This window comes from Lotus japonicus, chromosome 6 (assembly GCF_012489685.1).
Source record: "Lotus japonicus ecotype B-129 chromosome 6, LjGifu_v1.2".
Classification (NCBI taxonomy): Eukaryota; Viridiplantae; Streptophyta; class Magnoliopsida; order Fabales; family Fabaceae; genus Lotus; species Lotus japonicus.
This window is the reverse complement of record NC_080046.1, coordinates 549,220-667,519: the sequence shown is the minus strand read 5'-3', so window position 1 is coordinate 667,519 and position 118,300 is coordinate 549,220. Positions and strand designations below refer to the sequence as shown.

The window sequence follows — 118,300 nt, the reverse complement described above, 5'->3', positions numbered from 1 at the left end:
CAACTTAGTCTCATGGGCAAGCAAGAGGCAATCAACCATTGCACTATCTACTGCAGAGGCAGAATATATCTCAGCAGCAATATGCAGCACTCAGATGCTCTGGATGAAACATCAGCTGGAGGATTACCAAATCCTTGAGAGCAATATCCCGATCTATTGTGATAACACTGCTGCAATTTCATTGAGTAAGAATCCTATCTTACACTCAAGGGCAAAACACATTGAGGTAAAGTATCATTTTATTCGAGATTATGTACAGAAGGGCGTACTTCTTCTGAAGTTTGTTGATACTGACCATCAATGGGCAGATATCTTTACAAAGCCCTTAGCAGATGATAGATTTAATTTCATTCTGAAAAAATTGAATATGGACTTTTGTCCAGCATGAAGATGGATCAGAACCTCTGACTATGATACTTCTTTATCAGAAGATGTCTAGTTCAGAAGGTAACTCTATCAGAGTTTATGTACCCATTGGTGCTGACTCTGAAGCTGAGACAGTAAACGTGTGTCAGTATCTCTGATACATAGTTCCTTGTGCCCGTGCTGACAGTCTGTCGTAATGAGTGTTGATGTGCTTCTCTCCTGCGTGTGATATGTGTATTAACTGTTACTATGATGTCTTTAATTTTTAACCGTTGATTTTAATTTGCTTTTTGATCAACAACGGTTATTTTCAAAAACCCACTATACACACACGTTCTCCTACACTTACGATTTTACCTTCTCTCTTCAGTTTTTCAAATCCTTATCCCCACGATCTCTCTCTCTATTCATCCTTTTCTTTTCTACCCAAAACCTTCAACCGCCTTCAAGATGGTTAGACCCAACATAAGTGAAACTGCAGATGCATCCAGATTTCCTACTATGGTAGTAGGTCAAGCTATAGGTCAATCGGGTCCTGAAACTCAAAGTCAAGGTCAAGCTCAAGAGAAGATGATTCCAATTGCAGAACGGGGTTGTGCCGTTCACTGCGTCTTTGCACCTGAAGAACTTCAGGTTCTTGCTGAATGGAGATTCGACCTGGATAATATAGCTGCTAATGGGTATGATCTTCATCCTGAAGTTCATGTTCAAGGATGGGAACAATACTTCAACACACTTCGAGGTCCAATCTATGACAATTTGGTCAATGAATTCTGGAAACATGCCGACTGCGATGACACACAAGTGGTTTCTTACATTGCTGGTAGAAGGATAATCATCACTGAGAAGTCAATTGTTGATCTTCTGGGTGCGCACACCGGGACAGGCTATAGATTCCAACTGACGGAATCAAAGGTGAAACCCAGAACAAAGGACCAAACCAACCAGGCTCTCTACACCAACTACAAACCTGGCAAGAGTGACTACAAAGTGGTGGATCTTCATCCCAAGCTAAGGATCTGGCACAAGATTCTGCTCCACTGCTTCAACCAGAGGCCAAAGGGAAGCTCTCCTGATTACATCAACTTCTGTCAGAAGGCGATGCTGTTCTTCATTCAGGATCATAGGAAGATCTGCCTTCCTTTCTTCCTGTTCTCTTACCTGAAAGAGTGTATCAGGAAATCCAGAACCACTGCTTCCATCAAGTCTGCTATCAAGTACATCCCTTTTGGGAGACTGCTTTCAGACCTCTTCAATGAGAGCAAATTCATAGAAGATCTGATCAAGGCAGGATGCACAGAGGATCTGTCGACAATTGTTAGTGATGTCTTCACATCCACATCTTTGAAGAAGATGGGATTGATCAAGAAAAAGGTTGCCCCTGCTCATGAAGATACTTCTGATGAAGTAAGACAAAGAAGGGTGCCTCTGATTGATTACCCTCTGTGGTCTCAAGCAGATAATCCGAATGCAATCCTGTGTTACATTGATGATCTGAGGCAACAAGGGTATGAGATAGATGTGGACGAGTTCTTCAGAAACTTGCCACCAGCTCCAGAGTTTGACTCTCCTCCCAAGAAGAAAACTCAGAGAAAAATGGTCTTGGAGGAATCCTCTGAAGAGTCTGATGATCAGAAGAAGAAGAAGAAGGCTGACAAATCTAAGAGGAAGCACGAGGAACCCACCAAACCAGATGCTCCATCTGATGGTGATGATGGTGATGCTCCTCCTCCTAAGAAGAAAAAGAAGCAAGTTAGAATTGTGGAGAAGCCAACTCGTGTGGAACCAACTGCTCAAGTAATCAGAATGGAGACTTCTACCAGAGTAACTTGATCTGTCGTGCGATCATCAAGTAAGTCTGCTGTTATTGAATCTGATGATGATTTAAATTCGCTTGATGCACTCCCCATCTCTTCACTCCTTAACCGCACTGCTACCCAACTCACTCCTATCCTAGAGTCTCAACCAGCTGACCAAACCACTTCCCCACCAAATTCACCTAGGTCTTCATTTTTCCAACCTTCCCAACAAGAAGCACCTCTTTGGAACATGCTTCAGACTCCATGTCCCTCTGAACCAACCTCACCCATAACCATTCAATACAATCCACTAACCTCTGAACCCATTATTCTCGAACAACCAGAACCTGAACCCAGACCTTCTGATCACTCTGTCCCCAGAGCTTCAGAACGTCCTGTTCGCAGAACAACTGATACAGATTCCTCAACTCCCTATACTTGTGTATCTTTTCCTACCAATGTTGCTGACTCCTCACCTTCAAACAACTCTGAATCTAATCGCAAATTTATTCAAATTGCGAAAGAGAAAGAGTCTGTCATTCCAGAGTACTACCTCACAGTACCTAGCCCTAGGAGATACCCTGGACCTAGACCAGAATGTCTAGTTGACCCAGATCATCCTATCAAAGCAGACCCTCTGAATGCTGCAGACCCTTTAGCCCAACAAGTTCAACCAGACCAAGTTCAACAAGAACCCATTCAACCAGAACCAGAAAACTCAGTGTCTAACCACTCTTCGGTTAGATCACCACACCCTCAGGTTGAAACCTCTGAACCAAACCTTGAGACCCACACCTCAAACGTCCAAACCTTCGATGTTGGTTCTCCTCAAGGTGCCTCTGAGGCCAATAGCAGCAATCACCCTACCTCTCCTGAAACCAATCTCTCCATTGTTCCCTACACCTACCTCAAGCCAAACACTCTTTCTGAGTGCATCAGTGTTTTTAATCATGAAGCATCGCTGATGATTCGCAATGTGCAAGGTCACACTGACCTTAGTGAGAACTCTGACTCTGTTGCTGAAGAATGGAATCGTCTGAGTAATTGGTTAGTTGCTCAAGTTCCTATTATGATGAGTCATCTCACTGCGGAAAGGGATCAGAGGATTGAGGCTGCTAGGCAGCGGTTTCACAGAAGAGTGGCTCTGCATGAACAACAGCAAAGAACTAAGTTACTTGAAGCTGTTGAGGAAGCCAGAAGAAAGAAAGAACAAGCAGAAGAAGCTGCACGTCAAGAGGCTGCACAAGCTGAAAATGCTAGATTAGAAGTTGAGAGACTACAAGCTGAAGTTGAAGCTCTTAGATGTCAAGCTCTTGCACCAGTGCCTTTCACACATGCTGATTCTGATTCCACTCAAGCTTCTCACTCTGCTCAGAATGTTCCCTCTACCTCTACACAGCCAAGTTCTTCCAGACTTGACATCATGGAACAACGTCTCAACTCTCATGAGATTCTGCTGATGGAAATGAATCGAGCTCTAAAAGAACTTCCGCGTCGCTCTGACAAGCCCTAGTCTTTAGGATTTCTTTCGTTTTTCTTTCTTACCTTATTTTACTTTTATTTTAATTTGCATTATTTTCTATTTTTTGCTTACTTGTTGTTCTTATTGCATATATATATATAACATTGTGTTTGCAAATGTTTTTTTCTTTATTAATATCAATTATGTATTACATCATACATTTTATTCCCTATATCTAGAATGGAGGATCCTTCCTCATTCTTCTGCATTCTTGGCGCTGCTCTACTCTCTCCTTCTCCAGACGATCCAGTGAATACTCTATGTTGCTGAGTTTGATGCTCAGATCATCTCTCTCCAGACTATCTTCTGTCGTCTTGAGTCTCCTTTCAACAGCTTTCTTCTCTTCTAGCAGATTCAGCTCAAGCTGGCACAGCTCCTGAATCTTCTCCATGAAGCAGAGGAATTCTTTCAGATCTTTCTCCATCTCTGGAACAAGATCTTCTTCCAGCAGTGTCTTAGTCAGCTCTTGTATGGTCTTTGCACCATCCGGATGCCTTATATTGAGGAACATATCTTCCTCAAAAGCCTTCCTTCTGAGCTCTTCTAATGCCATTCTGTATGATGCCATTTTCTCTTAATTGGTATTGATCGAGTGGTGAAGCTTACCCTCTTCTAAATCGCTTTATATAAGCTTCATTCTCTCCTTGGAAGTTATTGCTCCTACAGTTTCTCGAGGTTAAGTCCTTGGTAACTGAAGCTTCTCTTTACTCCCGTGGCCGGTGGTAAATGTTCTTCTTTTGCATTAACTCCCTTCTTTAATTCGCTTAACTCTCATTCATGCATCGTTTATTTCTCCATCGTTTTGAAACTTAGACTTTCTCTAAGGGGGAGTACCTTGTACTTCAAGCTAAGTTTTACACACCCCATACTTTTTGCTTATGACAAAAAGGGGGAGTACACCCAGTTTTTGATGTGTAAGCTGTGTTAGTGTGATTTATTTTTCTTTTGGAGAATTTAAGAGTTCCACCTTTATGACCATAGATGTGTCACTGGGCAAATACAAGGAATACATTTCACTTCTTCTGAAGTGATTCTATTTGACTCTGATACCTTGCTTGTGACTCTGAATACTTATGCGCTCTGATTATTTCAATTCATCTATGTCATACATTTTCACTCTGAACTCTTATATTATTTAGCTCAGAATCTAGACATTTCTAACGTTTTCATTAAGTCTTAGATTCAGGGGGAGCTATGCTCAGAATCCAGCTGTGACTTGGATTCAGAATGAGCAAAGTAAACTATTCACATCAGGATAAGTCTAATTCTATTTCTCTAAACTCTGAGTGAATTCAGTTTATTGTTTAAGAATTGTTCATCAAAATATTTGGTTTTGTCATCATAAAAAAGGGGGAGATTGTAAGATAGTGTTTTGATCGAGTAGTACAACTCTATGTTTTGATGATTACAAGAACATTTTAGTATGAACAATTATGGTACTCTAACGTGTTTTTCTGAGTGTGCTATTTACAGACTCTGACCTCAATTTTATCTCACACAAATCAGAAGCACTGTGCTTAAAGAGTGACCCAAGCAACGCTTTCGCAACATCTATGTTCACTCTGAACAGTAGAAAAGCTTCAGAAGATCTGAAGCCATACAAGCTCTGATATGGACTCAGTCACTTGAAGTTCTGAAGATCCAGACGTTCTGACAACCCAGACACTCTGAAGGTTCAGATGTTCTGATGGTGTAGAAGACTCTGAAGATCCAGAAGCTGAAAAGTGGAAACTTTGATGTCCAGAAGCAAGATGACTCTGAAGATCATGTACTTCCCTCTGAGTTCAGAATCAGAAGATACAACGGTCAGAGGATCTCTGCTTCCCTCTGACTCTAATCAACTAGCTTCACAAGTTCCAACATGAAGCATTCCCCTGATCAGAAGTCTACTAGGTTTAAAGGTCTTGTCACTATCCAAGTACAAAAGCAAATGTACTATCCTGACGACCTACCTAACATTCTCAGCCACAGCAGAAGCTGGAATTTCCAAAACTGCCCTCCAACGGTAGCATTCCCATGCAGCGTTCAAACCCTAATCCTTGGAGTATAAATAGAGGCTGAAGATTGAAAGATGCTGTTGGAAGAATCTCACACGCGCAAGCTATATTCAAAAACCTTCTAAGCATTCTTTCATCTGAATTCATTGTGTTTACTATTAGCTTTTCAGAAGCAAATTCTTTGTAAACATTCTTTCTTAAACAGTTGTTTAGTTACCTTTAGGAGATCAAGTTTGATCGGATCCTAGAGAAGACTAAGAGAGTGAATCTTAGTGTGAGCTAAGTCAGTGTATTGTTAGTCACTTGTAGGTTTCAAGTGCAGTTGTAACATTTACCTGATTAGTGGATTGCCTTCATTCTAAGAAGGAAGAAATCACCTTAACGGGTGGACTGGATTAACTTGAGTGATTCATCAAGTGAACCAGGATAAAATCCTTGTGTGCTTTTCTATCTCTTATCTTAAGCACTTAATTCTCGAAAGATTTGTTAAAATCTTTAAGGTGAAAGTTTTATTCTGAAAACGTTATTCAAACCTCTCATTTCTACCGTTTTTCATACCTTCACCTATACTATCAGGCCTAACACTATTAGACCTAATACCATCAGGTTTTATATTATACAAGATATCAAATTAACCCTAATAGTTCCACAAGGAAAATTGAATTATTTCATTTTTTCAGAAGAGTTGGTTAAATATACTAACCGAAAAAGTGAAAGCTAAACCCTAGTCTACTCTACTGAACGGGCGTTTGAAATTGAAACCTGAATCAGAAATTTGAAACAAAATCGATGGCAGAGACGAAAGAAGGATCAGGTTCGGAGTTGTCTCTGAAGGATCAGGGCAACGAGTTTTTCAAGTCAGGCAAATATCTGAAAGCTGCAGCACTCTACACTCAAGCCATCAAGAAAGACCCTTCAAACCCCACACTTTACAGGTACGCTACGCTACCCTTCAACTTCAATCAATCTATTACGCTTTTCTCGATCCAACTTTTCTGTTTCGCTTTGTTTTATTTTTATTATCATTATTAGTTTAGCTTTGTTGTATTTTTCAGTTATTATAGAGTTTGAATGCATATGCATAAACATCTTATCCTGATGTGTTTTGTGTAAATACATTGTATTGTTTGCCAGTAATCGTGCTGCAGCATTGCTTCAGTTGGATAAGCTTAATAAAGCTCTTGATGATGCTGAAATGACAATCAAATTAAAACCCCAATGGGAAAAGGTAAATAAATGCTCATCAAATTTTCTTCATTGTTGGAACTCTTGCATTGCAATTTTGTTTGATGCTTATTGAATATATATATGTCCAGGGATATTTCAGGAAGGGAAGCATATTGGAGGCCATGAAACGATATGATGATGTATGTATTATTTATATAACTGCCACTTGAAGCTGGGTAATCTGCTAAGTAATTGGGTTTTGTATCCTAATACATCTATCTGTTTATGTGAATATTTGTAGGCATTAGCTGCCTTTCAGATAGCTTTGCAGTATAACCCACAAAGTCAAGAAGTGTCAAAAAAGATAAAGACGATAAACCAACTAGTCAGAGATAGCAAGCGAGCTCAAGAATTGGAGAATATGAGATCTAATGTTGACATGGCCAAACATTTAGATTCATTGAAACCCGAAATGGTTAGTATTCTTGTTTTCTGGTTCTATTCCTTGTAGTGCCCAAAGGGCATAATGTGCTATGTTAGATTTTCATTTTACTCACATCCCCTGAGATTGGACTCAATAACACAAACATCCCCTCCATTTTGTAAAAAACACTAACCTCCCTTCTGTTAGTGAACGTTAAAGAGTCATTAACTTTTAAAAGAAAATGTGTGAGGTTCCCTTCAGAAACCCTTTACTGCTTCTTCTCTCATTGACTGTTTCTTATTTCCTTAGTTACCCATTTTCCCTTCTGCATCTTTTTACTTCATTACCGCCTACTGGTTCTCTTAATAATTACATCGTGTATAATGATATGAATAAAATATACAATTCAAAGGAAACAACTGAACTCCCATAATTGCTTAATATAATGAAAAAGTGGAAATTCCCAACAGGATTCTATTTGGCTAATTTAACATTGTCCTAGGCTTCAAAGTGGAACTTGAATACTCTTGAAGTAAAGTTCCAAAATGTAAAGAAAGCCCCGCTACATGATACTCCTCAACTAGTCACTTTGCTTCTTCACAGCTCCGGTCACTGGTCTAAGTGGTACAAGTGACAACTCTTCCATTTGTTTTAACATCTCTGGTAATTTGCTGCAAGATAGTGCTTCATGTTACGAAAGTGTAAATTGCAATACCAAAAAAGACTTGAGGCATACTTATTAACATTTGTTCAGAAAAATAAATGAAGAAATGAGGGGATTTGGTAAAGTGGCCTTTTTTTTCCCACCCTTTGCTATTGCCTTCTTTACCTCAGTTATTATGCCTTGCATTGCAGCATTGTGTTTCACCCTTGGGTCAGGTAAATCAACAAACACATTTACAGAGACATAGTCACATAAAACGGTGACCAAGCACAAATATCTCATCCAATCTCAACACCACAATGCACTAATTTAATTTTCAAAAAGAAAGACAAAATGGTGTCAATCTTAAATGCTGGGGAGTGAATCGAGAACTTCCTTTCCATGGCTGAGGCAGAGGGAAACGTTGCATTGTATGTGTGGTGTGGCTCGTTGGAAGGAAGTGTTGCATTCGACATTCGTGAATTAAAAGAGGATGACGGCAACTGGATCTGTTAACTAACTGTTAGTATAAGGGGTAGGATTTGTAATCTAATTAATAAAATAAGGGTAGTTAGTGATTAGTGAAATGATAGAGGGGTACTTAGTATTTTATTGATGAATCTCAGGGGAGGTGAGTGTAATTTTCCCTTTTCTTAATTATAAAGGGTGTGGAAGGAAGAGAATGGAAGAAGAAATTCAGGGATAGAGACAATAAGGAGGGAGATATACAGAAGGCAAGGTGAATAAGTACGCTGAGGTGATGGAGAAACAGAAGTCTAAAACAATTTCTATTCTCAAAGAAGCTCTAGAGTATGAAATTCATTCATAGCTATCCTTGTATAGGCGAAGTGAGCTTGATAACCAAACAACCTTTGGTTAATAAAGTTTCAAATAATCCAAATTTATTAAAAATCTCCTTAATAATACCCAAACTACAAGTAAATCAATATCAATATAATCACCATAAAATTATCGCAATAAATCCCTATTACTGTGAATATATGCTGCCATCCCTTTTTCTACATCAATTTCCCTTCATTGTTTAAAATTTGTCTAGTTGAGTTTTTCGTTATTCAACTTTTAAAGGAGTTTGCTGTTAGGATAATTTAAATATAGAAGAGAAGTGAAAAAAAAGAAGAGAGATATATGAAACTCATTCTTAATGGATTCACAAGGAGAACCTTCTTTCCGAGGGTGAAACCCTTCCAAGGGGAAATCCCTTTACAATTCCAATACTTCAAAACATAATCCGAACCTAATGAGAACTCCCCTATTTATAAATATTCTAACATAACTATCCTATCTTCCAATAACAGAAAATATATCCTAATAAATAATACTCCTAATAACAGAAAATATATCCTAATAGTTAATACTTCTAATAACCGAAAATATATTCTAATAAATTTCAATATTTTTTATCCCTAACAACATGAATACATTTCTAACACGCCCCCACATGCAAGAGCCCATTGGTCTTGAAGCATGGACAATGCACAGGCCAACCTTGTTCCAAAATTCAACTTTTTATTAGAATAACGGGGATTGAACTCTAGACCACCTTGGTGATAAAGGATTTGATACTATGTGATGAGTGATGACAACTATCCCGAAAGCTTAAGTTGTTGTGTGGAGACACATGAATGGTTTTACATTATATTTCTAACAAGCATGATCTCAGACTCTTTCTCCCATAGCAATGCAATCTTCACAATATCCACAATATTGGTCATTGGTATCTTAGTTCTTCCTTGGTTAGTTCCAATTTTTACCTCATTGCTATGAAGAACCCATAAAGGCATAGACTACTTTGTGATGCAGGAGCAAATTAATTATGAATTTATTATTTTTAGTATTTTTAAATATATTTAGGATCATTCCGAATCTATTCTGTTTTTAATTAAGTTTAGGATCAATTTGTTAGGATTTGTTATTTTTAATTACTTTCTAATTGAGTTTAGGATCTTTTAGTTAGGATTTTCATTATTTTTAGTTTCATTAGGGTTTTCCTATTTCTCTATTTAAGCACGTGTAAGGCAATAGCCTATTCAGTTTATTATTGATAATCAAATTTGAGATTTTTCTCTCTTTACTGGTGGATTCCAGAGTTATCTTTTTAGGGTTCAGTGCTTGCTAACCCTTACTTTCTGGTGGATTCCAGAAACCTTTTCTTTTAGGATTTGCGCTTGCAATCCTAGTACGACTTCCGCTGTATCACTTTGTCGGTAGGTATTATGCTGTGTGGTGCCCATGGTAGTTAAAATAAAGGCTCGGATTGTACAATCATGATTCTGCATGTTCCTCTGGCCTCTATGAGAAAGTGTGTCTGGACAAGGGTAGCGCATGAGAGACCCGATTGATTGACCTCAGACTGTCGGGAAGGAGCTGAGCTAGTCGAGCTGAGGCCGATGGTGGGGTTAGCAGTTGGTTATGGCGATTGGTGGCAGTGGCGATTGGCAGAAGACTGCAGAGGTGGACAGAGAAGACTGTAGAAACCTGCCAGAATTAGATACAACAGTGAAGGAGGTTAAAAAATAAGAGAGATGAGTCATATTTTGCAAAATATCTTGGCATCGAGGGTTAGTGTGTCCACCGGGTAATCACGGATTAGGATTGTCTCTCGTCAGACTCTTGATACCATGTTGAGAAAGAGGAAACAAAAGATATAGATTGAATCGTGTAAATTATGCGATGGAGTGAGTTATATATAATACACGTCACTAAGTCAAGATTCCTAGTTTCCCCAATTAGGACGATTGCAAAATAATATGCACCATATAATTTCCGTATTTACATTATTTCTGACGGAGTCCGTATCTGAAATTATTTTCATTTAATAATCTGACGGAGTACGATCAATCTATCTTTGTCTTTCTTTTGGTACCGGTGTAACATTGCATTAGATTGTATGTTATACCATGAAGAGCTATTAAGAAGTTAAGTTCAAGGTTGAAGAGATGAGAAAGTTACAATAGAGGAATGAACATATCAGACAAGATAGGATTAAGAATGAAACCTTAGATGGAAAGTTAAGATATTACCAATTGTAGATAGAAATGGTAAAGTATTGCCTTACATTGTGTCATTGACTATTTATATATACAGAAATCCTTATTGTTATAGAAGGGTCTGCAAAGGAAATCAAACGAATTGGTCTGATTGGTTACATTTCCTAAAAATGTGGCATCTTGACCTTGTATTTATTCAAACAACAAATCATAAAATGACAGGTTAGCCTTCTTGCATTTCGTCAAAAAACATTTCGTAATGCATAGCATCTCTATTATATATATTGTCAAAAGTCAAAACCAAACTGCGACATGGAACGACTGGCACTAAACATTATACTGAGATGGTTGCTATATTGTAGATTATGTTTACACGTAATTTATACGGAAAATATATAAATGCTAAAAATAAAAAAAAAATGCTGAAATTAAAGACATTCATATTAGTAATAAGAAATCATAGTGAAACAATCTAGATACAATCAAAAAAATCTAAGTCATAATTAACAAGCTAATAGTAGGGGGTTGGGAAGTGCAAGTTATCAAGGAAAATGGAACATCAGAGGTCTTGAAGGTGGGAGACTGAAAATAGAGAGCTAGTGCAAATGAAATTACACAAACAGTAAAAATAGAGTTCATAGGTATGGTCAATGTGCTTAGGGAGTGGAGACTCTGTAGTCTGTTTTTCATGGGGGGTGGGGGGTGGGATTGGGGATGCTTTAGGGTTAAACCCTAAGGATGAGTGGGCATACTATGAAAATGAAAAAAAAAAAAGCCTTAAAACTAGTGGGACACGCAGAAATGGGGTAACTTGGGGGGAGGGGTTCCTCAACCACTGGTTTTGAATCGAAACCACAGAAATAGTGGTAATTCCTTGATAGCATGGATCAAATGAGACTACCTAAAAAAATGGTGGCTGAAAATTGAAGCTGTGATGTCAAAACATGATGTAATGGCTGACAGATATCCCGTGAAGTGACTTCGCAGCACAGTTAACTACCTTGATATATGACACTTACGCGGTACGTGAGATTTCCCGTCTCATGTTATGATCTTGCAATTAACATTTCTACCCCAGCCCCCTTTTATCCAATCCAAGGTAGGATCTCCTATATTGACAACCTAGGTGTTGCCAGACTGCTAGTCATTAGATGGCAATAATCCATTGGATATCCACTCATTCAGAGCAAAACCGTGCGTTCATACATTCAAATTTAATACCAATGACTTCAATTCTAAAAAATGGGAAAAAGGACATGAAAATTGAACCCAGAATGTTAGAATCAGAAATATATCATATATCATTCTTTTTTTCCGTATTTTGCTATTATATTTTGTTTTATCTCTTAATTCCATGTTAATTTTGGTGTTTGACCGAGCGCAATGGTGTCGAGTGGTCCATATAGCTGATCTCACTTAGAGGGATAGGACTTTTGTTGTTGTTTGTTTTGACTCCTCTATAATTATATTTTTAAGTTAACTCACTTTTCCATATACTCATACATCATGTTTAAAATTTCCAAAGTGAGGATTGAAATGATCTCCCTTATGCAGTCTGGAAAGTATGGATCTGAAGAATGCTGGAAAGACATATTCGTATTCCTTGTCGAGACTATGGAGACTGCTGTAAAATCATGGCATGAAACTTCTTCAGTGGATGCTAGAGTTTACTTTCTTCTTGATAAGGAGAAAACACCGACTGATAAATATGCCCCGGTTGTGAATATTGATAAGGTATATGTTTTCTTTGATCAATCTTAACATAATTTTCATTGTGGCTCACTTGTTTTTTTATTGCTGTTTCCTTTCTTTTATGGGCTTGAAAATGTGATTTATATAATCTAGGTTAAATATATCTGCATTTTGGGCTGGTCTCTGTTGTTGGCATATTCTAAATTTTGATCCTTTTACTTTTGTATCATTTCATCTGCTAGGCCTTTGAATCACCACATACACACAGCAGCTGCTTTTCATTTCTAAGGCAGTATGCTGAGGAATCTTTCTCCAAAGCAGCCTGCTTAGTGACACCCAAATCCAGCATTGCTTATCCCCAGGTAACTTATGATTTCTTAAAGCATTATAGATAAAAGTGAACCTTCTAAAGCATTAAAAATTTCCAAATTTTATTGGAGGGTTGGAGTCCCGCTTTTGAGACATCACATCTTCAACTGGGCATTCCACTTTTGACCCATTTGTACATCTTCAACAAGGTTTATAACGTTGTGTTTCATGACAAAGAATCGGGAATAATTCTACTTAATACAGCATAGAACACACAAAGGAGGGTCTGCACCCCCTTTCCCCAAGGCTCAATTTCTTATGAAATGACTATTTACCTCTCCCTCTCAATTTGAACCCTACTTCATTCACTGGGAAAGGTAAAAGCGCAAATGATATTCTTGATGCATAGTGATGTATGTGGGCCCATAAGCACAATTGTGAGGGGTGAATTTCATTATTTCATCACATTTACTGATGACTTTAGTAGATATGGATTTGTGTATCTAATGATACATAAATCAGAATCCTTTGAAAGGTCCAGAGAATTTAAGAATGCAGTTGAAAACCAAATTTGCTAGACAATTAAGGCATTTCAGTCAGATCAAGGTGGATAATATTTGAGCCAAGATTTTGACCACTATCTAAAAGACTGGGATTATTTCTGGGATCATTTCTCAACTCACTCCCCCATAACACAATGGAATGTTGCATCTGAAAGGAGGAATTGAACCTTATTGGACATGGTTCGATTTAAGATGGAGAAGAGTGTCAACCTCGACACTTGATCCTGCAGAAAGTGTGCAAGCGCTTACAGCAGCTGAAGCTCCAAAAACAAAGAATGGAAGTGACTATGTTCTAACAGAGTTATCTCAACAAACTATATCCTAACAGATATCTCAAGTTCTCAACACTTCTTATTGGGACCCCAATGGGCTCTCCACTTGGCCGTAGGTGGGCTAATATCACCTCCATTGTATCGGTTATTCTTTTGAACTTGCAAAGACGGGGATATCTGATCAATGTTCCTTTTCAAGAGATCAACTAAATAAACAGAGTCATTTCTATTATTTAGGTTAATTGTGTGGTTCCAATTCAATTGACTGCTGCTCATTCACTTAGAATTGCGAATTCTGAATCACCAGAATCTCTTAAATGACATTCTATGTCTGCAGGTCTGGAAAGGCCAAGGATCAAGGAAGTGGAAACATGCACAAAGTGATGGTTTCTTTGTTCAATTTGAGTCACCTTCCCTGCGTAAGCTGTGGTTTATTCCCAGTTCAAATGAAAAGGGACAGATTTTGTGCAGGTTTCTTTCCCATCTCTTGCTTGCTCGTATTTACTTAATATGAATTTTGTAATTTATGATGGGCAATATTATGGTGATGGATGATTGTTTTTTCAAAACCAAAATTATTGTGAGGATGGTAGATGCTTGAAGCATTGGTTTTCATAATCATTCTCATCAAAAGATGTTCTGCTTCATGTTGCAAAAAATACCTGTTTCTTTCCAAAAATATTATTTGATTCAAAATGTTGTTTAGCTTCTCAATGTTCTGATTCTATAAGAGCATCTTATGTGGAGTTTTTCAACTATTGAGTCTTGATATCAACAACATTAATTGGTTTTGCTTTTGCCATGGCCTTGGGTTGCATAGATGTTTATTTCCAATATTTTGTTTAATGCCTATTCCCAGGATCTTAACATTTACTTGGTTCTCTATTTTCTCCTTAGAATTATCAGTATGAGAACTTTACTGTTATCTACTATGATCATGTACCATTAGTTTGAAATTTGAAACTACTTTGTATTCGACGTTTTCAGGGACCCAGAGGTTTTGGACATTGGTGCACATGAAGTTGTTCCTCGCTTATTCAAATAAAAGTTGCACCGTTCTTAGTGTACTGTACCTGTATTTGGTGTGTAATTCACTGATAAAAATTACAGGCTCACAGGAAGGTCCAACGAATGCGCACAGAAATTAGGGCATACAATTTTGGTGTCTCCTTGGAATCTGTATCAAATGCTGTTAACATGTGCTTCATATTTTTGTTAGATCCTTTCTTTTGTGTTTTTTGTTTAATTATCCAAGCCTTCAATGTGTTGAAGTTTGGGCAATTATATTTATTGCATAGTTGCTCTTCATCTGTTCTGTTGACTTGGAGATTTTGATGGCTTGACCCTTTTAGTTTCTTTATTCCAGAGATGACACTTCTATTTTGCCAAAGCAAGCTGGGAAGTAGTTAGTAACTGTTGTATCTGTATTTGTGGTGGAGAGATGCAAATTAAGTTTGGCGCTTAATGCTTTAGTTAGATCAGCAATTTATGTATCTGCTTTTGTTGTTCATTAAATGATTTTTCTGATGGTCTTTGGAGAAGGTATCTGGGGTTCACTTGATAAACCACTGGAAGATGCTAGCTTTTAATTAAACTGTTAGAGCCCGTTTGGGTAAGTTATGTTGAATCTATGAATTTTTTTCGTACTCTGATAACCAGATTATGCTATGGGTTTTGTTCATAACTTATGGGGATATGGGTTCATCATTTCAATTCCAGATAAAATAGTTTGGAGCCCATTTGAATATCTGTTAGAAAATATGAAAATGTGAAATTAATAAATTCTGACAATAAGTGCCATGAAATCTTTTATTTTTGGTTTTCACACTTTCTAGTAGGTATTCAAGGTGGCTCTTAGTGGTGGTTAAACAAGTTATTGACTCGGCATAGGTGCAAAATGCAGAAGACTGAACAGTGCCTCCCATCCGCACCACTCACCACCAGTGTCAGTGTACTGATTCAAACTTAATAGAAAAAACCCTGTGAGATAAAAATCTAGTGAAGGAAAAAAAGTGCAATATTCTTTATTAAGTCTTTGTAAAACACTATACATTAAAAGCCTTACCACACAAAAAAACGCCGGTGGGAAAAATATGATTAATTGAGGTGTTTGAGCCAATGAACTTCAATCCAAATACTCATAACAAGAAAAAACTTATAAATTTGTTTACCCATTTACCTTAAAATTTATTGGTAAAGGTTCAATCAACTTCATTAATGAATCCACTCAAAATTTGCAGAGCATAGCTTACTTGTTAAATGAGTGAATTTGTGCACCTGAACCATTTATTACGTCTACCTAATTGCTCCGTGATAACCGTTGGAGGTCTATGAAGATTTTTGTATCCAAAGTCCAAACGCATAGTCGTGTTGCTTTAAACTTCCTAACTCTTTTGAAAAAAAAAAAAAAAACTTCCTAACTGTCTACATGCAACGATAGTGTTCAATAACCTTATTTCACTAGTTTATAACTTCTTTTTTTAGCTAGAAGGGTGAAGGGGTAAAGCCCAAAAGAAAACTATAGAGCTACTACTATTAGAGAACCTAGACTCGAACAAGTTAGTTGCATTTTGATCTTTACTCCTCCTTCCGTTTTAAAACTATTGTAGTTTTAACTTTTTTGTTTTGTTCCAATACCATTGTTGTTTTACATATTCAAAGCACTTTATCTAATTCTCTTCCACCAATCACTATTCTCAACAATTAGTTGACAATAAATTGTATTCTCTCTTTCCTATAGCTCATATTAAATAAGATTATTTTAGTCAAATTATAATATCAATTAATGAACTCTTATACTTTGTGTAAAAAAATTTAACTACAATAATTTTGGAACGGACGGGGTATTAAAAGAAAAGTTTGATTTTGAACATCGCTTGAATTTGTACTTAAGCAACAAAAATCAATCTCAATTTTAATTTTTTAAATTTTTTAATGTCAACTTTCCTAAGAAAGATAGAATATTGAGAAAATATTGCATTTGTATAAATGTCAATATGTGAAGACAGAATATTTTTTGAAATAAACAATTTTTCCAAGTTTGTCGACGGGAACATTGATCAAACATTCAAATAACACATGATGTGCACAATACACATTGGGCGGTTGCATGACCAAAAAACTTCAGGATATGGTTTGATTGTTTATGAATTATGAGTTATGATTGATACACACAGTCACTCTTTTCTATTTCTCTATTCTATTACAATCAAATTACATATGACATTTCTCGGCATCTCAACATGAGGTGTGAACAAAACAATATTCATTGTTTATATAGTATTTTGTAAGTCAAAGACTTAACTTCCAACGACTCCACTGTGGTTTTGAAATGGAGCCACGTTCCCCCATCAATTCGGATCATCAAAAAATGACTCATTTTCAAACTTGCCCATAACAACACGATCCATTTAGATTTATATATATATATATACTATACAGCACCATCATCACCCAAATCTTAGCTTTGTTTTTATTATCTCTCTTACTCTGTTCGACTGTTACAGAGAAATGGCCTTCGCTAGTGTCACAGCTCTTGTTGTTGTTGCGTTTCTTCTTGTCCAACAACCTCTTTCTGCAAAAAGTGACTTCCTTTCTCCTCTGCTTGCTCCCATCTTTGGTTCGTACTTCTTTCATTTCTGTATATTTCTATTTCTATTTCCTTATTGGGAGATACTATATTTGTTTTTTTATCTTAATTTTCTATTTTTCTTTCTGATAAGCAAAATATGATTGATTTCTTGACTTTTCAATTAAAGGGTCTTCTCAAGTTCTTTTTTTTATAGAATTTGCAGCTTGGTGGGATTTCTGAATTGCTTTTGTTTTGTTATTTTCTATGTGGAGTTGAGTTCAGATGATGTGTGCAAAAAAGTGGAATGTGGAAAAGGAAGTTGCAAGGCTTCTCAGAACAGCACTTTCTTCTTTGAGTGTGAGTGTGAACCTGGTTGGAAGCAAGCACCTTCTTCCAATGATACGCTTGGCTTGAAGTTTCTTCCTTGCATCGTTCCCAATTGTAACAACTCTCTCTCTCTCTCTCTCTCTCTTTCATTATTATTACTTATTTTTATTTCTAGTTGTTGATTTGGAAGGAATGCATTCATAACATGCCTTGATCAGCTTATCATTTGTCATAATCAATTTTGCCACCGAAAAGCTATTCACATAAGCTTCTTCATAGAATTCATTTTGACTTTAGAATCAATTGTAGAAGGATTTTCAAATATGCTATCAGTAACACATGGTAATTTTTGTAAAACTACAAATTGTTATGCAGTATCTTCTCTTCTTGGTGTCTTTTTTTTATGCTTATGGTTGAAATGTGAAATTGTCTTCCAATGTGGAAGGGTCTAAATCATACATGTTAAGAAGCAAGAATAAAATATAACAAAGGGGATAGAGATAACATGGTGGAAATTTTTAAAAAATGAATACATTTCTTGTTTTTTAGGATAAAGATTTTACTGATATACTTGGATCAACTGTTTGTATTATGGTCCCCAGTTGCATAAGTTTCAAGATAATTAATATTAATTTTGTAAGACATGGTAATCTCATTATGAAGTTGTGAAGTAGAGGATTACTACTGTTATATGATAATCTGTTCAAAGTTTTCATTTGCCATGAGAGAAATTAAGTGAGAGAATTAAGTCAAAATGCAAAAATTCAGTACACTAATCAAACATAACTAAAACTGAAATGCAAATGCAATGTTTGTATCAATTTGTCTCAGACTTCGTCATTTTATATCCTTAATGAGGGAAAGCTTTGCAACTTCCTAATCAAACATATCTTGAACTGAGAGAGATTTGCGTTGCAATACTCTGCAGGTACATTGAACTACTCTTGCTCCAAAGCCCCTGCCCCTGCTCAAGAAAAAGCAAGAAAAGTCGATGAATCAGTATTTGATGGTAATGGAAAGTTATAAACAGAAGGGATATGTCATAATTTTGCTTGATATTTTGGGAAATATTATAGCATTTTTTCAAAATGTTCTTGTAGCTTGTCATTGGGTTGATTGTGGAGGTGGTTCATGCAACAAGACATCCATGTTGTCCTATAGTTGTGAATGTGATGCTGGCTATTACAATCTCCTCAACGTCACTTCCTTCCCTTGCTACAGAGAATGTAAGATTACAAACCTAACTCAAAGTTAAAACCATTTCTTTAATGATTGACTTTGATGGAAAAAATTGTTATGATCATCTATGTTCACATTGAGACATAAATTTTTTATTAAAGGTGCTCTTGGCATGGGTTGCTCTGACCTTGGACTATCAATGTCAAATTCTTCCACTTCTGAACCACCAGCATTGAATGACAACAGTAAGAATGGGGGTAAGGTCATAACTGTGTCTAAATCAGCATTTGTTTTTCTAATCTTTGCTCTTATGAAAGATAAACATAAATCTTAGCTGCTTAAGTTAGAACTTGCTTGATTCCCTTATCAGGTTTCTGAATTTAAAAGTAGTTTTTAGGAATAATTTTCAAAATGTTTCTCAGGATATAGATCCTAATGAATACCTTTATCCACTTGATAAATTTTGTAATTCAATTTTCTGGTTTTATCAGCTAGCTCGGCTCTACAAGGAAGTTCCCTTTGGTTGGTCATGCTGATTATGTTCATGGCAAAGATCCTGTTGCAATAGGACAGTTGCTGGATGGACTTAGCAGTATCTTATTTTGTAGTCATTACTCATTAGAGCATCTTTAATGCTAGTAGCTTAGGAGTTTCTTACTACAGAAGAGAGATTATGGTTTGATTTCTTGTGTATTTTGCCTGGGTTTTTTCATACTCCTTGTACATTTATCAACATATATTGCTGATTCAGGACCTTATAATTTTTTGTGCTACCCAAGTGTCATTACTTTCTTTGTTTTGGAAGGTTTTACTTAATCTTCTCACTACTTTCTAGATGCTCATGTTAACTTCCACATTGGCTAGAGATATAACTCATGAACTGCTTATAAGTGGGAAGACAATTCTCACACATTGAGCTAGATTTTGGAGGTAGAGTTAGGTCTCCTGAAATAAAAAGACAAATGGATTGTTGTATGTTGTGGTGTTTATATTGTTTTAGTGTCTAAATATTACTATCGGAAGTGTGAGACCAAGAATGGAAACCCCTCCTGAATTTTTCTTACCTGACTTTTTTCAGTATTTGTGGTTGTTCATGCATCATTGAGCATGGCAAACGTTGCCAAAACCGTTCACGGCACCTACTGACTTAAATGTTATTTATTGAGCATGACAAACTCAATTACTACCAAGTACCTAAAAAGCAAAGTGGAGAGGTTGGTTTAGTTAGCACGTTCATGTTTGGTTTTTCTCCAAAACAAGGTGTGGATTGTTATTTGTGAACAGTGAAGTTTCCACTGCCGTGCTCCAACTAAATCAACCATATGCCTTTATCTTTTTCTTTGTCCAACAACACATAATTACTCAATTTCCATTGCTTAAATATTGTATATATCCACTTAAAAATGAAATGTGTTTTTCTTATACTTTAATTTGACATTTTTCTTCTGTAAGAGCAATTTAGTCTTTTATATCTTAAATAATAATTTTAATATATTTTAGGTTGTTAGTCTATATGATTAATTGATATGTTTTCAAATAGACTTGTCGGCCTACAAGAATGTTTTATGAGAATACAAAAAGCTCATTGCAGATGTCATGTTAGCCACAAACCTTGAATTTTTAAAATAGTTCATGTATATCCAAGTAAAACTTATTCTAAGCTAACCTTTTTTCCGTCACTACTCTAAGTTGCTACTTGAGCGTAATAATTAATGTGTCTGTTTCTCCAAAAAAAAAAAAAAAAAACGAAAATAGAATAATTTTTTTGCGAATGAACTAATTTACTAACATTTAACCACTAACATTTTCCGATCAAAATAAATCAATGATTATGATTTCTAGAAATGTTTTATGACAAGCTTGTACTCTTTCTCCTTTTTTTTCAGAACTCATTCTTCTTTGAAACATTATTAAGAAATGAAGTTATTTATATAAACATGTCTAATTGGTGATACCGTGATAAGGAGTAAAGATTTTAATAGTCTAACATAAATTTTCGAAGGAAAGAAAATAGAGTTAGATAGAAGGGGGTTGGAAGGAAGATGGAGGTGAGAGAAAAACTATAAAAATATTTTTAAGGACTAAGAACTATTAAAATATTTTATAGGGACTAGTATACATTAAGGTGTATAAGTCATTTTTAACCCTAGTGTTTGGCGCGTACACTCTCTCGGTTATATATTTCAAAATTCTCTTTCACAGTTTCAAACACCCTTGCGTTCGTTTCGTCTCCTGCAAGAACAAGGTTCGTGCTCGTTCTCACATAGCATTGAATCTTGTCCTTTCATTCTATTCGAATCGAGTGTTAACTGCAGTCTGCAGTGTACATTTTGAATCACTGTGCATTTTGAATCATTGTGCATTCTTTCTTTCATTTCATGTTGTCCTATTACTTAGTTGTTTGTTTACTACAACTCTCTATTTTTCTTATTCAATTGATATAGATCATTTCTGATATCTGACATTCTGTTGCATTTTGGTTAAGGCAATCCAAAAGGTAACTTGGGAAAACGGATGCCTACTTATTGTTCGGGTAATTTTTGTTTATGAAATAAGTAAATACAAGAGAAGTTAATATGATTGACTTATTTTGGAATGTTCTGCCTCTAGGCATATAAGGACTTTATACACAATTTTAAATCGGCTGCTCCAAATTTAGAAAATGAAGGTTTCAAGATAAAGGTATGCACTGTCAAGGATGAGAATCATGCGTGTAGAATTATGGTTCATAAGGTTCAATCACAAAGTTGTCCTTTTGCGCTTACTTTGTATTGGATTTTTTAAATCACACTCTTTCAAGTTAACCTATGAAGGGAATGGACTTTTGTGGCTTGTGTATTAATGTGAACTTTAATTTCTTGAAATTAGCATTATAAATATAATTTTTTTGACATGTATTACCGTACTAGTTATTTATTTATTTACTCATTTTGTTATTTGTTCATGTGAGACAGATTGTTGGAGCTGCGGCAGCGGGTCTTTCTCTTGATGAAGTTTTTGAAGCAGCAGAAAGTGCTTCTAATAGTGTTAGGACTGTTGGTGTTACATTTCTGTATCAGTATGGTAACCCAAAGGATCCTGATCTTATGGAATTTGGCTTGAAAACAATAAGTCTTCTTATGCAAATCTTTCAATCTAACAAGTCATTGCTGATATGGACTATGCAATCAGCACGCCCACCCAAAGCGGAAGGTTCATGGAGAAGCTTAGTGATGTTTTGGCAGTGCTACAAAGGGCAAATAATTTCTACGACCTCCTCAACCACAACATCAGTGTAGCTAATGAGAGTATAACGCTGACGAAGGAGACTTTTTACCGTTCTCCCGCAGGTAGCAAGTGCCTACTTCCTTCAGTTTGGGTTTATTTTGGGTGGAGGTTAACATATAACAGGTGCAACTTATTTAATTTGGATTGCTACAATCAATTCCTATGGTATTTTCGAAATAAGGCAACTTTCAGGGGAGAAGAGGCGGAGATATAAAGCATAGTGGAATTGATTCAATTCAAATCTTGGCTTTGTTTGGAGGGAAAGTGAAGGGACTTCTCAGTATCGACTTCAGATTGGAGCTTGAATCTTCTTACCTACATCAAGATGTTGTAACAACTTCTTTTTTCATTGCATGGTGTTTGGCTGCCAGTGGTTTCTTGGTCAAGTGGAATATTATTATATTGGCTTCTTTCTTGATTAGCGCTCTTGGTTCTTTATTTTGGTGGGTGGATTGTGGGTTCTGTGGGGTGAATTAGTGTGGCAGTGGAGTTTAGAGAATTTTGTTTTCTGTGAGGAAGATTGGTTGTTGCGTTCTTTTTCTTCTCTGGAGTTATATATTGGCAATTAGCATGCTAGTAGGATGGACATCTTATTTTTATTTTTCTTTTCTTCCGGAATGTGCCTACTGTCACAGTTTTGGCACCTCTTTCTTTTCTCCTTTCTTTCTATTTCTTGTCTCATGTTTTTCTTATTCTGTGGACTTAGTCTTCTTTGACTGGTTTTTTTTTCATTGTATTCGGGTTATCACCCCTTGTGCTGTTTTGAATGCAATGACTTGGCTTATAAAAAAAACGTAAATAGAACATCATTGTATTTCGATGATTTGTACATTGGATTGAACCAAATTAATTTTTAGACCATATTTTACATTCACACATTTTTTGCTGGAAATATATTGGTGTACTTTGTATAATCAGATTTGGGCATATTGGGCCAACTTAATTACTTTGTTCATCAGCTTTTATACTTTTGTTTTGGTCAAAGAAGAAATATTCTCTCACTCCACAAACAAAAATACAGTGTAACTCATGTGCAGCGTAACCCTAACCTAACCCTAACTCGTCACAATATGTCCATTCTAGCCTCCTAAAGAGAGACTCATCCATTGTGAGAGGATGCTTGAGCAAGGTCATGAGAGAGTTGGTTGCCATCACTTCCCGCCCATAGATTCGAATATACCTTAGCCTTACAATATTTTCGATGATTGGCGCAACCTCCCACTATGTGCCGCCTTCTCTAAAGAGGGAGATGAGGCTCTATGGTTTATTAATAATTCCAGCACATCTAGCCATGGATTCACTTGTCTGTATTCTTCTTCATAACTATCAGGAATCACCACTGACACCTTTACGTTTGAATTGTAAAGCTTATATATTTATATATTTTTGAACATAATTGAAAAGTTGAAAGGTCTTTGAGTTTGTGCTATAGCCAACAAAAATGCATTTCTTACCTTATCATCCAATTTCTTCCAGAGCTAGTCCGGCACATGGCCATATATACACCCGAAAACTCTGAAGGCCAGATTGAGGGCTTTCTTTCACTCCAAACTTCTTCTGGTGTTTTATCATTAAAACCCTTTTTGTTGGGCATCTGTTCAAAATATAAACAATAGTGGAAACAACTTCTATCCATAATTCTCAAGGCACATGCTTAGCTTTTCAACATGCATCTTACCATATCCATGATGATTTTCTTTTTCTTTTTCTTTTCCTACAACTCAAAATATAAACAATAGTGGAAACAACTTCTATCCATAATTCTCAAGGCACATGCTTAGCTTTTCAACATGCATCTTACCATATCCATGATGGTTTTTTTTTTCTTTTTCTTTTCCTACAACTCCATTATGTTATGTTAAGGTGTTGTATTTGATTTTCAATTGATGTCGAATTTCATGTTTCTCAGTGAAATCTATATAAGGTATTTTTGGTCTTTGTCTAAGTGCTTTAATCTTACAGCCGCTTTTTTTTTATAAAAAAAATCATCAATAAAGTAATAAATACCGCTACCACAATGCGTTGGAATATGGCTTTTTGCCCTCCAAGTTTTCCCTAACTGGGCAAGTTGGGGTCGGGTAATAGCAACCCCCATCATCATCGGGTCCCTCATCATTGTCCCCGCCTCTTCAATTCGAGGGCAGTTTTCTCTAAATCTGGTCAAAGCGGGGTTTTCTCCTTCACATTTGAGGCTAAGGTTGGAGATACCCACAATCTTGGATTTGATTGTCATGTCTACACAAGCCTACTATTGAACAACCCTAGCAATAGTAATATTTTTTCCGGTCAAAGCAGTATTTTAATCAAGGTCTATTATGCTTTTCAAGGGAGTAAACCCTCTATTAAAAATTATATAGCACACACAAGACACAACTAGCAAATTTGTGGGACACTTCGGTTCAGGGAATAAAATCAAGGTTGATAGAATTTAGTTCCATATAATTAAGTTTGATAGATTAAGCTTAAAAGAATGAATTTGAGTTTGAGAATTGTGTTAAAATAAATTTAAAAAAGTGAATTTTGATTGGATAGAAAAATGGCTCCACATCCTGAAATGATAACTCAAGGGGTAAGAGTTTGGGGACATATGGATTGGGGAGGGGAAGGTTTAGGGATCAATCCCTCCCTGGAGAGTGCAAATATTTTATTTTGGCTCAACAAGGATAACCATAGCAAAAACTGGAGGCTGGGGGGAGTTGCAAATATAAATTATACTCTTAATCCCAATTCGTACTTTTGCTCTGCTTGAACACTACACAGTATAGCCATTTCAATTAAATTAAAGTAATGCTAAAGCTTGAAGAAAGTAATGAAGTATGAATGTCAACAAACTATAATGATTATCTGTAATTTGAAAATTAGTACACAACTACCTAGCTCTAGGTAGAAACATATCTACAAAGACGTCTCCGAACAGGGGAAATTAACTGGCTAAAACAGCAATCATTCCAATGATTTGAGAAGCCTAAATAACGCAGCTGCCTCTCTAATCCGCGAAAACTCAATGCAAAACGCTTGAACTTCAATGAAGAGATCTTTAACTGCAAGGAAGGATCATTTACTAAAATTAGTGACATCCTGCCAATTTCCCTTTCCTCTCTTTTATGCATCAGTAAAAAAATATACAAAGGGCGAATGCTTACAAGTCTTAGAGGAAAATTAAAAAGGACCTTTGGAACACTAGTAAACTCCAAACCAAAGTACATCCAAAGGCAGCACAATATCGATAATTGCAGATAAACAGCAAACCACAAACAAGCAACCCACAGAAACCAGGCTAGATCAACATTCGTCACTTTTATTTTTACTTATATTCATTTAATGGCATAGGGCCAACAAACAAGGTTATTTCAAACAATAATTTTGTTCTCATACAACTGCCTGAAACAGTACAATATCTGTGTAAACACACGCAGGGAACAGTTATAGTCCAACAAAATGCTTATCCAAAACTTGCTTGGTTGAATATTATGAACAGGTTATCTTTTACTTCTTTCCTGAAGAGTGGTAATCCATGGTAAAAAGCCAATAATGTTGCAAGAAACAAAATTAGGTTACACAGTTTTAGACATTTGACAGTGTCCAAATTGGCTTGTGAGGTATCGAACTACAATTGACATACTGAATTAATAGGCGATGATAATCTACCCCAATACATAATAATGATGAAAACAAAAATGAATGCAACTGTGCATCTACGTTACCTGCAGTACATACATGATACAATAACAAAAAACCAAGGCATTTTTCTATTATGTGGGGTGAGCTACATAGAACAAACATCATAATATCGTATCACAAATCATATCTGATGACCGACCACTTAAATCAAAATCCTTCCTAATTGTTTAGTTTATAGCTTACTTGGTCTCCCTCAACCCATAACAATTGAACTATCTTCCTTCTAATCTAGCCTTGTTACTATGCTCTGCAGACCTTCTCAATACATGCTCAAACAACCGAAGGCAAGACTATCATTTTACGATACTAGGTGCTACCCCAAATTTTTCTGTGATGCTTTCTCAGTAACTCATCATCTTATTTTTTCTAGTATAATCACTTACTTGTCATTGCATACTCATCTCAATCACACTAATCTTACTTTATTGTTGGCTTAATAGCCCAGCATTCAGCCTAATACAACAGCGCAACTCATATACCTGTGGTAAATTTCTTTCAAGCTTGAGTGGAACTTTTCTATCAGAAATCACACTAAGAAGCGTTCCTGCATTTCATCCCCCATTTTGAATCCTATGGTTCACATTCCCCTCTATTTCCTCATCAATTTTGTATAACAGACGTGATATATTTTTTTTTATAAGCAAAGTGTATTAATCACTAGCACAAGGGGTGCTAGAACCCAAATACAAAGGGAAAAACAAAAGACAGAGCAAGGAAGGGAAGGAAGGAAAAACAGAAACAAAAGAGATATACTTAAACCATTAGGCTTGTGATATGGTATTTTCACACAAGCAAGAAGGATTGTGCTTTCTGCTTAACTTAAATGAAATTGATGTCTAGACACAAAAATTGAAAATGCCTTAACGAACAACAGTTTTCAGGCTTCAGAGAAAACTGGATGAACTCACCATTGATAATGTTATTCCGAATTAGGCTTTGCAGAAAGACACAAACAAGTCTGACAAGCCTATTCTGCATGTATTTATCCTGAAGGAAAAGGTAGAAAGCTTAGATGTAAATTATGAATATAGAAAATTCGCAATAGTAAAGCAATCATGTATAGTACAGAGAGACTGGAGGTTACAAAAAAACTATTTTAAATTTGCCTTTTACTATGGCCGCATCATTTGAATTGCATACACTGCTAAACAGTGTATATGTTATGTATGACCGAGTGTATTGCAGCACAAAAACATCCACAATAGTAAATAGCAAATCATAAACCCATCTTAGAAAGAAACAGATTGTGAGATGAAACTTATTCATCCAGTTGAATGAAGAAGTTCTACAAGACAATTATAAATATCATAAAATAAGTTCAAACTTAAAATTACAATGGTGGCAGGTTATTTAACCCTCCACAGTCCACACATGTTCAGCTCTTTAAGTTCAGCAAGAAAACAAGGAAGAGCCCTCAATACATTTAGACCACAGGATCTTGCAAAAAATTTTAGGAATAAAATAAAATACCACATTAAGTAATAGAAAAACTCAATTTTTATTTAGAAAATGAACTACATAGCTTCTTTTGGGGACCTACCACCATTGCAATCATTTAATATCTAATCAAGCAACATGTAAATAAAATCCAACAACCAGGTTACATAAAGGTTTATTATGTCAATTCACTCACTTGTACACCACAGTTCATTGCCTCAATGATAATTTGACTTGTTGAAAAAGAAAGCACTCTGGCAGGCATGCAGCTAATTCAGAAACGGTAAAATTATATGTGCAGGCATTAGGCATGCAACATCTATTCATGAAGACACATTTCTGTCCAGTTCAAAGAATATTGTGGTTAAGTCAAGGTTCTATCTACAAAGCAGTTCTCTGGTAGTGAAAGATGTTAAATAAATTGGTGGTTTCTGTCAAATTTCAGACCTCACATCCGTCCTTAAGGTAAACTATTTAATTTATTTTCCTCTGTCATTCCAAATTCCCCTATAATCTTCTTATCTTTGAGCTTGCAATGCCACCTCCATACATGAATGAAATATCACACATAAACTCAATCCAATATCCCTACATGATCTACAACATATGAATGGAAGAGAATGCGAATAACTGTTAAATACAGAAACACACTCTTGTGAAAAACAAATATTTTTGTTTTACATAAAATAAAATACTCTCAGGACAAGGCACAGTGAAGTACCTTAATGCTCACACAGGATGATATACAGTTAGTTATGTACATGTGAATGAATTCCGACGGCAGTTCAACTGCAGTTGTAAGCCTGTTCACAACTTCCATTGAGTGTAGACTCATGTCCATGTTCACAAGTACTGTAAAGTATCTGTATCCATAAATAAGTAAATAGAAATAAAGACAACAAAAGCATTTGGGTGGCTTATAAAATAAAGGACACATATGTAGTAGAGGTCAAACACATACTCTGCTATTTCAGGAGAATTTATCAACTTAGTGAGAACATCAACTGCAATCAGAGGATTGTTTTCCACCAGTTCCTGATACAAGGAAATAAACTAGTGAGAACAAAAATCAAGACTTGAATTGCTCAATGCTACATTAACAAGATTACAAGAACACATACTGGCAACTTTCTTGGGGTCAGTCCACAATGATATACGAGCTTTGGATCATTTCCCAGCTCCAACAGGACTTGCTGGATTATCAAAAAAGTAAAATAAAATTCAGCACCATATGACAAATTAAGAACTGACTACAGGTAAGAGATATCACTTTCCAATTCCACAATGCAATGTGATTTGTAGCAAAGAATCTGTACAGCAGATCATCTATGCTATTATACAAGAAGTATCCCTCAGTAGGACTTTTATCTTTCCTTAAAAGCCCAACTACAGAGGGAAATTTATCCTTACAGACAAATCAGAGGCCCATCACGTAATCTCATTTTTACAAGGTTCTTTCCATAATAATATCGTGTATTGTGTGGTTCGTGTTCAGAATCAGTTCCTCGTCTCTAGACACATTGTCCTGCTCCTGTATCTTTATGGCTTAAATGAATTTAGCTCTTCTAATGCAAACTCATAAGTTATAGGATAAGTAAGAAATTTCAAGAACTGAAGAGAAAATCAACAATTGGTATTACATGCATATGCACATAGCTTTGCTAAGATCTACTACCTTAATTTCTTTCAGTAATGGTTGAGATGCATCACTTTTCTCTCTAAAGTGAATTCCTCATTTTAGAGCTTTCATATTAGGCATACACTGTCTATTTTAGTGAATGCTTGGTCTGCCCAAAGTCCATGGGCCATATTTTTTTTTATGATTTTGACAAGAGGCTACATTTTTATGGTAATATGAAATCCACACTACAATTAGGTTGATTTGGTTGGAGTGTGACATGATATTATGAGCATATTTCATAGGTTCAGCAAATTATTTGAGAAAAGATTAAAAGTTTGGATTGCTTGGTGTAAGCACATGTCCTTGAGAGTTGAGATATGCCCAGGGATTGGGTATCTTTCCTCTTTTGATGTTTTCTTCTCTTCATTTTGAAGAATTTAATCTTATATCAAAGAACAATAATATAATAATTACCTCTTGCTGAGTAGGTGCAAGAGCACCCTTCAGAGCTTTTGCAATTAAGTCCCTAACTGCAGCCCCTCTGCTAGTATCAACGCACATACCATAGTCCCACATAAGTTCATGATTGTCGTCAGGGTTGAGCCAAACTAGCTGGAAAAGGGTTTCTCAGCATAAATAGTTTGAATAATTAAGCCTCAAGAATTAAAAATTGCAGACACAACTATGCAGTACCTCCCCATCAAGTATAGGGAGCCTTGGTGGAAGAGGCCTGATCCAGTGAGGACTTAATCCTTCCAGCGAAAGATTTGACAATAACCCAACAACAGCCTCGTCTTTATCTCCGGTGCCAAGTTTAGGTTTTGCTCCAGGTCGTAAATCAAACCTATAAATTGATCGTTAATATAATGTTCAGCATATAAATTTTGAATTGCCATTTTAAAATACCTATGGGCACCTATTGAGAAAAAAAAGTAAAAATGAATAAAAACTTCATAAATTAGTCAATCACTGTACAAGGCCATACTCTGATGAATCTGGATCACAACTTGGAGGAACATCTGGGTCTGGGACCACGTTTCTCACAGAACCATCTTTAAATAAACAATGATATGGTTTTGGATGAACTTTATCAGAAAACTGTTGCTGCAACTGGTCTAGTGGAGGAAACTCCTGGAATCAGTGAGGATATATAAGAATAGAAGTCAACATAATGCAAGGCAGGAAAAGGAAAATCCTAAAATATTTGAGAAGCAGGGATACATGTCAGGAAAGTCAGATATTATAGAAGGACAATATTGGATATAATATGGATCGGTACTTTGCATATCTGTATGTAGCTTACATGCAATGACTGATCAAATCCTTGCACATAATCTGAGGCAGACTGTTTAAGAAACTGCAATCCTCCAGCAAAACAAAAACATGTGAGAAATTACAGAACACTGAAGATAAACATCTCAAGAAAGAGAGGAAGCAATTTTACACTAACAGCAAATGCATCATGCCATGTATAGTTGACTGACATGTGCGGTATATTTAAATGCATCTTGAAGTAAAACAAGCAACAGAATCTAACACTGAAAACATGTTAGGAACATGTTCAACCAAAAAAGAACATCCCATTTACAAATTTTTATAACCTAAAACAAAATTTAGCGACTAATAAGTAGTAAGAGGATAGCTTTAATCATGATACTCTTTTTGGAGGGAAGAAGGAAAAACAGATGGAACAACCGAACAAGGATAAGAACTTCAACAAACAAATAAGAGAGACAAAATAAACAAGCTGTAAAGAAAATATATGAGAACAACCAAACCAGAACTCTCGTATGAATAAGGCAATCAACAAAAAAACCATCAGAAAATGACTCTTCCTATATCATACATCATCTGATTAAAATTTCTACTTCCAAATAAATACAGGAAACAAATCACATCTCCATAAATCTCGTTCTGCCTATTCCATATTTGACTAAGAGTAGCTCTTGTAGAGCACCAATAATAGTATTAAATCAAACTTGCACATGTCAGTACGAATGTCTATAAATCTCCTATTCCCAAACTGAGTTCAAAGAAATTGTAGCTAATAAATAGTGAGAAATGATGTTTAACTATATAAATAGGATATAGGTTGAGTTGAGCAGAAATGACATAATTACAGGGGATAAATAAATTGTCAACAATGTATCTCACTGATGCTTTCCAGACACAATAAAACAGTATATAACCTCTTTGCCACTGTTGGAGCTATCAACACCTAATAGTTGTAGAATAAATGCCCTCTCAACTTTTATGGACCCTTCATCACAGGAAGCCTGTAACCATGAAGTCATTCTTATCTCAACAGTCACATAACACAATAGCATTGCAAAAAATCCATTAGAAACATTCAAAATAGATGATAAAACATGTAGACATTAAAATAGCACAAGCTAACTTAGAGGATGTTTGGATACACGGTAAGTCAAAATCATGGAGGACAGAAGCAATTTCCATTAACTTTGGCCTTTGGTGGCTGTCCAGCGTGATTTTGGCTTCACCGTGGTTTCCACAGTGTATCCAAACAAACACTTAACAGTATAGAGATGAAAAACAATGCCATATCAATAGCGAGTAGCGACCAGTGGCCGCTCCGCTGAGATAGCACTGCTATCACACGCTATTGACCACCCTACTTTATTTATCATATCAAATACTTGTCCAATATGGATACTTCACCCTTACTTGTTAAGTATCTAAGTCATTTAAAAAACGTATGATTCTGATATGGTGGCTAATAGTTTGGGAGGTTTCAATACGGCCTGAATATTTTTCATCTCAATATGCAACTTGTCAATTTTTCCCGCCCGAGAGTCACCACTCCTCTCATCTCGTGTCCTCTACCCAAGCACAAATATCAACACAATAATTTCTGTTTATTATCTTCGTCAATTTCAATGTATGATTTTGTTCTCTGCCTAAGTCCATTTTAACACGAGATTTATTCAGCTGCAAGTTGTTGCATATTAATAGCTACATGTTTGTCTTCTTTCATAATTATGTTTGTTTCATGATTGTAATTTCATTAATTAGATTTTTATTCCAAAATTCAAACACACAGCACCAAAATGAAATTGCGTAACAGGTTCATAAAGTGATGCCTAATAACTATGTTCTCGCTCGGTATGAATATTTTGAAATGCAATTATATATTCTATGTAGATATGCATCGGAAATGTAAGTTGACCGGTGTTTTCCATCAATAGTCATGTTGCTACCCACTTAATGTGATCTCAGAGTCTCGAGGGTTAATCTTATTTCTGCCGGCTGTGGGAATACCTAGGGAAACCAAAAAAAGGAAGCCACGTTGCAGCATGCCTTGCAGAGGGTACCTATCACATCGGTTTGGCTTTCTTCGTTTTTCACATGAATCTAATCCTCCGTTTTGCATCTCTACATTTCCTTCTTACTTACCTAATTACCCTCTAATTCTAAGAATTAGACAAACGATGAAAAATGATCTAACTGGTAAGAATTAGATAAAGCATGTAGCAGCAGGGGAATAAAAAAGCTTACATTAATGATAAAGGTTATGAAGGGATTGGAAGCAGGTTTCTGAGATGAATAAGCCTCAAGTAGCAGAGAAAAAGCTATCAATCGTTCAGTAGTGGTGAGAACCTTATTGTCCTGCACATAAAACAACATATAACAACACCATGAATATGATCAATGATGATCATCATCTCCAGTAGTACAATAACATGTATGTAAAAATGTGAAAAGATTTCGAGAGCGTTTCCTTGCCTGGAGGAGCATGAGAAGGTAGGAACAGAGAGTGAAATGGCGATTGCGAGAGAGTGTGGAGTTGAATTCAGCGAGGATCTCATGGATTGGGCGCTGATCTGCTTTCAGGAGAGAGAAGAGTGACATTGACTCTTCACCACTCAATCTCCGAATACTCATTGCTCTGCTCTGTTAGGGTTTCACAATTTGGGGGAGAAGGAGAAGACTACATTCACAACACGCTTTTATATTCTACTGTTACTTACACTGTTATCCCCAGTTCATGTCAGTAACCATTTTAACATGAATTATTATTTATTCCAAATTATTTGTTTTCTTTACTTTTTTTTCTTCATGATTTACTTTTTTTTTTTACTTAAATCATGTAGGTGGCCAGAATTACTAATAAGTTTGTTGTATATTTTTTATCTATAAATTATAAATTTTCAAAAAAAAATTGTAGTCTGTCTGGCAGAAGATTACATGATCGAAGTATACACGTATAATTGTAGTAAATAAATGTTTCGTGGACCACTCATTTGTGAAAGGACTTTATCATCTTGTATCTCGTGAACAAGTGGGCATCAGAGATGACATGCAAGAGACTTGGACGCTCAAGTAGGGAAAACTGGGGGAGAAAAAGAATGGGGTTTAGAAAAAAGATTCTAAAGAACTAATATTCATTAGCGAAAAAATTTTAAAGATACTATTCAACATCCATTTCTTGTGTCCATATGTTTATTTTCAGATGGTGTCAGAGTTTGGTTCTAGGTTGACATCTTAACAGGTGTAGATGAGATCCAATGGCCAACAATAACAATAGCTTTCCGATCACTAGTGTTACACCCACAAGCCTCCCTTCTTCGATAACACAAATTTCTCTTACTAGGAAGAGCAAATGCAATTATTAGAAGCCTTTTGTTACGAAATATGAGATATTATTGTAACAGGAAACTATGTCCCAACAAATGAGGATACTAGAGAACATAAACCAAAGATGGAATGGTCAGGTGAAGAGAGAAAATAAATTAGGCAAACTCCAAAACCAAGGTATGTCTCCCTTGTGCTTTAAGTCGAACAGAGTATGAAAAGATCAACAACCTTATCAGTTACCACAACTAAGGAAATTTGGGATGTCTTGATTGTTGCTCATGATGGAACCTCAAATATGAAGCAAACCAAGATAAATATGATTGTCACTCAATATGAAATGTTCAAACTATCATTAATGATTTCAGGAATCTTAAAATTACATATGACAACATTGATCAGACCAACAAATTCTTAGGTGTTCATCTAACAAATGGAGATCCAAGGTCACAACCATTCAAGAAGCCAAAGATCTTAACACTTTAAGATTGGATGAACTACTTGGATCCTTTAAGGTTCACGAGATGGAACTAGAAGAGGACAAAAGAAGCAAGAAGACAAAATATGTAGTTTTCAAGTCCAACTCCAGAAGCTTGAAGGCTCTAAAGGCATAAGAATCATCTGAGTAAGCAGAAGACTCTGATGATCAACCGAACAATGATGATGAGATGACATTCATCTCAAGGATGTTCAGGAAGATGTGGCTCAAAAAAAGAAACTTCAAAAAAAAAATTGGATTCTAGAAAACTTCTTCCTACTTTAGAAATGAAGACGGGACAAGTTTCGAGAAAGATCTTATCGTCTGTTATGAATGAAGAAAGCGTGGACACTTCACAGCAGAATTCCCTCAGATCTCAAAGAATCCCTTCAAGAAGAGAGTCCTCATGACCACCTAGGAAGATCTTAATGAAGATTCTAGTGATGAAGACAATGAAGAAACTGAGAAAACTCACTTTGCTCTAATGGCCTTATATGAAGGCTCAAACGATGGTGAGGATCATGTACATTATGAATCCCTTAAGAATTCATATGAAAAACATCTTAATAACTTCATGCATTAGAATCTAAATACATACATTTAAAGAAGAGATTCTTTAAACTTCAAAAAGAATATGATTTATGCAAAAGTGAAAACAATATTCTTTATAGGAACAATGATGTGCTTGAGAAAAATATTCCTCTAAGGATGTAATTCAACATAAAGAAAAAATTATTATTTTAATTGAAAATCTTGAATTTTTTACGTGTGGAAATGAAAACCTAAGAAATTATTAGGAAACAACAAGAACACTTATGATAAAAAATGCATTTGTTTTGAAAAGCAAAGCAACTTAGCGTCAAAACCTGCATTGTTTGATTTAATGTTTGAATTGTCTACAAACTTATCATCTGTCCAAAAAATATTTGTTGTGAATGTTTTTTTAGAGAACAAAACAACTTTATTGAAAAAATGCAAAAAAAAATTGAGGACAGTCCCTAAATTCACAGAGAAATAACCAACTATTTTTCTCTCATGATTCCGAATTATACCGCCAATACCACACCTTCCAGGGCAACCTTGAGCAGCAATATCCACATTCACTTTAAAGATTCCGCTTGCAGGAAGAAACCAAGGAACTACAACACGTTTCTCCTTAAGACTTCGGATATTGGAAAAATCTCTTTCAAATTGACTAACCTCATATGGATAGTATTTAACATGAGCTTTCACCCACCACACAATTCTATTCAAATGCACGTCCCACACCTCTAGATTGTAACATGATTTGTGGTTACAAACAATTGCATTTCTTTCATTCCACAATGACCAAACCATGTATAATGATAATTCCCACAATATTATATCTGATTTCCTTGGAAGAAACTTCCATTCCTTAACCAGATCATCTAGTGACCCAGGAATGTCCCAAACAAAGCCTTCCCTTTGAGAAATTTGATTCCACAAGTACCAAGCAAATTTGCAATGCATAAAGTGGTGGTTGTTAGTCTCATCATCATTTGTTGTGAATGTTAAGTTTGAGAAACATTTGAATCGTCCTCTTATGTAAAAGACTGACGACCTAGACGTTCCACTAACAAATCGAGACCAATGTTGTTTGAGTACCTAAGATTATGATTGTGTCTATTCCAAATAACCCCAAAAATGGTATCTAGACAGTGGATGCTCACGACACATGACATGAAGAAGGTCTATGTTCATAGACCTCAATTTAAATAAAATTTTGGCCAATAACCTTTGTTGGAATAGGAAAAGGAACCCTTTGTCAAACACGACTTAGTACGTGGTTTGGCAAAATTATCATTCAAATATGATATCATATGTTTTGCATGTCAACGAGGAAATATTTCAATGCAAAGAACGTTGTTAAGACTTCTAGACCTATGAAAATGTTGCACATGGACTTGTTTGAACCTACTAGAATGACTAGTGTTTTATGAAAACAAATATGGTTTTGTCCTTGTAGATGACTACACGAGATTTACATGAGTTATCTTTCTAAGCAACAAGGACAAGGCTTTTGGGTTGTTCTCATATTTTTGCAAGAAAGTCAAAAATGGGAAAGAGATTTGCATTGCAACTATAAGTGATCATGGAGGAGAATTTGTTAATGAGAAGCTTGAAAACTTATGTGATCAAAATGACACATCTAATCAATTCTCATCTCCAAGGACACCATAACAAAATGCAGTTGTTGAAAGGAATAATAGAGCATTGAAGGAAGTGGCATGGACCATGCTCCTTGAAAAATCTCTTCCAAAATGATTATGGGTTGAAGCCATACACATAACATGCTACATTCAAAATAGGATTCCGATGAGACCAATTCTTAAAAAGACACCTTATGAATTCTCAAAAGAAAGTAAACCGAACACTCAACACTTTCATCCTTTTGGTTTTCCATGTTTCATCCATAATACAAAGGACAACTTGGGTAAGTTTGACTTTAAGGCTGATAAATGTATATTTCTTGGATACTCTCATAATTATAAAGCTTATAGAGTACACAGCTCAAGAACACTGGTAGTTGAAGAATCAATTCATGTTAAATTTGATAAAATGACAACTAGTGATGATCTACCCACTTTGTAGGACCTAAATTGTTTCAGGATATAGGGTATTAGAATCCTTCATCGTCTAACAAACAACTATTCTCTGATATCCTTGGCTCGTTTGCTAGTCATCCATCGTCTAACCATGACAAATCGTCTAAGAAAATCATAACACATAATTGAGTAAGTCTTCCAAGAGGATGGAGATTGTAAGACCCTGAAATAAATAACTTGATTATTTATTTAATTTCGTTATATTAATTATTTGAGTGTTTATATTATATTATTTTGGCTTAATATACCAGAAGGCCCTTAAAATTGTAAAGGGAATAAGTTCCAGGGCCTGTAAAATTTTCGCATCAAATTGGGTCCCTAAGAACTTTTTTTAATTCAATTAAGGACAAAGTGTGTCTGATGCTGAAGTGGCTTCAATTTTAGCCTACTCAGCTTTTCCACGTGGCATTTGGAATTATTTTTTAATTAAAAAATTATAAAACATAATTTTTTAATTCCAACTCATTTTTTAATTATTGTAACAAAAAAAATCTCTGATTAATTATTCATGGTTCCGATTAGCCTGACTAACCCTAGATCTCATTGAACTTCTCATCTTCCTCCCTCCTCTCCCATCATACCCACCCTCAACCTCACCCCAGCCCCAACCCCAACCCAACCCAACCCAAACGAAACCCCAACCCCCACCCCACCTCCAACCTCGAATGGAGGCATCTCCAACTCTGTCGTGCTCCGCCGCCGGCAAAGATTTATGGCCAAAACTTCGGGGAGTTTTTTTTTAAAAAATGAGGGTCTTTCCTCTCTCATCTCCCCTGCATCTCCAATACTGGTAGTGCTTTGCACATTTAATCGATTTGCAAACGTGTTGGTGGTTTGGTGACTGAGGAGGTTCTTATTCTTGTTATGATTTTGATGGATTTGAGGGGTGGTGGTGGGTTTTGGGTGATGGGTTCTGGGGTGGCGTGAAGAGGTTAGTGATGGTGGTGGGTGGTTTCTGGTTGATGGTGGTGGTAGGTTTTGGGTGGCGTGGAGGTGGGTCGGTTCTGGGTTTCTGGTTGATGGTGGTGGTAGGTTCTGGGTGGCATGGAGGTCGTGTCACGGTGCGGCAGTGGTGTGGGAGGTAGCCAGAGGTCCACATACACCTCAGTCATGCCTTTTCCATCTCCTTCTACTCGATTCAGAGTTCCTGTTCCTGCCTCCAGTTGAAGCTAATTGAGAGATTAGACAAAAAAAACATTCATGGCTTACTCCCATCTTTGATGTTTCTACAAAATAATTTGCTCTTGTAAACACAAAGATTGGACAAGCTTCAATCTTGCTGCTCCTAATTATTTCGTAGGAAGATATCAAATTTCTCAAGTGCAGAAGTGATGGTGATCTGGAATGAGTGGACGATGAGCTTGTGAAAGGTTGAAGATGATGATCCAAGATCTTGTATCTGGACTTGGAAGAAGAAGAAATGGATTTAGAGAGATAATTAGGTTATAATTAGTTAAGGGATTATTAGATTAGAGATTTTATTTAAATTAGGGATTTTATTAATTAGGGATTAGGGATAAAAAAAATTCTGATTGAAAAATTGAGTTGGAATTAGAAAAAAAAAATTAATTAAAAAAATTATAAAAGCCAAGTGTAATTGATGACTAGGACAAAATTGACGTCTGACAGCATTTGTCCTTAATTGAATTAAAAAAAATTCTTAGGGACCCAATTTGATGCGAAAATTTTACAGGCCCTGGAACTGATTCCCTTTACAATTTCAGGGGCCTTCTGATGTATTAAGCCTATTATTTTTATGTTATTTTCTTGACTTGAATTTAATTGTGAATCATGGAAATTATTTAAATGATAATTAATGTTTATAATATGTTTAATTATGACACTATAGTCTGTTTGAATGATATCACGAGTTGTTTTCACACCCGACTAAGGTTGGGAGGGTCCGAACAAGACTAATTCCGCTACTAGAGTATTTTTTTGTTGACGTGTGTTCCATCACAAAACTATCGACTGTAAGATCGATAGTTTTCGCTTTCCAGAAACTTGATAAAGTTAGACTTTATCTCCGTAGGGACTTGAGCAAGACCCTGAACGAAAGGTTTTTCCATTCGGAGTTTCTTTCGGAAATTCCATCTGTAGTCTCAATTCCTACACTGCCCGGAATCTTTTTCATGAAGGAAGTTTTCTCATCCGATGTCAATTGCAAAAAGTAGTTCTGCGGAAGTTTTTTAAGCAGATTGCGTTCAAACAATTTTCTCATTTTAAATGAGCTCTGAAATAAGTTTCGACATTTTATCACCAAATACTTACTTTAAATCAGCAGATGAAAGTATCAAAACACCCGGACCCGCGAAATCTCTATTTTTCTTATTTTCCTTCCCCTATAAAAGGAGGAAGAACCAACCCAACAACCCAATCCAAAAACCCAACAATCAACCTTCTTTACTAGTCCAACAAGACCAATTGTGAACATATGATTGAATGCTCACCTTGTATGAATAATGAAAAAGATACCAACACACTTTCCCACTAAAAAAGCTCGTCTCGCTCTCGTCAGGACGCCTTCGTAATCTTGAGACTCTGGTAGAATCAACAAATTGTCCTTGACTCGAGTAACCTCCAACATATTTGGTGTCCCCGAATCCCCTACGATTACTACGGCTAATTCTTTATTTTTCCTTCCTCCATTAGCCAATTTCCTAGGATGACCTCTTTTCCTAGGAATAGAAAAACTTGAATCAACCATGCTCATCTCACATGTTCTGTAACCACATGCTAAGTCACTCTTTTATTTTTCTAATTTCATTTTTAAAATAACATCATTTTACTAAAAATATTAAATTAACACATGTATGCGCAACACGTAGGCCTAACACCGAGTCTTATACAACAGTCAAAACAATAACCCAACCTCATTCTATTTTCGATATAAGATACATTATGATACTTGAAACCATTTAAAGCAAACGAACCCAGACTAATCATTTCAAACTGGAGCCACAAAACAGTTGAAATAACTATAAATATATTTATCTAGCAATTGGTCCTACTAAATGTAATATGAAGGAATCTTATCAGAATAATAATAAATAAATCCCTTAAGGACATTATTTCTTAAATAAAATTTGCATCGAAATTTATCTTACTAGCATGTCCAAGTCTTGATATGGAAAATGAATGAGATAAATAACTACTTCAAAACACATAAGTATCTATTACAAGTAATATAGTTGAAACATCAACCACTTTGCAATCTCCAAAGCAGATAGAAGTTGCTCTTGTCCCAATTCTCCTAAATAAGGTTCATATTAGCATCCTGTTATTTGGAAAATGAGCAATGACTTAGAATTCATATTAGGCCAGAAGTTAACTACATAGTTACTACGTATTTTCTATAACTACTACTGTGAAGACATAAAGAGTCAAAATGACTTGAAAATACTTTAGTCAATTAATTAAAGAAATCACTTATTTTGTCATACCTTCAATTAGTTGATGGAAGAAATACTCTTATAAGATCCTTCTTAGCAACATTTTCCCTACAGATAGGGCATTTACCCTGTGCTGCTATTGAAGCACTTATGCACTCCTTGCAAAAAATATGACCACACATAGTTGACATTTCTTCGACCAAAGGACCCATACATATTGGGCATTTAAAGATAATTTCCTTTGGAGATTTAGGTTCTTTTCTAGCATTTTCATTCTGCAAAATAAATGCATAAGTCAACAATTTGAAATCCTGCAAACTTATGTAAGCAAGTATAACTTTTTATGTTTGAAGTTGTCAATAAACAAACGATGAATAAAAATTGCTTCTAAATTTAAGATAGAGATAGAGATAGAGATGATACATATTAGAATGTAATCAACAATTATGTAACAAGACTTTAACATCGACATCAACTCTAGATAGAAAAGCAATGAAATATGAATTACCTAAGATAAAATGATAATGCAAGAAGTTAGGGATTTCATTACCATAGAATTTCTACATTCTTCTGAACTAATATGATTAGAAGAATTAACAATTGGTGTCCTTTGGAGACCCGTTCTATATTCATTGTGACCATTTCCAAATGCCCTGATTTGATCCACTGCAATTATCATAAATGATCGATATGTCAGTCCATCACATTAATCATAGATGCTTATTTGAGATAGAAAACTTCAAGTAATAGACACAAAATATCTCCATCATCAAAAATTTGGAGAAGGTAATTTTTCATAACACTAGAAATACTACGTGGAACATATCAACTCAACAACCACCAAGAAAAAAGTGAATGCAGAGGGAGAATCATAATCCATCATCACTCAATAAATTCAATTTGCTATGGTCAAATAATGGATACATAATAAAAGATTATATAATATAATGACATGGATTAATTCATTTGTTTATCAAATATATTAATTTATATCTTTTCATTTCAATATTAGTTTGTTTCCTTCTTTTTATTATCTAAGTTGCATTTATCCTCATATACATGACTTTTCAGTTGCCATAAAAACTTTTTAACAATTTTCCACAAGACACTCGATTTAAATGAAAGTCCTAAACCTAGATTTCTATATGGTTATTCAAATATAGAATTGAATATGTTTTTTATCCCTAAATCATTAAAAGTCATGAGTTTTAATCTATTTTGTTTTACTTAAGTCATTGTGTTCTAAAGTTAGTCATGATTCAACTCTAAGATGACCATTACAAAAATAAAAGAAGGTATTTCAAGAACATACCAAAAAAAAGTCAAGTACTATTTTTTATAGACTATCTCACTAATTGAAATATGCATATTTTGAGAGCATATGATTTTAGTAAAAAAGGGACTAAAACCAATAATTTATAATAACATTTGGATAACAAATTCTATGTCTACATATATTTTCAAATTTATTGCATCCCTAATGTGCGACCATTTATATGTATTCTAGTTCTGCACCGAGATATATATATATATATATATATATATATATATATATTATCCCTAACCATCAATCCATCAACTTGACAATGACCCGAGACACGCATCATATAATCTACTTACAATAAGTCAATTTGGTGATATTTTAAAAGTAAAGGTTTAAAAATGGTGTATATGTTAATTCTACGGTTGGTTGAGTCTCTTGTATCTCACAAAAAATCATACTATAAACTTAAGACAAGTGGACAAGAATAGTGAAATGCAATTATTGGAAAACAAACCTATTTCATGAATAGTAGGCGGTCCGGGAGTCCTTCTCGCAGTCTTAGTTGTAAGCCAAGAAAAACACAATCAAACATACAATGTCAGTTCCCAACAATATAAGTTCCCAACAAAGCATAAACATCTCTTAATATTTTAACAACAACAACAAAAATAATAATAATAATAATAATAATAATAATAATAATAATAATAATAATAATAATGGGAGCCTTGGGCCTCATTTGAGCTTTTATGATCATATGACTACAATAATCAATTGTTCAAGTAGTGGAATCAACCTAAGTAAGATTTTCAGTAATAGACTAACAACGAGTCCCACCCTTATAGGACCAACACAATGAGAATCTTCTAGCATGTGTTGGTTCGTCGTTGGTCTTTTACTATCGTGATTATGTGAGGTAGGTTGTTGTGTTAAATGAGCACTTTGGATCCTTAATGACTGTTTGGCATTGCGAAACAAACCCTTCCGTAATTTTTTTGTTGCTTATGTGTCCCTTTTTAAGGATGTGTGGTTGCATATGATTCATGGTCTGTGTTGGCTTCTGAGATAGAACGTTTTCTGAATGATTGAGATTGTCATGTGAGGTGACATCCAAGTATTATTCTCATTAGGATTATTATTTAGTTTTTATTTCTGAACTCTAAGTTTTTCTCACGAGACACTCCATGTTGCCACCATTCACTACAGTTGTACCCTACCTCCCACAATCTTGCATTCTATCCTAGCACAAAAATCTTCCATCTCGTTTCACAATCTGAAACCCACACAACCACAATCTTCAGCACAATAATGAGGTTTATCCAGCATCACTAATTAGAAGAAACAATGGATTTGCATTGAACTTAAGAATCCCAAATAAATACCCAACAAGTTATCCACACCCGCCATGACCTTCTCCCCTCCCAAACTTGATCTGGAAGACATCATCAAAGCCCAGCCAACCACCATAGGTCAATCATCGACGCAACCAAGATTCAACTCACTAAAGGGTCTTTATTGTCATGATTCCATCTTACACCATCACGTAGACGCGATGCAGCGATTTCAAAACCTCATTCAACCATCATCGTATAAATATTTATGAAGTGCTCTAGATCTGCCTGCTTCATGCCTCTTCCTCACCATAACATTCATCATGAGCTCAACCCGACACTCTGATCATATCCCTCTGTTGTGATCTCTCTATATGGCGACACATCAACGTGGGTGAGGGTTTTTCTTTTTTGTTCTAAATAAAATGGATTAGGTTAAGTGGTTCAATCATGACCATTTTTTGGCAAAATATATTTTGTAAGGGGAGAGTTAGGTGTGGGTATGGGTTTGGTGATGGATAGCGATTTGGTGGCTTGCAATCTCTGATTTATGGGGGGAGGAAGGGTGAAGATATGGTATGGATCTGGTTAGGGAATTTTTCGGGTAGATGTTTAGGTGGTAAAGAAAGGTTTGATGATTCGAAGGTTTTGTCAAGACGAAGGCCTTAGAATGTTGTGGATGTCTATTCTTAGGGGAGAAAGCAGAATCTAGAAGAGAAAGGAGATAACTCCACTCAACAGCTTGAATAATAATACTACTAATAATAATAAAATAAATTATAATTCACTGATTTAGATTGAAGATGATAAAATGCAAACCTGAACAAAAGTTGTGGGTGAGGATTCAATGATATGATCACCATCTTGAGTAAGGTCCACGTCGATTCTTGGAACTTGTGATTGCAGAGATGAAGAACCCTCCCCTTCTTGAGTCTCTCTTGGTGGAGAACGGTTCAGATCCAGCTCCATGCCTTCGTATCTTGCACCCAACCGAGAAGCCCTCTGAAAGCCATTTTGAGCACTCATCTTTTCAGTTCAGAATCTGAAAAAATTCCAGAACACAAAAAATGAGATATGAAAAAAAGAGTGACATAAAAACGTGTGTGTGGGTGTGATTGTGCAACAAGGGCATAAAAAAGTGAGAAAGAAAACATACGCTGAAGTTGTAGTGAGATTAGAGAGATAGAGAGCGTGAGGGATAGGTTTTTTAGGGTTTGGACTATATAATTGCGAGACTATTGGGGAAGGAGGAGATAGTCACGTGTTAGGGAGGACAATTACAATGAAATGAATAAAAATTGCGCTTGGATGACATGTCTTGCTTTAAATTTCACGTGTCATTGGGGCACACTTTTAACACACTCTTGTTAGGATTATTCAAAGTTATTTTTCTTTTATCCCTAATGAAATTCATCTACCTATTCTATTTTTTTAAGGATTTTCATTATTTATATTTTACAAGAATTTAATAATTTAATTAATACACATGAACAATATATATATATATATATATATAAATAAAGATTTTCAAACTTCCAACATATATCTCCTTTTTATTTTTTCCTTAAATTGAACTTTTGATATATCTCATTTTTATTTTTTTTCTATAAATTGAATTTTGATATGGTAAGTTGATCAATTCTGAGTAGATAGTATGAAATTTTTTTGAACTATTAATCTATAGTTAAAAATCTTTTTTAATAACTGTGCGTTTGAATTCTTAGTAACTTTTAATATTTTATGTGACATTATTTAAAACTTATTCTAAATAATAACTATTATTTTTATTCAAAATTTATATAAAACTATTAACTATTTTTATTATAAATTAATTATAAATATATTTATTAATTTTATTTTAAATGTCTTTCCTCATTTATGATTAATAATTAATATTCTAACTATTTTTAATTAATAATTAATAAATTATTTTTTAATAAACTTAAAAGTTCATAATCAATAGTTAATAAAATTAATGTCATAAAATATTTATTATTTTATCATTATTTAAGACAAAACGCAAGTGAATTTTAAAAATATTTTTTTAAAATAACACGAAACAACATTATAGGTAATAATATTAAACAGCATAAATATTCAATCAAAATTTTTAAAATAATGTTAAAAATATATTTACAAAGGGCATTGAACCATTGACTAATTTAAATATTTAAATGTTTTTAATATAAAGATACTACTTTATATAATTTTTTTATCTTGTATTTTTTTTGTCAATGTTAGGTCGATAATAAATTTTTTTTTCCGAGTGCAAATTGATATATATATATATATAGATATATATATATATATAGATATATATATAGATAAAAGGCGCAATATTGAAAAAATTGTAAAATACAAAGCTGCAAATCACAATATACAACGTAGATAGAACAAAAACACCACTGCGAAGGATAAGATTCATATATTAATCACTTCTTATATTTTATTTTTTAGTTATAAGCATAAGAAGTTTTAAAATTAATATATAATTTATTATAAAAAGACAATAAATAACTATTTAATCTTGTCATTAATGTAATACTCAACTCAATTTTACTTATTTATATATATATATATATATAATATTTAACTTGTTAACATGATATTTAACTTTAATACTCCATATATTTGTTATAAGTAAAGAAATAGTAATAATTTGTTATTTTTTAAAAATTACTCAAGTTATAATTATTAAAATTAAAATTAAAATAATTTCATTTTAATTTTTCATATATGGGAAATTGGAAAGTATTAAAACTAGTAAGAAATATAAAAAAATTTAACTATTTAATATTGTTATTAATGTAAAGTTAGTCAATTTCAATTACTATTATTTTTATTATTTAAAAAGTTTCCACAAGCTTTAATTAATAATTAAGATTTAAATAATATTTAAATTTAATTTTAAATATGGGACATTGAAAATTTTAACAATTAGTAATTAATATAATGAATAATTAAGTGGATGTAGTTTTTCTTTTAGTGTTCATCTTATTGATTAATGTATTTAAAACAAAGAAATTGTTTATTGCTTTATATATTTAATGCAAAATTTCAAGTCTCCATATATATATATATATTTATTTATATTGATATGTACATTAAAACTATACAATATATTACATTAAGACTTATATGATTTTATTATCTATCTATCTATCTATAAACTATATAAAGGAAGAGTTTTTGCAACTTTAGGGGCAAAAAAGTATTTCAATAATTTATTCTACTATAATTGAATTCTCTACACGGATATTTTGGTAAAACACCACATTATTTTGCAAGGATTCAATCCTGGCCGTTGAAAATTTTGGTTTGTTGCTCATGCTCTTCTGTATTCCACCGTTTCTCTCAACTAGATTTTATTTGCTCTTCTTTTGTAACTCCCTGATCATTTCTTCTTCGTATTAAACATCTCAACTGTTGCGTCTTTCATTCTTCCTATTGCATCACCTTAAAGGTCTTCGCTCTGCAGAAGCAAGGATTAGAATTCTTTCGCTGTGAGAACCTTCTTCAGAACCAAGGAAGGAGAACGCTGGTGCTGGTCATGGATGTGGGAACGATTTTCTTTATGAGAATGCGGTTGAATCTGGGAATCAAACGCTTTGCCATCTTTCTCCTTGATGCTACTGCTTTCAAGTCTCGAGAATTTGAGATTTTCTGCATCACATTCACATATTCAAAGCCCTTCGGCACCGATCTGCATCCCAATCCAATTAGGTATTATGCTTCTTTCCCTGGATCCCTACATCTCATGTCCAAGTTATCATCTTTGCCATTAACTGCATTCTTTTGTTCTGGGTTTATGTATTTCCTTTTTAACTTTCTTGCCTGCTAAATTACTCCTTTTTTCCCTTTGCATTTAGTCATGCTTGCAGGCCCTAATCTAAAAGAAGGAGATGTGATTTACTTGATGACCTTCAATGTTAAGTATCACCTTCATGATATTTGATAATTTTCTTATCCATTTTCTCATATTTAGCTAAAACAATAACCAACTTATCAGACAAAAAATTGTTCTGTCAAGTAACATCAGGGACCTATCCTGCAAATTCCTTTGGTAAGAATTAGCTTTCATCTAGGAAAGTGTCATAGGTACTAGCTATGTGTCATCAATTTTAAATGGAATTACTTTTAGATGCTACATTTTTTGCCTTCTTCTGTGGCCATTTTTTTGTTGTTAATGAATTCATCAGCCTTATCCTTAACTTTTGATTTCAGCAAATGGGGCCTGAGTTTGTCATAACCAATTTTTTATTCTGTTATGATGATGATGAAGAAGATGGAGTAATCAGTTATCAACCATCATCATCACAACTTCAGTGAAATTCGCTATATGGTTAGACACCTAAATGACTACAAAGTTTCAAAATTTGAGTTTTTTTTGCAAACTTACAGCAATCTGATTTATGACATGGATGCGGTTACTAGAAAGACATGAGAAATCATCGCCAGAAGCTCTTATAGAAGATTAGAAACACATCCATATGTTGGAAAAGGAGCTGCTGGATGGTTCTCAAGTGGGAGGTACCTTTTTTTAATTTCAGCATTTTAAATTGCATACATGTATGTGTATACACATTGCATATATGAATTGAAAAACCTTATTTAGACAGATGATTTCCATTGAATAGTAGTTTTTTCCTTTCTTCAATGTCTTTTTGACCTGAATATTATGTTTTAGATTTTTTTAATTCCCATGGAATGCATTTATTTATTGAATGTGGCACTTACTTTTTCAGGTTTTAGAGCTCTTTCATTGAATTTAGAGTCAGTGGAATCAGTGGACCACACAATTGCTGTGTTGAAGCATCATTTGATCCGAAAATTTGGAGTGAAGATTGTGTCATCTTTGTTATGGGAGATTTTTTTTTTTGTTTCTCTGTGTAAGTTTTCTTCACCCACTCTACTACTACAAACTTAAAGGTTGGCTGTAAAAGAGGTACCTTTCAATAGAATACAATTTATTTCCACATCTAACTTTCTGGGTTTTAATAATTCAAAATTCAATTAAATTTTAATCTATGAAAATGACATACCAATCCTTTCTTTCAACCTTAAAGAATTACATTATTTTATAATGTGAATAGTTCCATACTATATGGTTGGCTTTTCCCAAAATTTGCTGTTGTGATTTCACCATGGCAGGTTAGTGAATTTGTATTCTTATCCCTAGGCTATTTCGATTAAATTGAAGGACTCAAGAGGGATGCTTACTAATAGATATTCTTGCATGGAATGTGCATCTGTAATTAGTGGAGTCCTAGACTGATATTCTTACAAATTTTTTTACATCTGTAGGCTGTTGTCTTTATTCTCATTTCTCCTCTTCCACTCCAGTAAATACGGTCTTTATTCCTCAATTCAATTTGTTTTTCACATTAGGTTGTTATCTTCTTTTATTTTATTCCTCATATGGGTGTATGATTTCAAAAATGACATCTTATGAAGTATCCCCTAGCTCAAGAAGTTCCCCAATACTATAATTCATTTTCTTCTCTCCTCATACTGTTATAGTGTTATCTCAATTGATTCTCCTAATTATTTACTAAACCTCTCTTCTACTTTCTATTAAAAATATATTCTTTTTAATTTTTAAGGGCCAAGAATTGTCACTCATACATTTACAAGTTTCAATGCCCTCATTTAGGAAGAGCTCTCTTATAATGTCAAAGGTGACATCTTCTTTTTCATTTATATGTGCTTATTGTGGTTATTGAAGAATTTAGTGGTTACATATTAGTAACTAATATCAGTTACCGAATTCCAGAGGGCATGATTAGTTGGTTAGGATTTATACAAGACATTAGTCCTAAAAACTAAAAGTTGACGCTTTAAACATTAAATTTGATATCAATGCAAATAAAAACTTTCCACTAACCCTTTCCACTACAACAATTACAGGTACTAACTCCAAGTCTAACTATGTTTCTTCTCTATTTGTGGTCATTCAATATACAAGCTGATTTAGTTTTGAATGCATATATTGATAGGAGTGGGAAAGACCTAAGTCAGGTGGTACAACTCCTATTGAAGAGGACAACGAGGGGGGAAGAGAAGCAAGAGGAAGAAGAAAATGATGATTTTGAGAAGCAGGACAACGATAGTGTCGTAAATGAATTTTCTTTGTTTCTTCAACTTTCTTGATAAGTTGTTTCCAAGTGTTGCTTGCTATACTTAATTTAAGGGTATGCTATGAACATCATGTTATTGCATCAGAAAGTTTGAGCTTTCTTAATTTGTATAGCCACCATTACAATGTATCAAAAATAAAGGTGGATGTTTTAACATTAAACTTTACAAGAATGAAAAAAAATACTCACCAAAATAAAATGGTTAGTGTCAGATGGTATTCCAAAGGTTAATATCACCTATGATTTTTTTTATTTAGTGTTTAGTTAAAATAATTACACAGTAAATAAAAATTAATTTTAATTATTGAACTTCTTTGCATTGGAATTGATTATTTGACATTATTTAATAAGAATGTTTCTTATAAAAAGGACCACAAAAGAATTCCAAAGTGTTTCTTATAAAAAGAACAGGAGGGAGTAATAGTTACATATCAAATACAATAAGTTAATATCAGTAATATAATTACATTGGACATGATGAATTATTTTAATTTTCTATTATATATTATTTAATATTAATATTAATCTAAAAAAACTTAATATCAGTTACAAAATTCCATAAGACATCATAAATTATTTTGGTTTTATGTAATAAATTAATTAATATTATTACTAATATTTAAAAAAAACTAATACTATCATTTATGGAATTCCTTGATAAATTATTTTTGGATTTATATAATATATTAATTAATATTTATATTAATCTTCAGCAATTCAAGGTTGGGATTTTACCATTAAATTTGATAAAAATGTCAACTTAAACTTGCAAATAATCTTTTGACCTACACTAAATTTCTTATTATTAGAGTTTAATTAATATTAGTAATAAATCAAATAAAAATAAAATCATATACGAAATTCCATAGGACATGAAAATTATTTTTAATTTATATAAAATCAATATTTTTAATCTTGAAAATGTGATATTAATCTTTAATATTAAAGTTTGGGATTTTTAAATAAAATATGATATGAATTCGACATTAAAATTTCTACTAACCCTTCGCCTCCACTTAGTTTTTTGTTTACTATTTAGTTACTATTTACACATCAAATAAAAATCAAATATCAGTTGCAAAATTTCATAAGACATGATAAATTTTCTTGGGAATTATAATATCAGTTACGGAATTTCACAGGACATGAAAAATTATTATCAAATTTATATATATAAATAAATATTAATATTTTTCAAATTTATAAATTATGTAACTCAATATAGATATTAATCTTTAGATATTAAAGTTTGATATTTTTAAATAAAATATGATATGAATTCGACATTAAAATTTCTACTAACCCTTCGCCTCCACTTAGTTTTTTGTTTACTATTTAGTTACTATTTACACAACAAATAAAAAACAAATATCAGTTACGAAATTCCATAAGACATGATAAATTTTCTTGAGAATTATAATATCAGTTACGGAATTTCACAGACATGAAAAATTATTGTCAAATTTATATATATAAATAAATATTAATTTTATTCTTTATAAATTAATTTAGAAATTTAACATTAAATTTGATATAAATCCCATAATAAACCTTTTACTGACATTTTCGCTTACACTTAGATATTTTATTGGTGTTTAATTGATATTATTTACACACCAATTAAAAAGTTTAATATCAGTTACGGAAATTCAAAGGACATGCTTGATAATTTATTTAGGATTATAGAATATAATATGTAATCTTATTATTATCATTATTATTATTATTATTATTATTAATCTTTAAAATGTTAATATCATTTACAAAATTCCATAGGACATGGTAAATTATTTTAGATTTATAAAATATATAAATATTAAACTAAGGAAAAGATGTGTATTGTGATTATGATTTTATTAAACGGTTGAATCAAATTATACTAATGAGAATTTTATCATGATTTTGTTTGAACAAAATTTGTTAATATATTCAATAACTCTTTTGCTGCCCAAATTTTGGTACGTTACAATAAAAAGAGTTGTAACTTTCTCGCTCCATGTAGTTAACGTATGGGAAAATTAATTTAATAAATATGAAACAAATCCAAATATATTTATCCCATTATACTAATTATTATCTATTTTTTTCTTATATTTCGGGAAAGCCAACGGGTCAATCAAAACGTCAAGTTTCATTCTCAATATAATAATCAGTATATTTGTAAACAAATATTAGTATAATCATTACTTACTCAATGTCTTTTATTAGCTCATATATAATATTTCATCTCACTAAACTAAACAATTAAATTTTTATTTAAAAGACCAAATTAAATAGTTCAACATTAAAATAAACGAAAAAACACAAATTGGTATAATTATCACGCTACTAAAAATAAATACAAACACATATGACACACACACAAAACATTTAAAATTTAAGTTAACTTACATCTAAAATTAATTTTTTTTAATTCTTAACTTTTTTTTAAAAACCTGATAAAGATAACAATACTCTATTAAATTTTAACTCAATAAACATAAATAATACCCCGTGCAAGCACAAGCACAGGTAACAAATCAATTTGTTTCCTCTATAAGAAACTAAATTAAATAGTGCAACATTAAAGACAAAACCTAAGAATACATAAAATGGTTGTGCTTCTGCAAAATAAAATAAAAAAACAAATTCTTGACCAAAAAATTTTATAAATTTGTGTTTTCTTATATTCAAAATTATTTGTCTTTTTAATTCGTAAACTATTTTTCATTGTTCCCGAATGTTAGCTCAAGTAGTAAGAGTTAGGGGACATAAGGGTTAGGGGAATGAAGGGTGAAGGATCTAGCGTTCGAACACCGATGATTGACTAATTTACTAACATTTTTGACAACTAACATTTTCCTATCAATTCTTTTTAATAAACATAACACAAATTTTAAAAATTCTGTACAATAAACAAAAATTAAAATCCCCCGTGCATCGCACGGGTAAACGTACTAGTTTTGTATAACAATAAAGATACTAAACGGAGATTTATTATTTCCATGTTCATACATTTAATACTTTTTACTAGTGGATGGTTGGTTTAAGTGGTGTACATTTTAATTCTCTTTTAGCAATGTTTTATGTTCGAATCTTGTGTATTGGGAAAAAAAAACTCCGCTAAAAGATCTAACCCCATGAAAATATGGATGTTCCTAACTCAAGCATATCCTGTGAAAAATACGTATGTTTTTTTTTTGTATGGAGCTAGTTGGCTTGGTGATGGGTGTGCGTGAGGTTGATCAATATTGGCAGCGTGAAGTGATCCAGCAAGTTCGTGAGCTTATTCGTCGTAATTGGGAGATCACAGTTACTCATATCTCTCGTGACCCACGGTAGCTGATGCTTTAGCTAGAACTAGTACTAGAATCCGCTGTCAATGGAAGGTGTGGAGATTACCTCCGCCGAATATTGTGCCCCTACTGTGTCAGGATGTTCTTGTTTAGTTTTCCGTTTATTGCAAAAAAAAAGTATACATTAATGTAGTATGATATCTTTTTGACTTTTCTGTTGCGAAATATTCATAATGCGCAATAGAAAAGTAAAAAAGATACCATACTACATTAATGAAATCATTTATGACTCATTTATTATTTTGATAGTAATTAGATTAATATTTATATTTGTGCGAACTAAAAATATATTGTGAGCAGAAAAATTAAACCGTTATTGTTTAGATCTATTGATTTTTTTTTTCTTAAACAAGATATTTTTACAATTGATAGGCGTGAGACTAACATCTCACTCAATTTCTTATTCAATTGACTTGAGTGTATTTGTTTTGGGCATGTGAAAATAGTGGAATTACCATACCCCTCCCCAACAAACTGAAGAAAAAAAAGGAGCCCGCTGGCCAACCCGCCCGCCCGCCCTCAGCTCGTTAAACTATGGGCCAAAACGGGGAGGGCTAAATGGGTTATTGAGTTGTATTTTTCAGCCCAACCTGCCCCAAAACAGTGGCGGGGCAGGCTGGCCCAACGGGCTGAGTCCATATTGTCATTTCTAAAGTCAATGGTGGATCCACTTCATACTCAGTAGGTTCATCTGAACCCCCTATAAAAATTTCACTTACCCCTTTATATAATTTTTTTTGAACTCACTGAAAATTTTAAATTATACTAGTAGACTAAGTTTTGCACCTATTTGTAACAAAGACGCACACTCACTTGCTCCTCTCACTCTCTCACACGCACACGTGCACTCAGCCACTCACCTCTTTCTCTTGCTACCCTAAGTCCTACCAAACTAAGAAGTGAGAACTGACCCAAGTCAAGCACGCACGCGACGCACCCACCGGCGGCCGGCCACCACCACGGCACCACCAGTCCACAATGCACCACCTGCGCCGCTTAGCCTAGTCGCGCCTGAAACCAAATCCAAAAAACCTGATTCGAAGCCCGCAAAGCAGCAGCAGCAAGAAGGTTATTCGCAATTCGCATTGCTCTAATGTTCCTTCCTGCATGGTTTTCACGTTTCACGGTTTAGCTCCAAACAACGGCAACGACGCTTTGCAGGTGGTGGGAAGAAGAAGGAGGTGAAGAAAGCGATTGGGCAAGGGCTCACCGCTCACGCATCGGAAAACATTGCTAATTTTGACCTGATTATCATTTCGAGGTATATTTTCCCCTAATTATCATTTTGACCTGATTTGTGTTTGGTCAACATTGCTAATTTCAATCTGATAGTTCTTTTGTTGTTTGACTTTTGTCTTTGCCTCTTTGGTGCAACTATTTCAATGTTTATTTTTTTCCCTAATTTTTGGGTGCAACTTGATTGATTTTCTTTTAATTGGGTGTGCATTTTAGCTGATTTCTTTCTTGGTTGTGTGATTACTTCTTAGTTGAGTGTTGATGTTCTGAATTTAATTTTTTGGTATAGTGAAGTTGAGTATGTTTTTGATTCTATGAAGGTCATGAACAAATTTTTAGTAAAGAGAGCAAGGTCATCAAGTTGGTTGAAAAAGAAAGACATGTTGTTTATCCACAAGTTTATCTTCTTTTGAAATTGGCACTGATTTTGCCTGTTGCAACAACAACTATAGAAATAGATTTCTCTACTATGAATATTGTGAAGAATGAGTTGCGTAACCGAATTGGAGATACATGGATGAACGATTGTTTAGTTACTTACATTGAGAGTGATGTATTCAATAACATTGACTCTGAGCTTATTGTTCAACGATTTCAGAATATAAAATCAAGTAGAGAACAACTATGACTCGTATAATTTATGATGTATAAACATATTCAAGTTATTTTTAATTATATTTTTACCGATGTGTGCATTTCATCAATTTAAACCCCTGACCATGGGTCATGGATCCACTACCTAAAGTGTAGCATGGAAGTGAGATGCCCACATTTTTTGAGAAACATGCTAACATTCACCAACATAATAACCGGACAAAATGCATACTTTATGACTATGTTTGGCATGTTTAGCTGATAAGCTAGCTGAAAGCTGAAAAGCTAGCTGAAAGCTTATAAGCTAGCTGATAGCTGAAAGCTGATAAGCTAGCTGAAAGCTGATAAGCTAGCTGAAAGCTGAAAAGCTACGTGATTGAAACAAAAGTGTTTGGTAGAACTAGCTGTTAAACAAGCTGAAATTGTAAAATGACATAAAAGGACATACTTGTATAATTATTTTTATATTACATTACTTTATTTTCACATTAATACCAATATGATATTAATATTAAAATTATTATCACTTTAAATATTTTTATTAGCTACAGTTATATATCATCTTAAAAATATAATATTTATTTTTATTAATATAATATTTATAATACTTGTGGTGCGCAGCGGTGTGACGGGAATGGTGGCGGAAACTGCATACGTAAGTGTGAGGGGAAAATAAGTTTAGTGTTTTTATAAATATATAAGGGTAAGGGTAGAATTTTAATAAAATAATAAGGATAAAAATGAGAATAAATTTAATAAGCTATAAGCTACCTGAGATAGCTTATAGCTTAAAGCTTTAAGCTACTAAAATAAGCTCCTTCACCAAACACTTTTGAAGAGCTTTTAAGCTAGTCAAATAAGCTTTAAGCTAGTCAAATAAGCTATAAGCTAGCTGAAATGACATGCCAAACATAGCCTATGTGTTTATTATTCTTTATTTTTTATTATTCTTTATTTAATTATTCAGTAGATATTTAAAATAGAATAAAATAATATATAAAATAGGAAAAGCAATACGTTTTGGTTTGACTTGAAAAAGAAATTGGTTTTATCTAAAAAGAAAAGAAAAGAAATACCTCGTCCAAATCAGAAGGTACACTGTTAGGGTGGTTGCTACAAGCGATTAACAACAGCCGTTGATGAATCCTGTGAAGCAAGATCAACGGTGACCCAGGCCAGTGTGTGCTTTTTAATTGGAGTCTCTTGTTCTCTCCACTTTCATTCATGATTACAGACAATCTCACTCACACTATTAATAAATGCTCACACAATCAACCACTACACACAACAAACCCGAAATGGAACAGGCCAAACCCGACCCGTTTCACGACGGCGCCACCATCATGCTGCGGCCGCCGCGTGACCCGATGGAGTTCTTGTCTCGTTCTTGGAGCGCTTCTTCTGTCGAAGTCTCTAAAGCTCTCTCCTCCTCCTCCTCCTCCCCCGCTCAGCTTCCACCTTTTTCTTCTAATGCCACCATCATTCTTGAGGACATAGCTGGTGAAGTTGAAGAGTCTGCTACTGTTTCTGGCAACCCTTTTTCCTTTGCTTCCTCTCAAACCTCTCAGATGGTCATGGACCGTATCATGTCACACTCGGTATGTACGTTTTGTTTTGTTTTGTTTTTGTTACCAATCTTCTGCAACACTCCACTTTCTTTTGTTGCTTGTGTGTTGTGTTGTTCAATTTCATCCATGTTCTGTAAATAGAAACAAACAAGTTTATAAGATGGACCCTATGTTGTTCTTGTCTTATTTGTCTCTCTGTTTCCACAAGCTGATTTATAGCTGGGTTTGTCTTGTTCTGTTTCTTTCAGCCCCATTTCATAAAATTGTTTGTTGTGTCTCAATCCATGTTGATTTCCAATTTTGCATATCTGGGTCATCTTCAAAATCCCCTCTTGCAAAAGCAAAATCATACCCATTTCCATTTTTCTCAGTCATTTTTTTTCACCATTTTTTTTCAGCAGGATGTATCTCCACGCACATCAGGAAGACTCTCTCATAGCAGTGGCCCTCTCAATGGCTCCTTGACAGACAGCCCTCCACTTTCTCCCTCTGAAATTGAAGATTTCAAGGTATTGGTTGCCGGAATCTCACATCAACCTTAGCAGACAACAATCATGTTGGCTTGTTTTGTTGCCTTCTCATTTTTTATTTCCGCAATTTTTTTTGGGTAACCATGTTTTTATCAGCTTTCACTGTTACCAAACAAACATGACACCTGCAGAGAGTGCTTCACTTTTCCCTTTGCAAGTTTCAATGCAAACAATTTTTTTATTTTTTTGGCTACTACCCATATAAAAATTCAGTTAATTAAAGCTTAATTTAAGTCCAAAACCAAAACCAAAACCAAAACCTTCTCAATGATTAACCGAAAGGGTGTGAAATTAAGCCTGCAAAAGTGCAAATTTTTCGTTTTAGACCCTCTTATCTTTGTTTTGTTCACATGTTAGTTTCCATATTGCAATTGCAGCTACAACTATACTAGTACTACACACACGGTTGTCCACATTCCACAACCTCTGGTATTCTTTGTGGTTCTGGTCCCTCACTTCCCACAGCACCAACCAAAACTACCCCTTTGATTCCTGAGTTGGCAATCATGGCTCAGAAAAATTCTTCCTCTTGATTTGCATTAATGGTTGATGGTCCCCCCAATGAGCAAGTTGGGTGAAAATAAACACAAGCATATCCTGATTATAGCACTAGCACATCAAAGTTGTTACCTTGTTCAGAGTCAGATTCTAATTTTGCAAAAAACAATTACTTCAAGAAACAAAACAAGGATAAGAAATTGATATGAAGGAAATTTCTGAATGGCCCACTTTTCTCTGCAGTATAACCGCTCTAACAACCACAACCATAACAGCATCACCACCAGCTTGAATAGTCAGTACCGGGCGGCCGCAGCTGGCGGTGGCGGTGGAAAGACCGTTGGGAGGTGGCTGAAGGACAGGAAGGAGAAGAAGAAGGAAGAAATGAGGGCCCAGAATGCTCAGCTCCACGCGGCGGTTTCGGTTGCCGGGGTTGCCGCAGCAGTTGCGGCCATTGCCGCCACAACCGCCGCTTCTTCAGGCTCCGGCAAGGACGAGCAGATGGCCAAGACGGACATGGCGGTGGCGTCGGCGGCCACGCTGGTGGCTGCTCAGTGTGTTGAGGCTGCGGAAGCTATGGGAGCTGAGCGGGATCACCTGAGCTTGGTGGTTAGCTCCGCCGTGAATGTGAGGTCTGCCGGCGACATCATGACTTTGACAGCGGCGGCGGCGACAGGTACGCGTGGCAACTGAAATTGCAATTTTGTTTGTATCAATCAATTAAATTAAAGGACTTTTCTTTTTTGCGATTTTTGATTTTGTAATAAGACAATTTTTAATTCGATATCATCCAATTATTTAATTGATGTAGTCCACTCAACCATATAGAAGGTTTTATGGTATTATTGCATTGCATAATGGGTATTCATTCATTATTCATTATTTTACTAAAAAAACAGTCATATTTGATTATAGTCCTTCAAAATTAGCATCCACTAAATGAAAAATATGTAACCAAAATTAGCATCCATTTGCTTCAAATCAAAATGAAGTTACTTCTAAAAACACATTTAACTAGAAACAATTAAAAAAAAACAAAAATCACTTCATTTAAAATTTAATTTTCATCAAAATTAATTATATAAAATCATGATAATCTAAAATTGACTTTGCAAATACTCATCCAAGCACACAATTTTTATAGTTTTGATAATTTTGTTGATTATGGTGTTTTGCTTTTTGTATTTGCAGCTTTACGTGGGGCTGCCACGTTGAAAGCAAGGGCCCTTAAAGAGGTTTGGAATATTGCAGCTGTAATTCCTGTGGAGAAGAATTTGGGAGGTGGTGGCTATGGTAATAATGGTAATGGCAATGGTAGCAATGGCAGTTCTCACAGTAGCTTCAGTGGTGAACTTGTGCCAGAAGAAAATTTCTTGGGCATCTGTAGTAGAGAATTGCTAGCTAGAGGTTGTGAGCTCCTCAAACGCACGCGCACAGGTATTAACATGTTTGGATCAATTTATTTTTCTCACATCATGTGTAGAATGATTTCCTAAAAGACCTTTGTTCTGTTTTGTTTTAAGTTTTAACACATTGTATTGTGCTTCTCAATAGGTAACTTGGTAAATCTAGTTATTTGTTTCTTTAGAATCATTGATCATTGGAAAGTGATTTGATGTGAGATTTGCTTGTAGGTGAGCTGCATTGGAAAATTGTATCTGTTTATATAAACAGGATGAACCAGGTGATTATTTATTTAATTTTTTCCTCTTCATACCTTATTATGCAATGTACTTTTGTTCTTTAACTTGGCCAATTATATGGTCATCAATTAAGAGTTTCAATGATGAGTGTGAACCTGGTCGTGGAAAAAGTTGTATAAAGTGATGGCGCTTAACACGATGAGATAGTTTCAAAGATCAAGTTGCTTTAGTTTCCGAGAAATCTGCAATTGTAATAACACTTTGGAAGCTCTTTTTGTGCATCAGGTTATTCTGAAGATGAAGAGCAGACATGTTGCTGGGACCATCACAAAAAAGAAAAAGAGTGAGTGTTGTGTTGTGTTGATTACTTTTGTCCCGCTCTCACTAATAATTTTAACAGATTTGGCTGCATTTGGGGATTTGTGAAAGTCATGCTCTTTAAAGCTGGAAAAATATCAAAAGGGTTCTTCTTTATTCTTCAATTTCACACCCCTTTCTTTTGAAATTTTCATTCACTGAAAACACTAAAAGTTACCATAAGAAAATCCAAGAAGTGGTTACAACTTAAAAAGTACCACATTTCTTTCTTTTCTTGCAATTTTTCTTTTATAACATATAGCATTGTTGTTTCATTCACAGATGTGGTGCTTGGGGTGATTAAAGATATGCAGGCTTGGCCTGGCCGGCACTTGCTAGAAGGTGGCGAGAATCGCCGCTACTTTGGTTTGAAGACGGTGATGCGGGGTGTTGTGGAATTTGAGTGCAGAAATCAAAGAGAGTATGATGTGTGGACTCAAGGTGTGTCAAGGCTTCTGTCGTTTGCTGCAGAAAGGAACAACAAGAACAGAATATGCCCTTCTAAGTGATTTAATGATGAAATTGTACCATGAACATGATAGATCTTTAGATAAATGGTGGTGGGGTTTGGATCCATTTGTAAAAAGGGGAAATTAAAGTCCTAGTTATGGTAGATAGGGGTGTCTTTAATCTTGGGGAGCAATACATTAATGTATTTTTTTGAATGGGAAAGTATTGTAATTTGAACCAAAGTGAAAATCATGTGAAGCTTTGCCTTATTTGGTCGACTTGGAAAGTAAAGGAGTATCTTGGACCGGACAGTCAAAAGAAAAAGGGTAAGAGACACGATTGAGTGAAGTGTAATGTGGAAGAATGAAGATAAAGACATGAGCTGGTTTTCTTGTGTGCTTTATTTATTATACACATTGGTTTGGCCTTTCCCTGCTTAGATCCCGATAAATTGTTTTTAAGGTTTATAAGCTAGATCCATCATTGATTTGGATGACATTATTATTCCACTTTGTTTATTCTGTTTGTTTGAAATTTAAGTGCTGCAGTGGGGTTCTCTCTAGCATGGTTCACTTAAATAAAAACCGTGAAACATTGTTAGAATATGAAGGTGATATCTTATGAAATTTTGGCAATCGTAGGACAGATGTTCTACTAGATGTCTAAGACATCTTGTATAACATTACACAGATAACAACGTACAAATAAGCAAGTTAAAGAACATAAATAACAAAATCAACACAAGAGATTGTTAACCCAGTTCAGTGCAATATCACCTACGTCCGGAGGGTTTTCACTCGAGAAAGATAATCCACTATTATAAAGAGTCAAGTACACAAAAGGTTTTAACTGAACTGCCCTAGTTCACTGCCTTTTCTACCTATCTCTACCCGTGACTTATTACTTATTCCTCCCCCTAAGTATGAGAGTCTCTCTCACTTTCTCACTCACAATCACTGCCACAGTGTGATTGAACTCTTACACGAGAGTAAAGACAGACCTCAAGATCACACAACTAAAAAAAACTCTCAACTTAACACAAAGGCATAAAGCTGCTGAGAGAACACACAGTATGAACTCAGTATAAACCCTAATCACACACACGAAGCACACCTATCAACTAGGTCTTGGGTCTTCATAAGTAGCAGTCTTTCAAGCTTTGTCTTCAATGGGCTTGAAAGCACACATAGTTCACACACAAATCAGGAAGTTTGTTTTACCATAAACCAACAACAAATCTGCACAATATCTTCAAACCGTGTTTTAAGTTGGAGATAAAAACTTCCACAAATACTTCAAATCAAACCCCCTTGAACCGGGTTTAATTACACTTGATATATTCCTTGATGGCGCACAAAAGCTTCTTAAATAAACCCTAACTTGGTTAACACGTAAGCAATTCAAAGCTCCACAGTTAAATCCGCCAAGTACACAGTACGTTCCCAAGGACAAATATCACAACAAGATGTTACAACATCTTGTTCCAGATCTTGGCACACATAACACATTAGTTAAAATGTATACAACCATAACAAAGGAACAACATCTTATAATATATTTTTGGCTTAACAACTATTTGTCCCTCACTTATCACAATTTTCCACTTTTGGTCCCTCCAGAAAAAAATTTAGCAAAATTAGTCCCTCACATTTACACATTTTTGTCATTTTAGCAAAAAAATTAAGCAATGTGATGTGGAGGACCAAAAGTGCTAATTTTTTTATTGGGACCAAAAGTGCAAAATCGTGATAAGTGAGAGACCAAAAGAGTTATCAAGCCTATATTTTTCATATATTAAATTATTATTTATTTGATTAGATTATGAATTTAAATAAGGCTTAATACATCAGAAGGCCCCTGAAATTGTAAAGGGAATCAGTTTCAGGGCCTGTAAAATTTTCGCATCAAATTGGGTCCCTAAGAATTTTTTTTTAATTCAATTAAGGCCAAATCTCAATTTTGTCCTAGTCATCAGTGACACCTGGCTTTTATAAGTTTTTTTTTTAATTAAAAAAATAATTTTTAATTCCAAGTCAACAAAATAATCAGAAAAAAAATTTAAAAAACTTAATAAAAACCTAATCTAATAATCCTAAACTAAACAACCTAATAATCTAATAAACCTAATTTAAAAATCTAATCATCAACACCATATCACCAACCCAGAAACCCACCGCAACCCACGCCACCCTCACCCCCAACCGGAAACCCACCCCCACCAATCGCAACCCACCCCACCCTCACCCCCAACCCCACCCAGAAACTGAGCCCACAAAGAGAAGATGAAGAAGAGGAAGAGGAGAGGGAGAGGAACAACCTTGCGATCAGATCTAGGCAAGAAGAAGCACCACCAAAACCCAGCACCCAGCTCACCTTGTCATCATCTTCAACATCTCACCCAGAAACTCACCCACCTCGTAACCCACCCCACCCTCACCTGCAACCCACGACAGAAACCACCCCCACCCAGAACCCATCACAACCCACCCCACCCCACCCGCAACCCAGATGGAGGACAAGAGATAGAAGAGGGAAATGGCGCCATCATCTGAGTCTGTTCCGCTCTACCTCATACCACCACCACCACCCCCACCGATTCCCCTTTCGTTTGCTGCTATTATTTTGGTTGTGGGATCCATGAATTTGACAAAATGCAGAAACAAGAGTTTCCTCTCTCTCTCTCTCTCTCTGTTTCTCTCTGATTCAGATTCAGATTTCAAAGACGGTGAGAGGGGCTTCGCTTCGTGCTTCTCAGTGGAAAATGAAAGTGGGGTGTGGGTTGCTAGTAGTAGCTCTCAGTGGACGGTGGCTGAATGGGAGGGGTGGAGAACGACCCAAAACTTGTCTCTTTCGATTTTGTGGTGGTGGAGAAGGAGGAGGTGTTGATAATGGTGGAGAGGGAGGGATCATAAGGGTTGAAGCTGCGGGTTGGTGGAGGGTTAGGGTTGAGGGTGGTGTCGGGTTGAGTTTCCTGGTGGGGTGGGGGTTGGGTTTTTTTTTGTTAATTTATGATTTGGAATAAAAAATTTAAGTTTTCAAAATTTTCAATTAAAAAATATTAGAAATGCCACGTGGAAAAGCTGAGTAGGCTAAAGTTCGAGCCACATCATCTGCTGGACCACTTTGTCCTTAATTGAATTAAAAAAAAAAATTTAGGGACCCAATTTGATGTGAAAATTTTTCAGGCCCTGGAATTGATTCCCTTTACAATTCCAGGGGCCTTCTGATGTATTAAGCCTTTAAATAAATGAATTTGAAAAAGATATCTTATAATATCTTTATTTCTTATTCAAATAAGTTTAGGAATCTACTCATTACTATAAATATGAGAAATAATTTTATCTTTCAATGAAGCTAATTCACAATGTAATTTTTAATGCATTCTGTTTTTCTTCTCTCATCTTCTTTTCTTTACATTGCTTCTCTTTACACATGGTATCAAGAATTTTTACATGGTATTAAAGAAAATTCGGTCCTTGATATGTGTTATCATTATTCCGCTGTAGAGAACTTTGTTATGTTTCTAATTTACTTACTGGAAGCAACCACCGCTGCGTGTAAGCTCACGTGCCGCAACTCGCCTCCACGCGCTATCGCCTCCTCCACGCGTTCGACCTCTGTTCGGGCTTGCCAGAACCTGAAGCCGTGTTGCCAGCAATTTTCGTCCTCTCTACACGTAAATCGCACGCGCCATCTCCACATTCTTCTTTTATTCACATCAATTGCGGCATCAAGGTCCTCTATGACCAAACAGTCTAGAGTTCGATCCTTTGCGTCAATTCTTCTAATAAAAAGTTAAATTTCAGCACCTGGTAGGTGAACATGTGCATGCTCCACGCTTCAAACTCAAATGGACTATTGCTAAGGGGGCGTGTTAGAAATCTCCTACGACTCCAGTTAAAACAAAGTTATCTACTCCTTTGTTTGTGACAACAACACAAGGCCGCATCTTTTCTTCGGCGAACCACCGCACCAAGACTACACCTAAATAGTTCCAACGAGAATGAGCTTTTCAACTTCTCTCTCTTTTCTTTTCTCTTCTTCTCTAAACAACGATGACAATGAAAATGACTCTCGTTAATTTTCTTTTTCCAAAGGTTATTTTCCAACAAGTTTATAGTTAAATTAGCTTACGCTTGGGGGAGTGTTAGAATATGAACCCTCCGTTTCAAAAAGATTGTTGTTTTGGGTACTCTTTTAATATTCCAAAATGTTTGTTGTTTTAGAAAGTCAATGCATTTTTTGCTATTTTTTCGACCAATACCCTCATTTAATATATTTCCTCTCACGTATCACATTTCATATTAACCAATCACAACTCTATCTAAGTACAATTTAATAGCTGCACATGATACTAGCAAAATTAAATATGGGTACTTTAGAAACATTCTATTATCAATAATTGTAATCTTACTATTTGTGCCACGATATTAAACAACAAATTGAATATCTGAGTTTTGTACTTTCCAATGATAGACGTTAAACCAAGATATTTGTCAAAACACTCAACAACCTTTACATTCATCAACCCTTTAAAGTGATTAAAACAAGAATTTGGTACATTTCGGCTACATGTGAGCGTAGACTTGTCAAGGTTAATGACTTGCCCTGAAGCTCGTTCATAAGTTGAAAGAATTTCTTTCACACATTCCACTTCTTTTACTGTTGCTCTAGCAAAAATCACACTGTCATCTGCAAACAGTAAATGAGAAATTACAGGAGCTGATCTAGCAACCTTAAGACCATGTAAAGATGAGGACAGAACTGCATTATTAATCAGAGCAAAAAAAACTTCACCACAAATGATGAACAAATATGGGGATAAAGGATCACCATGTTGCAACCCCCGCCCTGGGGAAAAGGGAGCTTGGGGAGCACCATTTAGCATAATTGAATAATTCACTGTTGTTACCCAGCTCATAATGAGATCCAAATATTCAAATTATTAGCTAATATTGAGTTTGAGAGCTCTTTTCCTGAACAGAATCCATTACCCTACCCAAATGTGTTTTATTTTTGTACTTCAAATGTGGTAGATCAAGTCATTTGGTTAGACACCAACGGGCCAACTTATGGTTCTTAATTATGGACAAATCCAATAAAGGGATTATTTATAAAAAAAAGATATTATTCTATTTCCCATTCCTTATTATTTATTCTTAGCACACCCTTACGTGGGGAGTGGGTCAATTAAAAAAAAGGATGAAATCGCAGTATTGAATACTAATAACGTATAAATATTACTTGTAGTATTGAAAAGGAAGATTGTAAATGATGTTGGCCTTCACGTGTATGAATTAAGTAACAAGAATATATGCTCAAATAAAGTTTTAAAAGAAGAAGAAAAAGTAGAAATTAAATAAAAAATTGTATAAAGTGCAATGAGTTACCAATCAGGATATGGCTCAAAGCTAGGATCAGCAATTTTAGTTTTTCTCATTTTGAATGGACGATGAACCCTCTAACTTGTCTGGAATCTCTGTAAATGTTGTATTGTTGGGATTGGTACACCTTGTACCTTCGATGGAAATTTGTTGGCTGATAAAAAAGGGGATTGAAAAAGACCACCAATTCTTTTTGCTATCTAACTCTTTTCGTTTCCATCAAAACCATAATAAAACCAATATTAAATGTCAATCAAACATGTAACCGGTTTTACATTCAAAACACAATAAACCTGATTTAATTGCTATTGGATTATATTTATAACCGTGGAAAAAGATCTATAGAGTGAAACTGAAGAAATTAAAACCAATATATGTTTTGATTGGATAAGTATAATTCACCAAGGATAGCGCTTCCACGAGTCTGTTTGACACGAATGCTTCTCTCCCAAGCAAACTCTATCCCATTAAACAAAGCCAACAACTCGAAATGCAAGATATTCGGGTCGTTAAGATGACTAAAAAAACTGCCAATCCAGTCTCCAAGAGGGTTCCGAAGACAGCCCCAAAACCCCACTCTGTGAGGCACCCCAAGCGCACTTCCATCTACATTATACATGCAATCCCTTAAGGATGTAATTTATATTTCTGATGTACCAAGTTAACTTAAATAAAAGTTATTAATTTCTAAAACACACATGAGTTCTTTCGTCTTGTAACCGAAAAAAACACACATGAGTGTGATCCAAAAATTAATACCCGAGATTAATTTCTAAAATACCCGAAATGCGAATAGGAAAACGGGCCGGGTTTGGATCATCTCAAGTGTAAAAAAACTTGAGAGTGTCAAGTTTCATCATTTCGCCATTAATGTAATTTTATTTTATTTCTTTATTTATTATCTAACAAAAGTTAATTGTGAGATGGTAAACCTTGACACTCTAAAATCTTTTTACACTTGAGAGGATCTCAGCACGAAAAAGAGATGATACGAAAATTAATACTCGAGATATATTGGCATGTTTAGCCTAGTCACTCATTGAAGTCTTAAAATCTATTTGGGCTTTTTACAATTTAAAGTCCACCAAAATTGTTTACTTTTTTGTTTATAAGAGGAAGATACCAAAATTGTTTACTTAATCCCCAAGAATTTGAACAAAAAATAAAATAAAATATCCACTAGCAAAAGTCGACAAGGCTATATAAAAACCACAAGTTTGTCATCTGATTCTGCAGCAAAAAGCAACACTTGCAAATTAAGGCAAAACATAAAATGAGTCTATCAATATCATCAGTTACTCATCTATCGTCAGTTATGGGTTCTGATGCTTCTACTGCTCTCACTAACGTCTTTGACTCTGGGAAGTACACCACCAAGTTTCAAAGGATAGAATCTAATTCATGCAATGGCACACACCCTGGTAATCTTTTGATTCCTCTACCTCTGTCACAATTATGTTTTAGTGCATGTTTCTAAATCATACTGCAATTGATCAAAATTAATTCTGGGAAGAAACTTATGTGAGTAGCTTGTGTCAGAATTGACTTATAAGAAAAGAAAAGCAGATACAATTAATATTAATTCTGGGAAGAAACTTATGTGAGTAGCTTGTGTCAGAATTGACTATAAGAAAAGAAAAGCTTATACAATTAATTCTAGGAAGAAACTTATGTGAGTAGCTTGTGTCGGTTTTTATTTGTGCTATATGAGGTTTGTTGATTGTGGACTTTTTGTATGTTTAGATCCACCTCCACCAAAGTCACTCTTCATTGCTACACCTCTTGAAGGTGGAGAATTCCCAGTTCTACTTTTCCTGCATGGCTATCTTCTTTACAATTCATTTTATTCCCAGCTTATCCAGCACATTGCTTCTCATGGCTTCATTGTCATTGCTCCTCAGGTAATTTGTGACTACCCTATTGAGTAGACATCTTAATGTAAGTAATATCTGGTATTGCAAGAAGCACAAATTGGAAAATCACTTAAAAAACGCACCATCAGTTACAAACAGACACATTAATTAGTGTTATTGACCAGTTCTTGTGTGGACTATTTTCTTTTACCTATTCCATTGATTGATGTGTGTTTTTATTTACTATGAAAAGCATTAGAGATATGCCAAATAAGATTAGCAAAGGAAGATTTTATTGCAGGACGAGTTTGAGTACAATATTTCACATTTGTTTAAGATTTCAATTGATGCACATTTGGGCTGTTACTTTCAGTGACTTTTCTACTTCATAAATAGGGACATGGAGTTAACAATACATGAACAATATAATTTGTAGACTATACGAATTTCAATGACTCCATCCCATTATTGGTTTCCTGTAATACCATTTCATTTGAATTCAACATTGGGAAAAAGATTTAGGATTATTGTTTTGTGGAAACACTTGATTGTTATGATGAGAGGTTGCTTTACCATGTCATCAGTGAATTGGTAGAGGAGGATGAATTCAGGGCTAAGATACTTGATCCTTCTTACTGGTGTCCAAATTATTAAAAGTTAAAACAACATTATAGCCTCGAAACTTTGAAAACACAGTTCTTAGAAATTAAGCAAGCTTACTTGATTGTGATGATGATTAGGATGACAAAGAAGTCATGATGATTAGACATTGATCTTTGTAAATAATTTGGTTTCTTACCCTCAATCCTTTCATGCATTGCCGATAACTTTTGTAATGGAAATTGAATATTCATGTGTAATTGATTGTAGTCTTCTCCATTTCTCAAACTCTTGATTTGTTTCTGAAAACACTTTTAATGTGAATAGTCATAACTGTGAGTGGACTAGAGGATACTAAGCTAGTTATCAACTTATGCTACCTTTTACAGATTTGTTGTATTGAAAAAAATTGAGCTATTGATTTGAATGCTTACAAATACTTGTTGTCTCCCTTCAATTGTACCGTTTGGACTTTACAGTTGTATGCAGTGGCTGGACCTGATGTAAGTGGAGAGATTCATTCTACAGCTGCAATAACAAATTGGCTATCTGAAGGACTCAGCAAGTTCCTTCCACCAAATGTAACACCAAATTTCAGCAAGTTAGCACTCGCCGGCCACAGTCGCGGAGGCAAAACAGCTTTTGCTGTTGCTCTGAGAAAACTAAACATCACAACTGATCTCAAGTTTTCAGCATTAGTAGGAGTGGACCCAGTTGATGGACTGGACAGAGGAAAGCAAACCCCCCCACCAGTTCTCACCTATGTTCCTCATTCATTTGATTTCGACATGCCAGCAATGGTTATAGGTTCAGGTCTAGGGGACGTGAAAAGGAATCCTTTATTTCCCCCTTGTGCTCCCAAAACTGTCAACCATGAGGATTTCTTCAATGAATGTAACAAACCTGCTTGGTATTTTGTGGCTAAGGATTATGGACATGTTGACATGCTAGATGATGATACCAATGGAATAATAGGGAAAGCTACCTATTGTCTATGCAAGAATGGAGAGTCAAGGAAACCAATGAGGACATTTGTTGGAGGACTTGTAGTTGCATTCTTGAAAGCTTACCTGCAGGGTGATAACAGGGACTTATTGGCCATAAAAGACAAGCATTTGAGGGCACCAGTGGAGCTCAAATTTGATTATTTTGTATGAAAATCATAGAGATAGTACAACAACACATGCAGTCAATCAGCATATGCACAAACATCACACTGCTTTAGTTTTTCTTTTCTCTGTTATGTTCATGGAAGCTATGCAGAGAGCAAAGGGAGTTCTTACAGTTACAAAAACAAAGGCTAGACGGAACTTTGTAATATTGTTATAGCAAAAGAGCCAACACACCCTCCTAGTGAATGCTAAAAAACGCAGCAAAGAATTATTTGAGTTCTAGCATTCCACTCAAACCATAGGTGCTTTCATCAATAGAACTATGAACAGATGGATTTCAATTTTTTTTTTCTAATAAAACTAAACGGGTTAATGTTTTGTTTACACTCCAAATCGAACTAAACACCAGAAAATTAAGAAGAAAAGAGAGAGAAATAAGAGAGTTGGATAAAGACATAATAAGATAAGAGCATGATAGACTTTTATCCTATCTTATGTTTGATAATTGATGTGGACATGATAATGATAAGATATGATATAAACAATAAAAAATTTATCAAAATTTTCTTTCTATTAAAAATACATGATATTGTTTTAAACTTAATTTTCTAAATTAATTTTTTTAAACATTAATTATTCTATTAAATTTAATTTTTTTATTATTCTATTAACTTAATAACTATATCATATTAAGTCAGCCGCATTATTCCTCTCTCTTGGAATTTGACAGATCTCCACTCTTCACTCCTTATGTCCTGTTTGGTGGACACGATAACCAGACAGGATAGGATAATGCGATCGTATCCTGCTCTTATTTGTTGTTTGTTGCGTCAGTAGGATAGGATAATGTAATCATGTCCCTTATCTCATCATGTCCATCATGTGTAAATTTATCCTAAAGGGAGAGTTGTGATAGAGTTTTTTTGATAGGATAGGATAGCGGTTTTCGATTCTTTTTTAGTATCGTAATCCTAAATTCAATTATTTCAATAATATATTTAATATAATTTATAATAATATTAATTAATAAATATAAAAATATTTATTTTATTAATATACTAATTTTATTATTTATCAATAACTAGTTTTTATTACTAAGTTAAAGTTGTTTATTAACTCATAAATTTAATTAAAAATAATTGAATTTACTAATATAAAATAATATTGAGTTTGCTAATATAAAATAATTAAATTATCATTATCATTATCACTTGCTACTACTTAGTTAACATTATTTTTTATTTATATTATAATAAAAATAAATAAATTTTGTTCCCTTTTGAGGAGGTTCGTCAATCTAGTCAATTTCCTCATCTATTTATCAAGATATATTTATTTTGCTTTCAAAAACATTGTTATTCACTGACATGAAATAGACTGCTCACTTATAAATATTAATTTATTAATAGTAAATATAGACTTATTTATATCATCAGTTGAATTTAGAGAGGTAGAGGGAAGGGCTTTGAAGGAAGTAATGAAACCAATTGATGACAGGTCTAATTAATCTGAAACTCCCAACAAAGAAGTTCTAGCAACTCCCAACAAAGCACGAGCGGCAACCCCACTAGCTATGAAGAGTTCATAATTGTAAACCCAGATAAATCTTGGTCTAAAAGATCTTTAGAAAGCAAAAGAACAATTGAGAAGTTAAAAGAAGCACAAAGAGTAACTAAGGAAGCAAATGAGAAACTTGTGGAGGCATTGGTGGCTCAAAAACGGGTAGAGGTGGATTCTTAAATTGAGAAGCTCCGCAATTTTGAATTCAGACATGCTAAAATTGAAGCTATTCAAAAGATGGAAGAGGATGGTAGAAAGAGCTTTGAAGGTGTAAGGAACCAGCATGCTTAGTATGTGGCTTGAAAATAAGTAACTTTTTTAGGAAAACTCTAAGTAATTTTTGTATAGGTGTGATCTTTATGAATTACATGAAGCTTGTTGTTAATTGAAATTTGTAACATTCCGATCTGACGACTGGCCTCAAGCTAACAACACGAGTCTTTTCAGCGTGTTTTGTCCTCACTTACGCGCTTCCCGGGAAGACTTCCCAGGAGGTCACCCATCCCAATATTGCTCCAAGGCAAGCATACTTAACCGTGGAGTTTTTATGAGTTGGGCTCCTGAAAAGAAGATGCATCTTGTTGTTATGAGTAGTATCAATCAAATCATTTATGCCCTCCTCAACAGTATAGTCTCATACCTATACAGTCTCAGAATACCTCTTGTTCGGGTGCGAGATCGGTTCATTCATGTGCCCCTCCGCCTAGAAACCTGCCAGGAGCCGCTCCTTGTCCGTGCCTCACTGCACCGACGATCATTCCCCGCCCTCGTCAGCCTCGGGTGTCACAGGCCCACCAGCTTCCGCTTGGTTTGTCCTCGAACCACACCGTACTGGGAGAGGTCGGCTTTGATACCATTTGTAACATCCTGACTTGGCGACTGACCCCACTGTAACAACACGAGTCTTTTCAGCGCTCTTTGTCCTCACTTGCGCACTTCCCGGGAAAACTTCCCAGAAGGTCACCCATCCCAATATTGCTCCAAGGCAAACACACTTAACCGTGGAGTTTTTATGAGTTGGGCTCCTGAAAAGAAGATGCATCTTGTTGTTATGAGTAGTACCAATCAAATCATTTATGCCCTCCTCAACAGTATAGTCTCATACCTATACAGTCTCAGAATACCTCTTGTTCGGGTGCGAGATCGGTTCATTCATGTGCCCCTCCGCCTAGAAACCTGCCAGGAGCCGCTCCTTGTCCGTGCCTCACTGCACCGACGATCATTCCCCGCCCTCGTCAGCCCCGGGTGTCACAGGCCCACCAGCTTCCGCTTGGTTCGTCCTCGAACCACACCGTACTGGGAGAGGTCGGCTTTGATACCATTTATAACATCCTGACTTGGCGACTGACCCCACTGTAACAACACGAGTCTTTTCAGCGCGCTTTGTCCTCACTTGCGCACTTCCCGAGAAAACTTCTCAGGAGGTCACCCATCTCAATATTACTCCAAGGCTAGCACACTTAACCATGGAGTTCTTATGAGTTGAGCTCCCGAAAAGAAGTTGCAACTTGTTGTCATGAGTAGTACCAATCAAATCTTTTATGCCCTCTTCAACTGTATAGTCCATCCCTATACAGTCTCAGAATACCTCTTGTTCGGGTGTGAGATCGGTTCATTCATGTGCCCCTCCGCCTAGAAGCCTGTCAGGAGCCGCTCTTTGTCCGTGCATCACTGCACCGGCGATCACTCCCCGCCCTCGTCGGCCCCGGGCGTCACAGGCCCACCAACTTTCGCTTGGTTCGTCCCCGAACCACACCGTACTGGGAGAGGTCGGCTCTGATACCATTTGTAACATCCCGATCTGACTACTGGCCTCACGCTAACAACACGAGTCTTTTCAGCGTGCTTTGTCCTCACTTACGCGCTTCCCGGGAAAACTTCCCAGGAGGTCACTCATCCCAATATTGCTCCAAGGCAAGTACACTTAACCATGAAGTTATTATGAGTTGGGCTCCCGAAAACAAGATGCATCATTCATTTCAAAAAAAAAAATGCTCATATATAAAAATATATAAACATCAAATTTAATATAATAAACACTTCTAAAAAAGTTTATTTAAAAAATTTATTTTTAAAAAATATTATGTATTTTTATTCAAAGGAATATTTGTTATATTTTTTATTGTTTATATCATATCTTATCATTATCATGTCAACCTCAAACACATGATAGGATAAAAGTATATTATCAATACACCATCCGGTCACTATTATAAGCAAAAAACAACATTTTAAATTTATTGAATAAATGATGTATTTAGTCATTATTATAAACTAGATACATCATTTATTAAATGAATTTCAAAACTTGTTTTTTTTCTTATAATAGTGACCGGAGGTGTACCTCAGACCACATAGATTTGTTTTTCTTAAAAACAACAAAATTACCTTAATAATAATCCTGATGATTATCAATACATTTTTTGTTGATAAGCCTCATCATTATCAATACTAATTACTAGTAATTAATAATTGGTTTCCTTCTACAGTTTCACACTGCACCAATCTCTATCTGTTAAAAAGAAAACACAAAAAGTCTTCCATTCCTTGCTTTCAGTTCTGTGTTCTGCTGTGTTGTGTTGTGAGGATCAATTCAACAACTCAGAAACCAAAAGATCAAAACAAAGAAATCCAAAGATGCTTGCTGTTTTTGGCAAATCTGTAGCCAAGAGTCCAGAGGGTCTGCAGAGTCCTCAATCCAGCTCTGTTTCAGCAATCAAAGATGGGTTTTTGGCCAAACACTTCACCTCTGTTTACCCTTCTTCTGTCACCCTCAATCTTGTCCCTTCGGCTCTCTTGGCATATTCCATTGATAAACATAATCCACTGCTCCCAAGGTATTCGAATATACTACATGTTACTGGATCCTTTGTTGTTGTTCACATTGTCTCATTTTGTTATTTCATACCTCTGACTTTAATGTTTTTTTTTTCTTTCGATCTGGGCACCTTTGAAGAGATCAAAGTTGGAGCCTTTTGTTTTAGTGGATAAACCCCAAGTGTTCTGATTTTGTTACTTCATTCTCATTTTTATTATTATTATATTATTTGGGGTAATTATGATTTGTGGAGATAAAAGCTTATGTTTTGATAATCGCACTTGTTGGGACATGGGATAATTACCCTGTATGAACCTTATTGGAATTTTCCTTGACCATGCCTCAGTGATTGTGGATTGTCCACTTTTATGACATAAAACTCTTGGATTTAATGATAAGTTTCCAGAACTGCTAGTGTTTTGATATGCACACTTGATACTTGTATTTGTTAATAGCGTTTTGTCATTTTGCTCATGCTTCTTTTGTTAGGTTGTGCATATTAGCATATGCTTATGCTTTGTGTTGTTTCGGGGTCAATGACAGAAAAAATATTTAGCATATCATATATAAAATCCAATAGGTTGTTCTCCTTTAAGGTTGTCACAGTGGGTGGTAAAAATCATATATCTCTTCTATTGTTTTTTCGTAGATCTTAACCAATTATATATAGTTTTTTTTTTCACTTGTCAATTCAGTACATGTAACATGTAATCTTTTGCAGATCCTCTAATAATCTATCTAGTATGTCTTATCTATTGCTTCTTGTACTGTAATTTAATCAGATTGAAAACATTATTGTGATACTTTGATTAAAACTTGCCTAATATCTCCTTTCTAATGTTACACCTAATTTTGTCCTTCACTCTCTTTGATCTGTTGGCAAATGCTTTATTACCAAAATCACCATGGATGGAAGTTTCTCCTTTCCGGACAAAACTTATCTGCAGGACAGTACAAAATGTTTTTGCTGTTGCCCAATGAAAAACTCAGTCACTCACTTTCTTAATATTTTAAGTAAAAACATGTAAAGAACTGTATCTAACTTTTTTCTGGAAAGTGTTTCTATAGAAGGTTAATTAATTCTATTTGTTTTTCTTGTATCATCTTTGCTAGGCTATTTGCAGTGGTGGATGACATCTTCTGCTTGTTTCAAGGCCACATTGACAATGTTGCTCATCTTAAGCAGCAATACGGATTGAACAAAACAGCAAATGAGGTGATCATTGTCATAGAGGCTTACAGGACACTACGAGATCGAGGTCCCTACCCTGCTGATCAGGTTGTGAGAGATTTCCAAGGCAAATTTGCATTTATCCTGTTTGACAGCAGTTCTAAAACTGCCTTTGTTGCTTCTGTGAGTATTAATCCAGGGCCTAACTTTGTCTTCTCTGTCATATTTACCAATAATTTTTCTGCTCTGACCTGATATACTATGTTGGTTCTTTCCAGGATTCTGATGGGAGTGTTCCCTTCTTTTGGGGAACTGATGCTGATGGAAATCTTGTTCTTTCAGATGAGACGGGGATTGTAAGTAAGAGCTGTGGGAAATCTTTCGCTCCATTCCCTAAAGGTAATTAAATAATTTATTGTATGTTTGGAAATACTTTCACAATTGTGTCTAAAGCCATGCTCAATTTCAGGGAGAAGCTTCTTTGAATAGTTTTTGAGTTCTAGAAATTTTCTGAGGAAATAGAAGCTGATCCGAACATGCTATTACTTACCTCCTAAAAGAATGTGGTAAAGTAGATGAACATCTTTAGAAACCTCACTTTTAAACGATATGATGTGAGCATAAGCATATTACAGGTGATTAGGAGCAAAAGAAGGAATAATGACTTAGATTGCTTAGAAATGGGAAATAAGGGACATTAACACAATTTTTTTGTAAGATTGTTCAGAGGTCTCTCATTGACTAAAGACATAGTTAAATAAGTCGTTATAAAGGGTAGAGAAATCATCAACCCTAAGCTAGCTTCTGGAGTAGAGTTAGACCTAACATAAATTCTAATAAAGATGTGCAACGAATCAAATTTTAGTGTTCCCCAACAAACTTCATGGTCAAGTTTCAAGTGTTTCTCAAGGTTTACAATTATGAATTATCCTGCTGATTTCAAGTTCTGTGTATTGATTTATCGCTATGAATGCTTCCTCCATACATTACTTTTGCATTCAAATTATTTGCTTAAATGGTTTGATTCAAGAAGTAATGATGAGTTGGATGGCTTATAAATGGGACATAGGGGACTTTGACTTCAATTTTTGTATGATGTGCAACAAATCAAATTTTACTGTTTCCCAACAAACTCCATGAAAGTGCATGTCTGGAATCCTGCTACAATTGATTTTGCACCCAAAATCAATTTTGTCAAGAAGCTTGTGTGTGCAGCCTCTGGGTATCAGCATTGACTCTAAGGAAAGAAAAGCTGACCCAAACATGCTACAAATTTCAAGTGTTTCTTATGCAATTATCCTGCTGATTTCAAGTTCCCCATGCTCTGTATTGATTGATCATTATGAATGCTTCTTCCATACTGAACATGTGCTTTCAAATTGTTTTCCTCAAATGGTTTGATTCAAGAAATAACATGCATGTTCAGGATGCTTCTTTACAACATCTGGTGGTCTGAGGAACTTCGAGCATCCGCTTAATGAGTTGAAGCCGGTACCGAGGGTTGACAGTTCTGGTCAGGTGTGTGGTGCAACTTTCAAGGTGGATGCTGAAACTAAGAAGGAAACAACTGGCATGCCAAGAGTTGGGAGTGCTGCTAACTGGTCTTCTAATTACTGATTGCAGCTCTATTTTGTTTGAACTACTAAGGCTTTTATAAATCTGTATTTAGTTGAATTTTCCAGCTTTATGCATCATCTGATCCCATTTACAAGTTGCTTGCAATCAAATATTAAACTGATAATCTTTCTTGGCGTATCTCAACTTGAGTACTAGTTCTTCCTGAAATGTGGATTGTTTCCTGTCTTAATTTGGTCACATTTACTTTGCATTTGTGACTTGAGAACCAAGTAACATAAAATTGCTTCACTTTGTTAGAAAGTAGTACTGTCTTAGGTGTGGAGTATATTTCCAACTCAAATGAGATGCTCTCATTATTCAGTGAGTCATGCAAAACTCCTTTGTGTAAGAAATCTATAAGGTATTTGTTAGATATCTTGTAAACAAGTAGGATATCTTTTATTAATTGCAAATAGGTAGCATAATCATGTAATTAGAGAAATAAGATATTTTGTATTTATTGTACTTTTATGTAGGGGTGAACATGGGCCGGGTAGATCCAATGAACCCATCCAACCCAATCCGATCCAATAGAAAAAATGCGGGTTGGATCAGATAATCGGGTTAGTCGGATGGATTTTACTACAACCCAACCAAATTCGGATCGGATTTCAGATTCAGTTCAAATCCATCTAACCCAACCCAGAATCCATACATATAATAATAATTTTTTGGCTTAAAAGCACATTTGGTCCCCCACGAATGCGAATTGTGCAAAATAAGTCCCTAAACTTTAAAAATAGCATTCTTAGTCCCCGACATTACCCTCTGTTTGCAATTTTAGTTTTCCGTCTATAAACTAACAGAATCTGTTAAAAAATTGATTAAAAAATAAAAGAAAAAAAATAAAAAACATGATGAATGTTCATCTTCTTCATCATAAACCCAGAAAAACCCAAATATCAATTTCCATCATCACGTTCATTATCTACATCCCAATTTCCATCACAAATTCATAATAAAAAACTCATAGACATATGAATGAAGATTCACCATCACGTTCATCATATTTGTCTCCAAAACATCATCATCTATATTCTATAAGAGCAAGTCAATAAATACAAAAATATATAGCCCAAGGCTGGAAATTCTACCGTGAACGAAATTTTTTTTTTTTGAACACAAATTTATGGGTCCCTTGAACCATCTTCCTTCAATCTCGTTCTGGGTACTTCAATCTCTCTTCCTTTGACCCAGAAACAACATCTAACAAACCCCAATCCAAATCGCGACGTTCTAGGTAACTTCGACCCCTCTTCTCCTTCGATCTCGTTCTGGGTACCTTTGAACCCTCTTCCTAAGACCCAGAAACACCATTGAACAAACACCAATCCAGATTGCAAAGTTTTGGGTACTTTTGAACCCTCTCCCTTGGACCTAGAAACACCATCAAACAAACCCCAATTCAAAAAGGAGTGGAAGAGAAAGATTCACAAAAAATTGGGGAAGAAGGAGAAGAAAAAATTGGAGTGGGGTTCTCTCTGTTGTACAATGCGTGAAGTAGTTCACATGGAGCGGTGGATGGGGGCCTCTCCAAAAATGAAAAAAAAAATATCAGAAAGAAACGCCCGATTGATCTTTAAAACGGATTTGGGAGGAAGGGAAAATGTTGAATTTGGATCTGGAAGAAAGGGGAAAGGTCGAAATCTGAATCTGCAAGGATTGGTGGTTATTTTCATATTGGTTTCATAGAAAGAAAGATGGGGCTGGACATTTTTTGTTGTTGGTTGCAGATTAAATGTTAGGAGTTTTAGATGCATTGATGAATGTAAGGTTTTAGGTTTATTCTGGGTTTGGGATGAAGAAGATGAAGAAAAGGGGCACGTGCAAGGCACATGCGTGCCCTCTCTCCTACTAACCTTCTTCTCTCTCCTCCAAGTCATTTAAAAAAATCCACAAAAGAAAAAACCGTCCAAAATCTAACAGAAGGACTAACTGTGGTAACAGGAGAAAACGTGGGGGACTGAGAATGCTAAATAAATAGTTTAGGGACTCATTTTGCACAATTCGCATTTGTGGGGGACCAAATGTGCTTTTAAGCCTAATTTTTTTTATAATTTTACTCATACTTGGAGTGCTAGTGTTGGAGTGATGACTTTTTGACACTTTGAGACTTAATTATTTGTCATATTTGAACTTAGAGTAGTTATTTGTTACATGTCTATATATATTATTTGGCATGTTGGAGACAGTGTCATGGCATGATATTTAGTGTTGCTTTTCACTTTTTAGGTACTATTTATGTTAGATTGTTTCATGTCATTTGGTAATGAAGTTTTATGTTTTCATGATATTTGGTTATATGTCATTTATGTGATATTATTTCATGCTATTTGGTATAACTTTTTGTGTCATTTTCATGCTATTTAGTATTATAACATATTTAGTATTTTTTATAACTTTTTATGAATTTATAATAATATTTACAAGATTTTTTAATATTTCAGATATATTATTATTTTAATATAGTGACCCAATCAATCCATCCAACCCAATCCGAACTTCGTCGGGTTGGTTCGGATCGGGTCCGAAGAAGAAATTCGTGAAATCCAACCCAACCCAACCTAGACAATTTTGATCGGTTCGGATTTTATTTTGACCAAAATCCATCCCACCCAACCCATGTGCACCCCTACTTTTATGGTACCTATTATATATAATGAACTCCGTTGTATAGTTACACACACAGATTCACCAAAATTCCTCGTCTCTTTTCTTGTCATTCAACATAGTATCGGAGTCTATTCTAGATTCATTTGTTGCTTGTTGTGGAGACTGCCCACATTTGGGCCACCCATTCTTGTTGATTCCACGTTCTAGTTTGTTCGGTCCTGGATGTGAGGGACTCTTGAGATAGCTTTTGTGGTTGGGTATACCTCAAACCCAGTGTTCCATGAGAGACCAAACACATTGAGATTGATTATGATCAGTTAGCTAGCTGATGTGTTTACTAAGTCTTTTAGAGGTCCTCGAGTTAATTATATTTGTAACAAGCTTGGTGCATATGACATATATGCTACAAGTAGAGATAAAAAGAAAAAATTGATAGAATTGAGATATAAGAAAAAATTGAGTGTGAATATCATAACTATCAAATATAAAATACAATTGTAAAAATTTAAACTTCCTTAAATTAAATATCATATCAATGAAAAGATATCTAATATTTTGAATAGGATAATTAAAATAATACAAATAATTATATTTATTCGCATTAGTTTGACAATGTGTTTCATAAATTGTAAAGCAATGAATGTTGATGGTAGGGATTTGGATCGCGGGATGTATTACGTAAGAGCAAAGTCTGAGTACACAAGAAATTGTAAACTATAACCGTTGACTTCTATTTTTCTTTTTTTTAATTTTTAACTGAATTTCATTAATTAAATCGGAGAAACACGTTTAGAGGTTAATACATCATGCCTAGTAAGAGGATCAAGGCGGACCTCCTCAATCCAAACCAAGTTCTGAAAAGAAAATGTCTTATCAGCCACACAAAAAAAAAAACCGCAGAACTATTGCAGCTTGGACAAACAAAAGAGGGTTCAATAAAATCAAAATAACAAGCAAGTAAACGACAATCATTCACTAAAGTGCAAACATACGAAGACCCGGGCTAAGTCTTCATCCAAGTCTCATAGAGCTGTAAATAGCCTATCTCAAAGCAAAATGATCCAAAACATGAAGTCATATATGAAGAAAGAGCCCAACAAAACGCCTCGGCTATCAAAGGAGACAACACCGAGAGGGGGAAAGCGCTAGTTGCAGCGAGAACCTCACCCTCATGATCACCGGCAAGGAGACCAAACCCCACAACCAAATGCTCAACAACTGACACATCAAAATTAATTTTGATTTTCCCACCCGAAGGTTGCTGGTTTGCTGCCATGTAACCGTCAAAGGGGCAGCCATGGACGAAACAAAACACAAATCAGGAAGAGCATGCAGTGTGAAGATCGTTGAAGAGACGGCGACTCATCAAGCTGCAACTCCTTAAAAATGACATTGTTTCAATGCTCCTAGATGCAATATAGTAAACTGAAGAATAAAGCAACATCATCATCCGCATCTGCCATGAAATGCAGTAAGTAAGCATAAAAGAGGTGGCAGAATAAGACATGTACCGTAAGCCAAGTAGAGATCCAATCAAAAGCATCTGAACATGATTGCATGACAAAAAAGCATGATCAATAGTTTCAGCTTCACAATCACAGAGAGGACACAAACCTTCCGTATCCAAGCCTCTAAACCGCAAGCAATGCTGCACCGAAACGATCCCCAACACAATCCTACAGACCATGCATTTTAAATCGATGGTTATCAATGCTGCATTTTGCTTTTTAAATGGCACCATGCACCTCAGAGGATCTTAAAACCAGTGGCAGCAAGATTTAAAATGGTTGATTTGTTGCAATAGATATTTAGCCACGACAGCCTTTTTATCTCATTAAAAAGTAAAATAGAAAGTTACAATGAAGGAAATATCTATAAATTTGAAGCTCATTCACTACATGTTTCTGGAAGACACTACTATAAATTTTCAAAAGCTATAGCCATAGTCATGCCAAATTTAAATGGTTGTGACACAAGATGACATTTTGGTAGAATCATATAATTTCCTGACATCTAAGATAAAAGTGTATCATATCTTCCAATGACTTCTTTCGGGAAGAAATGAACTGATTTGGGGCTCCTATATATAAATTTTGATTCTGTGTTTTGAAATTTGGGTATACGCGTAACGCAGTTCACTGAATTGGTTATATGCAGTTTGAATTACTGAACTAAATTTTAACAAAAATATATTCAGGTATTAAAATGTTTTACCAGTTTGGTTATGTTATGGTTTGATTTGGCTCGGTTCAAGATTTGGTTGTCGTTCATAAGTGGGTTTTGCACACCCCTAATAATGAAACACTATGATATTAGTGGGCTATAAACAACTGAGTGGAGCAACAACGGGTGCAAAATAAGGAGAAAAAGTGAGAAGCCAAAAATGTGAGATATGTGCATGTTTGAAAACTCGCGGTGGACAAAATTATCGTGGACAAGAGCAAAACCTAAGGGAAATTGCTTATATCCACCATGATTTAGAGTTCACCGTGATTTTCGAACGAGTTTCCTAACCTACACATAAACTGGTATGCATCTCCTTAAAAACCCAAATCAATGTCATTCCACAGCAAAGAATCAGACTAGGTGCTATAAACATGATTGTTGTTGTTTACAGGGCTATGGGTCTTTGATAGGAATGCAGGGTTAGTTAGGAATTGTTAGTTGTTAGGAAGTTAGTTAGACAGGTATAAGGCATGTTGCCTATAAATAAGAGAGGTGAGTGAACATTAGGGGTATCTTTGTATTCAGTTAGGAATTGGGTTTAGAGAGAGAAGTGGTTCTCTTTCTAGGGTTAGAGAGGGTGTTTGGTATCTCTCTCATGTATCTTTCCCCTAATCCCCAATTGGGAATTAGGGTTCTATCAATAAACTACTGCTAATTTTCTGGTTTCTATCATTGGTATCAGAGCACCATCCTGGTGCCTGAACCACGACAATCCTAGGCTGCGCAAGAGGAAAGGAGAAGAATGGCAAGTTCAGAAGTTGTTCAGGAAAACCAAGAATTGAGAGCGAGGATGGAGTCAGTGGAGGCTATCACCGGGAAGAACGAGTTCGACCTAGCGGCGGTGGCGAAGAAAATGGGGGTGCGACTAGTTACAAATCCTGATCTTGAGAAAGAAATCTCAAGATTGGAGAACAAATTGCGAGATCTTGAAGAGAGGAGAAAACAGAGGGAACAAGAAAGGAGAGAAGCAGAGGCTGCGCAGAGAGAATCAGAGGCTGCAATCGAAGCGGGGCGAACAGCGGCAGCGACGACGTTGTTGAGAGGAACGAAGACGATGGCGGAAGAAGAAAGATACGCTATGGTGGGTGAGCAACCATCAGAAGTAGAGGAAGATTTGACTTCTGAGGAGACGCTGGAACCCAATGTTGAAGCGGCGGAGGAAGATCGAGTAGCGGCGGAGGCAATGCGAAAGGAATCAAAGTTCGCTTCAGATGTGGAGAAAAACCTAACTTTTGCGATGAAGGGCTTCAATCTTGCATCAGAGGTAGCAATGCCGCAATTGGAGATGAAGAGTGGCAAGATCCTGCATGTCCAAAATGGTGATGTGTTGGGCACGATGTTTCGAGTTGCTGCGGAGGCCACCTTGACGGAAACCACCATGCAGCCACCATGGAAGCGATCACACACATTTGTTGGTGGGCCGGAGAAGACAAAACGTTCGCTGGTGAAACCACCAAACACGCTTGTTTGCATGCCGGAGATGATAAATCGTCCACCGGCGAAACCGCCTAATATTGGGGCTTTGTGGGCGGGGGCGTCGACGTCGGCGGAGTTTATCGTCGCAAGTCGTGCACCAATGGGGAAGACTGAAGAGAGATGACAGATTGAAGATGAGTCTTCTCCAATGTCGCAAGGAGGATCTGCCTCCATCATTGGATCCGTCAGAGCACAGTACTCCTGCAAAGTTCGCTACTTCGCAAACGGCAAGAGAGGTGTCGACGAGAGCAATTCCACAAGCGAAGGAGATGAAGGCAGCAAGCATGCAGGTACAGTTTCTGCCACTAAATTCATCGAAATCAACTATTTGTGTGGTGAACAAAGGGAAAGTGGAAGATAAGAGACAAGCTAAACTGATCACTGTAACCATGCGTGAGTGGTACAGTTTCTGGAATGATCTCAAAACAGAGACGAGGCCAGCAAGGATTGGGTCTGAGTTGAACATTTTTTCTAAGCGAATGGGACAATCCCAAAACACTAAAAGGGGGAATTGGGCCTTACAACAGAATAGGGGAGTCAAATGAATAGATTGGGCCAACTTATCAGCTTTTGGGTCAAAACCCAATTTGCCCATGTACTTGAAGCAGGGAACCAGAACTCATTTCAAAGAGTTACAGAGAACTATGCTGCTGACTACAAGTGTAGACATTGAAGAGGATGGGATTGCTGTGTCAAAATTATACTTCAGCTTTGATTGTGAGTTGCAACACAGTTTTGGCCATCTTGGTACTGGACAGGAGCAAGACAGTATTTTGGGGTTATTAATTGATCCGGGTGGACACAATATGAGAATGGGGGGAGGAAGTCGAAGAACAGTGGGGGCTAAGAACAAGTATTTAAGTGATTTGTTCTATATTGTCATTTTGAGGAGTATAGAATATTGGGGTAAACTTGAGTTCTTGGTCCAAAGAGTTGATAATGAGGTTTATAAGCCTCGTGGTTATTTCCCTGCTGAGTTCAAGTATCAACTATTCAGCAATCTAGGGACCCATGATGATGAGTCAATTTTCACAGCCAACATGGCAAGGAATTGGGGAGATTATGCTGTTTGTATCCAAGACATGGCTAAAGTAATGACAGTGACTAAAATGAAGGACAGGAACAAGCAATCTTCCAATTTCATATTGCTCCTTTGCCACCTTGATCACACTAGAGTACCTTTGATAATTTGGCATTCATTAGATCCCTATATTCTGGTTTTCACTACTGTTGAGGGTGATGCTATGCTAAAGATGGGTCATGCCCAGGTTCGAAGGTGGGCTCAAGAGGTGGAAATTAGAGCTGTGCATGAAATGGGCTTGGATTCAGCTGAGTTAGCTGCTGGTTTTTACAGCTTGGGTTCTCAAAGTGCTGAGTTATATAGTTTGGGGAGGCTAGTTTTTGAAGGTTCTGCTACCTTGCTTCTTCAACCTGTTGGCAACCGCTTGGTCTTTTCCACATTGTTTTTCCAGAATGGGAACCTTGGCAACAGTTATTTGAGTTGGCCTATGAAGATGATATCCAATTCTTATGTGGCTGGGAATATTTGCTTTCTGCAATGGGATCCAGGTGGAAGTTGTGCTTGTCCCATTTGGATTCTTGAGATAGTTGTTCCATGATGTAGCTTGTCATTTGTCTTCACCTTGAGGACAAGGTGAATTTTCAGGGGGGGAGTATTGATAGGAATGCAGGGTTAGTTAGGAATTGTTAGTTGTTAGGAAGTTAGTTAGACAGGTATAAGGCATGTTGCCTATAAATAAGAGAGGTGAGTGAACATTAGGGGTATCTTTGTATTCAGTTAGGAATTGGGTTTAGAGAGAGAAGTGGTTCTCTTTCTAGGGTTAGAGAGGGTGTTTGGTATCTCTCTCATGTATCTTTCCCCTAATCCCCAATTGGGAATTAGGGTTCTATCAATAAACTACTGCTAATTTTCTGGTTTCTATCAGTCTTCCCTACGACAAAAGGGAGAAAATTGCAAAAGATCTACCTCTTGAGCATGGGGCAACATTTCCATTATAGTACCAATGAACCTTCTGCAAAGCACCTTTTGTACCCTCCCTTTCCAAGAATATTCTTATTGCTTAAGGTATCTGTTGAAACTTGCAGTTCTCATGGCAAGAACCTCTTAAGCTTCACCAGGATGTTACTTCAGGATCCTTATCACCTGGAAATAGATGTCAGGAAATCAAATCCCAACTAATTACCAAGTTCAAACAATGTAGCTATTTGGCGAGGCTCACCAGCACATCAGAGGAAAATTCCTGTGGTTTCCTTTGACGACGCCACCTTGAAAATGCAAGTACATGCGAAGCAAATAATAGAGAAGCTCCTCTTTGAGTAGTTGGCGCAGTTGTATTATTTACCTCCTACCATTAGATATTAAATTGTATACATATAAAATAATGTACACCACGTAGGAAAAGCAGATCCTGAACCAATGATATAACTGACCCATGACTTTACTTTCGTATTCCAAATGGGTCAATAAAGAATTTAGCCTTCAAAACTCAGCAAGAAAATCAACAACTTTCTAGCAGAGGACTGTACACCTAAAATGTTGAGTGAAAGCACCATATTCAGATCCTGACAACTAAATGAAAGCCACTTAATAAAAGAAATTAGAAAAAGAAAAACATGGAATATGGTAGCCAATATAAGCCACATCCATTATTCAACAAAAAAGCTCAACATGTGCTTTCAGTTAAAATCCATAGTCCAGACTAGAAAATAACGTTGACAACAAATAGGAATTGTAGTAGAAGGCAAGTGAAACTTTTAAGAAATTGTCGTATAAACTTTAAGCTTCAAGTGACCAATAAATATTGAGGAGTGCTATATATGACGAAGGGATTTTAGAAGAATCACAAGAATTGCATTAGACAGAAAAAAAAATGGAAAGCTAAATTGATTAAAAGTTGCAAATTTTGAAAGGAAAAAAAAACAAAGGTTTACATAATTATTAACATTTTTTTCCGTACTAAAAATTATTTCTCATAAATATTACCTGGAGTTCAGATTGGATGGAGGGAAGTGATGAGGGAAAAAAGGGGGAGGAGGAAAAAATGGAGATGACCCAGCAACTGTGCAGCCTTTGGCATTCCAGTTTCCCTTAAAAATAATTTTCTTGCCTCATCCACTTTACTTTTTAAACAATATCCATTCATTAAAATAGTGAAATAACATCAGGTTGAACCTCTTAAGACCCTTATCACCTGGAAATAGATGTAAGAAAATCAAATTCCATCTAAATACCGAGTTCAAACAAAGTAAAAATTTGACAAGGCTCACCAGCACATCAGGGGAAGTTCTTGTGGTTTCCTTTGACACCACCTTGAAAATGCAAGCGCAGGAGCAGAAAATAACAGAGCAACTCCTCTTTGAGCTGTTGGCCCCACGGTATTATTTACCTCCTGCCATTAGATGTGAAGTTGAAATATTGCTGCTTCTTTTAACTTCTTCATTTTACCAGAATATACATACATATAAAATACAAATGATGTAGGAAAAGTGAAATAGCAACTACCAAGGTGAAACATGGGCGTTAAGTTAAATTCAAGTCTAAGAAAACTTGATAGCAAATAGCAATTGTAATAGAAGGCAAGCGAAATTTATAATAACAGCTGTATATACTTTAAGCTTCAAGTGAGCAATAAATATCACCTGAACTTCAAATTGGATGGAGGGACACGGTGGGAGAAAACAGGGAGGACGAGAAAATGGTGAAATTATCTTCACAGAGCAACGCAAGGTCATTCTGGATTCTGCCAAATCATCTTTAGAGAGCTAATTGATTCCGAACTAATGCCACATCTGGATCACAGGCTCCATAAAGCTGGGAAACCCTCTGTGCTACCTCCTCCATTCCATTTTTGCGCAAGCCATCCATAAGTATTTTGAATGGGCACAAGTCACGATTATTTTTATATAATGCAATTGCCTTGTCACATTGCTTCCGTTTGCAGAAAGCATTTATCAACAACTTGAAGGTTTCACTATCTCGAACTATATTCCTCAAACACATATTTTGATAAATACTCATAGCTTCATCTACTCTTCCATTCTTGCAATAACCACTAATCAAGATGTTGTAACTCTGAACATTAGGTTCAGGGATGAGGGAATTAAAAATTTTGTTTGCCTTATCCAGATGCTGTTCGCATAAAGTTTCTAATATGATATTGTAAGGGGTAAGATCAGGGGGTCGATGGCCACGATAATGCATTCGAGTAAGAAAGTTCCATGCATCAGGGAGTCTCCCAAATCTGCACAAGCCATCAAACAGATATTTGTAGGTGACAGTGTTTGGAACTAAATTCTTAGTGAGCATATCTTCACATAGATTCATAGCTTCATCGACTCTTTCAATCTTGCAGTAGCCTTGAATCAGGATGTTATAACTCCAAACATCAGGCACCAAACCCGCTTCAATCATCATATCAAATAATTTTCTTGCCTCGTCCACTTTACTTTTTAAACAATAGCCATCCATTAAAATAGTGTAAGAAATAACATCAGGCTGAACACCTCTTTTAATCATCTCATAACAAACAGCATGGGCTTCTAAGAGCAGCCCTTGTTTGCATAATGCATCCATTATTATGTTGAAGGAACAAACATCTAGACTCTTCTCATTTAGCAATAACCTGACATCTTTCCACTGACCTGCATGACAGAAGCCATAAATTAACGAACTAAAAGTGACAACATCAGGGAAAATTCCCCGTTGAATCATTTCAGAACACAATTTCTGTGCCTTGTTTACAAGTCCATCTTTGCACAAACCATGAATGACTGTATTGTAGATTACAAAATTCGGCTTAACCAATTGTAAGGCCTCCAATTCTTGAAGTGTTTCAATGGCATTTCCTGATCCTTTACTCTTACACAGACCACTCATTAAGGTTCCATACATAACTTCATCTGAGTGGAACCCTTTTGAGACTATATTGTCATGAATTGTACATGCATCCAACACCTTACCAGTAATGCACAAGCCCTTCATTAGTGTAGTCAAAGATACAACACTTGGTTGGTAACCCAACTTAAGAATCTTACCCAGTACAGAGAAAGCAAAACCCAGCTGACCCAGATGGCAGTAACAATTCATCAAGATGTTTAAAGTAACTGTATATGGCAGGATGCCCCTAGATTCCATTTGAGTATAAAGATAGATAGGTATGGCATAGTCTTTCATATTTACAATTGCTCCTAGGATTTTGGTGAATTCCACAACCGATGGTGGGGGATGCATATGGAGCATGCGACGAAACAAAGCCACAGCATCATCAATAGTAGGAATTTTGCGGTGGCAATGAGGAGTTTGAATGAAGACGGTGGCTGGTCTGTTGAGCATATGGAAGGAAGGAAGAGGACGGCATAAGAATGCGAGGAAGTTTGGGGATTGCATTCCTTGTTACATATAACATGTGAAAAAGAAGACTCACTAAATCCAGCTTTGTGTCCCTTAAGCTAGCTATTTATAAGAATGAATAAAGCAGTAAAATTAGACAGGAGATTGAATACAAAAAGCTAGTATGAAATGAAACAGATTAGAAGCATTTTGGTTTGGTGTTCTGTATTGTGCAAGAGATTCAATTCAACATGAAAACAAGTTTGAAGGAGAAAAGACAAAATAGATGAGATTGAATGACGTACGTACTGAAGTGAAATGAGATTGCAGATGAGAACGAGTTTGAGCTTTGAGTCCAGAGAAGCAGTGTTGCTGCGAGAGAGATGTAGATGTAGATGTAGATGTAGATGTAGATGTTGATGTAGAAAGAAAGGGGTTTTGGGTTTGGGTTTATACTTATAGGGCGCCACAATCGTGAAAGGGGTTTTGGGTTTCAGTTTCTGATCGTTAGATTCATCCAACGGTGCACTGAGTGAGGCAAGGTTTCCTTAGCTGGTTGATGATTGTGAACTGTAGGATGAATCTAATGCTCAAAAACTCTGCACCAGAGAGATTAGCTATGTGTGTGTGTGTGTGTGTGTGTGTGTGTGTGTGTGAGACATCAACAAAGAAAAGCAACTTCGTACATAAGAGAATTGCTTTTACCTTCTTCTTTGATGTGGTTGGTTCCCTTGTTCCATTCTGCTTCACAGTCTGAAAGTGCTATGAACTTGAAATATTGAATTGATGTTTTTGGAATGTAGCCCGAGATCCCCCTTTTTTGTCCAGCATCCACAATCAACTTGCTCCCAAAAGCTTCTAGAGTTGTGTTCCTTAGCGACAAATAAATTGCCTCTTTTTTTCCAAAGTTACTTTTTATTTGAGTTAAATTAGTTGTATGACCAATAAATGTTGACTCCATTGGTAAGAACGAAACATTTCTTATTCGAAGATTATGTGTTTGATTCTTATTGTTGTTGCAAGGGATGCGTTGATGAGCAATATGTAGGTACATTTATAAGTGACATGTGGTTCAAGAGACATGCTCTGACTCGTGGTGGTAATCAAAGTTAAACATATCCAAACATTTTATTGACTAACTCCCCTTCCCCCGTAGAAAATTAATGAAAGATTCTGTTGAATGGACAACAAATTTGAAAAATTGTTCTCATCTATGCTATTGAAGACCCTAAACTTCATACAAGTAAATGAAAATAGCAAATTTGGGTTAACAATCTTAACTTACTGTGTCTACCGAGGATGAATGAGAGGGGCCCTTTGCCAAAATTGAAATGGATATGTTTTGTGTGTTGACCCATGAGTGTGGATTTATGTGTGGCGTTGATTTTTTTGTTGGGGGAGACAGGGGAGCCCATTAGGTTTATGGGTCACATCTCTTATAAAGTTTTCTCATCACTCAAACTTAACCAATGTGGGACTCCAACTCCGCACTTGAATTCTCAACAATCTCTCCCTCAAGTGCGAGTCACCTCCACATTATCATTGCCCCCCCCCCTCCGCGCGGAAGCATATCCACCCTTGAACCGTTGTTCGCTGCGTCAACGGAACCCGCCGCCTAGCCACACTACTAGGAAGACTTTCGACACAAGGAGTCGTTACCATGGTCCCACAAACCATCAACTCTGATACCACTTGTTGGGGGAGACAGGGGAGCTCATGGGTCGAGGAGCAAGACACCAAGAGATATTGACGTCACATCTTAACCCAAAACCTTAAGGCATTAGGTTTATGGGTCACATCTCTTATAAAGTCTTCTCCTCACCCAAACTTAACCAATGTGGGACTCCAACTCCGCACTTGAATTCTCAACATTTTTCACAGTGTTCTAATTGTCTTTTCTATTTGTTCGCATATCTATCTAAAAACTCAATTGGTGACTTCTCTGCTGATTTGGTCAAAAAAACCAACATGATAATTGGATACTGGTAAATACTCATTTTGGTCCTTGAAAGTGACATGCGCTATCAACTTGGTTCCTAAATTTAAAAAAAATCATCCAGCGGTCCCTGAAAGTGACAAACATCATTCAATTTAATCCTTCTGACAAAAAAAAGATAATAACTTGAGGGGAATCGAACCTGAACCTTGAGAGAGTAAAAACAAGTCATTTACTAGCTGAGCTAAACAATTTAATAGTAATAATATGAACTCAATTTTATTTATTTAACTTCTAGTTGAAACATTATCACCTCCATCTTCACGGATTATCAACCCAGAAAATCTCTAATTAGAAGGTGAGTTCAAAAAAAGGAGGTGATACGGTTTGGTAACACCCTTCTATAATTACGGTTAAGATAGTCTAAGATTTCAAGGGTCAGGGATAGTAGGGCACATAAGAAAAGGCTACATCGACAGGAAAAGATTTAGGTGTAGAATCAACTTGCAGAAATGCTCCGGAAAGTACAACAAGCTCAAAAGCAGAATAACATGATGAAACTACTAGATATTATTAATGAACCAAATCTTTCAATTCCAAACTGTCAAGACCTTTGCTAGAATTTTGTTCTAAAGTACGCCCATTAGTACTACTATAAGAGCAAAGCAACATGCTTCTTATATTGGGAGACAGACAAAAGCAGAGGTTGGCTCAATAAATTTTCTCACCTGGATCAATAGAAAAAACAACTAAAACTCGATCGATGGAAGTTGCAATGGCAAGGTTTACTTTTTAGTCTTCGGCAGGAGGAGGATACAAGAGATCGACCTTGAAGCAAGCAAGGTATGGTGGGTGCCAGCATCTTCATCGATATTACCCACCAAATAGACCCGATAAAAGACTTTCAGGCATCCTGAGAGTAAGGACAAGTTGGATGGAATGAAGGCTTGTTGGTCTTGGATTCGATTCCAAAGATCGAGATTTGAATTAGCTTTTTTTGAACTAAAAAGAAAGTGCAGTGAGCCATCTTAGGCAAGTTATCAATTGAGCAAGCAAGTTTAAAAAAGGAGTCTTTCCCCATGATTCCCTGGTAGGGCATCTAGGTCATACCAGGCCAGGCGGGAAAAGTTTCAATTCACCCCTCAACCATTCAACATAAGCAATAGGTACGTACTTAGAGCTCCCCTTTGCGTTGATTATAGGACTTTTCCTTACCCTTTGGGAAAGGTAAGCAAAATAAGCACTAGCAGACAGAGGTTGATACAGAGCCATAGCTTCATGATCGATGGACTTTTATGAATACGACCCTCGTGCTCGCCCCAACCCAACGTCCCACGTTCTACAAGTCCGAATGGATCCAGCAAGTAGGCGATGACATTACTCGTATTTATGGTCTTGATGAAGTAATGGTTGGTGAGTTAGTGGAATTTGAAAGCTTTGCTGCCAAACAGACTCTCTCGGAGGTTTTCACATGGATGTAATGCTTAGCAACCCATGCGCCCCTACTTGAGACGCAAGCTTGGCAGTGCGAGTTATCGGCCTTGATGAGAATGAAAGTATGTCGGAATACGGCTCATGGGAATCGACAATGAGATACTTGTCCTACTATTCCAGCGTAGTTTGGTCGGACCAAAGTGCTTGGAATATGAATGTTATGAGGCGTCGAGCGAGAGAGCAGGTCTATGAGGCCCATATATTGCATCATCATGTGAAACGAAAAGACCCAACCCATAAGAGTTGTAAACAATCATGAGTTGAGATGAAAGTTGGTTTGAGATTGAAAGTGGGTTTGGTGAATGTGATTTTAAATTTGCCAAACATAGTGGCACAAAGTTACACAACATCCAAAAGTACTTTTAGAAGTCCAAACTAAAAAACAAACATACCCATAAAAAGTTACAAGATATAACTTCGATGGAATGACTTTTATCTACCAATTCACTACGCTACTACCTAACCATAACAACGAACAAGGATTCTCGACAGCATTAATTTCGTAACTGACTAGTCATTTTCTTAACCAGTGTCATATGTTTCCATTAAATGATATCTATGCATCTGGATTTTGGCACTAACCAGATGCAGCTGAAGCTTGTATATTTATCACATGGAAAATTCACAAGAGATCATAGCATGCATGTGCATGTTTGGAAACTCTATGAGTTTTCACATTAGGGAAAGTGCTTCTGAAAGAAGCTAATATGCATGTTTGGTTTTTATTTTGCATAGAATTGATTCTAATTAATTAACAATATTGATTACACAGTAAGTTGTTTATGTAATTTATGTTTGGATATTTTTACTATAAAAGTCATTAAAATAGTAAAAATATGTTGTGAGAAGAGCTAAAGTCACTTTTCTATTAAAGTTTTATTTTGATTGATATAGACATGTACATACACATTTCACCAGACACGTTTTAAATATATGATTTAGCAACGGATTTTAGCATAGGTAAAATTTTGTAGCGGTTAAGAACTACCGCTAAGTCATATATATATATATATATATATATATATATATATCCAAAGTGTGTTTGGTGAAGTGTTATGTCCACCGATCATTTTCGTTTTGGTTTAGCCTCAATGTGATTTTGTTATCCTCAAACATGTTTTGATGATGAAAAATCATGTTAGAGAAGATTAAAAGTGTTTCAGTTGGATAAGCAATCTGAAACTAAACATAAATGAGAGTGTAGCTTGTGAAGAAGTGATTTTGAAAAAATTGAACCTGATCAATTAAACATGCTATGGGTGTCCATCTTGCAGATTGATAGTATAGTGTCGCTGAGAGAGAAAGAGAGAAAGTGAAAGGTCCCCCACATTTTGGCATGAAATTACCCTGAAGTTATTAATGCTGTTGCAATATACATAGAAAACACTCACTATATATCCTGTCTGCAAAATATGCATGGTGTATTGTTAGCGTGACAATATCAATTTGCATCACCAGGGACCACTTTTCACCTTTCTTAATTTCGTTTTCATTTCAATAGTGTCGATCCCCTAATATTTCTGTGTACGTACGTACCAATTTGAATTCAATTCAATCTCCTTAGCTGTACTATAAATATAACAGAGAGTTGTGCTATATATAACAGTGACTACTTCAACTTTCTTCTCAGTGCAAACTCAAGCTCCTTTAAATTCTCAATCCCATAATCAAGTAGCAAGTTTTGTTATTTTTCTTTTAGCAACATGGGCCACTACCAGTTGAAGCTGCCAGCATGATCTCAATTTCCCTTCTTTATTGGGAGAAGATGGGATCATATGGTATCTTCATCTAGTAATTGTTCCATGAAAACAAAACAAAACATAAAGACCCATAATTCATCTGTTGAGTTCTATCTGTGTTTTTTTTCTTTGGTTAATGTTTATCCTTTATTCACTGGGATTTTGTTAGGTTCTTTGTTGTGGAATCTCGATCGGAAGAATTATAGCTGGTAAGAGATTGTTATTTATCTCTTGTTTTTTGTCAAACTTTAAATTGCAGCCTTTTCTTAATGTATGAGGTCTAGTATGATGATTATGTTTTTTTCCTGATATGTGGATCATTTAATTAATGCATTAATAGATGAATTATTTCAGTAGAGTACATAAGCTTCGAAATATTAAAATTTGATGGACTAACTTTATCCCAAAAATTAACAGGTGAGAATTATCTTTCCATATATAAGGACTATTTTAATCATATCTCTACTCACTAAAAGACTTCTCTGCAAACACACCCTCACAACCATAACTGAACATATGAAACGTGAAATATGTAGGAATGGACATCTGTGAGCGACTCATATATATATGGCTCATCTCCACTTACCGGATCTATGATAGATCTTGTACCATATTAGAATTTGGGAGGTCTAACTCTACCTTAAAAACTAGTTTAAAATGAGAGAATTGTTTTCCTATATATAAGTTATATTTGTTATATCTCTCAAAATGTGTGACTTCTCATAACACTGTCTTTAACGAATATATAATTACTCTAGGCATCGTTAGCTAGCGACTCGAGCTTGGTACATTTCATATGAGCCCAAGGTCCATTCTTTGGTGATTGAGCCTCCTTAATCCTTATTATTTCTAAGCATTGGAATTACCATGCAGTAATATTTCTTTTTAACTGAGAAATGATGCTAGGACCATAGTTATCGATCGCGCGCTATAGCGTCACCGCGTCGCGTAGCAGACTCATATCGCAACGGGATCACAGCCGCAAAATCCCGCTATTCATAGCCAATAGTGAACTTCATTTATATGAGATTTCATTTTTTGGGGTCAGCTGCGATTAGATCTTGGCTACGACATACATTTTGAATTCACCCCTTTTTTTTTTTCGAAAGGAGAAAATATATATAATAATAATGAGGAAACTGATAAGATATACACCCAAACAACCTCAACACGGTACCAAAAACCCACACGGCCAAGGCTGACCACCAAAAAGACCAAAAAACCATCCCAAAACAGCGGCAAATAAGAACAATAGCCTCAAAAACTAGAAGCCGCAATTGCAACAACTACAAAAACCAAAAGCCGTTTGCAATACCCAAAAACTCTCAAAGGACTAGGAAAAAACCTATACAGCCCATAACTCGCCAACACCCCAATTCTCACCCTCAACGGTGCTGAGAAGCTTTCCGCGCCTTGATCTCATTGGCAATTTGGAAGAGAGGGATATCATCAGGGCAATCATACCTCAAGCCTAAGCGCTTCCCCATCAAGACGGCACTCCTCGCTCTAGTCAATACGCCATAAGGCTCCGACATCTCCGTCGGCAAGACCATCAGCTCTTTCCCTGTCTGCTCTGCATCAGTATAGCCTGCTTCCATTGTCATAGCACCACCAGAGCTCCCAGCAGCACCTTGCTTCTTTCTGCCTCCACCATCACCTTTCTTAGGTCTTCCCCTCGGGGTTTTCACATGATCCCTGGGTACGGAAAACCCAGTATCATGAGAAACCCCCAGTTCAGCAGATATGGAAACCATATTAGATGTGCTACCAGGTAAAGAACAGCAAGAGGCAGCTATGAGTACATCACATAGAATACCCAAGGACGTCAGCATCACGTCTTCCCCCTCCACCGTCTCAAAGCCCCTAGCATCCGCAGAAAGCTCCACTGCCTCAATACCCCTAACATCCGCAGAAGAGGTTTCTGGGAAAAGCACAGAAGTTGAGAAGCTTGGGGATGGCGAGCCGCCTCTAAAGAGGCCAGAAATCATCAATTCTTCACTCTCAGAAGAAGACAACAGATGCCGATTCCCCACTTCCCCGATTCCAGCAAGAACCCCAGCATGCTCCGACGATCTCTGATCTCTAGCCGCAAACACCCTCGAACCAGCAACTCCACGCCGCGGAAATCTCGCCCAAGCAACCGACAATGGCGTTCCTCCCAGACGAAACCCATCGAGGAGGTTAATCGCCTGAGAAGCAACCTCCAAAGAAGAGAATCTAGCAAACCCGAACCTATGGCTTCTCCCAATCTTCCTCTGTCTCTGGATAAAGACATTCAAGACCCTCCCAATCTGAGCAAATAGCCCACGAACCTGGAGATAATTGACGCCGTCAGAAATGCCATCAACGAAAAGGGTGAAGATCGAACTACAGTGGAGGTTATTCTCCTTCTCCAAGCCGACGTCGTCGCTCCTCGAGAAGCCGCTGCACGCAGCTACTTTCTCCTCCCTTCGAACCTGGATGGAAACGACTTTAGCTTTTTCTCCACCCAGGAGAAAGCCGTTTTTCTTCCTCCAGTCAGAACCGTCTCCGTCGCTCGTCGTCTCGCCGCCATCTCCGTCGCCTTCTGCTTGGGTATCGTCCTTGGAGGGAGATCCGCCGCCAACAGAGTTTGGAACCCTAGCAGAGGTGGGTTCGCGACTCATTTTGACCGAAATTTTTTGAGGATAAATAAAAATATATGAATTCACCCCTTTTAACACATAACTTTGCAGAAGTTTTTAATTGCCGCTAATATTTGTGTTGTGATGTATAATAACCGGCCTCAAATGTATCTCTATTAAATATCCGGTAAAAAGCATATTTCTATATACCATTACTCTTTTCTTAATCTATCCTAAGCTAATGTCTTTCATTTTTCATCTTTTCTTTCAAGGGGGTGGTGGCTTTTTATATGGAAAATGTCCGAAGATAGTACACCTATAATGTCTTTAAATGTTTATCATATGAATTTCATCTTTCGATTTCACATATTAGGACTTTCTTTTTATCTTTTCTGTTCTTTGTTTGGAAGAGCTAATTCTTTACCTATTTCTTTGGGCTTTGGCCATTTGCATGCATGTACGTGGTAAGACCATTATATATGTGCTATGAAAGTTTGATCAGTTAAGCACTTCCTCTATAATTTGATTTCAGCCTCCGGTTGATGCAATCAAGGTAGAAGAGAAGGTGATCATTAATAAAAAAAGTCATATCTCCTAGCATTAATCCATCTTATATGATCTAGTTTGACACATAATGCCAACTAGTAAAAAGTCACATTTTACCTCCACATGTATGGGTTTCATTTTAATGTAATTAAGATAGTAACTTTCGATTTACTCTCATTTTTAATAATTTTTATTAATTAACAGGTATGGGATAACACTTTTCCGATATAAAAAAGAAAAAGATATGATGTCCATGTTATACTAGCTCTAACAAGAGGAATGTAAGTGATTGAGAGAGGAGCTCTTTTAAGTGTTATGATGGATAGAGCCCTAGAATAAATTTTTGACTTATTTGGGGGGCCTAATTGATAATTTAATATTTATCATATTTTTTCATTCATTTTGTTTTCACATATATTTTTTTTTCTTCATATCTCTTTTTTTTTATCACATCATCATATCTCTCAACTCTCTCTCTTCTATTGCTATATATCTTTCTTTATTAGGTGCAGGTGAGATGGGTGTCATCATGGCATTTTGCATAGTTCAAACAAGGATTGAGTTTCTTGTTTTTTCTCCCTTGTATTTAGGGTTGGACCTTATACTCCCTTTTAATGCAATTTTTTGCCTATAAAAAATCAAGGGATTATTAGTTTGAATTTCATTAAAAATGAGGATTTGAAATACCAAACGTTACATGGAACAATTAAAGAAAGTTTCAACAACTAAAAGAAAGATGAATTCTTTCTCCATTAAATAAATTTATATTTTCAAGTAGTAATGTAAGATTGGATACTTTCACCATAAATTGTGTGTGCGGTAGACAATGTTATTTAAAATAAGGAAAATACAGAATATTCCTTAATATTTTAAGACATATTACAAAATATATTAAATAATAATGAAAGGAATATCCCGTAGGATATTACGTATATTTATCTCTAACGCCCCCCGTCAAGCTTAGCATTGGGACCAACTCAAAGCTTGGATCTAAAAAGTTCGAACAGCGGACAAGGTAACGCCTTAGTGAAAATATCAGCAAGCTGGAGAGAAGTGAGCACATGGTGAACAACTAATCGATCAAAGGAAACCAACTCACGAACGAAGTAACAATCCAAGTCAATGTGTTTGGCATGCTTATGAGCAACGAGATTATGAGCCATAAACAAGGCACTCTGGTTGTCACTAAGAAAAAGAGCAGTCGTTGATAACCGAACACGAAGCTCATGAAGAAGATTAAGCAACCAAACTAGCTGCAAAGCAGTATTAGTCATAGCTCGGTACTCAGATTCACAAATAAAGCGAGCAACAGTAGGTTGTTTCTTGGCACTCTAAGACAAGAGATTATCATTAAGAAAAATATCGTAGCCATAAGTAGAGCGGCGAGTGTCCGTGCAACGAGCCCAATCAGCATCACTATAACTAAGAACAGCGGGAGAAGAGTACGACGAAAAGTAAGACCGAAGTGTTGTGTGCCACCGACATAACGAAGAATTCGTTTGACAGCCTGAAAATCATTTGCTCATGATTTGCTTTCTCATGCTCTGATATCATGTAAGATTGTATACTCTCACCACAAATTGTGTGTGAGGTAGACAATGTTATTTATAATAAGGAAAATACATAATATTTGAGACATATTACAAAATATATTAAATACTAATAAATGAAATATCTCGTAGGATATTACGCCTATTTATCTCTAACAAGTAAAAACGTATTTTTTATTTTGTATGAAATTTTGAATGATAATTATTATATTGTGGAAAAAAAGTATTTTTTAACGAAAATGAGGCAATGGAGAAATTTAATTAAAATAATATAAGGGTATAAATGAAAATAAAATGGTACAGCATCTTACAAAATGGTGCAATCTTTTGATATAAACGTGTTTCTATTGTAAGCATACAAGCTCATAAGCTATCAAATAAATTTTAAAGGCTCAATTGCATATGTAGAGTAGTCCCCTAGTTTTAGTTATGAGTGATTTTAGTAGCTCAATAACTTTTCGAGCAGATTTGGTCCCATAACTTTAAATTATTGCAAACAAAATATCCCTAATTCCTATCATCATTACTCTTCTTAAAATTCACATTTTTTTTTATTTTTTAAAACATATCTTCGCAAATTGAATAATTGTAGAAGTTTTTTTTTTGAAATGAATAATTGTAGAAGTTAGTGCTCTAGTGTATATATTTACCAATGTTCTGAAAACCGGACCGGTCATTAAACCGGTAAAGGTACTGGTTTAAGGTTTAAAGGTCCAACCGGGGTTAGACCGAGGTCAAACCGTTAATAATAAATTAATATTTAAAATATTTAGAATATACTAAATATCATTTAATACTGATATATTGTTACCCAAATTTGAGTTTAATTACATATAATATTACAATAGGTGAATATCAAGCTGACAAAATAGTAAATAAAACGAATGCACTTAGAACGGGTTTATTTTTTCATTGGCCAAGACTTGTTAATTAAATATACTATCATGAAATATTTAAAGTTTTATAATATCATCCAATTCTTTTTTTTTTGATACAGTGGTAGTAGGTCCAAAACTTCAAATCGGAATATCGGATCCATCCTTATATACGTTCAAAAAAATCAGATCCTTGGCCTTGGTAATATATATGTGTATATATTGGAAAGTGGTGGAAATTAATAACCATATTTAATATTTCTCCATTTTCATGTTTAGATTGATAATGATAGTGGAAAGATTGACCGGAAATTTATGAAAAGCTGGTGCCACACGGAAATCGAAACGTTTGAAAGGAAAGTTAAAGAGAGAGAAAAAAAAAATATTAAAGTGTATCCGGTTTGACCGTTGGTCTACCGGTTTTGACCGGTTTAAGCGGTTTGATTCCGGTTTGCTTTCCAGCGGTTCCTACAGTGTTCCGGACCGGTTTCGAATACTTATTGAATTATTTATAGATTTAAACATGTTATATATATATATATATATATATATATCAATTTAAGCTTACAATTTTTCTTTAAAATAGACTTATAACCTATTTAAATACATCACTATAGGGTATCATTTCTTTAAGCTATCATGTCTCAAGGAGTTCAACACAACTTAACTTATCTCTTGCTATCTATGAACATAAAAAGTTTTGTTTTAATGTATTTTAATTCTGTAAGCTTGTTGGCCTATTTTGTTTTCTTATTGGGAACAAGCCTTTAAATAAGCTAATAGGTCAAATCATGCTTTCAGAAAGGTCATATTAGGCCTAGAAAATAAGTTTGCGACAAATAATCGCTTACCGTGTGTTGAAATAAATTTTTTTATTAGAAAAATTGGATGTGACAATGATTGATGTCTAGACCACTTAGTCAGAGAGACTGATACTTTGTCATGAACCAATTATCCCAAAAGCTCAAGCTGATGAGTTAAAGCCTCTCAATGATTTTATATTATATTTCCAAACACACTGTGAAGTGTGAACAATGTAGAGGCTCTCCTACCATGTGCTGAAATTCAATTTCTTCTTTTTTTATTAGAATAATTAGAGGTAGCAATTAGCAAAGATCAAACTTTCACAAGTTGGCCATCTTCCAATCCAAGCCTTCAACAAACATCGGTCCCTTTAAAATACAATAGTAGTGGTCTCTGGGCGCGTTTACTATAGACCACTTTTTGGTGGTCTATAGTTGCACCACCTGCTTTTGACCTGCTACTGCAGGTTTTACAGGTAATGTCTAATTTTTTAAAAATCAAATAATTAATATATTATAGTATAATTAGTTATATAATTAGTGAATGTTAATATGATTTAAGCTAATTGGATCAGGTAACTCATCATCTTGCTGTTAAAAAAAAAAAAAACTCATCATCTTCAACCTTTCACAATCTCATCCTCTCATCATCCACCCAACCACCACTGCCCCACCCCACCGCCCAAGCCACAACCCCCTCTGAACTCCACCCCATAATTTTTCAAAAACCAAAAATGAATCTTCACAAGTTTGAAACTAAATTGCGCACAAAGCACCACCACAAATCTCCTCTCTGCATCTCTAAAATTTAACGAGAACTATGCAGACTTAAGAATTGATCTCCACCATGATGAGATCACAGCAAGCAAGAAAGAAAAAACTGAAATTCAAAACCTCTAACACCACTATCTTCCAAAAGCTTATACAATCTCAAAGGGCAAATGCTAAAATTGTTTTCCTCATGAAGTTAACTGAACAACGATATTAACATATCCGTCCATCAATTCCATGATCAAAAAAAGGGGAAATGAGGTTCAAACTTTTAGTGCGGAAATCAAAACCCAGATGAAAACTGTCTGAAAAATGCAAGATCTAAGGGGAAAGCAAGAGTGGCAAAGATTCAAACTTTCTTAAGCTTCAGAGAAAGAAGAAGATTTGGTAGTGCAAGGATGGCACTAGATAGTGAAGTTGTCTGCAAGTAGGGGATAAATCAAGTTCTGGATGAAATTGTTATGAATCAACCAGAACGAGAAAAAATATGGTTTCTGGGTCTTCACAGATCGAACGTGAACTCTTCATCTTGAGCCAGAACGGCGGCCACCGCCACTTCTCACTCTGCACCTCTCCCTCCACCGAACCCACATCAGCAAACCACAACCCAGAACCACAACCCACCCAAACCCATAACCCACCCACACCTAACCTCACCCCATCCCCACCGCAACCCACTACCGCAAACCCAGCCATTATCTCTTCGATTTTCGCTGTCGTGTCGGCCTTAGATCTGGGAGGAAACGATGCACGCTCTCAGATCTGGAATTTTAGTGAGAAAGAAAACTCGGAAGCAGTGGTGGTGGATGCTTTGACGCCGGAAATGATGGGGTTGTGGTGCGACCGGAGTTGACGACGGAGGTGCGGTGGCGTTAGTCGCCGGCGGTGAAGATGGTGCTCTCTGATTGAAAAGGTTGAAGCTTTGAGAGAGAGAAAAGGGGAAAAGATTAGGGGTAATTAATTAACTTGAATATATTAATTATTTGTATTTTTGAAAATTCCAAAAATACAAAATTACCTCCAATAACAGGTTATCAGGTAGTGGTCTAAGTTTACACCACCAAAAAGTGGTCTATAATAAATTTTCCCGTGGTCTCTGTTTTCAAACTTAGGAAAACCTTTATTTAAATGCGAAACAATTGAGACCAACAAGAGGAGAACGACTAGCAGGATCAACGTGTTCTTCATTCCTTTCCTCTCTTAACTATGTTCTCACACAAATCTACTCTCTACTCGGTAACAATAAATACTATCACGTTTTCTCTTGCAAAAACGGGAGTCCTCTGCTTCTTCCTCTTTTGGTTCATTACATCGCACTTTCCCTGCCACCATTTAAACTCAGTAGGGCTTATTGGAGGGGTCTGAAGAGGAGCTCATTGTTTAGAAGTGTGTTAGAATAACTTAGGCTTAAAAAGTGTTTGTCCCTATTACTCTGTTTTTTATTTGGGCAGAGACTATTTGGACCATCCCTCTTTACTATCCACACCATCCCCTTAAGTGCAAAAATACATTTATACCCCCAAATATTTTAAAAAATAACTGCTCCAATTAAAAAAAAAAACCCTAATCCCAACATAAGGGAAATCGACGTCTGTTAAATTCAAAACCTTCCGCAATCAAGATAGCGGTAACTTCCGCTATCAAGATAGCGGACACAACAAACGTGAGCATTAGACAAAACATAAGGGAAATCGACGTCTGTTAAATTCAAAACCTTCCGCAATCAAGATAGCGGTAACTACCGCAGTCAAGATAGCGGTAACTTCCGCTATCAAGATAGCTGTAACTTCCGCTATCAAGATAGCTGTAACTGTTATCTTAATAGCGGAAGTTACAGCTACCTTGATAGCGGACGTTACAGCTATTTTAATTGCGGTAGTTACCGCTACTAAGATAGCGGTAGTTACCACCGCTACTAAGATAGCGGTAGTTACCGCTACTAAGATAGCGGAAGTTACCGCTACTAAAATAGCGGTAGCAATTAAACGTCCGCATTTTAAGTGGCGGAACGAACCAGAACCCACATATTCAACCCAGATTTACGGGAAAAACCCGTAAAAATCCCAAAATCTCACCTATTTTGAGCTTCTAATCTTCTCTTGATCTCACCCACTTATCTTCTACACTGATTTGGAGCTTCAAGGTGCCTGATATATTGATTTAGAAGATGAAATAGGGATGGGGGAAGGTGAGAGTGGAAGAGGAAGAAGGAAGAAGAAGGTGAGATTGTGAGAGTATTTTTTTTTACTGCTTTGTTTGTTTTCTATGTGGGGGGTATTTTTGAAATTATAAAAAAAGGGGATGGTGTGGATAGTAAAGAGGGATGGTCCAAATAGTCTCTTCCTTTTATTTGGCCCTTACAAGGATCAAATAAAAAATGAGGTATACTGCAAGAACCAAAAATAAGCATAACTTTTGTCATGAAAATTAAAGAAGGTAAAACTTGCTTAAGCTAGGCTACACAACTTTTTATTTGACCTCTGTCCTTTTGGTACAGAAGTCTTTGTATGTTTGAAACCAATTGAGTGCAACGTCAAAAAACTTTGATCGCAACTCATTAGAACTCTGTATATTTATCTTAAACTGCTAACATAACATTATTCTATAGCACTCGATCAAGCTTGTGCCCTTTTCACTCTTGGCAAATATGAAGGAAATTAACATTTCATGCAGATTTTTATACAAAAAATATTGATTGATAGCACTTTGTTTACAATGCCTGATTCGATTTCATCTTGGCCGACTAGAGGGTTAGCATCTCTAAAGTCTACACCTATGGTTTGTCTCCCATGTTCTAGGATCCTAAACTAGGCCTCTAAAAGTACAATGAGAAACCTTGCTGCTATGCTTCAAAGCCACTAATATACAAGCTACAGGGTTGAGGGGAAAGGAAGGTGCATTGCATGATTGTGTTTTGCAGCATTTCACTGTTTGATGCACATGTCCCCCATCGGCCATTGCCAAACGGCCAGACAATCTTAACAATAAAACATCACTCTCTTCACATTTTCTTTCAAGGCTGGCAATGGCTTCACACCACACTCTCCAGCTGCTCTTGTTACCTTGGAACCATGTCCAGTACCTGTGGAGCCATTCTCCTGCAGCTCTTCCGGTCCCGCATAGAAACGAGCTCGAAATGCGGCCAAGTGTGCATAATATGCTGGAGGAACTGCACACAAAGAAGTCCATTTTAGAGTTTTCAACACATGTTGAAACCTCAACCAAGATAAACAACATAAGAGAAACGAAGCCTGAAGAGGTCTACTTTAGATTGAGGTTGCTAGAAGCCTAAAAACAAGTAAAGATTGAGAGCATTAAAATTATTTTCTTTTCATGAATTCTCTCAGTTTGCTAAGTAATAATTGTAGATAGTACTACCACAAAATTTATAGGCAAGGTTAAGAAGTATGCATAAAGAGTAAAATGAAGCACCACAGAATAAATCAAATGAGCTTACCAACAGAGACAGAGCGTGTACACCTCGCATATGTATAACAGAGATTGTTTGTCAAAGACTGAATCCCATCAGCAGTGAAATTGTTTTCATCCCACAGAACATGATAATGAGCTGGACGACTTGTTCCCTGCATGATAATAGAACCAGAAATCATAATTGATTTTAGGAAAATCAGAGATTTAGATTTACATGCTCTCTAGTAGCTAAAGCTTTCCACAAAAAAAATTTAAAGGAGATCTTGAGTGTCACTGGATCTGAGCTTATCCTTAAGCCTTACAAGAGAAAATCAAATAGGTTTCGTATCTTTGGACATACTAATGAGTTTGATCTATGCCAATAGTAGAGTAGTTAGTTAGAGAGAGTTATTTAGAAAGTGACAGGCTATAAATAGGATGGATAGGAGAATATATAAGGCTCTTTGAATTTGGGTTAGACCTAACTCTACCCGAAAAGCAAGCTCAAAGGTGAGGACTGCCCTATCTAACCACTTGATCAAGGGCCATCCTGTGGAGGAGAAAGGGTCTTCAACAACAAGAGTTCTGAGTCCTTGGCACATCAAGCTTCATCCTACCAAGTTGCCCTCTAATTATCTGACCGGTATAACTAGGCTAAATGCTTTGTTCCATAAGTAATTCCTAAAGGATAGTATAGAAAGGAGAAAAAAACAATCTTCTACCTGAATGCCAGCATGACTGCAGAGGTAAAAATCAAACTCTGTTGGGTGACAGATTTTGGAATCAACAACAGTTCCTAAGAGATCAAAGAAAAAAAATCAATCTTATTAGGCGCAAGTTCATTTGTCTCAAATTCATTTGTGTACATAAGCAACTCGGGGTAAGTTGAACAAACCTGGCAATATATTCCCACTCTTATCTGTACTGCTCCTGTCCCTGTGGTTGTTTGCAAACAACCGAGTATGATGTCTCTTTTGTACAATTACGAAGGTTACTGGAGGTTGATAGTTTGGCTCTAAAGAAGCACATGCCTGCATCCATATTACTAATCAGAACAGATTTGGTATATAAAGACATGATATAACATATATGAGAGCAGGAGTAAGCAAACAATTCTGACCTTACGAATCGCATCCAATTCATATAGTAGAACTTGGTAAAACTGCCCTTCACTCACACCATCCCTGTTCATATTTCTCGTTAAAACATTGCTAACTAACAGTTTCAAAAAATATGAATGTTTGGAAAAGCCAAGCTCCTAGGTAGGAAATTATATGCATATGAATTCAGATAACAAATTGGATAAAAGATGCCCCACGTCTCTAAACAAATTTAGAACATTATTTAGCAAACTCCACAAAAAGGGAGAAGAAAACCACTCTGGGTTCTTTTCTGCCAATATGATTTGACAGCACTACACAAATGACACAAAATAGTGCTTTCACAAAAGAACACAATTACGATGTTTTCCCACAATTATGAAAATTTCATTTTTATACAAGCTTTCAGCAAGCATTGATCTTGCATCATAAATTAAACATACAGACCTGTAAAATATAATCCTTTGTGGCTTCTGTCCTGTTGCCTTTCTAAAAGAAATCAACAAATCTCTGCATGAAAGGGATACAGAATGAATCACTGAAGTAAAAGAGGAAAGTCAAAATCATATTACTGAAATCCCATCATATAACATCCAGGAACAACACTGATAATTAGAGAGATGGAGATCACATTACTATTATTACCGGATCATGCCACCACTAACTAAGCCACGAACAGGGTCATGCCAAGTTTTGTACAAATCTTGTATAAGTTCCTGTCTATGAGCTTGAGCACACACTAAACCTGCATATTTTGTTACTTCAGGCCAGTCTTGGGACGCCACTACCTACAGATTGCGCAATACATATCATCAGGAATAAAAACCCTTCAATAATTATTACAATATTAAAAAATCAAAACAATAGATTATATCATCATACAGCTGCAATCGAAGGGCTAGAGTCTTCTCCATTTTCGGGATGGGTAACATCTGCTCCAAATATTATAGTTGGTATGTCACTAACCAATGGTATTCTGCAGCTTACAGCATCAACAAGAACGGTGTTTCTACCTCCCATCTGCATCAAGAAGAGAGAAAATAATCATACATTAGTCCTGGAAGCATTTCAAAAAAGTTATAATAATTCTGAAGTTCTATCCACAAAGTTGAGATGACTACATTGGCTAACATGGCATTGTATTTTAGGTAAAAAAAAAGAAAAAATCTAACATCATTATTTCTGTAGTTTAAAGTTAAAATATAAGCCTCCGCACTAAAAGTTGATGCTATTAGTGAAATGCAACTATATAGGTTATTGCATCTCAGATCTGCATCAATTACTGAGTAGATAGCTGCACCATTATAGGCACATAGGGTTGAGACATGAGACATAAATGATAAATCCCAAGAATCCTCAAGGTATGATAAATACTTGATTAGGCCAGCAATTCTAACCAGCAGACACAGATTTATGCGCAAAACGAGCTTAACCAAGAACAGTCACAAAATTTAAAAAGGACAGAGGATTGTCTAACAACTAATAGTAATGGATAGTAGACTTTATAAATATTAGTACTCAGTGAAGTGGTATTTCATGTAATTGAGATTTGAGAGCAAAAAAACCTTGACATTGATCTTCAGAGACACATTAGCCAAGTACTGCTTAGTAATCTTAAAGACATGCTTTGTCAGACAACATTGAGAAATTAAACCAAGCTCAGTTTCACAAATACGCTTGAGGTCACCTGAAAAAAAGATATTTAGAACTGAACTTAAGCACAACTATGTTCTGTCAATTGAAGCAAATAGCTATCATTGATTGATACAATCATGTACATTAATTTCAATTAAGGTGGCTGGCTTACCATAGAGAGAGCCATTGTTGTCAGGCAATATTGCTAACAAAAGCTCCAATTCCTTTCCTTTGGTTTTGTTCATTGATACGTGGTAAACATGTTTCAAAGCTTTCTCTACCTGCTCAGGTTTGGCATTGTAGATGGGGATAACAGGCTCTGGATTAAATTCCTACAACAAAAAAGCCACATTATGAGTTGTAGTAAAGACTAAAGATTTATGATCTTCAAACACAACAAATAGAATAGGCAGGAAACTACCATCCCAGATACTTGACACATTTGACCAAGCTCATTACAAAAAGTGCGAGCAATATTATCTTGCACACTTCGTGAAAAATTTATGCATGCCCACCGGCTAACGGCCATTCCATTGATCATTTTCTGTATCATTCATCAAGAGACAAAGAGACCAGTATCAAATGAAAGCTCCAGGTGAAACCAGAACAGAAAATACCTTATCATGTTTACTTCTGAAAAAACAGCATTCACCTTAATTTTATAAAAAATAAGGGAGAATAGTTGCACTCATGACTGCTTGTGAACAGATAATTGTAATATTAATCCACAAACCTTGTTCATCATATTCCACTGACCAACTTGAGGTAAACAATTCTTTTCTTTCCCACTATCGTGATACTTAAGCTGCAGTCAGAAGTAACGCAAGTCAATAGATCGTGCCAAAAAATAGATTGAACATTAAGTGTCTTGCACCTTTTGAAGAAGCACATTACCCAAGGGGCAGGAAGAATTCGTGCTTCCACAGAAGCTAGTTTTTCACTGATTTTAATCCCAAATTCCTTTGCATAAGGATCTTGATCATAAGCATTATGCTGAATCGTCTGCTTGTAAGAAAAATTGAGCTATTAATATTAAGACCCAACTTATGGTTTAGCTTCTAGAATATCATGTATATACGTTGACTATTTGTGCTGCTGAAGATTTTATTTGTCACAAGTGACCTCCCCGATAAGCTTTGAAGTTTAGAACATTATTGGAAAACTCCAGTTATTACATTGTTAGAATCTGTGTCATAGACTCATAGTTATGCGAGTTTTATATGATCTATAACATGAATTCACTAAGTAGCTCTGGAAGAAATCATGAAAATATAACAATGTAAAAGTTCTTCATTTCATAATGGATATGCAATCAAATATAAGCATGGATGCAAATTTCATTTTTTATGAGGGTTCAATAATGAATGTGTTACATTCAGAAAAACTTATAATCATAAAGTTGTAGATTTTTTAATTAAAAATGATTCTAATAAATTAAATACAAGCACCCACTAAATACCTGCAAAATGTCATTTTCTCGATCACGGGGTCTTTGGCAAGTAACTTTCAGGAGAGCAGTAATTTGCTTCTCATTCAACCTTTTAGTATAACGTTGACCCTCCACAATTTTGCAGGCCTGAGGAACCAGAAGCATGCAACAACAATCAATATAATTATGAGCAAGAAGAATTGTTGCATCAAATAACAAGGATTTTCCCTACCTCCATAGGTAAATAGTTTGCTTTCTTTTGACTTCCCACTTGCAGGCAAGGAAGGTGGGTATATTTAATAATGAAACCATACATTTCTTGGAAGTAATCAACTACCGACTTCATGGTTGAGTTCCCGTCAACAGGAAACCTAAAGAGATATATTCCCATCATTAAGAAAGCAGGGGGAATATCATCAGAACTTCTTTGAAATTGGTGCAGAACAAAAGTTACAAGGTCAAAAAGAAAATTAACTTACACAAGTTCTCTTGTTGGTTGAGAAGTCAAACCAGAAACACGATACTTTCTTCTAAAGCTTCCTCTGTGTGTTACTTCAACTTTAACTCCTCTCAGGGCTTTCTTAACCTGTTAGACATCTTAAAGTGGCTTTCATATAGTTTTGAGACAACACAACAATTGAACTAAGTCTTTTTTTTAGTGTAACTAAGTACCTTAATGCGATCAGCATCAGACAATTGCCTTGACAGAACATCTTTTCCTAATAGCTGGCCAACAAATTCCACTACTGGGAGAGGTTCAATGAACGCAGCAGAAGCCATATCTATGAAATCCAAGAGAAATTAAATGTTGAATTATAATTCCATTATGAAATGATATCTATGGCGAGAATATACCTATATTGAGGGAAAGACCCATCTGAGTAGGCCTTATGCTCTGGTAAAATCCGCACCAAGATTCCAATCCTTGCCCAAGCCGTTGTGGTGTTCTAATATCAGGTGAAAAGAAGGACCTCCCAATGGGGCAAAACCTTTCGAAAATGCAGCTTTTGTGAGAGGAAAATAAAGAATCTTAAGCTTCCCTTTTTCACAGGAATGGATCACTCATTTACTATTTGGTAAAGCTACCTTTTAGATGATAACTCTCTTAGAACAATGTCTAGAGTTTGGAGTGCCTCCTGTGGCGCATCGGCACGCTTGCCAGCTAGAAACTGCCCCAAGTGATGCAAATTAACCCGCGCAACAAACTTGATCACGACACAGTATTCTCTTTCCCTTCTGAAAAGGGGCGTGTCAGTTGAATTGAACTTAAACACAAATAATAGCATGTATCTGAGTCCATCATGTTTATATTCTGCATGTTTAAACTTTGAAGTGTATATACAAAATAAACTTTACTTGGTGGGATTAACTCCATCGTCTACGTCTATAAGCTTAATCTTAAACTCTCTCCGGGAAAAAGGAAGTGCCCCTGCTGTGTACAGACTTTTTCTGCCATCATATGCTGGAAGCCTCATCCCAAGCTCAGACTCTTTGTAAAGCCTCACAAGTTCTGCTATAATGGACCTGTTTACTATTTTGGAAGACACTTCCGGTGTAATAGCGACCTTTAAAATACAGCAACAGATAATGGTATTAAAACAAAGAAAACAATAAGAACAAAACCTCAAGTCAAATTTATGGACTCATAAATAATACAAGGACTACAAAAACAGAACCCCATTCAATTCCTTCTGCAATTGAACAGCACATAAGAGGAAATCATAGGATGAATTTAAATACTTCAATAAAGGGCCATGACAGTCTGTGAGACACTCAGAAACCCTAACATTTTTTCTTTGCAGTAGGCTACATAATGCATGTTTCAAAACCATTCTACAATTGATTCTGAAGCTATAATTAACTCCGGAAGAAGCTTATGTGAGTAGCTGTTGGGTTTCAAAATTGATTGGTGAAAAAAGCTGGTCCAAGGGTGCTAATAATAGTAATGAAGACCAAGAAAAGGAGCTTACATCATAGTGGTTCAAGTCCTTGTCTGGTAACTCTGCAAAGAAGTGGTTAGCTTTCACAATGCATTTTGCCCCAACTTGTCCAAACCCAGGCCTAGGAGCAAAGCTCAAAGACTTGCTTGAACTAGGGTAACCCATTTCTATGTCACCAGAAATGCTGCCATTATCAACAAGCCCATTTGCTGTATTTGTCACAACAGTGCAGGGTCTCATCAAAACACCTCCTTGATCAGATTTCCTGCAAACTCTGCTCTTTCTTCTTCCCTTTGCCCTTTCCTGAGGTGAAGTTTGATTATTGGGTTCTTGTGGTGGTGGTGGTGGACCTTTGCCATTTTGGACAGCCCTAGTAACCTTCCTAGCTGAATTCATGGGGTTCAGCAAATGAGGTTTGATCACAAGGTGCTGCTCTGAGCCCTCTTTCATCTGCCTAACTGGCATGTTTGATTTTTGTCAAAGGTGATAAGGTTCAGCAAAATACCAGTTTTTCAGTCTTAGTTTTTGTTTATAACTGCAAAACAGTGTCAATTGCTTCAGCTAAGAAAAGAGGAACAAAGATGGAAAATATAGGTGAGCTAAATGAGTAGTTATTGCTGTGAAGTGGACAGGAAGGCTTAATTATGAGAGTTGCTCAATGGATTAATGCACAAAGTAAAAAATGGCATGGTTTGGAAAAGTACTAGCATTGTTTAAGAATACAAACATTACTATTCTTTTGCAAAATTGGATATCCAACAAGCTACCCTTGTTTCAACAAGTAAACCCAAAAGTAGTTATTGCAATAGAACCATAGAGGCTAGAGCTAAATAAGAGAAGACAGCAAAAAGCAAATGTTGAAGACATTTTCTTCTGCCCTTTTGTGCTTGAAGTTTCAAGAACCAGAAGACAAACCAAGCAAAATTGTGCAGGGAATAAACCAAACCCCATGTAAAAGGAAGAGAATAATTCATAATAAAATGTGATTACACAAATGGAAAACCTAATAAAAATGGAAATGCCCAGAAAACAAAACCAGCTCTATAGGCCTGACCCCTACCTACAACTGTGAACCATCCAACATCTCCAAAAAATACAGCCACAGAGAAAAAACACTTGAAGAAAAATAATAAAAAAATTGGCAATGAATCAAGGAAGGTTTGAAAGTTGAAACTTTGAAGAAGAGAATAAAACAAGCAGAAGAAAACAAAAATCAAGAACAAAACATACTAAGTGAAGGAATAAACATTGAAAAGGGTAGCAAAATCAGTGTCTAGAAGATATTTCAAAGGCTACAGAATGGACTGTATTAAATGCCTTGAAGTGTAAACAAAGTCAAAATAGAAAACCCACCAAACAAACAAGCTCACACACCCACCACCAAGTAACCTGAGAATGGGAAAGAGAAAAATAAAGAAGGGAATAATCATAACTTGAACTCACCCTCTTGGTTTTATGGGTATGGCTAGCAAAGTAGTACCCAAGTGAAAGGAGTGAAGAGTTAGAAATGGAGGGTAGAGAAATTTTCATAAAAGAAGAAGAAAGGGAAAATGAAATGAATGAGAAAGGGAGATGATGATGGTGATGAATCTTATACACGCATGCAAAAGAGCTTGCTTTTTGGTGTTTTCTTTATCACGTGTAAAAAAATAACCTTTGCCTCAGCCTCTGTCTGTCTGTCTGCGTCTCCCCTTTTCTCTCTCCTCCTCTACTGCTTCAAACTCACAACTCTTCTTACAGCAACAGCAGCAGTGTAGGGGGCATGTAATTGTACCATCCTCTAATATATAATTGAAATTTTATTTATTTATTTTTTCCATAAAAAAATGTGTTGCTAGATTTTTTTAATTAAGTTCCACAAATAAAAAGTTACAAAACTTGCTGTGTGTAACTTATAATTTTCATTAAACATCTTTATTTATAGTAAGGACATGAAAAAATATCGATTATTCTTTGGATTTTTCTGCGGATTTTGCTTATTTAGCGGCAGTTTCAAACCTTTAAAAAGTTATTATTTTCCTACGGGAACTTCTTTACAGATAGTATTTTCTTGTAGATTTTCTTATGAATTCTGCCTTCAAATATTCCTGAAGCAAACTCCGCAAGAAAATGTGAAGAAAAAACTACAGGTAAATATGTGTTTTTTTTATGTCTCTACTATAAGAGCGTTTATGAATCACTATTGTCTGTAACTTGGCTTCACCATCAACTTTCTTTAAAAAAGAAGTTAAAAAAATGTGGAAATCAAAAGAAAAATGATTGTAAGGACACCTGGATGCCGCTCAACTAGTAAAGACGAAACTTTCCCTTTAAAGGTTGTGTGTTTGCTTGTAGGTGGTGATGTGAGAACTGTATTGGTGAACGATTTATAAGTGCTTCGACTAGTGATCCGTAAGTACCCCTATAAACGACATATGATTCTAGAGACGTGTCCTTACTGTTTTTAAAAAAAGATATTTAAATTTTATGCAGAAGAAAGAAAGATTAAAACAAGAAAAGGAAGATGTAAATTATTAATGAAAGCTATAGAGGGAGAGAGAGATGTGAGTAAGTACTAAGTAGTATTGTAATGAGTCCAAAAGAGGGAGTGGGGATTATAAAAGCAACCATACAAGGAAGAAGAATAATTCGAAGTTGCAGTCATCTGCTCTCTCTCTCTCTTGCAGGCTTCTGCTGCTGCCCATAAGTGCTTTGTTTTCTTTTATCTTTATTGGAGTATATTGGAGTAGTAGTATTTCTTTCTCTCTCTCTCAATTTTTCCTCCTCCCTATGCAATTGTCCCAACCCAACAACCTTTAATTTACTTTGTTAAGTGTTCTCTGCCCATCATCCACTTTCCTTCTCTCCTTCCTTGCGCCTTGTGCTTAAGCTTGCCTATGCCTCGTAACGGTCGATTCAATTCAATGGTCACACTTTTCTTTGTTTGATTAATTTTTGGTATGATTCAGTGCATCTTGGTTCACCCCACTAACTTGTTGACTGGTGGGCCAGGGGGATTTTGCACTGTTGATGAGTTAAAATCATGAGATTCAAGACCAAATGATCTTTGATTCTTGATCATGATGAATCATGATGATAGTACTTGACTTTATTTATTGGGTGAGTGGGGTTGCATTGCACACTGCACTGTGCTAATGGTGTTAATCATGGGATTATGGTGTGTGTGAAGGGACAAAACCTGAGGAGGCCATAAATTAAAGCAGCGAGTGTTTATGATGACATCATTAGACTAGGAGTAGCTTAGTCGGGCCCCCACAAATCATATCCTGGAGTTAGGATTCATCACACAGACCACACTCAATTGTAATTTGGAAAGTTTCTTGCTCATTCAAAACTGGATCTGGATCAGGATCATTACTTGTTCACCGTACGATCAAGGATTATATTCTTTACACATAAACTAAGTAATATTATTTGTTGCTTCAAAATGTAATTCTTTATCCTTTTCTTTTTCTTTTTCACATCGGAAAGATAAATTGCATCCACCATGAATTGATCATGAAGAAGATCTAACTCAACCCAAAAGCTAGCTCAAGAGTTAAGGTTTGCATAACCATATATAAGCAATTGCTTGGCCACATCTCTAACCAATGTGAGACTCTAACACACCCCCTCACGCCCAGTGTAGAACATCTGGAACGTAGAATGAAACGGGTGGCCCAAATATGGGAGGTCTCCACAACAAATGGATCTAGGATAGGGACCCAGGCTCATGGTCAAACAACCATCGGCTCTGATACCATGAAGAAGACCTAACTCAACCCAAAAGCTAGCTCAAGAGTTAAGGTTCGCACAACCATATATAAGCAATTGCTTGGCCACATCTCTAGCCAATGTGGGACTCTAACAGATCCATTAACGTCCTCCTAGCCAACCCATATGTTCTCAGCCCCTACCACTTGAGTTATCTTACGAGGACTAATATAGTCTCCCTGTTCCTAATCAATTGTCAGAAAAAATACATATTAAAGAAGTGTTATTAATTTTAGGCTTAATTAAGTTTTTGTCCCTAATCCTTGTCATAAATATGGTTTTAGTCCCTCGCCGGCGAAAATGTGGGGATTGGTCCCCAGTTTTTGGACAAATTCCCTCCGGCCGTTTAGGATAACACCGGAGCACTGGGAGCTGATGTGGCCTTACTACGTCATTTAATGAGTCTCAGTGAAATTTTTTTCTTCTTTTTTCATTAAAAAATTAACCTAATTAAATTTTAATAAATAAATTATTTAAAATTTTAAAAAATAAAATAAAGAAATCTTAATCATAAACACCAATTTTATCCTCATCTTCATCTTCGTCATTCTCATTTTCGTCAAGAACACCAATTTAAACCTAGCAACATCCAAAGTCAAATAATTATACTGACTCAACATAACAATTATCATCAATATTTATTCATAAAATAAGAATCATCTTCTGGACAAGCACATCTTTCAATAACTATCTTTCCCTTTCACTCTTCTCCATGTTTTCCACGGTACCTAATTCCTCAATCTAAGTCAAACCGGTCGGGAACTCTCAACAGTCATCGCACGAGACAACAATGGTGGTGAAGAAGAATTGGGGGGTGTTTAGATTCTGGTACTGCGTCCTCTCCTTCTTAATTTGAGCCGAGGTTGGTTCTTCAGCCAGATTCGACAAGGATCCCCCTAAATCTCGAGGGTCACTTTAGTAACAACATTTTCCGAAAATGTGAGTAACTTTTTGCCAGAATAAAAACCTTTTTAACCATTAGTTTAAAAAAAAAGATAACTGAAGGAGTAAATGGACTGAATAATTTCATTTTATTAATAAAATCTTGATTACAAATAATTCCTTCAATTTTAAAGACATAAGGTAAACTAGTGTTTGACCACCCCCGAGCCAACACAACAAGAAGGTCTCTAGGTTAGGTTCGAACTCTATAAACAAACTCGGCTCACCCCCAAGTACAGACTCAGTTATCACACTCAATACTCGACTCATAATCCACGTGCCTCCAAGGCCTCCTCCAACGCTCGCATCATATTGTCTCGCGTCCTCTGCTTTCGTCAATTCTATAGTTGAACCATCAGTCACGTGGTCGATGTCCCAAACCACGTTGTCATCCATTTCAAGCACGTATAGAGCCACATTCCGTCATATCACACGCATGCTTGTCGTCCGGGCATTAAGCGCCCCAAACAACAAACAACAAACATCAAACAAGCAAGGGTCAACTTCTAACACTTACATGTCATAAGTATGGTATATTACCCTATCAATCACAAGTTCTTCCCTAAGCTAACATTCACAAATAGGAGAACTATATTAAGTTATAAGTTTTACAAGTATGGGGAACTAACTCATAGTTCTAAGTTATAGTTAGTCAATGCTCGTGCACATGCATGTAGACGCTTCGGATATCCATTAAGCCGATCCCTCATGGAAAGATTGGATGAACACGACTCCACGATCGGGTTTGGACCTCTCCAACGCACCATTGCCCAACATCTTGATGATCAGGGTTGGACCTCTCCAATGCACCACTGCCCAACATCTTGATGATCAGGGTTGGACCTCTCCAACACTCTGTCGTAACACGTTCGTCCTTGTTCAGGGCCTCCCCCGACGTCACCACTGACTAGCCTAGTCCAGGTCACCAGTCGGCCACCAAGCCCAGTCCATGTCACTTGGTCACAAATGCATGTCATGCAAGTCAGTCATCATCTCTAGGCCCTAAGTCCTTCACATTCACCTCATATGAACATCATTTCATAACAGAAATATAACTTGCATGCATAACAATAAATGAAGCTAACACCATATTCATATAGGCATGTTCATAACAACAGTAGCTAACATTTATAGCAATTTGCATCAATTATCATATAGCATTTCTAGGACATACGACATCGGTAATCCTAGTATCATGTTTTATCTAGCAATCACAACCACAAACAATATTCTAGGCCGAAGTGCCCTTACTAGCATATCATCTAGCATAAGGTCCTTAATTTTTCATAGGCATACAATCACAATCACAATCACAATAAAAAATTCTAGGATCTTAGCGATGAAGAAGGACCGTGAAAGTAGGGCGAGGAAGAGGGAGAAAAGGGGTAAAGTCTGAAGTGTTCTTAGTGCAAAGTCTAATTTACCGCACCATTGGAAAAAAAAAGTTACCCACTCTAGTGGGCACCATTAAAGAGAAAGTGTCTAATAATATTGTACATTTTGCAACCCCATTTTGCACCACCCATTTCAATGTTGGGGTTTCCTGTGTCATGTGTCAGTGAAAAAGTGGGCATTAAGCTATAGCCTATATATGTGTAGTGTGTACTCGTCAAAGTCCCACTCAAGCTTTAAACTTTCATGTAAATAATGAACCAAACTACTGAACTTCTAAACATTTTCCATGAAGCAAAAAGCAAATGCAGAGATTGCTTTTTATGGCAAAGCACTCGAACCTATCCATTTACTATCCACAGGGTGACAAGTGATGCTTAAGCGTTTAGTATATTGAAATATTAATGCAGATTAAAGGCATCATTTGGCTGGAAACGCTTTATAGCGTGTTTCGTATTTAATTTCTCTCTTGGTGATATGCAAATGGAAAAGGAGGTTATTGGAAGAAAATTAACTTGAATAGAGATCCTCTGGCGAATCCCCGGGGAATATTTTTTATCTGTTTATATATGACTAAATGTCTAAATGCATGAGAAAAACACTACAGAGAATAAATTCACCAATGAAAGCTTTGAATGTGTTTGATTGTTCTTCTTTGCACTATAAGAAAAACATTGATTTGTATTGCTCAATATGGCAAAATCTGATGCTATGACGGTTTTAGTGTTGGGTTAGAATCGGTGTTGTGGTCGGGGTTAAATTACTCGAAGCTAATGATTGACGCAATTGTAGCATTAGCCTCGAAACTATCACATGCATTAGCCTCGAAGCTAATAAGCTGATGTTGTACACTTGCCAATAGGACCGGCATTAATGTTTCTTTATTAACGTCGGTTGTGCTACTATTTATTGTCAGTCTAACCGAGGCTAATGCATGTAAGAGCATCTCTAATGCTAGTTCTTACTCCCTCCGTCCTTAATTATAAGCTAAAGTTGTAAAAATCACACTTATTAAGAAAGCCTTAATTGATGCATTGGTTTTCAAAAAAAATGTACAACTTTCTATGTTTACCCCTATTTATGATAACACTTTTTCATCATTGTACTACTAATGGTGGTGCTCCACTACCAATAAATGCAAGGGTGAATATGGAAAGAAATGTTAACTTTTGCAAGGTTAGCTTATATTTAGTGACACAAAAAAAGTCTCAATGTTAGCTTATAATTAGGGACGGAGGGAGTATTTCTTAGTTCTTAACACTATTCATGTGGGCCCGTATTGCCACATGTGTTTAAGCAACTCTCAAGTAATTTTGCTCCCACCATGAGTTCTTAGTTCTTAGTTCTTACTACTATTCATTTGGTCCCACCAACTACATTATTTATACTTTTTTTTCCATAAAGTAATAGAACAAAACTCATAAAGTAATAAAGTAATTTGGATGAGAGAGAAATAATTAATATTTTAAGCTAAGAACTCAAAAAGCAAAACATCTTATATAAGAACTGAGTTCTTATTTTTAAGAACTAAGGAGTCCATGTCAGCACCTCCAATGGTAAAGTTCTTAGTTCTTAATTCTTAACTCCAAAATAAGAACTAAGAACCTTGCATTGGAGATGCTCTAATAGTTTTAGTACTATTAGTGTCGGACATAATGTACTGATGTCAAATTTTTGTTTGACAATGCAAATTAGATGATTGATTAGAGTCATTTGTTTGTTGCTTGAGGGCATCTGAGCTTGTGGGTATCGTGCTGACATAATAGTACTCCACGTCGGGTTGCTATGTAATTTGGAAATAATCACGGTCTGATCCATGTCAAATAACAATTCTATGTGGAAGTATTTTTATGTCAACTATGATGCGCACTGTCTCAAAACCTACAAGGAACTCATCATCTAAATTTGTATTGTCAATTTAATACAACATTACACATATCAAAGCATATATAAGAATCTAAAGATACAAATGGTGAAGTATAAGGTGCAATAGTGGATGAGTCTTACACCCATGCCACACATGCTAAGGCCAATGAAATCACACCACCTGTCAAGGTAGGAATTGGAAACCGGTTTACTTTGTTAAATAAAATTTTTTAATTTTTCTTAATTTTAATTTTGTTATGACATTAAAGCCCCTTATTGTGTGGCTCATCTCTCTCCCCTCCCTCCTCAACCTGTGACCTCTTCACCAGTAAATGCGCCACCACGGCCAACTCCGACCAACCACGTCGGCGGCCGCCGCAGATTTTCGGTGCGGTGGGTTGATGGGTTTCTCTATTTCTTTCTAATTTGCAAGAAATTTTGAATATTTTTGTGGGTTCAGTCGCCTTGAGTATGCGTTTGCAAACACCAGAGATTCTCACGCATTCCTTTCCCCCACCTCCATCTCCCTCAGACCCTCACCCCTTCCTATTTATCCCCAAAACTGTAGCCTTTCACCACCGAGATTCTCGCCGGAAAACGCACCACCAGAGAAACACGCACGCGAACCTAGATCTGGTGGTGGTGTTATTATTGACCTCATTTTTGAAAAATCTTTCTGATTTTGTGCCCAGATCTGGTGGTGATTGTTGTTAAGTTCAAACGTGTTACAACGTGTTTCAATCTTATTTTGATCCTAACAATTTTTATAAATACTTTTCTCTACTAAAATCTAATTCCAGATGTTAATGACATTTTTCAGGAAATATATATTATAAGGTCACATGCTTCAACGAATATGTCTAAGCCTTATAAGGAAAAAGAAGTTTACGCAAGATATGACCGCATCGTCCAGTAAACGAGGAAGACACTTATGCTGTATCGTTTCATGCCACATCATACCTCAGAATTTCAGAAGAAGCCTTTGAGCGGGAAAGTCAAAATTGTATCTCAACTATTTGCCCCATGCTTTAGTCAGAAGGAAACTAACCGGTCACGTGCAAACTGATTTACCTTTTAAGAGAGAAGTCTCGATGACCAATGAAAAGGAAAAAGGACAACACGTCAACATCACTTTTCCAAAATGTCTCTCTTCTGCAAAGTAGCCCAAAGCTATCACCACCTACTAGCTGACAAAGTACACCTTTTTGGCTAAAGGATAGCTTTGAACAGCAGCATGCATTTAATGAAGCTATCAACCAGAGATTTGAATCAACGGTTAGATGACACTCACAACGGCTACAAACAACGGCCAGATTTTGTGTCTCAACGGCTACACAACTAGCAAGATCATATATAAATGACATATCTGAAGATTGAAGAGGAGAAGAGACGAGAAAAATTTATTGCAAGAAAAGAAAGAACTCAGAGCAATTACTCCAAACATTCTTCAAAGCATTAAAAGCTCACAGCAGATTTCCTAAGAGTCAAATCCGATCTCATACCTCTGCTAAATCAAGAGAGAATACCAAACCTTAAAAGAGTCAAACCTCTTCTCTTACTTCTCTCTTAGATTCTGAACTCTTGTGTGTTCCAACGTCCTTTCAGAACCCAAAACACTTGAGAGTTCCAGTGCCATAAATTGTCTACACCAACTCTTTTGAGAAGAGATTTCTTGTAGAGCCAAACAATCTTGTTGATTGTAGGAGGAGTCCTGTACAATACTTGGAGAAGTCCGTGATAATACTAGGAGGAGTCCTGTACAATACTTGGAGAAGTCCGTGATAATACTTGGAGAAGTCCTGTCTAATACTTGTATTGGAGAAGTCCTTGATACTTGCTAGTGAAAATTTTGGTGGT

At 35.9% G+C, this 118,300-nt stretch overlaps 8 protein-coding genes and 1 long non-coding RNA gene across 21 annotated transcripts; 5 read left to right on the top strand and 4 right to left on the bottom strand.

The window, feature by feature from the left end:
• Window positions 1–6,372: 6,372 nt before the first annotated feature.
• Window positions 6,373–15,234, top strand: LOC130724232 (uncharacterized). The gene is made up of 8 exons (XM_057575419.1): window positions 6,373–6,619; window positions 6,819–6,912; window positions 7,001–7,051; window positions 7,153–7,326; window positions 12,481–12,660; window positions 12,861–12,980; window positions 14,100–14,233; window positions 14,750–15,234. The coding sequence occupies exons 1-8, from the start codon at window positions 6,474–6,476 to the stop codon at window positions 14,805–14,807; spliced, it is 957 nt and encodes a 318-aa protein (XP_057431402.1). The 5' UTR covers window positions 6,373–6,473; the 3' UTR covers window positions 14,808–15,234.
• A 1,838-nt stretch (window positions 15,235–17,072) lies between these two features.
• Window positions 17,073–19,631, top strand: LOC130726953 (uncharacterized). Its single transcript, XM_057578269.1, has 6 exons — window positions 17,073–17,381; window positions 17,616–17,774; window positions 18,589–18,669; window positions 18,761–18,886; window positions 19,001–19,096; window positions 19,331–19,631. The coding sequence occupies exons 1-6, from the start codon at window positions 17,273–17,275 to the stop codon at window positions 19,405–19,407; spliced, it is 648 nt and encodes a 215-aa protein (XP_057434252.1). The 5' UTR covers window positions 17,073–17,272; the 3' UTR covers window positions 19,408–19,631.
• Window positions 19,632–24,916: 5,285 nt separating this feature from the next.
• LOC130723484 (uncharacterized) lies at window positions 24,917–32,825 on the bottom strand. Of its 2 annotated transcripts, XM_057574554.1 has the most exons (12): window positions 32,590–32,823; window positions 32,362–32,472; window positions 31,035–31,121; window positions 30,149–30,202; window positions 29,831–29,976; window positions 29,539–29,689; window positions 29,320–29,457; window positions 28,346–28,417; window positions 28,186–28,259; window positions 27,946–28,087; window positions 26,696–26,774; window positions 24,917–25,147 (listed from the first exon to the last, which is right to left on the bottom strand). In XM_057574554.1, exons 1-12 carry the CDS (start codon window positions 32,746–32,748, stop codon window positions 25,050–25,052), a joined length of 1,311 nt encoding a protein of 436 aa, XP_057430537.1. In that variant the 5' UTR covers window positions 32,749–32,823; the 3' UTR covers window positions 24,917–25,049. The 2 variants fall into 2 exon arrangements, 1 of the variants encoding a protein (XP_057430537.1); XR_009014293.1 differs by lacking the exon at window positions 24,917–25,147 and having other exon boundaries at window positions 27,946–28,076; window positions 32,590–32,825.
• A 22,228-nt stretch (window positions 32,826–55,053) lies between these two features.
• On the top strand, window positions 55,054–59,305 carry LOC130724072 (VAN3-binding protein-like). Of its 2 annotated transcripts, none has more exons than XM_057575241.1 (7): window positions 55,054–55,430; window positions 55,802–55,909; window positions 56,672–57,104; window positions 57,620–57,865; window positions 58,063–58,112; window positions 58,357–58,414; window positions 58,711–59,305. In XM_057575241.1, the coding sequence occupies exons 1-7, from the start codon at window positions 55,092–55,094 to the stop codon at window positions 58,935–58,937; spliced, it is 1,461 nt and encodes a 486-aa protein (XP_057431224.1). In that variant the 5' UTR covers window positions 55,054–55,091; the 3' UTR covers window positions 58,938–59,305. The 2 variants fall into 2 exon arrangements, with proteins under 2 accessions (XP_057431224.1, XP_057431223.1); XM_057575240.1 differs by having other exon boundaries at window positions 55,799–55,909.
• A 6,180-nt stretch (window positions 59,306–65,485) lies between these two features.
• Window positions 65,486–68,109, top strand: LOC130726141 (chlorophyllase-2-like). Its single transcript, XM_057577369.1, has 3 exons — window positions 65,486–65,683; window positions 66,006–66,163; window positions 67,195–68,109. Exons 1-3 carry the CDS (start codon window positions 65,536–65,538, stop codon window positions 67,870–67,872), a joined length of 984 nt encoding a protein of 327 aa, XP_057433352.1. The 5' UTR covers window positions 65,486–65,535; the 3' UTR covers window positions 67,873–68,109.
• Window positions 68,110–71,884: 3,775 nt separating this feature from the next.
• Window positions 71,885–75,161, top strand: LOC130724146 (stem-specific protein TSJT1-like). The gene is made up of 4 exons (XM_057575320.1): window positions 71,885–72,224; window positions 73,319–73,559; window positions 73,655–73,775; window positions 74,803–75,161. Exons 1-4 carry the CDS (start codon window positions 72,025–72,027, stop codon window positions 74,991–74,993), a joined length of 753 nt encoding a protein of 250 aa, XP_057431303.1. The 5' UTR covers window positions 71,885–72,024; the 3' UTR covers window positions 74,994–75,161.
• A 3,364-nt stretch (window positions 75,162–78,525) lies between these two features.
• LOC130722093 (uncharacterized) lies at window positions 78,526–79,258 on the bottom strand. Its single transcript, XR_009013770.1, has 2 exons — window positions 79,118–79,258; window positions 78,526–79,031 (listed from the first exon to the last, which is right to left on the bottom strand). It is a non-coding gene; the product is annotated as an uncharacterized LOC130722093 (long non-coding RNA).
• Window positions 79,259–83,301: 4,043 nt separating this feature from the next.
• Window positions 83,302–87,634, bottom strand: LOC130722092 (putative pentatricopeptide repeat-containing protein At1g12700, mitochondrial). Of its 8 annotated transcripts, none has more exons than XR_009013767.1 (6): window positions 86,964–87,327; window positions 84,969–85,970; window positions 84,597–84,718; window positions 84,313–84,520; window positions 83,549–83,857; window positions 83,302–83,472 (listed from the first exon to the last, which is right to left on the bottom strand). XR_009013767.1 is itself a non-coding variant. In XM_057572718.1 (6 exons), the coding sequence occupies exons 1-2, from the start codon at window positions 87,617–87,619 to the stop codon at window positions 85,084–85,086; spliced, it is 1,143 nt and encodes a 380-aa protein (XP_057428701.1). In that variant the 5' UTR covers window positions 87,620–87,634; the 3' UTR covers window positions 83,302–83,472; window positions 83,549–83,857; window positions 84,313–84,520; window positions 84,597–84,718; window positions 84,969–85,083. The 8 variants fall into 8 exon arrangements, 4 of the variants coding, with proteins under 4 accessions (XP_057428701.1, XP_057428698.1, XP_057428700.1 ...); XR_009013766.1 differs by having other exon boundaries at window positions 86,968–87,327; XM_057572718.1 differs by lacking the exon at window positions 86,964–87,327 and adding an exon at window positions 87,364–87,634.
• A 13,970-nt stretch (window positions 87,635–101,604) lies between these two features.
• Window positions 101,605–110,235, bottom strand: LOC130723040 (protein argonaute 10-like). 4 transcript variants are annotated; one of them, XM_057573963.1, is made up of 22 exons: window positions 110,145–110,235; window positions 108,521–109,025; window positions 107,907–108,115; window positions 107,637–107,786; window positions 107,406–107,539; window positions 107,223–107,332; window positions 107,030–107,136; window positions 106,783–106,921; window positions 106,581–106,697; window positions 106,016–106,123; window positions 105,855–105,926; window positions 105,543–105,665; window positions 105,294–105,453; window positions 105,052–105,173; window positions 104,369–104,506; window positions 104,132–104,274; window positions 103,934–103,996; window positions 103,507–103,570; window positions 103,282–103,417; window positions 103,109–103,182; window positions 102,433–102,559; window positions 101,605–102,144 (listed from the first exon to the last, which is right to left on the bottom strand). In XM_057573963.1, exons 2-22 carry the CDS (start codon window positions 108,953–108,955, stop codon window positions 101,954–101,956), a joined length of 2,922 nt encoding a protein of 973 aa, XP_057429946.1. In that variant the 5' UTR covers window positions 108,956–109,025; window positions 110,145–110,235; the 3' UTR covers window positions 101,605–101,953. The 4 variants fall into 4 exon arrangements, with proteins under 4 accessions (XP_057429946.1, XP_057429947.1, XP_057429945.1 ...); XM_057573964.1 differs by lacking the exon at window positions 110,145–110,235 and adding an exon at window positions 109,934–110,092 and having other exon boundaries at window positions 107,637–107,783; XM_057573962.1 differs by lacking the exon at window positions 110,145–110,235 and adding an exon at window positions 109,934–110,091.
• Window positions 110,236–118,300: the final 8,065 nt, after the last annotated feature.

What these genes read in the sequence shown, in the direction of transcription:
- LOC130723484 (XM_057574554.1), bottom strand. Translation starts at nt 32,748, where the DNA reads ATGAGTATTCGGAGATTGAGTGGTGAAGAGTCAATGTCACTCTTCTCT. An exon ending in TGTGATCCAGATTCATCAGA is followed by an intron (nt 29,690 to 29,830) that starts GTATGGCCTTGT and finishes ATCAATTTATAG; the next exon opens with GTTTGATTTACGACCTGGAG. An exon ending in TCGGAATAACATTATCAATG is followed by an intron (nt 25,148 to 26,695) that starts GTGAGTTCATCC and finishes CCTTCCTTGCAG; the next exon opens with TTAAAGATCTCTTCATTGAA.
- LOC130723040 (XM_057573963.1), bottom strand. Translation starts at nt 108,955, where the DNA reads ATGCCAGTTAGGCAGATGAAAGAGGGCTCAGAGCAGCACCTTGTGATC. An exon ending in GATGGAGTTAATCCCACCAA is followed by an intron (nt 107,787 to 107,906) that starts GTAAAGTTTATT and finishes GCCCCTTTTCAG; the next exon opens with AAGGGAAAGAGAATACTGTG. An exon ending in TACACGCTCTGTCTCTGTTG is followed by an intron (nt 102,145 to 102,432) that starts GTAAGCTCATTT and finishes CTTTGTGTGCAG; the next exon opens with TTCCTCCAGCATATTATGCA.
- LOC130722092 (XM_057572715.1), bottom strand. Translation starts at nt 86,715, where the DNA reads ATGCAATCCCCAAACTTCCTCGCATTCTTATGCCGTCCTCTTCCTTCC.
- LOC130726953 (XM_057578269.1), top strand. Translation starts at nt 17,273, where the DNA reads ATGGCCTTCGCTAGTGTCACAGCTCTTGTTGTTGTTGCGTTTCTTCTT. An exon ending in TCTGCTTGCTCCCATCTTTG is followed by an intron (nt 17,382 to 17,615) that starts GTTCGTACTTCT and finishes AGTTGAGTTCAG; the next exon opens with ATGATGTGTGCAAAAAAGTG. An exon ending in CGATGAATCAGTATTTGATG is followed by an intron (nt 18,670 to 18,760) that starts GTAATGGAAAGT and finishes ATGTTCTTGTAG; the next exon opens with CTTGTCATTGGGTTGATTGT.
- LOC130724072 (XM_057575240.1), top strand. Translation starts at nt 55,092, where the DNA reads ATGCTCACACAATCAACCACTACACACAACAAACCCGAAATGGAACAG. An exon ending in ACCGTATCATGTCACACTCG is followed by an intron (nt 55,431 to 55,798) that starts GTATGTACGTTT and finishes ATTTTTTTTCAG; the next exon opens with CAGGATGTATCTCCACGCAC. An exon ending in CATCACAAAAAAGAAAAAGA is followed by an intron (nt 58,415 to 58,710) that starts GTGAGTGTTGTG and finishes TTTCATTCACAG; the next exon opens with ATGTGGTGCTTGGGGTGATT.
- LOC130724146 (XM_057575320.1), top strand. Translation starts at nt 72,025, where the DNA reads ATGCTTGCTGTTTTTGGCAAATCTGTAGCCAAGAGTCCAGAGGGTCTG. An exon ending in CATAATCCACTGCTCCCAAG is followed by an intron (nt 72,225 to 73,318) that starts GTATTCGAATAT and finishes CATCTTTGCTAG; the next exon opens with GCTATTTGCAGTGGTGGATG. An exon ending in AAACTGCCTTTGTTGCTTCT is followed by an intron (nt 73,560 to 73,654) that starts GTGAGTATTAAT and finishes GGTTCTTTCCAG; the next exon opens with GATTCTGATGGGAGTGTTCC.
- LOC130724232 (XM_057575419.1), top strand. Translation starts at nt 6,474, where the DNA reads ATGGCAGAGACGAAAGAAGGATCAGGTTCGGAGTTGTCTCTGAAGGAT. An exon ending in CCATGAAACGATATGATGAT is followed by an intron (nt 7,052 to 7,152) that starts GTATGTATTATT and finishes GAATATTTGTAG; the next exon opens with GCATTAGCTGCCTTTCAGAT. An exon ending in AAGGGACAGATTTTGTGCAG is followed by an intron (nt 14,234 to 14,749) that starts GTTTCTTTCCCA and finishes CGACGTTTTCAG; the next exon opens with GGACCCAGAGGTTTTGGACA.
- LOC130726141 (XM_057577369.1), top strand. Translation starts at nt 65,536, where the DNA reads ATGAGTCTATCAATATCATCAGTTACTCATCTATCGTCAGTTATGGGT. An exon ending in ATGCAATGGCACACACCCTG is followed by an intron (nt 65,684 to 66,005) that starts GTAATCTTTTGA and finishes TTGTATGTTTAG; the next exon opens with ATCCACCTCCACCAAAGTCA. An exon ending in TCATTGTCATTGCTCCTCAG is followed by an intron (nt 66,164 to 67,194) that starts GTAATTTGTGAC and finishes TGGACTTTACAG; the next exon opens with TTGTATGCAGTGGCTGGACC.